General features: G+C 48.8%; 1 protein-coding gene across 2 annotated transcripts; it reads left to right on the forward strand.

The window, feature by feature from the left end:
• The first annotated feature begins 11,393 nt into the window (after positions 1-11,393).
• Positions 11,394-107,209, forward strand: LOC126548556 (uncharacterized). 2 transcript variants are annotated; one of them, XM_055063365.2, is made up of 6 exons: positions 11,394-11,897; positions 85,275-85,493; positions 95,117-95,414; positions 100,686-101,037; positions 101,850-102,053; positions 102,853-107,209. In XM_055063365.2, the coding sequence occupies exons 2-6, from the start codon at positions 85,329-85,331 to the stop codon at positions 103,391-103,393; spliced, it is 1,560 nt and encodes a 519-aa protein (XP_054919340.1). In that variant the 5' UTR covers positions 11,394-11,897; positions 85,275-85,328; the 3' UTR covers positions 103,394-107,209. The 2 variants fall into 2 exon arrangements, with proteins under 2 accessions (XP_054919340.1, XP_050052739.3); XM_050196782.3 differs by lacking the exon at positions 11,394-11,897 and having other exon boundaries at positions 84,126-85,493.
• Positions 107,210-144,179: the final 36,970 nt, after the last annotated feature.

Raw genomic sequence — 144,179 nt, forward strand, 5'->3', positions numbered from 1 at the left:
GAAGGTTTTAAACCTCGAATGTACCTGTGATGCCGTTGATATGACCTATCGGTGCAAAGATCGGTAACGTTCAAAGCCACATGAGGAATCTCTCGTCGTATGTAAAGGGCGGCACTTCCTGCGGGAAATGACTTTATGCTGCAATTCTTGTGCGCGACATATCCAGTCAAAGATCTCCCCATTGGTAGGCCAGCCTCCGAGAGAGCCAATACTGGAACACAAGTTTCTTTCAAAAATAATTTGAGTTCTGCTAATCGACTTATAATCCCAGCGCAGTTCCATTGCATAATAAACGACACTTTTCGGTGATTTTCAGTTGCACGAGGTTGAAGAAAACTAGCCATATTATAAGGTAAAGTTCGTTGCGAAGGCGGTAATCATGGACTCAAAGGAAAGAACGAGCTGTAGAAAGTTCTTCAGGGTACCAGTCTGCATCGCTTGAACATATGAACGGAGGACTTCACACAAAACTCGCAGAAGGTCGGACAGATCCCGAGTTTTTAGCTCCTCATTTTGCTGGACGCACTGCCTGACAACTTCAACAAAAGATGCGGACTGGGACCCACTCTTGGCCACTGCAGCTTGTTTCTTCATCTCTTTTGAGGCAAGGGACTGTCCTCCTTGTCTTTGAGTCTGGCTTTGATCTGGTCGCTGAGGAACTTGGACACTTTTGGCTAAAGCAGATCGAACAATCGACTCACCCACCGTGGACTTTGCCGTCTTGCTAAGGTCACGTCGCTCACTGACGTTGCTTGTTACCACGCCACGAACTTCCGACTCTAACGCAGGGAACTCGTCACTTCCAGGTATCGGCTTCTCAGTAGGCTGTGGTTTGGGACCACTAATGAAGGACACTCGACGGTGTAAGGCGCTTACACGGAAGGGGCAGCCACCGAAACTCGCTGGATGGTCACCCCCACAATTAGCGCAAGCAAAATCTGCCTTGCAGGCTTTGTAATCGTGGGCGCCACCACATCGTTTGCAACGTTGATCTTTGATGCAAACTTTGGCTACATGCGCAAAGCGTTGGCCCTTAAAGCATCGGGGAGGAGTTTCAACGAATTCTTTGACTGCATGCTTAGTAAAACCGAGGTCAATTTTTTTCTGGGCGCTCGGTGTTGGAAGCAAACGTTAGTACAACAGAGTTAGTAGGTTTCGCTGCCCATTCTTTTTCTTGAGTCTCCACCCGGCGCATCATACGTTTCACGTGCAGAACGCCTTGCGGTTTCAAGTATCAAGACGGTCGCTTTCCGAATACCACACTGGTACTCCCCTAATAGCACATGTGTTAGTCATGTAGGAGTGGGGCAAACGGGCTTTAACTCTTATGTAACCAATCTGAGAGCACCTGAGAAGAATGTCAACTTGCCCTTCTGTTGCGATATCTAGATGAAGGGCACCTACGTTGTGAAGCGACAGCGAATCAGAGCAGATCCCAGCAGTACTTTAGTGGCTTCGAAGAGCCTGATAGGGTTCCGCTCTCTCAAATCAACACCTTTCTCTGTTGGCAAAACTACCACTGGGATTCCGACCGTTCTTTGCTTCCGAAGACTCACCACCTTGAAGCCGTCGCTGTCCACTTCCACCATATCAGCCACTTCCTCGTCAGGGTCGACGATAGTTGAGTCGTCCCCACTGAGCGATGATGACGCACTGTACTGCTGATCGTCCCTGATGACTGGCAGCTCCACGCCTTGCGAGGCCATGGCCACCTCCGCCACGCTGGCTTCCTTCGGATGGCGCTGTCCCTTTAAAGATGCCGGCGCCGGAGCAGCCGTACCCATCCCATAGGGACAATACCGCCTTAAAGATGCGGCCGTCTTCCAAGGATATAAATATCTCACTTAATGGATAGCAAAACCTATGCAAAAATGACCGAGCTGAGGTACTCAAAGCCACCCGCAACGCAAAATATTACAAAATGTTTTCACACGACATCTATGCTGGACATTCTAACGAAGAATAAGGAGATAGTATTGAGGTAGCGGCTGTGATGATGCGGCTCGGCTTCCGAACTCTTTCTGTTGCATCCGTATACGTGTCTCCGCGGAAGAAGGTAGCAATGGATTTGTTTCTCCAGCAGCTTTGTGGCCGTTTCCCAGCGCCCCGAATTATCTGCGGTGACTTCAACACCCATCACTCTATCTGGGATGGCAGGAACACAGATTCCCGCGGACGCAAACTTATAGAAGTTATCGACAGTTTGGACCTGTGCGTGGCCAATGACGGAAGTCCCACTTTCTTCCGGCCTCCAGCCTCAGGCACATCTATAGACCTAACCTTGCATTCACCTGACGTCCGTATGAAGTGGTCAACTGCACCTGACCGCACGGGAAGTGATCACTATCCAATTTTAATGTTTACTGCCGACTTCCATATGCGCGACGCTAAAATGAGCCATGTTGTCAATTGGGACAAATACAGGGAGCAACTTGCAAGTGTTTCTGGTGATGTGATAGACAAAATGATTTATGGTAAGATGGCTCCTACCACCGCAGTCAAGTTGCCTAATCATTTTCCGACTCCGGATTTAAAACTCAGGAACCTTTGCGCAGCGCGCAGAAGGGCGGAGCGACAACTGATGCGGAAAAAGGACGACAGATCGTTGAAGACGACCTTCAACAGGCCTAACTCTGCCATTCGACGCCATACGAACAAGCTCTGTAGGTCGCGGTGGGCGTCCTTCTGCGCTAGCTTGACTGTTTTCTCACTGATGCCTTGCTGGTGATTGCTGGTAGCCTTGCTGGTGATTCTCGTCCTAGTAAGCCTTTCGAAGCGCTTGCACTGCGCAAGCAGAAACCTCGCGCGTGCTTGGCAGAGGAATTTGCAGATGTATTTGTACGTGCAAATTCAGGAATTCATCCATATGCTCTGCGTGCAACATCTACGTCTGTTATGGACGCCCCGTTCACACTTCGAGAGCTACAGACAGGACTCAGCAGCCTGCGGCGTCGATGTGCACCAGGTCCTGACGACATTACCAACCAGATGATGCAGAACCTACCTCTGGAACACCGTGAGATGCTCCTAAGCTATCTCAATCGAGTATGGGTGACTGGCGACGTTCCTCCTTCATGGAAGGTGGCTTGTGTTGTCCCAGTGCTGAAGCCTGGCAAAGAAATGACAGACTTGGCCTCGTATCGTCCTGTATCACTGACGTCGTGTGTGGCTAAGCTCATGGAGAAGCTGGCAAGTAAGCGTTTATCTTGGTGGCTCGAAGATAGAAGGGCTCGGCCAACATGCATGACTGGATACCGCACTGGTTTAAGCGCGCAAGATAGCGTCTTGGACTTGATAAGCCACATTGAACATCAAAGAGCTTTCGGCCTGTCAACACTATCTATTTTCCTAGACGTACCAAAGGCTTATGATAGCGTCCTTCAGAGCTCAATACTAAATAGTTTGCAGGCCACAGGCGTACAGGGCTATCTTCTGCGATTCATTCACTCATTTATCAGTGATCGTAAAATTCAAGTGCGGTTAGGAAGTACCATAAGCACCGAAAGGGCGGTATGGCGAGGTGTACCTCAGGGAAGTGTTCTTTCCCCAACGCTGCGTAATGGCTGGTCTTCCCGCTGAAGTACAGAAACATTGCAGGCATATCCATATGTCGATATATGCGGACGACATTTGTATTTGGTTAAGCGGATATCAACACAAGCGTCTAGCTCTGATAGCTCGACAGGCATTACTTTCAGTTCAAAATTACCTTCAAGGTGTTGGGTTGACTCTCTCGGTGGAAAAATCTTGCTTCATCATGTTTCCAGGTAGAGGAAGACGGTATGCGCGGCTGAAGATAGACCTTGATCAATCTTGCCTTCGTCAATTGAAGCACAAGCGCTTTTTGGGCGTCATTATTGACTACCGTCTACAGTGGCGACGAGCTGTGGACTCTATTGTGACATCACTGTCTCTGCGTCTCAATGTGATCCGTAGATTTGCAAGTGAGCAATGGGGAAATCACCCTTCTTCAATAATCAGGCTGCACGTTGCACTAGTGACGTGCCGAATAATGTACCAGCTCCCTAATTGCCCCCTCGTTATCACAGCTGGAACGACTTGAGGTTTTGCTCAGAAAGAGCCTAAGGAGGGCTCTTGGCGTTCCGCAGACGGCTCCTAACAATGCAGTACTTTATGAGTCTCTATCGAGACCTCTTAGCCTAGTCGCTTCACAAAGGTTATTGATGCAAATTGGCCGCCTCAAACAAACGATAGCCGCGCGAGCCCTTCTACAGAGCCTTCGAAAGAGATCTGAGTTCCGAGCATACTTGGCCCTTAATACTCTTGGTTACCTGAGTCTTGACGCTAGAGGTCGAACTAAGAGGTCGAAACCACCTTGGTCATTAGCGAGCCTCGATTGTTCGTTGACAATTCCTCACGTTCGCGCTAAGCGGAGTTCTCCTTTGGCGGCAACGCATTCGCTCGTACTGGAACATCTTGAGACTGAATATGCAAGTCATCTTCAAATTTTTACTGATGGATCTGTGGACAAGGTTAGAGGATCTAGTGCAGCTGCTTTTCACATTCCCTCTTTGAAGTATGATTGGTCGGTTCGCTTCACTGCAGTCGTGTCCTCCACAACAGCCGAAAGCGTTGCCATTGAGGCAGCTCTAAAGAAGCTACGGTTTTGTACGCCTCAACCTGTTGTCATTCTTACAGATTCAAAATCCGCCCTTCAAAGGTTAGAGCACGGGTCCCCTACTGATGCCTTATGTCTTAGCTCCCTACGCTCGGTGCACAATCTCCATATCAAAGGCTTCGCCATACGTTTCCAATGGGTGCCCTCGCACATAAGTATCATAGGCAACGAGATGGCGGACAGCCTCGCCCATAGAGCGCTGTCTGGAAATCCATTGAGAAAAGTGCCTCAAGAGGACAAGAGACTCTTCAGAGAAGCGGTGTTGTGCCACTTCAGTTCTTTGTGGAGCTCACCTCACAAGCCATGTGTGACCAAGGGTCTCAAAAGAAGCCAAGCCACTTTACTGCTCCGCATTCGCACGGGCTCCGCTCGTACCCCTGCGTGGATGTATAAGACTGACCTGGCGTTATCTCCATTATGTTCAACGTGTGGTGTGTGCGGTGACATTACGTTATGTGCCGTATTATCGTGCCTTATTACCTTATGTGCTGTACTCTGTATAACGCGGAAAGGAGTGTGTTATTCGGGTCCCTCAAGAAGACAGGAATTCCTCACAGTTCTCTTCAGAACATTGTTTTCCCGCGCGGGAACCATTTGTGTAGGAAGGAGGTTCCTCGCCTTCTTTTAAATTACCTGCAGGACACGGATTTGGCCTCCACATGGTGACCTTAGGAGTGACTATGGGTAGTTGTGAGTTCTGTGTATAATTTATATGATTTATGTATTTTAAGTGTCGCTACGGTGGAGCAATGCGGGGAGCAACTGCAAGGCTAATCCCGCCAGTAGCCTACAACCACTCAACTCAACTCAACAACTTGATATGACCTAAGGTGTTGTAGGTATAGAAAATTATTTTCACACACGCACGCACGCACGCACCCGCACACACACACGCACGCACACGCACACAATCCGAGACACTCCCTAAGGAGAGCGCATGATTGCCCACTGCTCGAAACTTTGCGCACAGCTCTCGCCTCAGCTGGACGTTAAGCGGACAAGCTTGCAGCCCCTGCCAGAGCAAGAAAACACTCTGTGGTGTTCTCTTTCGCTTCACCCCTCACCCCCACATCTATATGGGGAAGTGTTCAAACGCACACTCAGGTTCTCCTTTATTTTTCCTCCAACGGTAACCGTTTTCTTTCGTACTCAAAGCCACCTGCAACGCAAAATATTACACAATGTTTTCACACGACATCTGCGCTGGACATTCTAACGAAGAATAAGGAGAGCCCAAAGATTGGACGGCGCGAATTGCTAAAATGATGGTTTAGTAACGCCTGCTGTCGGGCTAGTTGGTACATGGCTTTTAGAAATGGTTTTAGGCGGGAAAAATAAGGCACGGACAAGAGAATAAAAGACATGGACAGGCGCCGCGTGTTGTGCGCCAGTCCGTGTCTTTTATTCCGTTGTCCGTGCCTTATTTCTTGTGCCTAAAACCATTGCTAAAATGAAGTAGTGGTATGGCGATGTTCCACACTTGACGTGCTGACCACAGAAAGCCAAACTAAAAAGAAAATGTAAGGAAAAATGCAGAAAGGAAGCGAATATGAGGAAAATATGTTTACCCTTCAGGGGTTGCACTGCATGATTTTGTCAAATTCCGAAATAGGCAAGGTTTCTAGCAGTGACAATATGAGCGATGTTTGTTGTTCGCCCTTGTTCGAGGACGCTGGTTCGATCGCGGCTGAGGCGGTATCATTCTGATGGAGCCGGAAAAAAAAACACAAGCAAAGAAAAACACTCATGTACTTAAGATTTAAGTGCACGTAATATAACTCTACGTGCCTCATTATCAGAGGGTAGAGGGTGGCTTTCGAATTCAACTTTAATTTTGCTCTTCACCGTTGAGTTACATGAGTCTACTATTTTTTTCAAGCGGAATGGGATAAGCAACGGGCAGGGACGGGCATTGAGGTAGGAGCCGATAGGTTAGCGCGTATCTGAACTAAGGCATTGACGCTAAGCCGAGCTTATCTCTGAGCCGGGTGCTTATCAAGTTTGCAGCGAAGTCATGCTAAATACTGGGCGCAGGGATAACCAATGTTCAGCCTCGCTGGCTCAGCGTCTGAGCGCTGACTACAGCGTCGTTAGAGAATTTTAGCCCTGCGTCTGCGGTCCACTCAGACTGGTGTACGCTAGTAATTTGGCGCACAATCCCTCAGCGGAAGGCAGGAAGCTTCCCTCGCTCCGATATAAAGCCGACTGAGAGGAGCGTGAGGACGCTTGACTTCTTACTGGCTTTGCAGCCATGCTGACAGCTCGTCGCTCTCATATCTGGGGAGACGCGCTTACAAAAAAAAAAAAAAAAGCAAGAACAAAAAGAGAGAGAGAGAGAAATAAAGAAACAGGTAGTGGACTCGGATGTATTGCTGTAACCACCGTCATATCTTACTTTAGAGGACCGTATACAAGCTATTTGGAACTGGCTTGTAGATGTTTTTTAATACTGGTTTTGTCCAATACGTATTGACAACTGCTTCCTTATCAACCACGGCGGCTCAATGTCTATGGCATTCTGCGGCTGAGCAAAAGGTTGCGGGTTCGATTCCCGACCGAAGTGGCCGCATTTAAATGGGGGCGGAATCCCAAAACACCCGTATTTCCGTACATGAAGCGCACGTCAAAAAAAAAAAAAAAGAAGAAGAACAGCTGGTACAAATTAAGTCGTGGCTCTCCCCTACGGCGTCCATCATAGGCCACTCTGCAGCTTCGCGAAGTCAAACCCCACGTGGGCCCTTGTCGCGTTTTTCTTTTTTTTTTTTCTTCGCCATCTCTTTCCCGGCTTTTTTACTATCCATGCTAAACATATGGGTTTGTCATGGCCCGCTCTTGTTTACCACTGCGTCATTGATGCCTTTCAGTCTTCGTTTAACACACACACACACACACGCGCACACAGACACGTACGTACACAAACACACACACACACGCACGCACGCAAAGAAGGAGAAAGAGTGACAAAATTGAGATCTCCGGTGTTTACTTCCGTTTGAGACCGGCCATCAAAAAATGCGGGCACGTGCATGAACTTCGCGCATTCACAAGTCTCACCTCAACAGAAGTCCAGCATATATTTCGCTAGTAAGAGGTCCTTGCATTTCATTTCTCCATGAATATTTCACTATGACTACTGTCCTGCTCTTGAGTAGACGAGCAGATTTCTGGATCCGCACCCAGACTTTCTTCTGCGTTTCGCGGCTTCATTCGGCGAGATCCATCAACCAGCTAACTAAGTAAACAAACTGCTCAGCTAGCCGCCGGCCAGAAAATTTGCCCGCCAGACTTTCTTTACGAAGAAACGATTTCTACTTTGACCACCCCAGCATCAATAACACATTCAAGAATGTAACTGTGAATAGCAAAAAAAAAAAAAGAATAAAACGTAGAGATAAAAATTGATAATAAGATCTGCAAAAATAGTATCGTTTCGTGCGCAAACCAAGAAACAGACCAAGGCGGTTCAGTACCGGTTTGCGATTTCTCACTTACTAGAAAAAATGAGAGGCTGAACAAACATTTACACGCAGCCCTGAGCTACCAAAATACAAGAAAAAAAAATAAGCACGTGGACGTTGACCTCCACGTTCCAACAAGACGACCCTGCCAGGGTGGCGCCATCTGGCAAAGCGAAAGGCCATGCGACCCTCTAATATAGCAGTGCGCCTGAAAGGTATCTGCGCCAGTCTCGTAAATTGTCTAATCACACGAGAGCAGCAGAGCAAATAGGTTCTCACTTCAAATTACACATCCGCCACCGTCGCCTCTCCACAAACGCGCCCAAGCGCGCGCGCACTAGCACCCTGTTGTCGAGGTCGCAGTCTCCATTCCGAGCGGTTGTATTTCCCTGCCGGCACCGCCTCCTGTTTCCCGTTTACCGCGCGAAAGCAACTCGCCCATATCGTGTCACAGTGCAACACAAAGACGCGCCGCAGGACGACCTCGCACGTGTTTGCCTCGGTTGGGCTGTTGCGCACGCGAGCGACTAGCGTGAAAGAAGACGCAGCACAAAACGGCCCTCCACCGACTATACCGCGCCCAGAGCTCCCGGCGCCTTCTTCTGCCAGCGAAGGCCTTTTCTACTTCCTCCTCTGCCGTCACTCACCCGGCGAACAAATAGGAGCGGAACGAAACCGACAGGCCCGACGGGGAAGCGAAGGCACGCGCCACGCACTCGTCCTTCCCCGCAGTCACCTCGTTCCACGTTAGCCCGGCTTGCTCCTTCTCCTCCGCACGTCGCTCGCTCTCGCGTTGCAAGATGCGCGGCGGTGAAGTGGGGGGCAAAGCAGAAGGGTGAGGCACACTGGCTTCGCCGTTTCTCCCCAGCCTCTCCGCCTGTCTTCGTCCTCCCGTCCATTCTTCTCGCTCCTTCTGTCAACACAGCCCGAGCACGCGGCACCGAGAAAAGGCGACAGCGCCATCTTCACTCCACACACAGCGCGGTGATGAATCCGCGGCGAGCCGACGTGCGCGTACGGCGCTCGCGAGAAGCCCCAGGCGGCGGGAGACAGGGCCAGCGAGGGAGAAGCTGTACTCCTTCAACAATGTGCCGAGCGAGGCGGAGGAAGAGGCGCGTGCAACGCCGCACTCCGTTTCGCGACGTATTCCTCGTGCTTGTTCTTTTCTTTTTCGCCTTTAGAGATTTACTTTCACAATCTCATCCTCCCATGCAATCCGCGCCCTCGTGAACCCTGTTCTTCATCGCCTCCGCCCGTACACCCGCCCTCTTTTTACCCACCGACGCTCGGAGACCTCATCGCTTTCTGCGGCGTCTCCCTGTTTCCTGGGACTCTCCCTTTCGGTCTCGGAGAGGCGCCTCAATCTGACAGCCCTCTCGAGAGACGACAACGCAAGAGGGATGAAAGAAAAAAAAAAACGCGTGCCACCCCGACCGCCACTGCTCGACCGCCGTACACTGCCGGTCGCCGCAGAGCCTTCACTGCTCCTTCACTTAGAACCCTATAATGCTCCCTCAATCCCAGCATCAGAGCGACCCCCCCCCCCCTTCATCCTGGCGGCCCCCTATGTGCACCCTTCACCTTGTCCGTGGTCTTCTCTTTTTGTCTCGGCTTAAGAAAGAACGCCTTCTTCTTTTTATCTCCCTCTCTTCTCGGGTGCTCGGAGACCACCCCGAAATCAAAACAAACAAAGCGGCGGGGACGAACAGTAGAGCCGGGAGGCTCTACTGTTCCCTCTGTTCCCTCCTCTTTCCCGACAGAGTCTCACATACGCCCCCTCTCGAGCCTTTCTTTTCTTCTTAGATGAAACACACACACGTCGAGAGAGAGAGAGAAGAAGTGCCCGGTAGAGGCTCACGGTTCGGTCAACTTTGCCCGAAACCGACACAGTAGTACATAAAGAGGCAATCCCCACGCACCATTTTCTCGCGCCTTCTCGATCTCGGAGCCCAGCGGTGCCCGACAACGAAGGGACCCGATGTCGCGGCCCTCCCTCCTCAACGGAGAAGCAAGAGTACGCGAGCGTGCCTTCATCGGGAAACTGAGGCAGGCACACGCTGCTCGCAACCTGCTCTCCAGCCGAGGGGAAACCGCCCACGCTACTATATAGAGCCCGACTTAGCTACCGTGGCAGGGAGCCCCGCCGGTGTACCTCTTCTCCCTACGTTCCAACTTACAGTGGGGAAAACAAAAACACGTTCTTTTCCCCAAGCAGCCGCGATCCATTCCTGCTGCTTTGTAGGGAAAGAGAGAGAAAAAAGAAAGGAGCACCAAAAAAGGGAAAGCAAAAATAAAGGAGGCCAGGCCCTCGACCACTCTTCCTCGTGACGCTTCGCAAGCGCGAGAAAGCGAAACGGAAAAGAAGCGAAAGGGAAGACGCAACAGAGAAGGCGCCTCCTGCAATCTGAAACTCGACTCCAGAGCTTCTCTCTCGCGCGCTTCATCCTCCAGGAAATGGGGAGCATTGGAAAGAAAAAGAGAAAAACTAAAGAAGGAAGGCCCCCGCATAAAAGGACCGCGAGAACAAAAAGAAAGCCAGACCACCGCCTTTCTCGCTTGCTTGCCGACTCGAGCGCCGTCTTCTACCTCCCTTTTTTTTCCTTTTCGCTTCCCTCTGAACCTTGTGTCTGCCCTTCTCTCCTCCTCATCTCGATACACTCTTCACATTCCCATAACACTATATGCGACGTTTCCCAGACGCCTCTTATGCGGCGTCGCCGCTTATAAGGCATCTGCTTTCGCAATATCGCTGCTTCTCCCCGCAAAGCTTACGCGTTCCCGCCATACCTCATTTCCGCAGTTTTTGTTCCCTTTATTCCTCCTCAATCCACTTTCAACCCCTCTTTTTTTTTCGATCTCGGCGTTTGCCGAGACATTGTTCGCGTTTCCAAAGTACACTGTGCGACATTTCGCGGTCGCTTTCTAAGCGGAGCAGCCGCTTATAGTGATACTTCCTCGGGTTGTCCCTTCGTTTATTTTTATGCCATTCCCTTTCTCTTCCTCTAAGCACACTTGCTGTAACCTTTCTCGGGCCCATCTCTCCACCACGCCTCTCTTTTCCTCGTGCCTCTCCCGTCCGGTCACTTTTCGTATTTCTTTCCTTCGCCGGCATTTGCTTCCCTCCTTCGTCTTTTGTATTTGCGCTTCCCTCAGTGACCGCGGCGCTTTCCCGCACACCGACCGACCAATGAGGGCGCTTCGGTGGCGCGCCCGGCTGCTACCGCGCGTGTCACACTCTGCGTGATGGTAGGCTGAGCGCGGCGGTAGAAAGTGGGGAGGTGTGCGAGAACAGCTTTGCTTCTTTCTGTCTCGCGCACGCGTGCGCGCGCTCGCTCCACAGCGTGGGGGGAAGGAGAGAAAGAGGCCCGAGCGCTAGGTTTGTCGGTGGCGCGAAGCGAAAGCGGCGAGTCGACGTGTTCCTCTCGTCGCGGTTGCGCTGCCGCCTGTGACGCCTCGGCTCAACTGCTGATCGACAGCGGGATCGTCGTCGCGGCCGCCCGCTACACGCTCCTTCGCTCCGCCACTGTGGGAACAGCACGAGGGAGCGCGGCGGCGCCGCTGTCGTTCCGTGCTCTCAGGGGCGCGTGTGCGCGTTGTGCTGGCGAGGTCCTCGCTTGCTCCTTCCCCTCAAGCCGCTGGCTTCCTCGCCTGGTCTGCCGTACTCCCCGCTCGCTCTTCTGCCGGCGGCTGCTGCTGCTGTTTCTGGACCAGAGTCAGCTTCGGTCGCTACGGTGGATCTTTCCTCGACGTCGTCCTCGTCGTCGGCGGTCACAGGGCGAGACTCGCCGTCCTCGTCAAAGGTGAGCCCCGGTCGACGGACGCCCGTCGCCGTCGTCAGTGTGTTCGTGCGTGTGCCAGCGGAGGAAAAAGATTGCCGCGGCGATCTTTTTCTTCCTCTCGTTTCTCCGCGCGCTCTTCTAGGACGTTTCCTGCTTCTGAGACGCGTTTCGCCGTGATCTACGATAGTTAAGCGCTTCTTTTCTTTTTCTATTCTTTTTCTTGCTTTCATTCCTATGCAACTGGTTTTCTTTTTCTACTTGAACAATGACGTACTCGCTGCTGCACCTTTTTCAAGGCAGGAAGAAAAAATTGCATCCCTGGTTTCACTATTTCTCTTTTTTTTTTCTCGTTTGTGTGTTTCTGTGCGTGTGTCATCTCCAGCATATTTTACTTGAGATAACACCAAGTCCTATCTGCCAGGCTAGATCCGCGTGCTCCTTTAACACCGCCGATCTTGCACCAGCCACTTCGTTTTCCTTTCGCTTTCTATTCATTCATTTATTTATTTTCTTTTTTGCTGCAAGTGACTCATTGGAACTCAACTGAATGTGGATGCTCTAGGAGAAACGATACACGTTGCCATAAAATATCGGCGTAATGTTCACGTTGATATTTCACCTGCACAATGAGACGCCTTGTAGAGAAGGCAACATAAATGGACGGACACGTTACTACGCGATTCTGTACTTCATTTCGTCGGCTGCTCAAGAGGCGCCAGATTCGTTCGTGGTTAAACTCGCCTGTGTTTGCTAGAGCGACAAGCTTTGACAGCACATAGTGAACTACTATAAGATATTATGCTTCAAAGAGAAGAACTCATTTCGCTTCTCTTTGTGCTTTTTGATGCGCAGGATTCCGCTTACTCCTGTTTCTTTTTTCTGCTTATCGCAATCATATATAAAAGTGCCATGAAGTGGATTACGGTAGCGGGCGAAGTACAATTTATTAATCACGGCCACATCAGCGTCATTGGAGCGAGTAATGTGTTCACGCTTCATTTACGGCATGTACAAATGAACGTCTGTCACTAGAATAGAGAATACAGAGAGGAAAAATGGTGAGGTTAATGAAAGAAAGTTCTGCCTAGCTGCACTAACGTAATTAGATCTGGTGTAGTTCTTTTTTCATGTAAACTGTTTGCGCAGAATAGCCCACTAATCACGCCTCAGTACCTTAATATCGCTTTTTATTCATATAGCGTTTTCCTCTAGATTGTTGTTGCTCCGTAGCACGACAAATATTTTCCATTAAATACCAAGCAGCCTAAGCATCTCCTTTGCAATGCATGCATTCTCTTATATGTGTGAATGTTCCCCCGAATTTATAGAAGCAGAGCTGTACGCGTGTCTTTTATGGGTAAAACGCAGACGGTCATAACTTTTCGATGTCAATTACTATTGTAGACTCCCCTTGAAAGCTGGCTTATTTACAATAAGACGTTTTATGGGGCGAAGCCCATTTTTGTAAATAATTTTTTTTAGTGGGTAACATATACATTCTACCATACGCCACCATTGCAGCGGCAAGGGTTGCTTAGAGAAAATGAAGGCATGTCACCCAGCACCTAACCTGCATGGTCTTTATTCTGATAAACTTGCTATTCTCCACATTTTAATATAATGCGCAGAAAGGACAACATTTCAAATGTGTTTATCTGCACTCCATTCCGTTACACCCAGTCCAACTACTCAATCATAATCCGTTAGCCCACCACAACAAGGTGTTCAGCTTTCGTCAGAAAACAGGTTGTCTAAACACAATTTGAACGCACATATACCTAAGAATGCTGAAAAGTACCTGGTGACCACATCCGTATCACTTGTCATGATACAGTCTACGACCTCACTCGCTGTTGTGCCAGTAAATTTACATCTGCTCAGACTTAACGGTTAAACTGTGGCACGTGCATTACAGGGAATGTGCGAATGTGGACAAAGTTTCGAAAATGCAAGTTGCAAGTTGTCTTTTTTGCAGCGAGAATTGCTCTGGGGAGAAGCCAGTTTCTGCAAATTATATGTATATATATATATATATATATATATATATATATATATATATATATATATATATATATATATGTTGCAGGTTACACGCGCTTTGATACAAGTAAACAAGTGCCCTCCACCCGGATTCCACCTTGGACGGTCTTTATTATAAGGGCGACATTAAGCATGCTGCATTTCCGGTATATCGGTATCTGCTGTCCAAAGGTGCATATAACGGCACGCGCGTCACATGCTGACCGCTGGTGTCAATCACAGCGTTCAGTAACGTCGCAGACCTCAGATAAACTAGGGTGTACCGTCTTAGGAAGTGTAAAGGGGAACTTCAGGCATAGCGAAAGCAAACGAAAGCTTTCTGTAGGCCAGAGAATACATGTTGGAGACGAGTAGAGTTTACAAATGCATTCGAAAGAAACGCGAATCATGTGAGTTTAATATTACCCATCTCCGTGTGGCGCGAACACTTTCTTCTTAAGTTTCTTTTCTTTTTTTTGGGGGGGGGGGGGTGAGTCCAGACTGATATGCACATTTTATTTTAGCTTTGATATCGGCTTTATACTAGAAGAGTGGAAGGGCTGGTTCCTTCTCTTCTCCTTTGTTTTACTTAATCTTCAACCAGCAGAGCTACTTTTCTTCCCGCGCAGTTGAAACCAGTTTGCGTAGGGAACACATGGACGTGTAGTTCATTTATATATGTTCGCAACAATGGTTTGTTAAGTGATCGAGTGCTGGGTCTTTTTTGGCACGCCGCGTTGCCCGGCAGTCACGGACGAAGACGAAGTGACTGCGAGTAAGAACGCTATTTTTCTAGCTCAACTATATTCACCTGATCTCTCTGTATATCCCGGAGGAGCCTCCATGGGTTGTGGCACGGATGCTGCTTGACGTCCCCACGCCTCTGCTGGGGATGGCAGCCTCAATGGTGGCTGCGTCTAGGAAGTGGACTGGCCTCCAGAGCGACACCGACCGCGACGATACCATTGTCTACTCGCTCAGCAGTGAGGACTTTTCCGATGACGACTTTCAGCTTGTGAGGAGCCGCAAGGCGAAACGAAGAATCACCAGGGCCCGCCTGTCTTCAAGCACGTCGACTGTAGGACCAACTCGGAATACTTCAGTCAGTACGATTCTATTTGTACCGGAACTCGCTACCGACAACCTGAGGCGACTCAACCGACAGTCTTTCTCGGTGCTCCTTGAAGCAGTGACGCCAAATCAAGTCACAGACGTCAGAGTCAATACACGAAAAAATGCCTTGGCTATTGCCGTTGTACATGAGACTGCGCTGCGAAATTTGAGCAAACTTACGGAACTTGGCGGCATGAAGGTCCGCCCACATATTCCTCTGGACAGTGACGCCACTACTGGTGTCATCTACGACGTGGATGTCTCCATCTCCAGCGCTGACTTGCCTATACTAGTGAAGCCAGCCGTTGATGGCTTTGCCATAGCTCACGTGTCTCGAATCGGCGCATCGCGCTGTGGGAAGGTAACTTTCAAGGGCGACTATCTTCCCTCACACGTCAAGGTGGGTCACTTTAGACACCCCGTACGACCATTTATCCGAAGGCCACTCCAATGCCGCAATTGCATGAGGCTGGGGCACGTAAGCGCTTTGTGCGAGAACACGAGAGTTTACTCGAGCTGCGCAGAGTCCCGCGCTGCAGATTCCTGTGTAGCCACGGTTCTAAAATGCCCCAATTGCATTGGGTCCCATGATTAACTCAAAGAACTGTCCCAAAATGAGGACGGAAAGGGAGGTCTTGAAGCAGATGGCGAGAGACCGTTCGTCTCATCGGGAAGCTGTTGCGGCCTTTAGAAAGCGACGTTCCCGGCGACGTCGCATTTCAAAGAACGCTGATGCCGTCGTGAAGAGCGCGCTACATCCAACAACTCCTCCTCCCCTGCCCCCTAGGCCTGACGGAGTCGAGTCTAAGGTCGTGCCGCACAACGCCAATACTGAAATTTGGCCCACGCTACCAAAGCGACAGCCCCCACCACAGCTGAAGCCACAGCTGATGGCACAGGCGAAGCCGGAGCCACGAACGATGCCACAGCCGATGCCACAGCTGATGCCACAGCCGGAGCCACAGCCGGAGCCACAGTCACATCAAAGGATACAGCGCACCGCAGTAGAGTCCACAGCGCCGACTCCCGATAAATTTTCCCAAAAACATCAAGTGGTTGTGATGTTCAGTCCCTCATAAACCCCCTTCGTGTACTTTTCAGCAAGTTGCGTACTCCGTCAGCGCGAAGTGAAGTGCAAGTGCTGGATGCTCTTAATCCGGTGCTTGCAAGTCTCGAGTAACCTCCATAGCTCACCCGCAGCCTCCTATTCGCGCTACGATCACTGGCTCTTTGGTCGTCCCACATGTGTTTAACGCAGACCACCAGCCATGGAACTTTGGTGTCACAGTGCTTCCCTGCACACACAGTCATCACTTCCTTCATCTTTCCTTCTTTCTATTCCCCCTTTCCCTCACCGCCACTGTAGGGTAGCAAACCGGACGCTCGTCGGGTTGACCTCCCCGCCTTTCCTCACTTCGCTATATATATATCTCTCTCCCGCTAGTCACGGAGATTTGACGACTGGCCGGACCATATCTGTAACTTTCCTACCCTGCATAGCCATGAACTGGGGCTGAGTATTCATAAGTCCTTTCCGTGGCCGTAAAACCGCACAAACAGATTGGCGAGACGCAATAATTTCTCAGAAACATAAGCCTCTCACGGAGGAACTCGTTTCTTTTTTTTTCTTTTACAGCGAAGCTGTATACCTCCACCGTCCAAGGAAATTTTCGTGTCGTTGGCGTGGTAAGAAAAAACTCCCCATACGTGGCCCTATCCCGAAGATAGTACAATGCCAGCCCGACCCGCGGCAGAGGTGAAGCAGGCGTTAAGGGCTCCCCATACGTGGGCCGACCCCGAAGATAGTACAATGCCGGGCCGACCGGCGTTGGAGATGAAGCAGGCGTTAAGCACTCCCCATACCTGGGCCGATCCCGAATCATTATGCAAGAAAAGGTGAGGCGTGCAGACAGGACACAAGAGAAGAGAAGTGGACAACACGAACGCCGACTATCAACTGAACGGAGCACTGAGGCGAAAAAAAGAAAGACACAAAACTCATCTGCGCAAGCTCTGGAGTGGTATCACCACGTGTTCATCGGGTACATGTGCCGGTTTACGTGAGAGATAACTGTTAAGACACTTAATCTCTTCCTTATGTAAAGTAAGCGAAGGCTGACTCACGCACGCACTTCCACCATTATAGATATGCCATGCCTCTACCATAAGACGCTTATCTTCATTCTTGTGTCTGTACAATATCGCGCATTCATCTAACTTAGGCGTGCAGTTACAATCTTGGCAATGTGCCAAGATTGGCAATACCGGGCCGACCCGCGTTGGAGATGAAGCAGTCGTTAAGCACTCCCCATACGTGGGCCGATACCGAAGATAGTGCAATACTGGGCCGACCCGCGGCGGAGGTGCAGTTCGCCATTAAGGGGCCCACATACGCAACTTCACTGGACATCCTTCTTGCCAGAGTGGAAGGGCTATGACATTTTTTTCTTCTGCGTTTGACCTCAGTGTTTAATATCACTGACCCATCTCTGTCTCGTCAATTGCGAACGGATTGTCGTGATGTGAATGAAGGAATGAACCTTTTATCGAATTAAGATAACACATAGATCTTCACCATTCCATATAAGATTCAATAATTCGCCTCAGGAGGACGAATTCTCAACCGGGTAGAGAAAAATGGTCACTTAATAGTCTTCCTCGTTCCAAAAAATAAGAAAGGCCTTATGGAAATGTTCGAGCAACAAACTTCAAAGCGTTCATGCCTTTACACTAGGCAGTCTTTACCAGCTTTATTCAAGGTATGTGACGTACTTTTTATTCGCCCATTTGAGGTTTTTTCATTCGGGTGCTATATGTGAGGAGTTAGAGCTAACAGCAGTTACTCTTTACAAACGTAATGTTGTTACGTTCATAACGACAGTTTTTTGTTGTTGTTTTTGTTGTTTTTCGTGCGTAAAGACGATGTACATCCGAGGGTGGGAGGCTAATATCAGCACCTTCAGTTTCTCTAGGCGGCACTCGGAGATTATTCTACCAACAACAGCGTTAATTATAAAAAAAAATAACTTTCCCCACTGGATGCCTGATAATTAGACTTCTCAAAAGCCACACCACTAAGAAGCACTTGTCTCTAAAATGTACGTGCCAGCATTTCCTTTTGCGCCACATCGGTTATATAACCAACAGTGAATATCCAAGTATGCCGCCAAGATTCCCGAAATTGTTCTGTGCGCACACCTTATGTCTCTCGCAGCGTATTAACAATATCAAGATCCCGGAAGGTCCACGCATTACCTGAATTCAGCACCAAAGAAGCAATTTCACCTGCTAACTTGAGGTCCTGTCGGGGGTAAGCTATGATATGCGCCGTATACAAAGGTCTACCACTGACATGATGTTCTTCGCTGGGGACGCTTAGCATTTCATTAGGTGCACGATGCAACCAAGACAGCCCCATATGTTTTACGACCCTATCGTTCCAAATAATTCTTGTACAGGGCGTCAGAAATGAACGCTGTGCTTTAATATCTTGCTGAAAGCTTTAGGGGCAGTTTTGTCTGACCACCAATTTTTAATGGTTGTGCATACTTTGCTATTCTTAACTGCAGATATCCACTTCATTTAAAGCACAGTGCGCCAACGTTAACCTTAAAGAAACTACAAATAGATTTGACTTCGCTGTAAGAATTGTGTTAGTCGTACTAACACACACATTCAATTAGAACAAGCAAATCACTGTGCTATTAGTTTCTTCGTACGTCGATCCATTAAGGGACCTATCCATTCATTGTCACCCAGCGCAACGTATCTTCACAAGCGAAGTTAGTTGTATAAAAAGGTAAAAAATAAAGACTTTTATCCAGAGAAACCACGAGACATTAAAGAATATGTGACGCTGTCACAACAGATGTGCCCTACTAATAGAGGTCCACTTTTTTTCTTAGCTGCGTGTACGGCGACCTGGTCAGAAGGCAAATCGCAAGCGTTTAATCACACCGAGGAAAGCCACATGCAAAAGTTCAAGAACTGCTAGCCGCATCGTATGTAAGCCGTTTTGTCGAAAAGGCGCACCGATTCGGAGGTGCCGTTCGCAACAGCCATTTCCATTTCTGACACGATCGATGAAGTAACTGCCAAAGAGTCCTAGAGTCACGTATCCAAAGTATTGACTTTGTTATGTTCACGCGGATCTGCTTGGCTTCATCCAAATGCATTCACCACTGCTGCTCCACGGACTCTAAAGGTCATTGTGAAACACTGCGCTCTCCCTATGCGCTAGCCTCGCTTCCAAGAATCGTTCGAGCGGCTTTTACTGATCCGTTCATGTGGATCGACCGCGAGTACTCAATTTCTGTAAGCCCGCTAAGCGGCGAGACGGTTCTTGCGTAAGTTATTCAAGGAATGTGCGCAAAACGTTTTTTTCTTTTTCGTGAATTGTAAGATCACGCTCAAGTACCGTCATAAAGGTGTACCATATCGTTATGCTGCAGCTGGAATGCTTTCGTATTAGTATCCTTAGTGCGAGCAGCTATGTCGTAGCCACATTGCACGCGCACTGCCAGTCCGCAAAACTATAATACTTTCTCCTCGATGAAGACGTGGGCGTAGTGATAAAGCAGATGAGTACGGGCGCACAAGAATTTTTAATAATTCTTTTGCGGCGTAGCTGGGCGAACGCTCTCATCAGATGATGCGCCTCGAAAGTTATATTGTGGTTGATATGCCGTGTTCAGCACGTATCATAAAGCACAGATGCAGTGGTGTAAGCTATAGGAATCACTCTGTGAACTTCGAAACTATTCGAGAGCCGCCGCCAGTTCAGTATCTCCAGTGAAAACGCTCCAATATTGGCCATCCACCTGGCTAAAGGCCACGTGTCCGCAATTTCTTTCCATAGGTTACTAAGCTTCCGTGACGACGACGATGCAGGGAGTGGTGTTCAGTTGCTCCGCAAATTGCGATCACGATCCATGTCTGCGAGTTTTTGTGATGTTAACTTTGAGATGCATGTGAACTTGCGTTTGTACATTGTCATCCCACACCGTAATACGCTCAACAGTTCTTTGACTGACGACAGCTGACTTGAGTTTATTGGTGAAGTATTATATGTCTGTGTTTTCAGACATATTACTCTCATCATATACGAATCATATACGATTCGCGCTTGACTCCGCGCTCAGTTTTTTCGCATTTCTTTGGCAATACATCAAAAGGGCGTCTTCAGCCACGCCTTCGTTCACTCTTCCAGGCGCAACCCTGAGGCCAGCGTTTGATCCTACTGTCGAACCGCGGGCATATGAGCTCCAGGCACAAAATTGAATGCCTATACATGTAACATATATAGCGAAAGGCATATATATATATATATATATATATATATATATATATATATATATATATATATATATCGAAACGAAGAGGAAGTTGGCGCACTTCAGAAGAAGAATTGTGCAGGAGACTAAAATTTCGTGAATATCGAAAATGCTTGCGCATTCTTCCAGGCACCCCTGGCTCCTAAGAAAAAAATAAAATGAAAATAAATAAAAATGAGCAGTGCTGTAAAATAGTGCGGTTGCCCCCCCCCCCCCCCCTTGAACCGTTCTCTACCTTTATTTCACTATACATGGTATGTCTTTCTTTCTTTTTTTTTTCCTTCACCCCGACGCTCGAGACAGCACAAATCGTGGATATTGCAACGCGCGCATTTTTGTCTCTGCAGCACCGCTCTCAGGTGACACGAAAGAACAGCGGAAGCATACGCGAAATTCCGACCCGCTTTGCTGTGTCCAACGTGCCAACGCTGTGATGTCGTCGTCGTCGTCCTCTGAAGCGGCCCGAAAAACACTTGCACCGGCGTCTCTGCTTTGCCAGCAAAGACAGCAACAATCTTCCTCAGCAGTAGTCACCCATGTCGTGAACATCAGCGTTATCTACCCCCGTTTCCTTCTATGTTTTCTTTTTCTTTCTTTCCCCGCTATACTCGCATTTCTCCAATACTCAAGCCACGTGCCATTCGAAAAACGAAAATATATTATGTATAGTCGCTGACCGGCTCCCATAAGGGCCTTCGCAATACCAGAAAGTTGATTTGGTTTATATGAGAATTGCGCGCTGCTACCGCGTGGCTAGATAGCGGTGGATTTGAGAATAACAGCGGCCGACAGCGCGGTTGACCCGATGCTGCCAACAGCTCCGCTTTGAGCCGGATGTTGTTGCCGCGGTCGACGGCTATCCCATATTGAAGTCGTCCATTGGCAAACGGCTTGGCAGAGTGGAATTACAGCCGCAAGGCACCAAAAACGACCAGGGCACACAAGACTGAGATGTCGATGGTTCACGTGCCTTCGTTAAGCTTTATTGAATATTGCAGACGACTTACTTATTGAGCTGCAGTCTTACCCAAGATTTATACATCATCATTTTTGTTTCTTTTTTGTTTCTTCCGAATTCTGAAATACCAAACTAGGGAAAGAGCTTACGATGAAACGCCCTTTCGTTCGTCAATATTTTTATTTTCTTGAAGCATTGTCCCCATCCGCTCTGTTGAAGCAACGTACGATGCAGATAATTTGGCTTGGCACAAACTATATTTACAAAAGGCTTCTTGTGCAAGGTAGGAAAGGCCAGCATCGCTGTGTTAACACGTGGAGAGGTTAACGAAGGCATATATTTTTTTGTTTTGCCCTACAACAAATATAATACTCACAGTAACTGTTACACTGCGTGAAGCGTATTGGTGCAATCTCCTGAATAATCAGGAATATCTGAAAGTTGCTAAATGTGAGTCTTGATATCAATCGTCACTTATAGCGCATACATAGACGAGGGACAAAAAAGGACGACGAAGCAGCGCTTGTCTTCATCGTCCTTTTTTGTCCCTCGTCTATGTATGCGCTGTAAGTGACGATTGATACCATGGAATACCAACTAGCCCGTACCCAAACCTTGCTGAGTCTTGAACCTTTAACATCAATCGAGCCTTGTATTTGGGCACGCACGTCCTTTCGTCTGGAATCTCTTGTATTTTTGTTTATGTGGCTCCTGTGTGCGTGTTCTCGCGAGCGCGGTGTTTTGAATCAAGCACTTCTGCATAAAACCTTATTTAAGTTAACAAGGGCACCGGTCATGTTTGCGTGTCTGCCTGTGCGTGCGTGTTCCCAGCCTTTTCCGTATCCTGAGAGCGCCGCGGTACGGTAGCCATTTTTGTCGTGTACATTATGAAGCCCTCAATGCAACCTAATTTAGCGTCCTCGCATTGGACATGTTTAATATGTATTTACTTTTGTTTGTTCATTGGTTTATTTTCTTTGGTACATTCGGCTCAATTCAATTTCTTCACCTGTGCCACCGGCGCCTCGTGCCAAAATAAATCGTGCGCTTCGTAGCGGAGATCGTAGTGAATCGAGGTTGTAGTAGACGGCTCCGGAGTGATTTTGACTACCCCTTTAGCGTACATCCAACACACGGTGCACGAGCAATATTTTCACGTCACCCCCATGAAATGCGGCCGCCGCGGCCTGGAATCAACCCGCCGACCTCGAGCTAGGCAGCGCAGCGCCGTATCCACTGAGCTACCGCACATCAAGCGCCCACGTAAGCTGTGCATACCCCGGAAGGAGACAAAAGAACGCGTTCACTTTCAGTGGAGCGAAAGGGTGAGCAGCTACAGCGACGCAGTGGTACCGAAGTCGTCAGCCCCTTCGCGACAGGAAGAGCAGGGAGGGGGGAGCCGTGGCGTGCAATGGCAGGAAAGATCGCCGCGGAGTCCCAATCAAGCTGCCGTCACGAGGGCGGCCCTGAGTCTCGGGCTGCTCGCTTCCTTCCTGCGCCCGTGTCAGGGACAGCGACAGCCCGAATCAGAGCCGCCATTCGTCGCCGGGACCCGGCGGACCGTTGCACGCCGTGGTTGCCCCGGCCGTGGACACCGCCGCGGTGCGAGTGAGCGGGCGCCGCGCAAAAAAGTCGTCCGGTGCACAAAGCGTGAGAATCCTCGCAGGAATCGGGCTGGGAAGGGTGGTGGGAGGAGGTTTCTTCGTTCGCTTTCCGCACGTACGACGCGCAGTGTCGCCCGAATGAGTGACGCGGCAGAGGCCAAGGGCGTCGCGACTCCTTTTCTTTTTTTTTTCTTTTGCTCGTATTCGCGCGGGCCACATGTGGCAATCTGATCGCGTTCAATGAACGACTTGCTTGAAACGGCAGGCTTGTGCTTTCTGTGCGCACTGGCGTGGTCCTCCCGGCTGGGCTAACTTTGCATGTAGTTTTCACTTGTTGATTCATCCTGTCAAGGTATCCCCCCCCCCCCCCCCCTCCTTCAAACACATCAAGAAATAAAAGAAAAACCTCTACGTGAAGCTAAGCGGTTATTTAGATGCATTACAACTAACCGCGAAGCGTAAAGTATCGTTTACTATCATCCTATGCGATGTGTAATTTCATGCAATGTTTATGTTTATCCACCACAAAGGTTAGGACTTTTTTTTTTCACGTGAATTTTTTTATCTTTATGCACTACGCCGCTTCACAAGCTAGGCCGAAAGGCAAACTCTAAATCAGGCAGATGCACAGTGCGAGGCGTCTACGAAGCCATGCCACGAGGACTACCGCGGTGTATGATCGTTGTCGATGGAAAAATAGGGATGACAGGTGTGTATGCATGGAAAGGTACGACACGTGTCAAGCAACATTTAAGGATACTGAATCGCTTGCGTCACAGTGGCACATTTTCATTCTGGAAAACTGGCCAAAAACGAGCGCACACCCAGTGGGAAATACCGAATGGCTAAATCAAAGAAATAAGGTAAATCAAAATATAATCCACTACAACTTTAGCAGGTTGGTGAGTTGTAGAGGCACTTGTGAGCCGACATTGTGTTGGGAATTTATGCAGATTTCCTTGTTCTTCCTTTTTTATTCTTTTTTTCTTTTTTCTCACGCACTACATAGGTGCGCCTAATTTCACTACATTGTCGATCAGCGTATAAGCCCGTTCGCTGGTACTTTTATTCGGGGCACTTATGACATTCGTATGTCTTTCGTACAACATTTGTGAACGGTCAAAGCTGATAAACAAGAAGAAAATAGGTGAAACTCTAAATTATAACGTCGCAAAGATTCAGGAAGCAGTGAAAAATAGAAGCAGCATTGAATCAGTGAGAAAGAAAGTTGGGTTATTACAGGGTAAGATGGATGCAGTGAACGATAACCAGGGCAATATCATCGGCAATTTTGATGTTATATTAAAGGCAGCAGATCACTTCTATACTTACCTGTACACTACCCAGGGCCACCACGCAATCTTCATTGGAAGTACTGACGAACATGATACAGAGGCTCCTTATGTAACTATCAATGAAGTTAGAAGGGGTTCGCAAGACATGTCCCGAGGAAACGTTGCAGGATAAAATGAAATAACAGTCGATTTTATCAAAGATGGAGCGGATACTATAGTTGAAAACCTTGCGACCCTTTACACGCAATGCCTCGCGACTTTAGGTGTACCAGAGAGCTAGAAGAATGCCAACATTACACTAATCGATAAGAAGGGAGGTGTTAAAAAATTGATGATTATAGACCTATAGCTTGCTTTCGGTATTTTATAAAATATTCACCAAGGTAATTTCCAATAGAATTAGGGCGACAGTTGCGTTCAATGAACCAATATAACTGGCTGGCTTCAAGAAGAGATATTTTACAGTGGATCACATCCACGTCATCTCTCGGGTAATTGAAAAATCTGTGGAGGGGCACCCAACCTCTCTATATGGCCTTTAGAGATAATGAAAATGCACCTGATTCAGCTGAGATACCAGCAGTCATGGATGATCAAGGTGTACAGGAACCATACGTAAATGCCTTGGCAAATATCTTCAAAGACTTTACAGCGACCTTATTTTTTCACAACAAAAGTGAAAAAATACCTGTCAACAAAGAGGTCAGGTAAGGAGCCACGATCTCTCCAATGCTATCCACTGCATGCTTAGAAGTATGCGGGATATCAAACTAAGAAGGCTTAGGAGTGAGGATCAACGGCGATATCTCCGCAACCTCCGGTTTGCAGATGACATTGTCCTGTTCAGCAACACTGGGGACGAATTAAAACAAATTATTGAGGACCTTAACCTAGAAAGTGTGCTAGTAGGGTCGAAGAATAATACGCAGAAGACAAAGGTTTCGCGAGAGAACAGCAATTCGAAATAGGCAGTGAGCCTCGAGAATCTGTGTGGGAGTACGTTTGTCAAAGTCAATTACTCACACGGGATCCTGATCCGCAGAAGAATAAAAACGAGTTGTCGCGGATACGGCAGGCATTACCACATCACAGCCGGAAGCTCACCACTATCGTTGAAAAGTACACAATCACTGCATTCTACCGGTACTAACAGATGGGAAGAAAACTTGGAGGGTAACAAAGAAGCTTGAGAACAAGTTAAGAACCGCGAAACGAGCGACGGAACGAAAAATGTTAGGTGCAACCTAAAGAGTCAGGAAAAGTGCTGTCTGGATCAGAGAGCAAGCGGGGCTAACCGATATTCTAGTCGACATTAATAAGAAAAAGTAGAGCGGTGAAGGTCATGCCATGAGCATAGCAGAGAACCGGTGATCCATAAGAATTAAACAATTGGTTCCAAGGAAAGCGAAGCGCCCCAAGTCGAGGATTACAGAAAATTAGGTGCGGTGACGAAATTAGGAAACTTGCACGCACAACATGGACACAGCTAGCGCGAGACCGGAATAGGGATAATTGGAGATTGCTTGGAGAGGCCTTCCTCCTGAAGTGGACGGGAAAATAGGATAATGTATCCACAAATATATCCGCCAAGATACTGATCGACCTAGCAGACAGCAACCCCGCCAAACCTGGGAGAGTAGGCAAGCAAAAAAAAAAAAAAAAAAAAAGAAGAGCTTCACTTTAAAACAGGGGCCAATATATGATCGTTCATTGCTGGGTCAACTAGCGTAGAAGCACGGTGAAAAATGTATCGGCGATAAACCGGTGGCAACAGAAAAGGCGCAGTGACCAAGCGTTTACTTTCGACTACTGAAATGGAAAATCGTCATCCACCAGACTGTAGCCGAAGCTATAGCAAAGGAAACCCATAGATGGTTTTTCAGAAGGAAAGATTCCCGGTTGAAAATGTTGTTCTTGTCCAGGGATCGAACTGCAGTTTTTCCGGGACGGCCTCTTTACTATATGAGCAAGCAGGAGCCTAGCAGCTTGCACAACGAGGCCGAATAAACAACAGCTCGAAGGTGAGGGACGCTGACAAAACAGTTCTGTGGAAACCCGCAAAGGGAAACATTCGTGAAAGGTGACAATGTAATTTACCTGCCAGTAGCAGAAGCTACACAGGAAACACAACGGGATTCTCAGAAAACTACTGATGTAATGCCGCAGTGATATACCTGCTTCAGTGCTATAGGAAATGTTCTTCTGCGACACTGAATATTTAGCTGCGATTAAATGCTTAGTGTCTTCGTGCCTCTAAAGTTGTGTCTTTGCAATACAGGACCCGCTCAGCGCACCCTAAATAACTTACTGTAATAAATATTATTGGAGCCAGTTTCGGTTTCGTTTCCTAGGCTTTGTACGCGCTGTGACGTCATGATACAGAAGGTCATCACGTGGCAGCAGGGCGTTTGCAAGATGTTGCTACTAGCTTGGTCTTCTGCTATGCGATTACATTGGTCCATGCAATGAGCGGCAGCATGTCAGACCACCGAGTAAGCCGGCGCGAGTTCAAAAATGTCGCGATGTCCTCCTCGCTCCTGAATGTTTAACGACGTCGCAAAACATGCAATGCCTAGGAATCGAAACCAACACGTGTTCGTATAAAAGCATTTACAGTGAATTATTCATGGCCCTTTGAGGCTTGTCAATATTTTTGCTAGCGTTTCCAGGTCCAGTACCTTCATCTGACTTTTAAAAAAAATAAGAAGTCCAAAATGTCATATCAGCACTCTTTTAACAGTTCTGAGATCAGAACTGTTTCACTTGTATTCCCTTGTTCGTGCTTCCACGTCATCATCAACTTACTGGAACCTTTCTCTTTCTTTTCTTCCTTTTTTTTGTGTCACCGTTATTTTATTCAGTCAATCAATGAGTACACGCCTGATTTTTGAAATCCAGTCGCCGACAAACTAAAGTATCGAATCAAATAGCATTTCGAATGCTCTTGAAATGGTTTTCCAGTTTATGAATAGCCAGCTTTTTATACAGGGTCTGTCCTGAAAGTAATGTCAGTAAGGCCATTAAAAATCATTTATTGAATTTATCGTTACAAGTGTTTAAAAATCTTCAAAATACTCTCATTTTGCGTCGATACATCGGCTCCAGCGAGACTTCCAGCTCTCGAATGCGTTGCGGTAGTCCTCCTCCGAAATGGCATTTAATGCTGCGGTGCAAGCTGCTCTGATCCCGTCCACTGTCCCAAAATGCTTGTCTTTCAGGAGTGTTTTGAGGCGTGGAAACAGAAAAAAGTCGGGGGGAGCCAAGTCCGGGCTGTGCAGGGGCTGGGGAATCGTTGACAACCCTGCTTTAACCAGGTAGTCGATGACTATGAAGGCACCGGGCACCGGCGCATTGTCGTGGTGCAACTTCCTGTAGTCTGCGATGTCCAGCCGGATGCGTTGAACCCTGCGTTTCAGTCTTTTGAGGACTTCCACATAAAATTTGGAGTTCGCAGTGGTTCCAGGTTCTACAAACTCGTGATGAACCAATCCGTGGATCTCAAAAAAAGAAAAAAAGAAAAAGACGATGAGCATGACCTTGATCTTTAATTTGCTCATCCTGGCTTTCTTCTGGCGAGGGTACGAGTGCGTGTGTCGCTCCGGAGATTGCTTATTTGTCTCGGGGTCATATTCAAGTACCCCAGTCTCGTCAGCTGTAATGGTGTTGTCCAAAAATTTTGATCACGTCTGCACATGCCGACGTTTTCTTGGCATGTTTCAACGCGGCGTGACTTTTGCTCGTCAGTGAGCACTTTTGGGACCATTTTTGCGCACACCTTCCGCATGCCGACATTGTTTTGTAACGATTTCATGAATTAGAGTTTTCGGAATGTTTAACATGTCGGTCATTAAACGAATACTTAGTCGTCGGTCTGAGTTCAACAGTTCCCTCACTCGCGTCACATTGTGAGTCGTGCTGGTCGTTCTGGCGCGGTCCTCGTCGTCGACCTCTTCCCGGCCTTCCAAAAAGCCCTAGTGCAGCCGAAACACTTGCCGATCTGACAGAGCATGTTCTTTGTAAGCAGTCTTGAGCATAGTAACAGTTTCCGCAGCGGTCTTGCCAAGTTTCACGCAAAACTTGATCGCAAATCTTTCTTCTAATGAGGGCTGCATTATAATTTGCACAAGAATAGAACACAACTTTCACAGACAGGCCCGTCCTACACTCTCCGATGCTCGGGGCACACTGAGCGGCGGAGCGCTGCTTAGCTGGGTTCCCCCACTACCAATTTCAACTGGTTAGACCACGCTTCGACGTACCGTCGCGCCACAATAAATTCACTGACATTACTTTCAGAACAGACCCTGTATGCATGGTTTTCAAACAAGATGGCCCTAAAGCACGTTTTTCAAAACTGGTCGCGTCATATGAGGTTACCATGAAGGGATTACGTTGCTGGCCTTGCGGCCCACTAGAGAATAAAATAAGTTAACTAAATAAGTGCTCATAAGCGCTAGTGACAATGTTAAAATTCGTCCCACAAGCAAAGCCCACCTCTGTACGTAATGCTTCTGGAGCAGCGGAACAGTGCTGCATACAGCAGGCAAATTTTTTAAAGGGCCCCCTCACCAGACCACATATAAAATCTTAGTTCTACGCTGGAAATTGTTACGTGCCCTCTAGGGAGCGTTCTGCCGCAAGAATTTTTCATATTGGTTCATTAATAGCCGAGATAGAAGTATTTCAGTGCTGAACCCATGATTTCAGGAGGCAAGCGCCATTGCCAAGAGAGACACTTTCTTCACATGCCCCGTATAACCTCCGCAAGCAAAATTCCTTCCCTGCGTTCTCCCATACCGGAGCTCAAGGATCGCGTGACGCACACGTCACGGGCCCCACCTTCATTTTTTTTCCTCCTCGCTTTTTTGTGGCGCCGCGCACTTCCGCTGACGGCGTCGCGCGCGAGCTGTTGTGATTGTCTCGTTTCGCGCAGCACAAGATTTTGCGCGCTGTGCACGACAACACCTGGCTAGCAGTATAAGTCACTGCTACACGAATACTGATGCAGACGCAAGCGGATCACACACGGTAGAAAATAACATAGTTTCGTTGTCCGCGCGCGCGACTGCATGACGTGGGAACAAGCAGACGAAACGTAAGTACATCTCTCTTGTTGCTGTGCGACGTAAAAGAAAAACACCCAGATATGCGGTTTATGTGTCTGATTATTTCTCTAAACTTTAATTCGTCTACTGAAGCAACAGATTACACGAATAACAGATGTTGCCTCGAATTAATCTTCCAAATCACTTGCCACTATGAGTAATGTCACAGAACTGCCATGTAATGTACGTAGGCGCACTTGTGCGATATGTATCGACTCTCCGGCTGGGAGCGCGGCGCCCGCGAGGAGAAGGGCGAATGGTGTTCGGTTTGAAATTTCAGTTCTTTCCGCGGCGCGTAGAGATGTAATACTTGGCAGACGCGATCGTTAGCGCGCATTGCATGTACGGCGCTTGTCAGCTCAAAATGGCCAGACCCGCCGAGGGGCTCTTCAAGACTATATATTTAACCCGCCGGCTGCGACTCCGCGGCTATGGCGCGCTGCTGATGAGCGCCACGCCGGGAGTTCGTTTCCCGGCTGCGAAACCGATTTCTGTGGGCGTGAAATGCAAGAACGCTTCTGCGCAGTGCCAAGGGGGCACACTAAAGAACCCCAGCTTGTTGTGACGCTACCAGCTACGGCCCGCTATGTAGCTTCCGCATGTTAAAGCCCGTAATTTGGACACTCTCAATATATTGCGAAGTAGTCGATAAATTGAAATTCACCCCGTTCGTTCTAAGCATAGAATAGAGTACCTCGGCATTCTTGTTATACCGAAAGAACCAGATAAGCGCTGTACAACAAATTCATTCTTTCAGTCGTGAGACTACTTTATCATAGCGTTGCTTATGCTCTACTCCGCTCACATTCGGAATACTGGGGCATCGCGTTGCGCTGCAAAGGCACCAGCGGCGCGCCCTCGGCGTCGCTGTGAAACGACAAAGTACTTGGGGGAGAGTATGCACCGACGCGTGCCGCTCACAGCCGGCTCTGTAGGATAGCGAGGGCAGCGTTCTGCTTTTGAGCTTCCGGCCTGAGCGCTGTGCGCTGCTGCGCGCAGGATACGCGCATCCGAGTGGTGCGGAATACAAACGCTCATATAAAGCTGTCTTGTTACCGCACGGGGCTGGCTAGAAGTCCTTTCATTTGTTAACGCACGCTCGCTCGCCGAGGTGTGGGAACAACCTGCACTCCCCTCCGAGCCAAAGCATCGCGCCTTCTGCGGCAGTGAAGCTCCCGGCGGTGCCCGGAAGAAACAAGATTCCCCGCCATCTCTCTCTCTCTCTCTCTTTCTCTCTCTCTCTCTCTCCTTGCCCTCCCGTTCCGTTGTCTCTCCATCAGCCACCGTTCGCTCTCTTCGAGTTAGCGGTGTTGGAAGAGAAGGTGGGGCAAGTGTACAAGCGGCGGTGCCGTTCTTCCGTCTCCCCGGAGACGATCTGCGGTGCCGAGGAAACTGCAGCTGCGCCCAGCTGCCGGAAAATGAGATCGGCCGCCACCGGCGAGGCCGCCCCAACACGCGCTCGCCGGAGCGAAACCGAACGCGTGCGATGCCGCATGGGACCACCGACCGCCGGCGGTCGACGAGACGCCAACTCGCGCGACGGGGTTCTCCCGGACGGAGCTGCCTCCTCGCCTTTCTTTCACCTTCCAAGCGTCACACAGATACGAGATTTAGGGAAGAAATTGAGGAAGTGTGTACTTGTGTTTGTTTTTTTCAATAGATTCGGAGCTTGAAGAAAGAAGCATTCACTACAGAAATCAGCAAGCCGAAGGTTGGCTTATAGTCGCTTGCTTCGGCCTCGGAGAGGCCCAGGAAGACAGTGACAAAGTACAAGGTCTTCCCAGTCGACTGGTCATGCACAGTCAGCGTTTTCTGTCGCATTTTGCGTCCCTGTTCGATTGACGCGCTGGTCTCTGGGATCTTCGATGGCGTTGACAAGTTGAAGAGTTTACAGTGACTAACTGGCGCACTTCTACTGCTAGATCTAGTACGCATACACAAATACCTGAAGATGTGTACGGGAGGATGGCCGCCGTGGCAGCTTAATGGTCCAACATCACGCACGTAATGCAGAAAATGTTGGCTCGGCTCCCACCGGCTGCAATTTGTCTTTCCGTCCACTTTCATTTCCGTCTTCGGTATTATTTTTACCTACCTTCCTGTACAAAAAAAAAAGGATGAATTTGTTCCATCCTTTCTCCAGCTTCATTGTTTGTTCGCTTCATGTGGTTGTAACCAGCAAAAGAAAATCTAGCCTCTCGGTTCTCTTTATTTTTCTCGCCTAACGACTGGAATCGCTCTGATATGTACTCATATTGCGCCAGTAACAGTTTCGAAAATTAGGCTGCCCACAAGAGCACACCAAACGATGAGAGAGTAGCTCACGCTCTTTGGTCTGAATCGTAAGGCAGGCGATATGGAAAGTAAAGCTTTATTTCGTCACTTCGCAAGTGCGCGCAGAACGTTAAGATGAGCTGACCTAACCGTATTAAACTGTGGACAGGTGGAGAGCACGTATCCTGATTGAGAAGTAGAGGAGGTACATAGATGAATTGCGCGTTCTTTTTTCTGTGATCCACGTAAGTAGTCCACGGAAACTTGAGCCAGTACATGAATAACCAATACACCGACTGTAACCAGAGCTATCCAGTGTAGGGGAAGGTGGACAGGGACGAGAAAGCAAGATAATGCGCGAAGGTAAAATAGTAAATGAGCTCGAACAGGCACGTGGCCAGCGCCACGCAGTCAGATGTTGCCACACAATATCCACTAGCCTTCAGAAATCAGAGAAATCGTGTCTTAGATTTCTCCGCCGATGACGGCTGAGGCCACGAAAATTTTTTTCAGTGAAGTATAGTGACAAGACTGCGCCACGTTGCTTGTCATGTGTCAGTTCATCTGCGTTCCCCTTTAGCAGTTCATATGCCAGGAAAAGAAGGGGGGAAAATGCTGAGACGCCAGCTTCGAATATGCGTTGCACGCCCACTGGGACTTCAATTGTACCTCTGAGAATTTCCTTGGGATTTTTTTTTTACTGATGCACACCCCGAAGTATGTAGGTTAAAGGTTTTCTTTCAAAGAGTAAAATCATTTTGGAGGTATTTTTTACCAGACGCTTGTTTTTACCATTCATCCTTTAACGACAGTGTGGGTTCTCCTCATGGCGCATCTATATGTAACAAAGCACGCTTTACAGGTGAAAAAAAAAAAAGATGTGGATGGTTAGCTCAAGTTCCGCTTGTTAGGCTTGTGACGAGATATACGTTTTGAGGGATAAACGGGACCAGCACATGAAGGCACGAATAATGCACCTAGTACGCAAAAAAAATAATGAGGAGGTACGAGGTTTGCTTCCAGATCGACGCGTAGGATAGAAATTCGGGGCGCTGAGTTTGTGATGGAATCCGCGAGCTCTTCCAGCCAGTCATGGCTCGTTGCACTAAACTTTTCTCTTTCAGGCGAGCAGATTTTACACCCTCTCCTGCCCTTTCACTTTCACAGAACGCAAGAAAGCGGAATTCTTTCTCCAGCAAAATATATAATATATGCTGGTAGCTGCTGCTGTTGGTTCCGCTAGCGGATGGAATTACCTATTTTCTTCCATGGTACCGATGCCGCCGTTGATACTGTGATACGTGACGCCTTGTGGACTGGCGACAGCGTCGAAATAGCGGACGATGCTTTATTGACCATCACTTCCCAGTTATATAGCTATTGCTCAAAGACGGGCGGGTTGGTTAGTGGACTACAGAGGCATAATATCTGCGTTATAGGGACAAGGCACTGAATGTGAAGATCGTGGAACGCATTAGCACCTCTAAAAGGATTAGGGCAGTGAACACAAAGTACCCGTATGTTGCCTTCAGTGCTCCGTCTTTTAGCGCTATTAATGCGCTCCACAATTCCACTAAAACTGTACCAGTAATGTACAGCCAGTAACGTCTAAAGGTGAACTGACGCATACGTACTGCACGTGTTGGAACATACATACATACATACATGCATGCATGCATGCATGTATACATACATACATACATGCATGCATGCATGCATGTATACATACATACATACATACATACATACATACATACATACATACATACATACATACATACGTACATACGTACATACATACATGCATGCATGCATACATACGTACATGCATACATACGTACATGCATACGTACATACATACATACATACATACATACATACATACATACATACATACATACATACATACATACATACATACATACATACATACATACATACATACATAGTCAGCGCACGCGCCGGAGGAGATAGTGTGTCGAGAGACAAGAAAGCAAACCAAGACAGAGGCGTCGAGATTTCGCCGACACCATAATGAATTAATCCCCGAGGCATGGGCGAGAGGCGCGCGAATCTGCGAGCGCGGCTGCTTCCTCGTCGGCGACAGGTGTTCCGCGAGCCGCGAGAAACGGAAGACAAAGCGAGCAGCTGCGCTCCGCCACAGTGCACCGCCGCCCGCGTGCGTCCGTCTGAGAGCACAAAGGCGCGCACAGCGGAGACAAAAGGGATATGCCGGATTTGGAGAGACGGCAAAGCAGGACGGCGGGTTCGCGTTCCCTCTCCCCTGGGCCGGATCATCATCATCGGTCCTCCGCGCTTCGGCCGTCTATATAGAGATCGTTCCACGGATAGAAAGGAGAGGAGAAAGAAAAGGTCGCGAGGTGGCGGCGGGGTCGAGCAGAAAGCGTCTTCTCTAATCGGATTACCGTAATATTGGTTCCCGACAAAACGGGAGCGGAGAGAATATAGGGAGGGTTCGCTTTCCTCGCGCATCGTCATTTTCTTTCTTTTTGTTCGCTTCCGATTTTCCTGCTGCTTATTTCTTGGTTTCATCTTCCGCGACGACCTGCCCGTGCGTGAAAAGATGCTTTGTCTGCACCACACTGCTAAGACGAGGCCTGTATAAGAGGGTGGAGAACGGGATGGGGGACTTGGGGGGGGGGGGGGGGTCTAGGAACATTTTCCTATCCAACAAGTTCATCTGGCGCGCGAGCATGCCTGCATAGCAAGCATACATGCGCTGTTGACTTGATAAAACACACCACGCGCTGCATTCGGATCGAGTCGCCTTGGTACGCTTGTTGTGATGAAAAAACAAAAAAAGTTAATTGCTTCGAACATGCGCGAGAGCAGAAGTCTCTTCGACGTATTTACGGAGAATGAAAGTGTGGAATAAAGTAAAGGGCGGAAGAGAGGGAGAAAGAAAGCGAGCTTTGGCCTGGTAAAGTCTGAATAGTAATGTCAGCTCGCAGCCATTAACGCGCCACATCAGCCAATCATACCTAACTACTGCCTTAGATAGTCAATGTGAATCACCGAGCATTCTTGGGCACAATTAAGAACATGTGTACAACGTGTTTGTTTTTTATTTCACCTTCATTTCTTTCTTCTTTTTTTTTATTTGCCAAAAAATACTGACTGCCACTATACAGCAAGCTTTGCCACGTTTAATCCGATCTGGACCGGTATAATGTAATCGTCATATTCGAATTCTTTTCCTTCGCGCACTTGGTTAGTGGACTGAGGCGCGTTCCGCCTGCGTTATCACCACAATCGGCCGGTCATGAGCGGTGGATGATAAGAAAGCCACAAATTCGAGTGACAGAAAGCGCTGCATTGTACCGTCCCCGAAGGGGTTCCGAGCGTACGAGCGACCTTTGTTAAAATTTCAAAGCTGAAAAAGAGGTTTTAGATGTCTGCAGCGAATGAAAGAAATGTGCGTCGAAGAAAATAGTTTATAGACCAAATTTTTTTTCGTTATCCCACAGCCGCATTTAAAGCTAGCGTGCTTTAGGTGCGTTCGATTGGTTCCTACCGCGCTACGACACGGTAAGCGCCGATGCGGTAGGCCTCCCGACGTTGGAGCCAGAAAAAAGCATGCTCCCAAGCCGAACGTTCAGCTGCTCCCAGAGCAATCGGAGGAGCCTCATGAACAGAATTCCGTCGAACGTCGCTCATTCTCCCCGCTCGAAAGTGAGAGCGCCTCCGAGCTGGTGCGTGACGCTCCAAACAAACTAGGGAGAAAGTGTTCCGAGCGCTTCATTTTGACCAGCCGAATGTAAACCGCCACGCAAGAGCACTCTGGAGTGCTCGAAAGCGACGAGACCAATGTACCGCTATTCTCAAAGAGAAGTCAGCATTCGTCCGTGTGGCCCGCGCATGGACTGCGGGTCTCCATGAAGTATGTAGCCGACGACAAAGAAAAGACGAGCGAACACTGACATATGCGAGTGGAAACGACTGAGCGCTAACTGCAAGGCTACTGGTCCCGCCAGTTCCCGCTGTCCCCGGCAAAGGATGGTGACCGCCTATTGAGCGCAGCAAATCTATAGCGCGCTTCGGTACTAAAACATTCAAGTTATTATCAGTGACCGAATCAGTGGCTCAGTGTAGAATTGGCGGGATTACAAGCATGACACGCGACTGGGCAAGCGCTCGTCACTCTTGACAGCAGGAGAAGTGGAAAAGGAGAAGGAGAATACACGAAACGGCAGCACCGCACGAAGGTACTCGAATTCTCCAGTACACCGTTGTGATGACACGATTTTCTGAAAGAGCAATGCATGATATTGTGAGGCGTTAGCAGAAAGTCTGTGTTTGTTCACTGCTGTAAAGTTCTTGAACGGGAAGTAGCTAACCTGTGAGGAGGCGTCATGTCGAAAGTAAGACCGCAATATTGTACCTTGTTTTCAGAAAAAAAAGAACAAATAATAAATTACGTATGCACCAGGGTGCAGCTAGCGTCAGCCTCGTATGGCCATACGTCAGGCCTAGCATGTCGCGTGTGCAATGCAGGCTTCCTAATTCTCCGATCAAGCGCAGAATTTGCAAAACATTCGTCTGCTTTATGTTCAGAGGCAACTAGCAGTCAACATGCTGCGCGTGAGCTTATGTATGTATGTATGTATGTACGCGTGTATGCATGTAGGACCGCACACTTCCCGCATTCAGAGAAGAAGAAAAAATAAACTTCGTAGCGGTGCCCTTCCACTTCCACGAACCGTAACTCTCTAAAGGATACCCGACACAAAAGAACGGGCGCAGATCCAGCGATGACGAAAGCGCGCTATGAACAACCTTGTTTTCGTCCCTCGGTCTTGCCTCGCAACCACTCCTATTTTTTTTTTTCTTCTCCTTTTGGTAAGCAGACGCAGCGACACGAGATTTACGACGTCGTCCTATTAGCCGGACAGGCGTCACACTTCAATCGCTCAACGAGATGGCCACACGCCTCGCTTCAGTTTTCCCGAGTAAACAGCAGCACACCCGAGACGACGGCAGGAAAGAGGGGGGGGGTAAAGAATAAGAGGAGGTCCCGCATTCATAAGCACCACTCTGTTGCAAGCGCAGTGGACCCCGGCCATACATATCTCGGTGGCTCAGACGACGCAGCTGCTGACCCACGGCAGATCGCCAAGCGCGGGAACCCAAAGCAAACAAGCCGGGGACGAATGATGCCGCGGCGCTGACGGCTCGGCCCAACGCGACAAACACGTCGTCCGCTGCAGCGTGCGGCTGCTAGAGCAGAAATGGATGATGCGCGTCGGCGAGCCGCACGTCAGTTCGCCTCGACCCAGCCTGTCCGGGCACTTATGGCCGCTCGTTTGTACAGCTCGTTCCACGCCGTCGCGTGGAGGAGGAGGAGAAGAAGAAAATACGCGAGTCGAGGACGGGCTTCCCTAACGCAATAAGCGCGTCCACACCACCGTCGTCGTTGACGTCGCAGCGGTTTTTTTGTGCAGACGCGGTCGGCCAATCGGCGGTTGCAGAAGACGACACAAAGACGGCACACTGCGGACGACCGCCAATGCCATGCATACAAAAAAATGAAACAAAGTGGGGGGGGGGGGGGGGGGAGGCTGCAGAGGCGCAAGGTGGAGGAGAATACGCGCGCACACCAACCGCGTTTCTGCGAGGCGTGTAGGGCGGTCGCTCGCGCCGGACGGATAATCAAGTTAAACGGCGGCCGGGACAGTCATCATCGCTTCTGGCGCGTCTCCGGCACAAAAGACGTCGACGGCAGCACGCCACGTTTTCGCTCGTACACGCGCCAGCGGAAAACTGATGCGCCCTTTCCGCGGACGTTTCTTTGCACCGCCCCCTCTTTGGCACGTCATCCGTCGCAACGAGCCTCGTGGAATGTATATATATATATATATATATATATATATATATATATATATATATATGCACCCACCGGCGTGCAGAGGTTATAAGCAGATTTCTCCGACGTGAGTCCGTCGCTTTAATCTTCATTTGGAGGGGGTCCCGAGCTTCCGCTCGCTCCGGCAGCAGGGGCCTAAAAAGAAACGTATAGCCGGGGAACCAGAGCAAAAACTAAAGGCCCGCCCGAACAAACAAACAAAAGAGGAAAAGAAAATATGGAGAAAAGTTAAAAAAAAAGAAGTAAGCTAGGAATATGGGGAGAAAACACGTCCAGTTGTGGGTAATTACAAAGCCTGCCACAGCGTGTTCGGGTGAGCGCGCACCGCAGGGGGCTTTCTTTAGCGCCGTCTCGCAATCCGACTTGGCGGCTGGGGCCCCGGCGAGTTAGGCTTAGTACGCGCGAGGGAAGAGAGCGAGGCGCGATAACTCATGCTTGCAAATGACGACGCCCGACCGCCGGCGCGAGCAGACACGAGAGATGAGAAGGAGAAGAAGAAAAGAAAATGGCGGACGCGCATGGAAGTTGTGATCTCGAGGACCGCCGACCGAGAAAATCAAATTGCTCCAGGGTGCCTCCGCCCCGCTGGTAATATGGACGGACGACGAAAGAAAGAAGCGAACAAGGAACGGATGTGAAGGAGGATGCCCCCGGAAGATGGAAAACGAGTCCGCGAAAGAAGAGAGAGAGAGGAAAGGGCAATGTTGCGCACGGAGGGCGCTTCGGCTATGTTCATGGCGCTCAGAAGTAGCCAGGCCTTGGCAGTGCAATTGAGGCCCTGCGAGAAAAAAAAAAAAGAAAGGAAGAAAAGAAAGCTAAAGAGCGCGATTGCGAATAAAAGACACGGTATACACTGCCGTCTTTTAATTTGGAAAAGAGACTCCGCAAGCTACTGGCCCGGGACGAGCAACGAATAAAACGAAAGCCCACTGCCTGTTGATGATAATAATAAAAAAAGGAAGACAATAAGAGCGGGAGTAGGGGAATCTCAGCGGGCGGGACCGACCGCAACTCAATCTCTTTGCTCTCCTCTTTATCGCCTCGCCTTTACTCAACACCCTTCTCAAGTCACCCATCCCTGCTTTCCTCGCGCAGATGGGGTCGAGTTTCTGTACTATCGACGCAGGAGTCAATTTCCTGCCTCCCATCCGTTGGCCTCTGACACCCTTTCTCTTTTTTAGTCTGCATACTGGAGAACACTCCGCATGCTCTATTCGCCTTACGAGAACCTATTCGACGTCATCTCGTTGTTGTGCCAAAGCGAAGAAGATTCCTGTTTGCTCTCTGTCTCTCTCTCTTCGCTATATTCCCAACTTTCAGCTCGAATATGGACCCGTCCGAGCAGCAACACTAGCGACCTCAGTCGTTTCGCCCAGTCGCAGTACGCGTTGTGCGCGTGTGTATGCTTTCTCCGCAGCGAACAGCGTCTCGTACCGCGACCACTAGAAGTCAATGCTCAGTGGGACCTTGGGCGCAATGACGTCCGTCTTCGCCAGCTACAGGCCGGGTGTGCCCGTGGTTACTTCGGTCGGAGCGTAATCCGGTTATGGCCCGCTCGGATCTCGGCGTTCGCGGCGAGAACAAGCAGTGAACCGTGACAGCGTCGACCGGGCATACACTGGGAAGCGTCGATCCATCTCCTGTCACTCTAACGAATGTCGGTGGCTAAAAATGGCACAGCTAAGAGAGGGGAAAAAGAAACACCGCACGCATATTCTTCTGGAAGCGCTAGGCGTAAGGGTCGTAAGTGTCGCTAGGCGTAAAAGGGGGAGGCGGATTAATCGTAATTGCATTACGCGAGTAGCGCGCGACCATCGGTGCGTGCTGCAGTCACGTGACACCGCACACTCCATTCCCTCGATCCATCTGACTGTTTAACAAAAAATTTATCTAAGTGGCAGCCGATTCCTATCACATTCTCGATGGTTCGTTTGAGCATGGCCCATTAGTTTTCTAGCGGCGACTGACCGTAAGGAAAAGGGGCTGGAGTCCGAAACGTCAACCTCGGGCATTTGCGTCCACAGCTTCTGGCGGCATGCGCATACGTGCGATCTAAAATTGTGCTTTAAAAGATAGAAAATGAATGAAACCGAAAAAGAAACGCAAATAAATGTATATTCAGCAGGGCGATTCACGAGAGCGCGAGGTGTTGCACGATGCTCGCCCTGCGTAGGCTTCCTTAGCGCATAAGCTTTCGCCGCTGTTGTCGGATTCAACAATAATCAGGACAGCGTCGGCCACAAAAAAAGGAGTAGACGAACATTGGGACGGGGACGCAGACTTCCAGCCTATGTGAGCGTGAGAGAGTAATCAGGGAGTTTTACGACTGTTGCTAGGCTTTCTTCGAGACACGAAGTTGATCAACGTTTGGCGACACGTACTTGCTAACAACGCATGACATGCACACGCGGAGCAATCTTTGGCCAAGCGTGTCTGGCTAACCTCGCCTACTGCAACACCGCCACCACTACGTGAGTAATGGTGGTGGTGGTGTCGAGCCACGCGTAAACAGTTGCCAGGAATACCGAATGCCACTACAGGCAACCTTTGCATCGTTGAATGCGATCTGGACCGGAATAATGTTAATGATCATTTTCCAATTGTTTTCCTCTTCGCGCTTCGTTAGCTGTCTGAGTTGCGCTCCACCTGCGTTACCAGTACGATTGGCCGGTCGTGAGCGGCAGCCCGATCGTAGAAGGCTTAGTAAAGCCCACTTAGTAAAGGCTAAGTGGGCTCTAACTTACTTATCGTCCCGCTCGGAGCGAGATGATATGGTCTCAGTAACGCGCCTCGCACATCGTGCTGCATCGCCAAGTGGCCTGAGCCACGATCTCCCGGGGCACCAGGATTCAAACCCAGTACCTCCCGCGTACGAGGCAAACGCTCTCCAATTTCCCCACCACTGCGGTATATGTATCCGGGGTGGGGGGGGGGGGGGGGGGTATCATGCTGCCAACTTCGCATATCAGACTAACCTCGCCTGGCGCAACACCACCACCACCACCCCTACGTGAGTGAGTGAGTGAGTGAGTGAGCGAGTGAGCGAGTGAGTGAGTGAGTGAGTGAGTGAGTGAGTGAGTGAGTGAGTGAGTGAGTGAGTGAGTGAGCGAGCGAGCGAGCGAGCGAGTGAGTGAGTGAGTGAGTGAGTGAGTGAGTGAGTGAGTGAGTGAGTGAGTGAGTGAGTGAGTGAGCGAGCGAGCGAGTGAGTGAGTGAGTGAGTGAGTGTTACGGAGGTGAAACATGACAACAGTCTGTAGCAGAAAGCGCAATATCTTTCCATGCTTACTAGGAGCAAGCAAGAAAAAATAAGACAGCCTCCACCTGATTCCCTCCCCCTTTCTTTTTAATTTTATGTTCTTGTAAAAGGAATGCAGTTTGAATGCTATGGATAGCTCCAAGCACCCACGGCTTCACGCAAGATACATACCATTCAAATATTGCCGATGGGAAGGGCGGAAAGACGTGTACTTTTGCGAGAGACAAACAGAAATGTGCTGCATTGTCCTATTCGCTTCAGGTTAGAAGACTGCGAGCGGCCAGATCCCGACAAGATACGGAAAGCACTTCTGTTTCTCCCCTTTTTTCCCGTTCCTTTCTCTTTCCTTTTTTTTTTTTTTTTTGGTTTGCCGTCTGAGCATCTGTCTCTGTGTGGCGCACTATAAGCACCGAGCGGCGGAAAACGAAAGCGCTCGCCTGAGCCACGATCTCCCGGAAATGGGAGACGGGGCGCAAAACAGGAAGCCATCAACACCGCCGTGCGCGCTCGCACAGTGGCGCGTCCCGTCGTCAAGCGTGATACGCACAGACGCCGCCGGCCGCGCGGAGGCCGCCAGTTTCCGGCGCGAGCAGGAGACGCGGGTAACGCGAGCGGGAAACAATCACGGACAAGCAGGACGTGTAAAGAAGCAACCGACCCTATGGAGGGACGGGCGAGCGGCGCCAACAGCCGATATACAGTTCCCGTTTCTCTTGACTCTTCTCCCGGCCGTTCTCCACATACTCCCACTCTTTGTTCAGTCGTTCTTCCTTCTATTACTTCGCCTTTTTTTTCTTCTCATTGCTGATGCTTACATAAAACCACATGGGCAGCCTCCTTCTTCCCTCGGCCGAGCCGGACCCTCTGTCTGTATACGACCGCTGCAGTTTGCCTGATGGAGCGCGAAGCGGCCATCTGATGCTCGGGAACGCGGACTATATAGACCGTCCGCTGGCCAAAGCGAGCCAATCGTTGTCCCCCAGTGGCAAGCCGGCATCTTGCTCCTTGCTTTTTCTTTTTTCTCGGAACGAAATCGAAGACGCGCTCCTCGGTTTGCTCCATCAAGGCGATTGCATCCCGACAGCAGGGAGGAGGCCGCGGGATGCTGCTGTCCATCCCGTGCCCCCGTCACTGTATAGCCGCCTATTTTTGGTCCCTCCATGGCGACACAAGGCGCGCGAAGTACGCGCACAAGCGATGCTGTGTCGATGTGGCTGGGCTGTGGATCGCGCTATTGGGCCGATATAGTGGCGAAACGGCAACGCTAGAGCTAGGAGACAAATGTCCGTTCGCAGCCTTACGCAACCGATCTTGACTTACCTGCTTCGAATGAGCGGGACTGGGTGGCTTTATACCTCACTTTACGTCCCGCTGGGAGCAAGATGAAAGGGTCTCAGTAGTGCACGCTGCAGCTGTCTACTTCTATCACGAACATATACCGTTTCTTTTTTCTGCGACTTAAATGAAGTTTTCAAACGCTCGTACTGTACACTAGCCGACCAATGCGACGAGCCACTCGCATGTCGCGAACTTCACAGTGAGCTTTCGAAGGCTTAAGCTGCTACACTGTTTCGCCCGTTCAACGCGGAACCTGCCCCAGGAGGCGTTTCTGTGTGCATTGCTCAATAATGAGTGAGAGGCTTTTGAATGAAAACTTGGGAGTTGTGTCTGGCGGCATGCCTAGCACATTGACCATGCCCGTCTCTTTATTTGCTTTAGAGCATGCGGAAAACTGCCGGCGTATCAGCAAGTACAGCTGCATGTTCGAGGGGCGAAATGCAGGGACATTTTAATCGCCCGTCTTCTTATGAACAATTAATGCACCATCGCGCGCCGAGATCTATAGAAGGAACATATATATCATATCGCGCTGCCTCCCAAACTGGGCCGTCCTGGCTGCCGCCGAATGCGTTGTTGTTGACCCGAGTGGCTGTGGCGCATTACTCCCATTGGGGGATTGGCCATGAACCGGGTGGTTAGGTTAAGCGGATAAAAAACAGAGAGGGAATTAAAAACTTGGATGTTAGAACTATTTCTTGTGAGAAGAAAAAAAAGCAATGCCGCGCATATCGTCATCCTATTTCTTTCTCTCCGCGTCATTTTTGCTCCGTTCCACTTCCTGGATATGGCATCTGCCTATAGTTATCGAGCTGCAGCATGGTGCCTGCGCAGACACCTGCACTCTTAACGCGGTAACTTCTGTAAATGCCAACATTTTAGCACTTTTATAGATAACCAGCACTGTCTTTTCGTAAGCAATGACAATACGTTCTGAATATCGATCATTTGCCTTAAATACTAATACGATGCATCAAGTAATGTGAGGCTTACATGGACATTAAAGAGAAGCACTAACTCAGCTTAGATCGATAACGTATTCTTTCCAAAGTCTATCATTCCATTATTTCACCGTAATAAGTAAGGTGATGGCAAAGAAAAGGGAGAAGAGAAAAATTAAGTTCAAAGTTCCATTTATCTTGTTCTAATTTCGCGGCGATACCCTGGTGTCATCACGGATTTCCAAGCATTTTCTCCTATTTGGGTACTTAGTCGAGCAGTAAACGTTCTCAACATTTATGGGGTTTCACGTGCCAAAACCACTTTCTGATTATGAGGCACGCCGTAGTGGAGGACTCCGGAAATTTCGACCACCTGGGGTTCTTTAACGTGCACCTAATTCTAAGTACACGGGTGTTTTCGCATTTCGCCCCCATCGAAATGCGGCCGCCATGGCCGGGATTCGATCCCGCGACCTCGTGCTCAGCAGCCTAACACCATAGCCACTGAGCAACCACGGCGGTGTTCTCAAAATTTGCTAAGCTGCGAAGTTCTTTCAGAATTCAATGCGGCCCATCCTTAGCGATAACTGATTAACTAGGCCAGAGTACACACCCTAGAAATATATGACGTCACTGCTAACTGGTGCGGGTATACTTAATTCTAGGAGGCGTCGGACCATTAGTCTTTATCGTGCCTTCTCTCGCAGTAAGAGCGCGTATCTTTTTGGTGGCGTAATGGAATGACTCAACAATATAGCTCAAATAATTTTTCTCCGCATTGTCCCCTTTAAAGTTTACATCAATCGGAGTAAAATTTGCAGGAACCAACAACACCCAAATGCACGCACTCCCGGATTGTCACGTTACTGTGAATCTGACTTGACGTCTGGCGCTTAAGTTAAAGCGTACATTATATTGTCCATACAAATTTTAATAGAGCTCTGCCATCCTAAAACCTAATGAAGGATAACCGGCGAATTCAAGTGACCGCGGCTTTCGCCATTATTTACGGTAAAAGCAAAATGCCGCTTAGCGTTTAAGTATGAACCTTTGTAAAGGTTACTATGTCGTGGCACGCATAAAGTGAACCCCGTCTTTGCTTTCACATGTTTCATCATTTGCCATAACTAAGTGTTGTTGTTGTTGTTGTTGTTCGTCGTCGTCGTCGTCGTCGTCGTCCTGAATGATTCTGGCGCACACCGACAGCGGGAAACTGGCCATGAACTAAATGCTCCTGCCGTTTCTTATTCCTCATCGTCATTAAAACACGCCCACCAACGGCTCCCAGTTCACCAATTGTGGTTAGAAGCAGCTACCTTTGCACGTGTCTACATACGCGCACGACACACACTGTTAGGTGTCGTCCCGCGCGCCGCACCGCAGAGATTGTGACTGATAGGCCAAACCACTTCGCTCATTCGCGCGTCCTTCGCTCGACCGCATCTGAAGTGCCGATGGTGCTGTGGGTCCCAACACCGGGAAGCTGCTGTCATCGCAAATAACACTGCATCGCTTTCTTCCGAGAAGCCTCCCTGTATGCGCTGAAAGCGAGGGATGTTCTTTTTCCAGGCAACAAAACGACCAGGCGCGAATATGGAAACGAATGCATGCAACACCGCCGCCGCCGTGGGGAGCAGGCGAATAACGAATGGCGGAGAGCTCGAAAATGGAAGGAAGGGTGCGCAAAGTGCGCGCTGGGCGACGAGGCTCTTCGGCAGCGCGCAGCAAGAGCAGGTCGTTGAAACTGCGACGAAGAAGAAAAAAAGGGTGGAACATCTAAAGGGACGTGCCAGATGCGCGAAAGAACGGCAAAGACACAAGAGCAATCTGGCGTGAGCAAACAGGGGAGTATAATAAGAAGCGCTTCGGTTTCCTTTACGTTGTTTGTTTGTCTGTTTGTTTACTTGTCTGTTTCTTTGCTTAAGAACAAGAGGAACGACGGTGCGCTGCGGGGAAGAAAAGCGCAAAGCGATCGAGAGGACGAGAATGGAAAAGCAAGGAAACGAACAAACAAAAAAGAACAGATCACAGGTCGGGAGAGAAGCAAAGTGCAGAGCAAATAAGTAAACGTTGAAGAGAACGGTAAATAAACGCCTGTGGGGAGACGGCGGTTGATCATCTGCTGTTTCTTTTTCGTTTGTTTGTTTGTTTGTTTGTTCGCTCTCTTCTCGAGCTCGTTTCGGCACCCAGAAAAGAAAGAGATACTGGACGAGCAATATACAAGGAAGCTGCGGCAGCCGTGAAAAACTGAGCGAAGTGAGCAAGCGACAAATGCGCGAGAGCAAGCAAACAAGGAAGCACGCAAAGAGTTGAAGAACAGCGGTTTCCTCAAGCGCTTTACTGCACGCGAGTCTTAGGAAGCAAAGCAACGAGGGAAATAAAACAAAAAACAAAAAGAGAAAAGGTTGAGGCGGTAGGTCGTAGACGGGCGGCAGGCTTATATTTAAGGCGACAATAATTCGACGAAAAGAAACTGCAGCATGAAAGGACGCATAGTGTGGTGCCGCGAGCGGGCAGAGAATAAACAAGCTGGAGGATAAGAGGCGAGAAACTTGAAGGGGGGGGGGGGGGGGGGGAATGTGGAGAAATCTGCGCTGTGAGTAAAATATTCCGTTCGCGGAGCTAGTGGGCAACAAAAGCGCGCTCGCGCGCGTGCGCACACAACAAAGACCGCAGAATAGAGCTTTTCTTTTAGTACTTTTTATTGTGTTTTTTTCTTCACCGGGGAAGAGAAATGCTTCGTGGCATATCCGCGCGACGGGCCTCGGAGAGACGGGAAACAAGCCGTGGTCGGAAGGGACGAGCGACGACAAGAAGTGGAGAGAGAAATAAGAGAAGAAACGAAAAAACGAAAAATCCCGAGAAAAATTAAGAAGCAACGGAAAGCGGTCTTGCATTATTAGGAAGACGGAAGGAATCTTTTCGAGTGCTCACAGTGAGTATGCGTGTGTATTTCGCGTGCATAGGAAAATATAAAGACAGGAAAAAAAGAAAGTGGAGAATTTTACGAGCGTCAGCGCACATTTGAAGAGCGGTAAGAACGAAACAGAATCTACAAAAAAAAAAATGCGACCGGATACGTACGACACCAATACGATTGGAGCCGGCGCCCCTTTTTTAAGTAAAAAAATGAAATAAACAAGAAAGCGAAGTGGCGTAGAGAGAAATAGATGTACTCTTGCGGGAGGATCAAATCTTCGGAAGCCGCGTCCATTGTGACGACGGTTCGCTCGCGCGCTGCGGAAGACCCGCTTGAAACTCGACGCCGTATAGTGAGGCTGAGACAACATATGCAACGCGGAGAGAGAGATAGAAAGAGCGCCAGCCCTTTCGAATGAATTTAAAGCAGCGAGTGCCGCGGTGCAAAACACTCGTGAACCGAGGAGTAAGCAAGAAGAGGACCTGTATATATACAAAATATAAAGGAGCGTCGTCGGCGGGGAAGAGACCGCGGGCGACTTTTGAAAGTTTACGCGGAAGGGGGAAAATATCATGAAACAAAACATCCCAGGAAAGAAGTTCCGTCGACACTGCAAGATAAAGCGGAGCGTAAGAAGAGGAACGAATAAGATTTAAAAAAAAAGAATGAAGCAACTGTCCTAAAGGTTTAGCACCAATATGGAAAGCACACGACACGGGAGCACGCGGACGGACGTATAAACAAGAGGACACGCTCAGAGCAGGCGCAGCAACGAAACAAAAAAATGCGAGCGGCAGCGGACGAACAAATAATGAGCGACAAGAGACAAGGGACTACGGCGGCGCGATTCGCTGCCCGTCTTTCGGGGCATACAGTAAATAACGCGAGTCATTTCCTTTCTTCGCGAAACACTGCCGCAAACAAACCGGGAATAAAAGAAGCAATTCAGAGCGAAAAAATAGGGGCGACTGCTCCCGTTCATTCGGCGCTGTTCAGATTTCCTTCCGTTGTTCGGGTCGTTTTTCGCTTTTATACGAGCGGTTTGTCGCTGTTTCCTGCAAAGTTCCGGGATATAGGCTCGTATATACGCCCGCGCTGTGCAACTGCAGAGACGAAAAAGAAAAAAAAAAGCGAGAACCGCGGGCGGGGCCCGCAAGACGGCGCAAGTGGACAAGTCGCCTCAGGGAGGGGGGGGGGGGGGTAGTGAATGCCAGGGAGGAAATGGCAAGGGTGCAAAAAAGGGGAGGACAGGGGTTGGCGGGGGGGGGGGGGGGGGGTGTCTTCAATGTTAGGCTGTTTCTCTTTTTGCGCTTTTTTTTCCCTCCCTCTCCTTGCTACCAATGTCGCCCGATGAGAATTTCTGTATTTGTTTCTTCCGTGGCTTCTTTCATGGAGCAACGTACCTGTGTGCGCGAGTATATGAACGTGCGGACTGTTTCTGCTTTGTGTGCGTGCGTGCATGCGTGCGTGCGTGTGTGCGTGTGTGCGTGCGTGCTTGCGTGCGTGCGTGCGTCCGTGCGTGCGTGCGTGTGTGTGTGTGTGAGTGTGTGTGTGTGTGTGTGTGTGTTTATTTGACCAGTATACACGCGCGCGTGAAATAATGCCGAGGATGTTGCCGCAGTCGGGGCCGGCTGTGAGCCCGAGGCAGCTGCCAAGATGAACGAAACTCCGCGACGAAGATGCGCCAGGAAGAAAACGAAGAAAGAGAAAGAAGGAAACAACGAAGAATCGCGGCTTTTGGGATATGAGATTGCGCGCCGAACGAGATTTGAGGTGTGTGTTTGTGTCTTCAAAGAGAGAGAGAGAGGGGGGGACAGGGAGAAACGTTTCATTACGAGATAGTTAGGAACCAGGAAAAGATAGGAAAAAGTTAGGAGAGAAATAATGAAAATACCGAAAAGACGTGGTGAGGTTATATAAAGACACAATTTATCTGGGTGGAATCGTCCGCCTTCGACGTTATTGCTCGCTCCATTCGTGCGGTCCTTGCCGTAGCCCCGGCAGAATGTCAGCCATGGAAGATCGGACAGCACAGGAAACGTGAGAACGAAAGCACGCCCCCGCGCGCAGACACATGTTTGTACAGCATATATGCGTGTAGAAACGACGAAGTGGGATTGAGTGGTGTAATGGAGCGTCAACAGAGCAATGCATGTCGCCTCAGAGCCGGCGCTAGATAGTGGGAACCTCGTGTGCAGCTGCGCAGGAAATAAGGGGAGTCTTGTGGTGGTTGATTGAAAACATGTTTATTTGCAGGTTATTCGTAGAACTCGCGGGTGGCCCGCCTAGTCCGGTAGCCCACTGGTTACTGCTGCTGCGCTGGCCCTCCCGACCAGCCAGTGCTGACGGTCAGGATCATCGCTGAGCAGAATAGCCTCCCACTGCTCTTCTGAGCGATTTGGAATGGGGTCAACTATGGGATTAAATTGGCAAGCCCACACCATGTGGTAGAGGTTAGCTACCTCTCCACAGTGTGGGCATTGCGGGGAGTATAGTGTAGGGTACCACTGGTGTAACTTAGCTGGCGTTGGGTATGTATTAGTTTGTAGTCTCCTAAGGGTGTTCTCTTCCAACTTATTGAGAGATTTATGTGGTGTTGGGTACTCCTTCCTGGCTCTTCTGTACGGTGCGAGGTCGCAGGTTGAATGCTGTGAAGAGCTCGGGGCCATGTGGGTCCGAAAGGTGCGCACGCCACAGAGCACAGCATCCCTCGCTAGAAATTCCTTGCGCGGAAAAAACTTGGGTTATCGCAACGCCTGCGAATCCAGCAATTAGGATGGACGGGAAAATAATGATTATTTTTTTAAATTCCACCCATTTCAAGTTGGTTGGAGGCTTGCGCTGCCAGGCTCATTATTTTCACCTTGCTGCTGCGTTTATTTTCATGCTGAAGATACCATCAAATAGAGCAAACAGCGCCTCTAGGGGCCGCGAGCTGAAACAAGCGCGATTTCTGTCGGAGAGTGCCCTTTTTTTTCATTTATCGAATAACTTAACACAGAGACACAAAGAAACAATCCTCAGTAACGCCCGCAAAAAAACAGATTCTACGTGTCTAGCTGTACATCGTATACAAGTGATAATGTTTCCTCTTTTCTTTTCGGCCGATTTTTTTTTTTCAAATTGCTGCTGTTTGAAGTGCGATCGGTCTCTGTGAAAACCCCTCAAATTCTGATTTTCCGCTACCTTGTTTTGATAGAGAAAAGGAATTTGCGAAGAAATTGTGTCGCCAGTAGCAATATTTTAGGGCTTTGACAAACTTCAGAGTCTGCTTGTACCTCGTTGCGACGGAGCATCTCGAAACAGACATAAACTTATCCAGCACCAAACTTAATTTTCAAATGACATAAATAACCACAGGCAAAATTATATACCTACAATGTTCCTAGTGAAACGTGGCGTACGCTTTGTCCATGTCTGGGTGGTTCCGATGACCGGATATCAACCTCGCTTACTAAGGAAACTGTTGTTTCTTGATTCGGTCATTTATGGGGCGCACGGTGATCTACGTCACGGCCCAAGTGATCTGGGGAATTTAGGTGATTAAGTGTCACGGCGTGCCGCATGTGATAGAGCGGCCAAATCTGCACTTCATTGCCCTTAGTCCTTCAGTATGAATTCGCGAAAGTAAGCGTGTACGTTGTTTGTTGTCGGGAAAACGAAAAACGTGACCAGGTACTTATGTAGGTCAAGGCTGCATAAGACCCGATCAACTAAACCTTATAGGGTGATTTTTGCTCATTCTGCTACTGCAGGCTTACGAATGCACTGGTTGTTCGATTGGTTCATTTGAACATGTGTGCGGAATTTCCGTTGCGTTTGGTGTGCGGCTGTTGCCAGGTAACAAACGTCGAACGACTCCCTCTGGTAAGCTTCCTGTATCCTACATTCAGCCAAAACTTCGTACGAACGAAACCAGAAGTCAGCGAGACAATAAAGCTTGGCGTTCCCTTGGGCCTAATGCAGAACTTTCGAGACAAAAATTCGCGAGACACGACGCGCCTGCAAACGATGAAAAGAGCGTGGAGTTGCTGCAGCGGTATCCAAAAATATCGAAAGAAAGAAAGAAAGAAAGAAAGAGAAAAAGAAAGAAAGAAATGAAATACATAAAAAAAATCGAACAGGACGCTCGGTCGGCGGTCACAAAGACGTTGCGTAGACCAAGCAAAAGTGTCCAGAAAGACATGAAGCACAAATTGGAAATGAACGGGAAAAGGCGAGGGAGGGGGCATATTGGCGTAAGCAAACGGCCAGCGCGAGACCAAACTACAGAGTATGCCCAAGAAGGCTAGCCCGAACGCGTAAAATGAATGAAAAAGGAAGAGAAGAATGAAAAGGGGGGTGGGTGGAGAGGAAGATTGCCTGCGTGAACACTAGGGAGAGGAAAAATAAAAATAAGGAAAAGCAGCAAGGAGAAGTGACTAACAAAAACGAGCCAAGAATCAGAGGCTGCCCAGGGGGAATATATGCGCGCGAAAGTGGGCGCGCGCGGGGCTGTAGTTGCGAGAAGACGAGGGAAAGACGGGAGAAGACAGGCCAAGATGGACGCCAAAGGCGTAACAGACGCGCCCCGAATTGCCTCATGTGAATTTCAAATGCACTGCTCCGCGTTTCCCTCTCCTCCTTCCTCCCTTGGTGCGACCCGGCCTGAGGCCCATCTCGCCTTCCTTCTTCCCCGCAAACGCGCCGCAGCTTCCCCTTTCTATGCGTCGTCGGGGGCGAGCAGTGGCGGAAACGACGAGAACTCACTCGCGCGTGGGGCGGGAATGGGGAGGGGGAAGGGAGTTGAAGGGAGCAGCAACGACAACAACGGCTAGAAACCACAAAGAAAGAAGCGGCATAGTGGGCTAGCCGAGACTGCAGCAGCGGTCGCCAGGGCAGCAGCAGCGAGCGAAAGGGCGCGCTGGGATGACGCCAAGGGAAACCGGGTTGCGAGAGAGACGTGCGCGGGAGAGGAGGAGCATGGTTGTATAGTGTATAGTCGGGAGGGGGTGCGCGCTGGCTGCGCGAAACGCTGCTGATCTGGATCTTTCTTGCGTGCGTCTGTGTGTGTACTTGCGGACTCGCCCGTGTACAGAAAAGCAAGGAACGCTCTGCCATCCAGAGACCCACCGCCGCGGGGCAGTTTGTCCGTCGGGGCGGCCGATTCGATGTGTCGTCTGTGCGTGTGTGGGCAAGCGGGGGCGTGCTTGCCCGAGAAAGCGCTCTTCGCGTCGGCCCCGGAAAGATGGAGCGACGCTGCAATCGCGAAGGACAGCTTGTTTTCCTCTTGCTCTTCCATCTGTCTTTATTTGTGTTGCGTCGGTTTCCTCTTTCATCCGGTGGGCGCCGCTCCCCTGTTATTCGCGTGGAACGAGGCTCGTCGCGCCCGGCGTAGTTGAGTGAGCCTGAAAGCTCGCTCGCCTATATATATCTATATATATATATATATATATATATATATATATATATATATATATATATATATATATATATATATATATGGCAGAGAACCGTTATTCGATATGAAATCAGTTTTAAGCTGATTTGAGCGACATTCACACAGTGCGTGTTATCAGTCCAACATATTCGTATCACAGCATTTAATATGAAGCTGCCGCTGCGAAAGTTTCATTTATTATTGCCCGTGTTTCTAGGCCCTTCAGTTCGAGGACATTTTGTGTGAGAAAGTAGTGCTAAACGTAAACTAACACCACTGCTACATATTAAACTGCCATATTACTCTGTAGTATGCCTTTTACACTCGTAACACACCTCACTACAACTACTGTCATGCTTACAATGCGTATATATTTTACGCACTTATACGACTGATTTCGGACCTCTTTTACACCATGTTACATCTAATCTACCCAACGTTGTTCGTTGGTGGTTGACAACTCATCACCACTTGCATTTGGCACTCATTGGCCACAATATATATATATATATATATATATATATATATATACACTCATTCACTCTCGCATCCACTCACTCTCTCTGCAACCCAATACGTAGCGGCGACCGCGTACAGAGGCGCGAGCACTCCAACCTGCCAGCACCAGCAGTCCGCGAGGAGGCATTCGTGAGGCCGCCCGCGAATCGGCGTGTTCGCGCCCGCCTCCGCGAGTTATACGTATATGGCACAAAAACGCGTGGGGCACACCGACCGCGGCGTAACCACCGTCGCGGGACTACACAGGCTAAATCCCCGGTGCGGATTGTTTCGAAAGCCCCGAGCGACGGCTTTGCGCGGTGCTCGAAACGAGCTGCCGCGGAGTTTTAATTCGTCCGCGCGACAAGGCACACTGGGCGCGACGCGGCGAAAAGGGATCAGGGAGAGCTAGAGCGGCGGAATGGTGAGGAGCGGGATGCTAGGATTTCGCGTCGTAAGTGTAATACGTTCAACACCCTCCCCCCCCCCCCCCCCAACACACACACGCACACACAGTTACCCAGTGGTCCTGGCGGCAGCGTCCACGAAACGGCATTTCGGTCTTCCCATCTCCTGCGGCTCGTCTATCTGCGTCTGTCCATTTCTCTCGCTTTGCTTAAATCCCCTTCCGAGGAAACCTCTGACTGATCTCTCTCTCTCTCTATCTCTCTCCCCTGCTCGTTGCTCAACTTCCCTCGCCACCACAACGGTCGCGCGAGAGAGACTCCGACTGATCCCTCCTTCCGCGCGCGAAAGCCCTCGGAAATACGTGTAACTCAAGCAGACAGAGGAGCGAGAGTAGGAGGGGGGCTGTCGTATTCGAATTCGCTATGCCGATAGGATTAGAGACTAGGCCGGGCGCGCGCGAAGAGCGCATTTCAACTGCGCGCGGAATCTTCGTTCCGTGTGTGCGTGCGTCGGCCTGGCGCCGTACGGAAAGAAGGGGGAAAAAATAAAAGAAGATATATAAGGGAGGAATAGCGCGAATGCGCGCAGTTACTTTTGGTGCGTGCGAAGGCGGTGGGTAAGAGAAGCAGCAGCAAGGGGCTTGCGTCTCGTCCGGGTAAGGTTTATATATGCGGGCGCGTAGGTTGACTAGCTGCTGCCCATCGCCCGAGCACGACGACCGAGGCGGCACGCGTGCACGTAAGAGGACGGCGAATGGAGCGGCACCGGATTAGGGTATGGCGAAGATGTTCTTCTCGGCGGTCCCGCTTTTGTGCCAACGTATATGCTATGCTTCGTGCCACTCCGTTTATTTTGCCTTTGCTTTTTTTCGGTCCGCGATCCCCGCAAAGCCCCTTACTGCGTGCACCGAGGATGCCGACGACGAGAACGGATTGAAGTCGCCGTGCCTGTAAGCGCGATCAAGTGGAACGAGAGAGAATTACTTAAAGGAGTACTATACTGACAGAATATTCCGCACTATTTTATTTTTTTGTGTTAAATGTGGGTCCTTTACTCCTCAACCACGGGGGAAAAAATACTCGCGAGCCTCAGAGCGCCTTATTATTCTAATATAGTAGCTTTTCTACAACCACTTTCGGTTTCCTTCCACAGGAAGTTACTGTGTCGTGATGCGGAAAGTGGTCATGTGGGAGCAGGACCTTGGCGACGTTTAGACACCTTTTGTGGCTCGCTCGGTCGCCTCCTATGCCGCTACTCGTTGTTAGGGCCGAAGTATAACAGCGTAGCAGACGACCGAGCGAACCGGAGCGAATGTCGAAACGTCGCGATGTCCAGCTCCCACATGACTATCCTGTAGTTAATTATTGTTGCCGTCGTTTCTGTTTTGGTTGTTACAAGCATATATGGAGATTTCATTGTCTACTGACACCCGACGTAGCAACCGCTGTGTTATGCATCTCCTTTCAATCATTTCGGCGAACGAAATAAAGAAAGAAAGGGGCAGGAGGGGGCCGTGCAGCTCTTAGAAAAGTCAACTCGGCCGTTCAGTTCTATGGAAAACTTCGGAGCAACGCACTCTGAAACCCGTTGGTGCCGAATACGTGTCCACTGTCCTGGAGAGGTTTCAATTAAACACGCGCCACCAGATAGGCAAGCCTTACCACGCTTGCCACGGTGCGGCGGAAACGATCGGTGCGGTGATCGCAGGGACATCGGAAGTGCTTGCGGTAAACGATGGGAAGCGGTGGGAGGGCGGGAATGGAGCTAAACGTTGAGTAGCCCATCACCAGAGCATCCGGCAAGAGACTAACGTTCTCCAGAGAGGTAGGAGAGAGGGATAAACTCGGCCTACCCGCCATCCCCACCCCCACCTTTCCGCCGGCGCAGGACTGGCGACAGGACCCGCGTGTGACGATAAGCGGTCGCACCTTTGCTTCGGGGCATGGTGAGGGATGACGTAGCCGAGGATCCTTCGACGTTGGGCGCAGCCGTCGATAAGGTAGAGCCGCGTATTAACGGCGCTGCTTGCGAGATGCTATGGTCGGCACATCAGGCAGCGCTAACTCCCACGAACCATCACAGTTTGTCGTGCACGGCGTGAAGCGTGCTTTTACTGCGCGGATAGCTGTTCGCGGTTCTAACTATGAGTTTCGCCGCTGCGTGCCCGACATCGTCACCGCCTAATTAGTGTATTTTCGACGAGCCACAAAGTGGTGTGTCATCGGCTGTCTGAGTGGCGCGTGTTCCGGGACAATAATAATAAGCGGTGCATGCTGATTGCACCGACCCCTGCTAACACTGGCGAATATCGGAAGCCCCACATTTGAGAAACAGAGACATCACTCGTTCAGAGAGTATAGCTGTTAAGGACTGTCACTACATCCCATATATATTTCTCTACCATGGCTCGATTAATCACGCAGGACCAAATTATGCCGAAGAGCCTGCTCCTAAGAAAATCTATAGAAAAGGATGAAGCGCAGTGCCTACGACGAGATCAGCGCTCGCTGTCACAGATGAAGGAGGCGTTAATTATTGACGCGAGAAATCGCAACGGCAAAGGTGCGAAGCGAGTCACACCTGCCCGAGTCGAAGGCGGCAACTTGTAAAGGCCGATCCATACGACTGACCAAATTGCTCTTTTGGACCGCGGTCTGCGCATCACGTGATAGGACGTCACCAGTTCGTGCGAACCGCCGTTGGCCCGCGCAAGACCGCGGCCCTCGCAGTCCAACAAATCGCCGAGGCTTTTCCCGCTTCCGTTTTGGCGGCGGGCCGCATGCAAACCGCAGCGATTTTGGCGTAGCCAACGAATGTTGTCCGGCAACAGAGTGTCTTCAGCCAAATCCAATGTAGTTTTCGGTTCAGCAAAAGCCAGTCAAGCCAGTCGTTTCATGTCCGCCGTTCCGCCTACACGTGCCTGCAGCAGATATATTTCTTAAACACCGTGTCATTTTGGAGTGACGAGGAGGTTTTTTTAATTTTGTATCTCTCGTTGAGCAGTTCCCGGCTTTGTGGGACTGGAGCCGGAATGATAACAATGATACTCTGGCCGAGAGTGTAGCTGGTTGGTCTGCTCTGCCGTCTGCTATGGCGGTCCGCCGTGTGGATGTGCTCTGCGCCGGACCGGACCGCGGCGGGCAAGGCCGATCCACACGACGGACCAAGTCTGCGGGCCGATCGGTCACGTGATGCGACGTCACAGCCCACCGCGGTCCGGTCCGGCGCAGAACACATCCACACGGCGGACTGCCATAGCAGACGGCAGAGCAGGCCAACCAGCTACACTCTCGACCACAGTGTTATCATTGTAATCATTCCGGCTCGAGTCCCACAAAGCCGGGAACTGCTCAACGAGGGATACAAAAGAAAAAAACCTCCTCGTCACTGCAAGAGGACATGGTGCATAAAAAATATATCTGCTTCACGCACGTATAGGCGGAACGGCGGACGTGAAACGACTAGCTTTTGCTGAGCCGAAAACTCGATTGAATTTGGCTGAAGACACTCTGTTGCCGGACAACATTCGTTGGCTACGCCAAAATCGTTGCGGTTTCCATGCGGTCCGCCGCCAAAACTGAAGCGGGAAAAGCCTCGGCGATTTGTTGGACCGCGAGGGCCGCGGTCTTGCGCGGGCCAACGGCGGTCCGCACGAACTGGTGACGTCCTATCCCGTGATGCGCGGACCGCGGTCCAAAAGAGCAATTTGGTCGGTCGTGTGGTCGTGGCCTTAAGGGGTGCACTGCCAGAGGAGAGTGCATAGGCAAATACGGGGGTGGGGAGGGGGATGGGGGAAGATGAGAGAACAGCCGAGGAACTCGTAAAATCAGCGAGGACGCGCTGGCAAATGTTCTGAGTGCTAGATGCTGGAAAACCAGCGCAATATTGAGACACGGACGCGAGACGATACTCAAGGGCACTGTAGAGGATTACAACGCGAAACAAGTAGCGACGTGGTGATAAGATACAACGACAGGTGGATTCGAGGTTCTGGACAATCCTCGTTGTAGCCGTGCGATGTGCCTGAACATTTGAGGTACAAACGCGGCTCGAAGCAGGCATCGAAGATAAGTTTGGAACTGTTTTTTTTTTTTTTTTACGACGCGTTCTCTTCGCGAGAACAGAGCTCGATTCGAGCATGCGCAACGTGCACGTCAACAGCCACCACATACGTATCGCAATGCAACGACAATTTTGTCTGTCGCGTACGGATACAAGCTACTATGGAGCTGGAGCATGCGCCTCGCCTCGATCAAATGAGTGAACGTCTCCTGAGAGAGCAGCGCTTAATGTATGAAGGCTTTGTGTTTGATGTAAAAGTGTAAGGAAAGCGTTGCAAAATTAACAGAAATAAAGAACGCGTCGTTGGCTAACACCTATTCACTTTGTGCCGGTGGTGCAGCTCTGGCAGGATTGCGCCTGACTGTCGTAACTGTGTTTCTTGTGGCTCTTTGAGCCACGATTAGTGACATTTTCTGCCTTCAGGGTATAATAAAGCTCTGCCAACAGAATCAGCCATGCGGATAAAGCTCATCACGTATTTTCACATTTGTTTGCTGACGAGAACCGGGACAAAAAAGCGCGACGATCGAACGAAGTGATATCGAAGCCGCTCCCGGACCAATCAGAAGCGCTTTTTACGAATTAGAGAGCAAAAAGAAATGTATCTTCAGCTGAGTCAACATTCACACGCATATACCTGCATTACGTCACACGACGGAGATATTGTAAATAAAGTTCGATGCGCATATACAGCCCGATGGCGGCGAAATAAACGTAGTAATTAATCAGGCGTGACATAAAGAACGAATTTTATTAATTAAATTCTGAGGCTTTACGTGCCACAAAGACGATTTGATTATGAGGCCAGCCTTAGTGCTGAACTCCGGATTAATTTTTGGCCACCAGGGAAGCTTTAACGTGCCCCCAGTGTACGGGACACGGGCGTACTTGCGCTTCGCCCCCATCGAAATGCGGCCACCGCGGCCAGGATTCGATCCCGCGACCTCGTGCATATAGCAGCGCAACGCCATAGCCGCTAAGCCACCGTGGCGGGTTGCACATACAACGAGAAACAATTTCTGCTCAACGTCGAGTGATATCTCGAATTAAGAGTCTAAAAATATCTATACAATGTCTACAACAAACACGAACGGAGTTAGAAAGAAAAAAAAAGACGAAAACCAGGAAAACGACCGAAAGACAGGAACGGCCTCCGAATAAACCGACTGGGCAAAAGGCAAACAAAAACCCCCTTCCCCCATACAAAATAGGAAAGCATATATAGGCACATGGGAAGAGAACGGTGAACAAAGGGGCAGTGCTGTTTTTCGAAGCTGTCGCTTCCAGAGAACACGCTCTCTTCCTTTTTTTTTTCTTTTTTCGGGAGCTCAGGCAGCGGTGAGCTCCTGTTTTTCCCGACGCGAAACCATCTCCCCGCCTCAAGCGTCGGTATGCAAACAACGGAGACGACGCTGCAGCGATGTATCCGTAGTGAGCGACCGGCGCCACTCGCAAGAAAGTGAATACATTTCTGGGGAGCCCCGGCGTCGACGCAACGCGGTAGATAGCGAGAAAGAAGAGAGGCAGCCTCTGCTATATTTCCCTGCGGCCGCTTCTTCTTTCCTCGTTTCCTATGTTTGTTTGTTTGATTGTTTGTTTGTTTTTTCGCAGAAATAGAAGAACGAAATCCGGGCGCACGCCACGACTGCATAGCGTTTCCGTCTTGAGTGATTGCGTCCTCACGCGTCGAGAGTGTGTGCGCGCGCCGGAAAGAGAGGCAGATGCGATATATGGAGGCCATCGAAAAACGAGCAAGAATAAAGCATTGGTGAACACCCGTACGCTCAGATCGCATTTTGCATCGTCGAGTCGAATCGAACCGGGGCTCCTCCCCCCTCCCCCCCCCCCCTCCCCAGAGGGCATCGCCGCTGGCTGCGGGTGCGTATAGGACGATAAGACCTCTTGTGCGCAATGCTATAGGGGCGCCAGCAGAAAAAAAAAGAAAAAAAGAAGAGGACAGACGAGGGAAGCAAGGAATAATGAAAGTAAAGGAAACTAGTAGACGTCGCCGATGCAGGAGAGCATAACAAGCATAGAGAGAGGCGAAAGAAAAAGACGCTGCGGGCAAAAAAAAAAAGAAAAATGAGGACATGAACAAAGAAACACAGAGCAAGCACAGTCATCTACAAGACGCAGTCAAGCTCAGACGACAGCCACCCAGCGACGAAGGAGAGTGTATAGCGGCAGGGCACAAGTGGAAGTGAAAACACGTCTGGCCGGAAGCGTCCGGCAGACCGTAGCCGGATGAAAAGCAAGCAGAGAGAGAGAGAGAGCAAAAAAGAAAGACACAGAAAGAACGGATGCCATGCCGACGCAGTTAGAGAGGGGGGGAGAGGGACAGGAGTTGCAGGCCCAGATTCTGAAGTATGCGCGAGCAGGACTCGAGCTGATCAAAGAGAGAAACAGAGAAAGAAAACAAGAAACAAACGCACCCCCGGAATGGAGTCACAGAAGAGAAGAGTAAACGACATACAGGAACTGATGGAAGAGACGACGAGTGCTTGCGTGCGAGCGTGTATGTAACGAGCTAAGGGGAACCCGGAGGAGGAGAAGGAGGCTAACGGCCATAGCAGCAAGAAAAGAAAGAAAGAACCAAAGAAAAGGGGAATCACTGAAATAACGGAAGCAGGGGTCGTCGGGGAGCGGAGAAGGGAGTAAGTGGAAGAGAAAAAAATAAGCTGGCGTGGGACGACAAACGTGCCGGCGGTGGGCGTATGTGTAACTGACGAAGGAAGGGAAGGAAGCGGAAAAGGCAGCAGAAAGAAGGTGGGCGAGGAAGGCTAGCGAAAACCGCTAGCAGACGACGATTACGCAGACGACGACGATGCGAAGCGCCTTCGCCGGGCGACGCAGCTATATACTGTGTGTGCGTGCGTGTGTGTGTGCAGGGGAGATGGAAGTGGACTGCCCCTTGCGGCCGGAACCGGGAGCAGCTGCGGCTTGAATTGGAACTGGCGGTGCAGGCGACACACGCGTACAAATACTGACACACGCACGCACTTGCTCGTGCGGGCTTGCTTCTCATTCGCGTTATTTTTTTATTTTTTTTTATGCGACGAGCTGCCGAGTAGAAGACGAGGGTGGTAGATGCCCGTCATGAAAGTATAGAAGGTCCGCGCCGGTTGGAATGCTCTGGCTGTGGACAGGAAGGCAGAAAGGGGAAAAAAATGAAAGGGAAGTTTGGAGAAGAGCTCATGTTTGATGCTTCTGCGGAGGTAAAGGAGCAAGATGGGATTTGGGGACCCGACGTCGCTCGAGACGAAAAAAAAAAAAAAAACGAGCAAACAAGCGAACGTGAAGTGGGAGAGACAGGGGGGCGACATGACAGCGACGCTTCGCAGACGAACGCACGCCAGCTCGCACACTGCCGCGGGAGACGGCGACGAAATGAAATCGCCGGAGAAGAGGGGGGCGAGCACATATCTCGTCGCTACACCGCGCGGGCATTTTGAGTGATGCAGGACTGTTGTGTGTGTGTGTGTATTTTTTCTCTCGGGCTGTCGCTTGTTGGCGGTGTTTGCAGAGAGAAAAGCGCGTAGAATCTTTATTTTTCTTCTGCTTCTTCGTTCTTCGGACAGCACCCTGCGCCGCTCGCTTTCCCCACCATCTCGTTTCATGCTGCTGTCTTTGCTTTGACGGCCTGCACGTTTGCCGGACGGAGAACTCTCCCCCATTTCGCTTCTCCGGGGAAGTATTTGTGTGTGCGCGTGTTCTTCGAAATCGGGTAAAAGCTGCGAAGCAATATGCCGAGAACGCGTGGGAAAAGCGTCGACACGACTTTGTTTATTTGTAATCCTACAGGAAAGTGCGCGCGCGCGTGCGTGGGTGGGTCATGGCAATATCGGTTCTGAGACTCTTTTTCCCAGATATTCTGACTTGTCCTCAATGTTTTCCCGGCAAGTTCCAATTTATGAAACACCGCGTCTGTCGATGCCTCTACTTGAGACGCGAATGTATACAAACGAGTGAACACACTCTTGTATACAAAGACACACACACACACACACACACACACACACACACACACACACACACACACACACACACACACACACACACACACACACACATATATATATATATATATATATATATATATATATATATATATATATATATATATATATATATATATATATTTCAAGGCAATTTGCTCTGAAGGTACCTCTCTTCTTTTTCTTTCTTTCGCAGAATCGTGATAAATGTACACTTGAGAGAAGCGAATACAATGGTTTTCGGCATTCAGACGTGGCTAAAACGAGGTTCAAGAACGTCATGCCTAACGATCAAAAACTTTTATAAGGTTATACCTGTAGAAACTATATGGCAATCAATGTTAGCGCCCATCTTTACGAAGCATTTGCATCAACAATGTGGATCGATACCATTATTTTTCCTATAGGGTAATTACCTTTTCATTCAGGGTTTTATGCAAAACTCGTGCGCATAGCTATATAATTTCAGAAAATTATTTTCTTCTGGTTGTCTTTCTTCTTCAGATGTCCCTTATATATCAGCATTTCACCGAAAGTATTCATCTCATTGAGCCTCAGTTACATCGCCTAAAGTAGGATACCTTACTCCTAAAGTCAGCTTATTTTTTATCAATATTATTAATCGTCGCTCATATCGTTTGCTTCACATTCTTTAAAGGGGCCATGAAACACTTTTTCAACGTAGTGAAAGAATGTTGACAATCTGTAGAAGAGGAGGCTCCTGTAAACATGTGAGCCAAACATTACGCACTGCATGCGGCAGGGAATTTACAATCTCCCACCAAACAGCCATAAATTGCTTGCTCCCTCCCTTGTAATGTCGTCGGCCGAGCTACATAGAAACGGGGAGCAAGCGGCCGAACAGTATTGATGGATTCGTGATCGCAAGAACATTCTCAGTAGTACTAATATTGAAAACTTTTGAGTTAAAATATAGATCGCACGTCTGCAACCTCAAAAAGCGCGAATAGGTACTTCATCTTTGCTCTTGCGGTCTCCATCGACGGTCGTTAATGTCGTGTATTCTCCCCCGATCAAGTGAGACGGCACCCGGCGTTCTACATGCGCGACCTTTCAAACACTACGTGCCTCGGTCGGTCACTTGCCTGATCCCGCTACGACAGCACTCGCCCGTGCGCATCGGCGTCTCCCAGACCACAGTTACGCTGGCCTGCGCGTGCTGGCTCGTTTCTACGCGCCTTGCGCCTGCCGCACCTCGCGAGAGGATGGGTGCGCTCACTCCTAAGCTGGGCGCCTTGGCAGACGCACAGCTTCACGTTGAGCTACCGACAGTGCGTCGAAATGCGCAATCTGAAATCGGCCACTAAGCGTCGGTCAAGCTCGCGCGAGCCAAAGCCGATCCTCGCCGCGTAGCACGGCCAGACTGGACGAGCGCGCACTTCGGCCCCAGCCGTTCACATCGCAAACGCTCCGCGCGCGACGCTTGCGCGTAGCTGCGTTGACTGTGCAGCGTATGTGCCGCGGCCTGCCACGGGGTGCCGCCATGATCGCTCTCTCAGGCGAAACGTCCTGACAACCACGTACTCTAATTGTTCTCTGTGTAGCAGAGATGAGTGGCTGGAGCGTCCATCTCGCGTCGAGAGAGCGATGCGCATGCCTGAACAAAAAGTAGCGTCTTGAACGAAAAACGAAAGAAAGAAAATGCCCAAATTTTCCGCGGCTTTGGATTAACTTGGAACACCTGGTGTTCTTTACCGTACACCTAAATCCAAGTGGATGAGAATTTGGAGTATTGATTGATTGATTGATTGATTGATTGATTGATTGATTGATTGATTGATTGATTGATTGATTGATTGATTGATTGATTGAACGCTCTAAAAATCGTAGGTCTCCCATACTCGTCGGTATACGCATGCTGTGAAGCGACCAGCACTCCAGCAGGTCACCCACGATTGAATTGCCCCCCCCCCCCCCCCCGCCCCAGCTATAGGAACAACACACAACTTCGCGGTTTGCTTGAAATTCGTGGTTTGCTCGCCAATCCTTCACGCTCACTTGCGGTAGGCGACACCCATGATTAGCGGAGCAATTTGAAAACGGATTGGGAAACATACAGGGCGTAGTCAGACATGTACTACACCTTATACCGGGTATCCCAGTTCAGTTGAAACAAGATTTAAAAAAAAAGCTCAAAAGCTTTAGAGAAATAGTACCGATTGCATAGTAGCGGCAGTCGTGTGAACTTGCAGCCAGTATTTTTTTCATCACGAATATTATTATTTGATTACTTTTAATTAGTGAATTTTTAATTATTGGTTGAATTGCAAGCATGTCAATTACAAAGGTGTAGGGCACCTTAAATAACCTCCGAATCAAGCATTTATTTCGTGCTGAAGTATGCCTGGTAGTCTTCTTCCAAAAAAACATAGAAGCCCTCGAAATACGCGTAATATGAAATAGATGCGCCCTCGCGCGCCGCTACTCGATCGCCTCCAAGCAACCTTTCAAACATATATGGCTGCATTCATTTATCGCCGCATCGTATAAGGCTTCGTCACGTAGAATGGCTCGAGAGGTTTCGCGACCTAACTGGCGTGGTACAATAAGCGTCAGCACCTGCGGACGCAGCAATGTTGTGCTCGATCTTGAGGCACTCGGAATAGCCTTAACCTTCGCGTATCATGAAACAAAGCTACAAAAGAAATTCAACCAATGTAAAAAAATATCAGTGCGCAAAAGAGCACGAAAAAAAAAAGGCAGCTCTCGGAAAAACATAAAAGAGCTATTTAGGGGTTTATTTCAATAAAATATGAACGAAAAGCACGTAAGGCGCCTAAGCCGCCCACAAAGAAACATCCAAAGGTGCAACTGGTTTAGCCATTTACCCTTTCTGTATCTTGAACTACGGAAAAGAGGCAAAACAAACCTATTGCTTTCTTTGTCGCAAGCTTTTTTTATGTAAGCATAGGTACGTTCTCTGTCACGTTCGTCAAATATGTCAAATATGTCATGAAGGTGCGTTAAACAGCCACGTTTTACACCATGTTTGAGCGGTTATTTCTCACTGCCACTTATAGCACGTGCTCAAACAGGTCCCCATCTGAAGCCAATACAGTAGTTGCTTCCTTCCAACACTTGTGCTGTTGCAGCTTTGGCCAACAACGTTGGAATCGCTTGGCAGTCTCTCCTGCCTTTAGGACGTCCGGTGTGGTATTTTCGCTGCTATACACGCGATCTTTCCCGTAACCCCACAAGAGGTCCAGTGGTGTAACGTCCTGCGACCTTGCAGGCCAGGCTACAGGTCCGTGCCGGCCAATCCACTCTCCAGGAAAAAGCGTGTCGAACCACGCTTTAGACTGACTACTATACTATGCGCAGGAGCACCATCTTGTTGAAACCAGACGTTCCGAAGGCGTACAAGTGGAACGTTACAACAGACCTCGTTGACGGGGCCCTCGAGGATGTCGTTGTCGTAGCGTTGCGTCGTTAGTGTGTTGTCAAAAAAGATGGGCCCGATGATGTTGCTATCAAAAATATCGCACCACACATTAAACGACCGCTGGTACTGGTGCCGTGTTTGTTCCAGCCAGTGGTGATTCCTATCACTCCAGTAGTGCGCGTCGTGAAGATTAACTTGTGCGTTTCTCGAGAAATTAGCCTCACCCGTCCAAAGCACGCGAGTGAGAAAGTCCGGTTCTTCTTCACATTTCGTGAAAATACAATTGGCAAAGTCAAGTCTGCTTTCAAAATATCGGTCCTCAAATTTTTGATTAAGACGTACAAGGTAAGGGTGCATATGACCTTTTTCTAAAATCCTCCGCACTGATGACCTTGAGGTTCCCGCCTCCGCACTGGCGTCGCCACACTACCGTGAGAGTTAGCAGCAAAGAATGCCAAAACATCGGTTTCCGCTTCTTGAACTACCGTCGCAGTCGTGTGTCGCTTTCTTGTGAAGCTACCCGTCTCACAAATTACTTCTTACGTTCTAAGTATTGTTGACGGACTATGGCGTCCTCCACAATGCCACATCCGGAATAGCTTGGCTGCCTTCCTATTCTCGCCGTGCGCCGCCCTCAGAGCCAGGATCATTTTAGCCTTCTGATCATTCGTGAAGGGCATGACTGTCTTCTTGAAGAGCAGGTCACTGGCGTGCTACCGTTGAGATCTCCCGTTTTCACCTACGCACTGACGCGTGAAGCAAACATGATTTACATCATCGACAACTGCATATGCTGCCCGTACATACCCTCCAAAACGCATAGAGGGACATAGATGAACAAACGACAACATGAACAAGAAAAAAAGAACATGCGGTCAGTACTCTGTGATATCTTATCGCTGAAATATTGCATAAAATCCCACAGACAATTTTTGTGGAAATGTACTTCTACTTTATTACATCCGCCACTGCTTCTTGAGAAAGGCGAAGAAATGTTCCCGTTATATTGGTTTTATTAGTGGTTCGCGGCTCCCTCTAACTGCGGACTGTAATGTACAAATAAGTGATACGTGACCGACTTGGTAACAAGCGCGCACCAAAAGCGCTTATTTCTTTGCAGGGTTACAGTTTTACGAATTCGACCTGGGCAACAGGGGGGAAATGCGCATGATTCGGGTATCCTGCGTTTTGGTTTCCACATCAGCTGATGTGGAAACGAGAGATATTGTGAAAAGAAAGATAAAACTACTGCTAGTAAAACGCATCTATGTCATGAAAAAAAAATATGGGGTTTATGAGCCAAAATCACGATCTGATTATGAGGCACGACGTAGTGGGGAACACAGAAAATTTTGACCACCTAGGTCCGAATTAAGGAACCTGCGGTTATTTAATGTGCACCTAAATTTAAGTATGAGGTTGTTTACGCATTCCACCCCGATCGATATGCGGCCGCCGTGGCCGGGATTCGATCCCCCGACCTCTCGCTTAGCAGCCCAACGACTTAGCCACTAAGCAACCACAGCGCGTATATATGATACGAAATTAGATGAATATAAGAATATTAACTCCCTCCTTTCGGAGGAGTGTTTGCGTAATTTTCAAGCCACGCACCTATCGGCCCCGTACAATGGACCTGTCCCAGCATGGCGAGACTTGAATTGCGGTCGCAGCTTCCCTGAATCGGAAGTGTGCGGAGCCTTGCTTTCTTTAAGCGGCCACACCCATCGTCTTTCATTTTTTTTTACCATTTGTATCGTTGTTTTAACCACAGCTTTAAACAAGCAGCTGATTAATATGTATTCAGAGTTAGTAAAGGGAAGTGAATGCAAATGAAACAACAGCTGCGATGCATCGGACAACACTTTGTGTCTTTATTATATCAACTAATCGACCAGAATGAGTGAATGCTTTTTATTCGTCCCAGTACATTAGGGAATGCTTTCTTCCTTGTTCCTTCCCTCTCTTTCTTTCCTTCTTTCTTTTCTTTATTTCTTCCTTCATTTTTTTTCTTTCTTTTTGCGGATTACGAGTGTCGCTGACGACGCGTTCGCGCAAAAACGGCATTCTCTGCCACCCTGGAAACGAGCTTCGTAGCGTCAGCACAAAGCCCGTAGTGACATCAAATTTGGATACGGTGAACCAGAATAAAAAGGGGGGGATAAGAGATTAAGAAAGCGGGGAGGGGTTGGGGATGAGGCATACGACAAAAAAGAAAAAAGAAAAACAAGGCAACGTCAATCTCGATTAAGGTGTTCGAAGACGATGGCGGTCGAGACAGTTTGCGACGTGTCCGCCAGCACGCGGACGACGCCGCACCGGTGTAGCGAAACAACAAACAAAAGGCAACACTAGCACTAACGACAACAACCCTTACTCCTCCCTCTCAGAATCTCTGACGCACTGAGCGCGAAGAAAGTCGATGAAAAAAATATAAGACAGCAAGCAAGCGAGACTGAGACGAAGCATAACGGCCGCCGCGCAGTTTGGCGCCACTGTATACTACGCCGAGCGCAGCGAGCGTACGCCGTCAGAAATGGGGAGGAAGCGAAGGAAGAGGGACGTCAATCCGCGCCTGTCACCGTTGCAAACCGTTAGAAACACGGAGAGACTGTAAAGAAAAAGTAAAAAAAAAAAGGCAGTACAGACGAGAAGGATCCAACGCTGTCAGCGAGCGGGATGGCGTCTGAGAAGAGGAGGCGCGAGAATAGGTCGAGCGGAGAAAGTTCCATTGAAGAGCAGACTCTAACCCTCGATGGGAGGAGAGCCTCTCTTGTCGCGCTCCGACGAGAAATCTTTTTCACATCTACGCTGGGCGCTGCTGTACGCGTAACTCCGGAGCGGAAGAAACAGAGTTGATAGGTGGAAAGCTAGAGGGGGAGGGGGTTCAGGAAAGAAGGGTGTAGCATAAAAACGATACCAATGAACGAAGTACAGAAGCCGAAAGAGAGAGAAGGGGAGGAGGCACGACGGGGGTGTTGGGGATGGAAGCTCGGGCGAGCAGGTTTTGCCTCGTCATTTCAAGTTGACGCCTTCTATATAATACAGGCTAAGGCGCGACGAGGATAGGCCCAACGAGAATCTGAGGGGGAGGGAAGCGGGGGGCGAGAAAGTCGGCTCGCTTCGACTTGTTTTCTCGGAGCTGGCGGTCGAATCCGCCTTTCGCGGGAACATTCTGGAGTACCATCATTCTCCCGCCCACCGACTCCCTATTTTGTTTCCTCTTTTTTCTCGCCTCTCGATTTGCCTTCTACCTTTCTTTCGTTTTTCGTTTTGCGCTCGTTTCTTTCTCACGGACGAAAGCTCCGATGACTGCTCTTCCCTTATAACGCGCGACTGCTCTGAAGAGGCTGTTGCATGTGTCATGCTTACCATATAGAAAGAAAAAAAAATATTTAAAGGAAGTGAGGACAGCGTCTTAGTTTTTATTGGGATTTCAAGAGGTCTATTCCGAGTGATGTGGGATCTTACTGCTCCCTTCAACCGCTCTTTTCTTTCTTTCTTTTTTTTTCTCTTTCTTACCCGTCCAATCGACCGGCGTTTCGATCTGTAGACACTATGTTGTTGTCACTACTGACGAGGATGCTGCTTCTGTCAGCCGGATGCTTTTCTCACGGCTGAGAAAAAAATAATAACAGTAATAAATGAGAGAACAAAAAAACATGCTACCCGTTACTTCTTTCTGTATACTTTCTTCCTCCTGCCCTCGCGGCTTTTCTGTGTGTCCACTGTTTTTATACTTTTCTTTTTCTAGCCACTCGTGCATTGCGAAGTCGCTTTCACTATAGGGTTGTAAAGTTTATATCTTTCCCTGCGTCGCAGCTTCACCGAATTAGTTTTCGTTCTTTTCTCTCTGTCTCTCTCATCTCTTCCCGTGTTTTTTTTTTTATTGTTGCCGGCTACGCAATTGCTGGGGAGAAACGATGCGCGCTGTCTTGAGCGAGTTGGTGCTTGCGGGATTCGCGGAGCGTCTCCACAGTCGATGCGACAGGAGAAACAAATCGTATTTGCGCGCGCGACAGAGTTCACACGTGCATGCATAGTATGCGTGCATAGCAAACGCAGCAAACGTGTAACCCCGTTCCGCAGAGACACGAAATGTCGCTTTCCTAAGTCAAAAAAGATGCGACCGACCGGTAAGTTGTTCCCACTGCAGGACCCGCGAACTCGGAGTTCAGGCACCAGGGGCCGGGCGGGGGTGGTGCATTTCCTCTGAAACCTTCGCGCAAGCTCAGTGCCGCAAAGCCGATGCTGGCAAATAAGCAGCATGAAAAAAGAGAAGAAAAATCACTGTCCTTTAGAGCTCTCCAGCGGCGCGCAGCTCGCGCTCATCTTTCGTGACAACATAGAAATAAGTGTTTATCCATCATAGCGCGAATAGATTAGGCAACGTTTCGACAGAAGGACTTCGACAAACGACATGGTCCTGTCCTTTCGTGTCTCTCCTTCGTCTTTGTAGATTGCCCTGTAGTAATTATGAAAGGGGCTTGCCGCCGCCCTTGACGAAGACTAGGTCCCCTTTCGGAAACCCTTTTTTGCGTAAAAAGCTTTTTTTTTCGACCACTATATTAGTCACTTCACGTATTCATCTTTCTGCGAACGTCTCTCTAGTTTGAAAACACAGTTCTGAAGACACATCCAGCACTGGCCCCAACATGCTGAACTGCCCATTTCCCAAAGAACGAAAGCCGACTGGTCTGCGTAGAAGCGTATCGGTTCGTTCGCCGACACTGACGAGTCACTTCCACAGGGATCATCGAATGGGAACTTACGTTGCTTTAAGAAAGCACCGGAATGTCACCGTCTCGGAAGCTCAACCCGAAGGGTGCCTGTCACGATGTGAACTCGGCTACCGTTTTGCACAAGAAAAAAGAAATAGAATCAAACAAAAATGCACCAGTGCTTGAACAGTTTAGCGAAGTTCGATGAAGAATCTCCGTACAGTCCTGTTGAAGCAATAACTTTGCGAATACACGGTCGAAACTGTTGAGAGCGAACCGGCGATGCGGTCAACGCACATGTCTTTGATCGACTACGCACATAACAGACGCCAATGGCTTCAAGCTACTGCCGCCTCCGTTTACATTATACAGGGCGCGCGGACACGTTTTATTATTTTTTTTCTCATTGTGCAGTTTTTTTGTTTTTTTTTTGCGGTAGACAGGCACACTTACAGACTTAATGTTTTATGCAAGCTGTAACCAGTAAAGCCGATGAGCTTCTACGCCAATGTTTTAGGAGCCGCATGCTGCTTATATTACGACTTGCCATCCTCTGCCACACTATAAGCAGCCATATTGCAACATTTTCCGTGAAATCACTACTAATTAATCATTGCAAGAACTCCGCGACTGATATACTTGCCTTACAATTGCTTCGAATGTCGAATCAACTGTGCTTGAAAGGTGCCCGTCCTTTTGGCTTGGCAACCCTGTTAGTGCACGCTTCACTGTCCGCCTTCCACTTCCTATGCCAAAAGCCGCTTCATTTATCTCTTTACACTGCACGCCAAAGACAAGCATTAGGTCAAGCTATAGTGATATCTTGGCTTTCCGAAATTTTCTAAGTATCACTTTTCTCGAGAACAGGACGTTCGTATGCAACGGGAAGGGGAAAAAAAATCAAGAAAATTACGCGGCAGGATTGGCTTCACGACAGAGAGGTTACAGAGCCAGCTCTTGATGGCGACTTATGTACCCCGTTTACACTGATGATGATGTATGGGGTTTTATGGCGCAAGGGCCAGGTGTGGCCAAAGAGCGCCATGTCTGTGGTAGGCGTTTACACTGAGCAAATAGTAATGAACACCTGATAATAAAATGATAACGATGCGAATGTTTAAAATTTAGTTTAGCATCTGTTTTGTTCACCTTTGTGTGTGTAAGGCAACTTTTTCTTTTCCATCGACTATGTGTGCGCCTTACATACTTTCGAAAAACCACACCTTGTGCATTTAGGGAAGCGTCTGCTTATTCTGCAGGTTTGCTATCTAGCACTGCTTCACGTGGCGCTACGTAATCTGCGCCACCTAATGTTGGCCCTGCTGATGCATGGGGCCAATGATTCCACAAGCCGCCCTGTGCGGTCTTTCACTTGGTTCTTTTTTCCCTGTATGGGGGAAATAAATAAACTTACCTAACTAATCATACTGCATTCGACCAGAACAAAGATTCAGGCTGCCTATTTTAATTTTTTTTTTTATGCACGAAAGCACTCGGTGACGCGAAATATTCGCTGTGCAATGTCTTGGATGTTTTTCGAGGGTGTAAGTCACGGAGGCCGTAGCAACTGGCAGAACATGGAGGTTTGGCACGATACCAGAGATCGCCAGCGCCACGCGGAATTCTTGTGCAGCTTCGACCAGCGCATGAGGTATCTACGTTGGCACGCCCAGGTCAACCCTCTGTCGCCGAGAAACTTCTTCAGTTGCGGTTTTCTCAGCTACTAGACAATGGCTCGTCGCCGAGGGAGAGCTGAGAAAGTTTTCGCTATCCTAAAGATCACTTTGGCTATTTGCTGATAGCACATTCACTTCTAGAGTTATCTGAACTCTTTCGCTAAATCAGTTAGTAGTGGAAGGAAGAAACGGCATAAACTCAGTACCTTTACGTCATAACTAAAAACTCAGTACCTTTACGTCATAACTAACCAAAGGGATAGGGTTGAGGGGGGGGGGGGTGCGCTCAACTTGAATGACAACAATAAAACTTGTGAATAAACTAAGTACCTCGCATTGAGCGATAATGCAGAAAATGGCAGGTGTATGGTTAAGAGAAGTGGGAAAGAAAGAAGTGGGAGTTTGGCTTGAGTCAACCGACACAAGACAGGGCATTAAATTGGAAGTCGCGGGGAAGAGCCTCCATCCTGCAATATACCATAACAAAGAATTATGATGATAATGATTATTACTTTGATGCTGACGCGGATTGTGAGTTTCCTTCTTTTTTCTTCGTTTTTTTTTTAATACTGTACACTTCAAAAGAACGTGCACGCGGGCGTACTTCAATAAAAAGTGCTGCCAATGCTCGCTTCCCCACAATATAACCCTTAGTACGGAGAAACCCGATTTCGCATTACCCAGAGTTATGCAGGTAGCTCTACTATATTAAAGGTACGCCCGTGTAACGGCTGCCGAAAGTGTTACTGTGGTAATAGTGTGTGCCATGAGATGTGAAATCGCGGCATTCTCAAAGCTGATGACCATTTCAGCGTCTCTTAGCTAGGCGTTGAGCATTGCTATAGATGGGTTGCATCGAAGACATCGAAGCTGGAGCGAACGTAAGGGCGCGAGGTTATGGAACGTGTGAAGCACCTTCTCAGACATGGTGAAAGCCCTTCGCAAGATGCCAAAGATGAGCCGAAGGCAGTCGGATATGCGTAGAAGATTATGTAAGTCGTCAGAAGGCAACGCTGACGTTAAAAATAAATTATGGGGTTTCACGTGCCAAAACCACTTTCTGATTATGAGGCACGCCGTAGTGGAGGACTCCGGAAGTTTCGACTACCTGGGGTTCTTTAACGTGCGCCTAAATCTAAGTACACGAGTGTTTTCGCATTTCGCCTCCATCGAAATGCGGTCGCCGTGGCCGGGATTCGATCCCGCGACCTCGTGCTCAGAAGCCTAACACCATAGCCACTGAGCAACCACGGCGTGTGCAACGCTGACGCACAGCGTGCGAAGTTTCTGAAAGCTGTCGACTACACCCGTCCATTCTAGCCCACAACAGTCCGAATACCCACAGTACCAAAGTGCAGATTTCTTTGGTTCTTGCACATTTTTTTCAGGTATCATTAATGGTGCATTGTCGAATCGGAAGCCCGTTGGACGTTACTCTGGCCATTGTTTCAGCTTAACAAGAGCAAGTGAAAATGGCATTACACGGTGGCAGGACTACATATAAAGCAACATACACATTTACGTCCTTACGCGCCTTCCTCGTAAAACTAGGTCTTATACGTCAAACGAGGAAGAATCGGCTTTACAAGAGTAACGCTGAGAATCGTTGCTGAACCGGCTATGCTGCGTGCGCTTATTACGTGCTGTTGCCTCCGAAAAACATCCGCAGATGCCGCCTCGCTCCCAGTCTGCATGGCGCAGGTTGCTAACATCGCACTAAACTGTCGCGTGCTGAATGCGCGATAGTCGAGCGGTTAGCGAGTTGAGCTTCCTAGTTGCTGATTGTGGCTTGAGTGTGATCTCCTGTGGTGGCAGAGAGTAAAGTGGTAAACGTTTTTTTCTTGTTTTCGCTGTATAGCGAAATTAACGCTGCAGATTGAAGCGTCCTCGCTTTCGTTCGATGTTCCGGACTAGTACTTTGTCAGCCGCAAGCACCAGTGATAAAAGGACTTGCCACAACGGAATAATGTTTATTTAGTAAGCATTGAAATAGGATAAATTTGAAACTTTCGTTTATTTAGGTTGGCAATCGTTCAAACGCATATGGCAGCTAGCCTGCGCCTCGTCACGGCGCATGAACTTGCTACGATGGCCCGCCGCAGTGCAAGCCATTACACCATTACAGCCGCTGCAATGTGATCCAACGCTGCGCATGCGCAATGATTATCCGATCATATGACCAGGGATTCGCCGCAATGCATCAAACCATTGCGCAAAGAGCTGCATCAAAATCACGTTGGTACATGCAGTCCATTACAGGCCATCCCCGATCACGACAAGGTGAGCAGGTGGTGAGGTGGTAGCATGTTGGCGGTACGACGACGAAGGCGTGACTACGGTGACATAACGAAGCGGGCGGACAGATCAAACCCAGTTTCGAGTCCTTAACTGCTCCCAAAGTTGAAAGGCGTGGATATATGTACATACAATTCAATCCTGCGAAGGCATTCAAACGAGACAGAAAACTCGTGTTTAGATCAAGACGCGAGTGTGCTAGTATTTCTTCCACCGATTCAGGAGCCGAATTCACAAACATTTTCATTCGTAAGTGTTCTTGCCACTGGCCCGTCGTCTTGCAGGATTGGCTGGAATTTTCTCGTACGAACGATTCTAGCGAAAAAGAGCTTTTGCGAATACGGGTGCTGAGCCATAACGCCGAAAGCTGAACCTTCAGCATGACCGCAGCCATCATATCCCCGAAACCGGGGAGGGAAGACACCGAGCAATCTTGTAATGATGTGCCGTACACCGGGTCGTCATCCCGAACCTTTACGATCCGTGTCAAAAGACCGAAGGGGGAAAACGACAGCACAGAAACGTTCGTTATGGGCAGGAAAACTGGGCGGCTAATGCGATCGTTAAAAGCACCATAGCAGTTCCGTCGTTTATGGCGGCAAGTGCACAAAGAAACACCGCAAGCGCGGACAAACCAATCGACAAGTGGGAAAAACGAATAAAGAAAGCGAAGGGTTTGGCGGCATGAGAACCGCAGCGCCGTAAACGTCAGCCTCGCATCTACCGCCGCGGACACAACCACCGACACTACGACATTCATCACACGTTAGCTGCACGCACGCACGTACGCGCTCGCAGTCAAAGGCTGGCAGCACAGCGGCCCCCCGCAGCGGCGCCTGTGTAGACGCGTCAACCAGGCACGGGTCGCTGAAGACGGCCGTTATTGTAGCGATACTCGCGCGTGGGCCCGCAGTGACAGGCACGAGAAGCGAAGGGCCAGACCACCCTCGGATCTCCACCCGTCGGGAGACGGGCGAACGAGTGGGCGACGAGGCTGTACAGCCTTCTCACGAGTAGCGGGTGTTGATTGCGAGATGGAGCAGTCGTTCGCCCCCCCCCCCCCCCCCCCCCTCCCCTCGCGCCTATCGAAGGAAAAGCGTCCGACGTCGGTTGGCCAACGTGGACGGGTGACTTTTACAAGAGGCTCGTCTGCGATCCGCGATAAGCCGATAGTTTTCGGCTGAGGAGAGAGAAAGAGTTGGCCGCATCACTCCCCGATCTCGCGCGCTAGTATATGTCTTTATATGGGATGGAGCAGGACATGCAGTCGGGGCCAAGAAAGCGTAACGAGATTAAGGAGAATGGCGAAGCCTAGTCGAGTTATGCTCGTCGACCGTGCGTGCACCGAGTGCAGTCGGCGAGAGAGACGCCGACGCGAAAGACCGGGCGAGAGTTTTCTCGATTAGCGATATTGACGCTGCCCGAAAGATCGGAGGGTTCTATATATACAAGCGGCACGAAGTTAGTGCGTTACTGAGTAGAGCTATAGTCCTTCGAGATATAAGCGCTCAGTGTATCTCGAGGCGGAACGACAGTTTTACTCTCGTATACTAATGTATATAGGAGCGCCAGAACGCTGGACTTTCCTCGAAATCTGGGGGTCAAAGGAAAGAGATGGGGGCATCTGAAGCGGTGAGGCGTCACCTATGCGCCAACACACGAGTCAAGTAGTGCCGCAATGCGGACTTCTTGGTATGTCATCTTGAATACTATAGGTGTAGGCACAAGAAGCGAACACGGAAAAGAACATGAATAGAGAGACACGTCGCTGAGTTACAACGACGTTGAAAGTCAGCGCCGTGCTTGTGCGTTTCGGTTCTCTTCTGTGTCATCTTCTTGCTCGCGGTGCACTAGTATTCAAACACGCGAGACAAAGAACTCGACAAAGACAAAGAACCGAAGCTCAAAGAACTGAATATCATCGCAAAAGAAGTAAAGGAAGCTTCGCACTAAAAGCAAAAAAAAAAAAAAAAATACGAAGGCAACTCTTATGGGACATCTTACGCGCTGCCTAATTAAATTTATTGTCTAACTCTTGAACAGGTATACCAGCCAACTGTCATAGATGGTCTTTCGCTCGCCGCGAATCTCTATCGAACGATCCACTTGTAAAGGAGCAAAACCAGACACGGTCCGATCAATGGGGCTTGCTGTTCATAACACTGAATACGATGAATATTTGCATTGCCTTTCTGCTCTTTGGTGGCTGTTCTCACCGATGTTATTTACAGTCACCGAGGAGACGGGCGGAAGCTGAAATTTCAGCAGAGTTCAATATACGCTCGCTGTTCATACCTACGGAGGTGGCGAACACTTCCGTGGTAGACGGCAGTAGCCGAAAAGGCAGGTAACGACGCATTGCCAGCGTCTGGGAGTGTTTATCGAAGCCCAGAAAGAGCACACGCGGAACTTTCAGTGCCCGTTTTCAGCGCCGGCGATCGTGAGAGGCTCGACGCCGCAACCATTATTCGGCGGTTGAAACACATTCGCCTCGGTTTCCATAGCGACAGCTCCACCGTGACGCAAAGTCTAACGAGTAAAATGAAGAAGTCGTTTCCGGCATCGCCCCCTGTGGTTTCGTGACCGCACCTGCCCTAATTTTTCGTGAAGCACCGATGTCCACCTAACCAATATATAAACACTGCAATGGTAAGTGCCTGCCCCATGAGCTGCCACTCAAGGTAACGCAGAACGGATACACGAGACACAACAGTGGTACCTCGCAGTACCTATACACAGATATTCCATGGCGAGGCAGTTCTTTCTGTTAATGAAAAATATTGCACGTCTCGATCACTCTTACATAGGAACGTGCTACTGGTGGGGAAAAGTGCGACATCCCAGAGAAGAGATAAATACTCCCGGAAACAAAAGACGTAGCGTATAAAGCCAAAGAGCCCTGCATCCATAACCACACAGCCGCGCTCGTTTGATAGCTTTCTTAAATCCCCCTTTGATAGAGGGAATAGCTGCGGCGATTACCTATGTCGAATGAGGGTGTAGGGGGACAGTTGGTGATCAGTTGAAACGGAAACTAATGCAACGAAGTAGACAAGGACGGATACGGAGGAACACGAAAGCTGTACTTTCTACTGAGTTTATCGAATTATCTGTTTATTGAGTATATTTAAGAGCTTTCTAGTGCTGGTCTTTCGGTACATTATGCGTACATTATTCCTCTATAGCACTTGATGGTAACGGCACTGCAAAAAGTGAGACCGAGGTATAGCGACCAAGTAGAGTAATAGAAGCTTCTTACGAACATCCCAATCCTGAGGATAATGCCCAAGTATTTCCTTCTCGTTGCAGAAAGCGGCTTGAATTTCTTCCATCGCCCGTTTTAGAGCGCTGCTGCGGCGAGCATCGGCCTCGGCGTAACCGAGCGAACTATAGCACCATAGAGTAATATGGGTAAACGTAGAGAGTGGAGGCAGCAGGTACCTACTCCCGTAGGTACCTGCGACCAACTTTGGCTCTCAGCGCACCTAGCGGAATCGGCGAAACGAACCAGCCTCCAAGACGGTCGCCGCACGCCGCTGAATCTCGAAGGCCATGATTTCATTTTCGTTTCTTTCATTTTTTTTACCAATAACGTTGCATAAATCGAATGATTTCAAGCAGGCCCTTGTGCCGCTCTTTATAGATTGCGACGACGAACGCACAAAGGTGTTTCACTCTATGTTACCTTTTTTTTTTTAATTCATATTCGTTATGTTTCAAGCTGTAACTTAGCCCCACAATCAGGCCAAGTGTTAATGAGGAAGTAGAACTTTATCGTTAAATAACTCACGCCAAAAGGAGTATCGTAAATAAACATGTCATGTTCCTTCAATATCATTCAGCTTGCTGGACAGCCAGGAACACCAAAATAGCAGACAACAATTCATTGGAACAAGATGGTGAGAAAAGTGGCAGACACATGGAAACGGGAAGATACTGCGAAATGCAAGTAATAGAAAATAGTAGGAAATTAATTGCGTGATGGCAATAAATTTACACAAGCATAATAACACACACAAGACGTGTTGCAACTGTCCAGAGAATGAAAAAGAAAAAAACTACACAGACACGCCAGCAATTAATTTAGTCAAAATGTGATTGTTTCAGAAGGAATAAATATGACGCTTCTTCTTGTACTTCTATGAAGGAGGGTGAATTATGGTAGCAAATTTATGTGAATGGTTTCTTGCCAAAATGAAATGGCTACAAAAAATAATTGGGAACGACCAACATCCTCATCTCTAATATGTAATCCAGTGCGTTCCTCATTAAACAGCAGCAAGATATTGGCACCTCAGTCAATTAAGCACTTCGACTGTGTCGGGGGTCTTCACCTGCTGTCTTCGAAGCCTTGCAATCGCCTTCTGATACTTGGAAATTTGCCGTTGAATATGCATGATGTCCTTTGGCTGTAGAGTGTATTTTGAGGAAGGAATAGTGGAGGTTCCCGCAATACGTAGAACGATAGGCAGAAGGTAAGAAATACTGGAGCCTTCAAAGCTTTCGAATGGAGATGCTACATTCCTTCGTGTATATTTTTTCTGATTTAAGGTCAAGGAAACACAGTTATAAATGCTGAGAAACAAGAAACTTTCTACGGTAAGTACTCCATACACAATTAAAACATGAAAACACGTATCTTCAGCCCAATGCAAAACAGATAACAACGCTCGAGCGCACATAGCCTGCTACAGAGGTTTAGAGAGCGGGCATTATTGCCATACTGCAAATATTGCAAGTGTACCGCTTTAGAAATAGCTACATTTCTTTTGCAAACCCGGCGCACCATACTTTTTCAGAAGCCACTGCGCGTAACATAAAGCTCTCTGCCCCGAACTGCATGTGCCCATAGGCCGCATTTCTTAACGGACCATTTTACTTTATTTTCTAACTTCGTCACTGTTTCGAACGTGCCTCGCAGCTCCGATGCTGCCACGTCCCTGGTATCGCTGTCATCACCACTCGTTGCTGCGCATGATAAAAAAAAAGAATGCAAAATAAAATCCAGCGTTGCAAATGGGCAGCAGCTGTTTACGATTCCAAGGCGCCATGACTCGTTCCGTGACTCGTTCATGCGGCTGGTGGTGGTATAACAACGTCTTTAACAACGTGCAAATGAACTTTCTGTGGCCTTACCATAAAACGGCGACGAAGCAGTGGTATCAGGCGCTGGCAGAAGAACCCAGCAAGGATCCTCGGGTGCATTTAACAGAACAACGACGCCGCGAGCCCGGCGACGGGGCCTGATTGGGCTTCGCACGTGTTGGATCGAGCCGCCTGTCAAGCTGCTAGCCACGGCCGCAACCACATTTTTCTTGATGTGCTCTGCCACCTAGCAGAATCGGCGAAGCTCTGTAGCTCGGCTGCGAAACGGCTGGAGTGTGTCTTCTTGTCGTTTATTATGTTACTCTATGCTAGCACAGCGAAAGATGAAATCGAACGCCGAGCTCAGCATGGGGGGGGAGAAAGACGTGAGGAGGAAAGCGGAGAGGAGGGTGCAGCGCAACCAGGAGGCGGAAAGCGGAGGAGGGTATGGCAAAAATGGCGAGGGGGAAAGCAAAGTGCCGGCACGACCAGGCATGCGGCCAGCGTGGAAACAGCGCTCTCGTGGGCCCCGGACCTACTGCGCATGCGCGAGATCGCCTGTGGCGCCGCCACCGCTAGAGAATGCACTCCGCGCGAGCCACACGTTGTCGTGTTCACGCTTTCCTTAAAAAATTATATTATGGGATTCTACGTGCCAAAACCACTTTCTGATTATGGGGCACGCCGAAGTGGGAGATTCCGGAAATTGGACCACCTGGGGTTCTTTAACGCGCACCTTAATATAAGTACACGGGTGTTTCCGCATTTCGCCCCCATCGAAATGCGGCCGCCGCGGCCGGGATCCACGCTTTCTTTCTGAACAATGAGCGACGCAACCGGTGGAAATGCTTCGTCTGCCGCTGCTGCTAAACGAGCTGCCCGAGCAGATGCTCAGAGCCGCCGCCGAGAGCACCTTGTGCTTCAGAATCAAATTCTTTGGCCTAATATATCGGGAATTCAAAACACCTAAACAGCTGCGCTCGAAATTCGCATTAGGTACGTAGTATCGTAATCGTTGAATTTTTTCCCCACTGCAATCCATACTCTCACATTCGCACCGACGACGTACAGCAGACACAAGCTCCAAGCTTCCAGTCCTTCGTGGCCACACATTTCTAAGGTGTCGCGCTGATACTGTGACGTAGCACTTTCCCCCTCTTAATGCTTGCTTCCCATCCAAGCGCGGACGCTTTCTTTTCCCCTCGCCATTCTTCCTTTCTCTACTTTCGCGTTTTTTCTTTCGCGAAGAATCCGTATTCTCAAAATTTCAAGCCCCGCTTTTTTTCGTAATACTTGAGGTTGTCTTTATGAGCGACAACAAAAAAGAAAAGAAAATATTGAGCACACCGTTAAGCTTTTTAAAGGTGTCCTACGACGCGATCTATTTCGACGGAGGAACTGGCGACGATGTACCCTCGCACAGCTTACTCATCAGTTTTTTTTTTTTCCCCGCCCTTTGTTCGCGTGTCAGCGTCCTTTCTTTTTCTTTTATTGGTCCCTTTTATTTCACCATTTCGCTTTGTCGATATCGACCTCTGATAAAGCAGCAGAGTATGGCCCGAGATGAGACCTGTCCAGTCATGTGTCCCCGTTCACCGCTCAACCACGAGAGTAAGAAAAGAAAAGAGAAAAAAAAAAATCGCTCCCGCACAAGGGCAGGAATCGTGACTTACCTGATATACGGGACGATGATCGTCTATTCTGAGAACCGGCGTGTTTCTTTTTTTTATTATTTTTTATTTATTCCCTCTTAAATGGACGGTTTCTTTCTCTCCTATTCTCCTGTATGTATGCGTGCGTGTCTTTCGTATGTTACCGTTGTGCTTTTCTCCGGACAGCAGAGAAATTAGCACGTTTTTCATATCCTCAGAAATGCAGCCCTCGGCTCATTTTGCGCAACGCTCCCGCCCTCTGTCCTTTTCACTTTGTCGACGAAGAAAAAAAAAAAAGTGGGGGAGCTGGCGGAGAGACGGGTTTCGAATATCGAGATTAACCAATTAAAAACAGAAGAGAGCACAGAAAAAGAAGTTGAGCATTTAGTCTACGAAGTTATATACTCGTCCTGATCGCGGAGAAAAGAAAGAGCCGCGGGGAAGGTAGGAATTTTCGCGGCGATAGATAAAAAAAAAAGCGCTCCGAGCAGTGGCGAGACGGTGCGCGTTGAAAGTGAACAGAGTGATGATAAATACGTCTCCTTTGTCGTTTCGCAGTGCACGCCGGGATTCTATCAGGAGCAGAACACGCCACGAAAGGCAAAAAAATAATAATAAAGGCAATGGAAATAAAGGAATTCATCGACAGGAACTATACACCAATGGTCCGAGTTATCAACGGTAAAAAAAAAAAATCCGCGAGAATGAGAGGTCGTCATTGTGAGACCTACTCCCGTTATTTTTTTTCAGTTTCTGGGCTTCCCGGGGTCATTTCGTTACTTGTTGTCTTCTTTTTTCTTTCTTTCTTTTTAAATGTAATCGACGGCATAGGCAGCGGCCAAAAAAAAAAAAAAAAGATGGGCAGGCCAACCGGCTTTCGCAGATCACGATCCATAAGCGAAAATGGCGCTTTCCCGTCTTCTTGGTCGTCGCGCTTCTATTTGCGTATGCCTTCGTTACCCCCGCTCCACTCTTCTCGCCTATTCTCGTGCTTTCTCGCCCCCTCGGCATTGCGAGGCCTTTTTCATTGTCCGCCTACCCGCGTACGTGCGTGCATACTATATGAGCACGCTGGCTTCTTCCCTCTGTATTAGCGCGTCACATCTCCCCGATCGTGGATTCTGGATCGCCAACACTTCTTTTTTTCTTGGTCTGTGGACGCCCTCCTCTATATTTGCCTTTCTTTATCTTGCTTCGGCGGTTGTGCTCTTACTTATCTTGCCCGCGCCCACTTGGCGATTGTGACTATGCAGTGCCGTAACCCCCCCCTGTCCTCCTCCCGCTGCCCCTCGTTCTCTCGTGCAGCGATGGCGTGCGACCCCGCCGTTATCTGCAGCCTCGCTCTCCTATCGATTACATTTGTTCTGCACGTGGAAAGAGAAAGGTAAAGTATCGTAAGAAAATGTGGCCGGGGCATATACGAGTGCTGCGAAAAAAAAAGCAGCTTCCGCTGGTGAAACACCTTGCGGTGTGTAAAAGCTGCGCATGGCGCCCATCGAACGTGAATAGTGTTTCCCCGTTTTTGTTTTCCTGTTTTCGTCTGTTCTTTTCTTTCTTTCTTTCTCCTTCTCTTCGTTTTATTGGACCAACTTTGGCGCGGCCGACGGTCCTTTGTGTGCAGCAAAGAGCGCCGAAAAAAAAAAAATGCAGCTGCGAGCTGCGAGGCAATCGCTCAAAATTATAACGCCTGTCTTTTGATCTCAAGTCTGCCGAAGAGCCTCGAGAGTCGCGAGCAAAGCGAAAAGTATTTTTCGTCTTAATTCCAGCGTTATAACATTCAGTTTCGATTTTTACGCGTTTCGAAGGAAACTTGTAACGCGAGTTAGTTTTCGTTAAGATGGGACTTCCGTCATTGCATATTGCACGTTGTCGATCTCCGACGCAAATGCGGAGGGCATGACATAACACTTTTGTTTGCGAAAGAGTTCCTGCGCGAAGGAAAAGGACGCCATGCACGTTGACCACCCACGTGATCGACGCCTCTTGTTCTCTGCAGCAAGTCTGTTAGCTGCCGCTGGCCTCTGCGGATTCAAGTTGCTCAAGCAACTTGAATTAGCATACCCGCAGAGCGATGTGTGGCCACAGCCTTTGTAACTAGAAACACTAAACCCAACTTTTCTGGAGGGCGGCATTCCTACACGTGTCTTCGAAGAAAGAGGCTACAGAATGTCCTGCCGAGATGAGCGTGGCAATTATTTATGCGACTGGGCGGCTCCACAAAGCGCAAACGCACAGGCAAGCAAGCAAGCGCGCAAGCAAAAAAAAAAAAAAAAAAGAGAGAGAGAGAGAAAACTTTTCACAATTCGTTTTTCTGTTTTAACGTAAAGGCACACATTGGCACCGATGCGTCCCACCCAGGACGCATCGGTGCGTTGTCACATTGTAGGGATCATGAAGAGTCAAACACTGCCAAAACTGTAAGTTAAGAGTAACTTTTCGGCGAACTTGTGTTCAAAAAACAAGCAATGCTCGAATCTAATGACAGCGGTGAGAACAGTCGTGGATCGTCGGATCTGAATCTCACGGGCCAAGTCCAACCGCTATTTATACGTGCATCAGCATACCGGGTGTCCCAGCTAACTTGAACCAAGGGTTTAAAAATGAAATATTGGAGTCAGGAGAGTGAAACTAACTGCATATTGGTGATAGGCATTTGGCGCACCACGGGAAATTTTTTGTATCGCAATTACTTAACTAGTAATTAAGATAATTTTTTTAAATTTTTTAATATTGACTTTAGACACTAAATGTGATTCGCAAAGTTGGAGAGCACTTTCAGAAACCCGCATTCCATTATTCGCCATAAAGAAAACCTTACGTGTACCTCTTTTTCCGAGCTCGAAAGAAAGCCCGCGAAATACAAAAAAAATCACGTGACGAGCACATTTGCGCGTCGCGATCGTGCTGCTCTCAACCGTGCTTTCAGTGAACGAAATCAGCTCCGGCCTTTATTCGACGGCCCCGTTGCAGCGGCAGGCCGATATCTTGGCGGGGGTTTTTCGTCCGCGTCAGCTAGTTGGCACCCGGCGACGACGACTTAGTCCCAATCTGATAAGATACTGAGATGGCGAGTCTGCTTTGTCACTCAGAAGCAAAAGAGAAATACAGGGAATAATGTTTCGCCGCGAGGTGTTGGCGGCTGTGTGTTGCAGTTTCCTAATGAGGATTTTGAAAGCTGGAAGCAGCGGTGAAGCACAGTTTGTCGTGTGCTCTTCTTATGCCACTCTCATGCGAGACTGAATCTTTGGTGTAGTGATTACTAGCACTGCAGACATGCCGTTTACAAATGAAGAGAAAGCAGACATGGTTCTGGCTCTAGGTGCATGTCATGGGAACAGAAGGCGCGCTGCAGACCTTATGCAACAATGGCACCCAGGCAGGCGGCCAAGTTCAGTAACGATCCTGCGTGCCTTCGAGACGCTGCGACGGATGGGCAGTTTTACGTCCACACGACACAGAGCACCTGTTTTTGACGAGGACTTCGAGACGCATATTTTATCGCTGTTCGCTCTGGAACCCCAAGCAAGCGTGCGCAGCGTGAGCGAGGATACCGGAGTCTCCAGGTCATCAGTTTGGCGAATACTGCGCAAACACCGCCTGCATCCGTACCACGTACAGCTTCATCAAAATCTGTTGCCACGGGACTTCCAAAACAGGACCGATTTTGCTAATTGGATTCTGATAAAGATGCAGGACGACCCGGATTTTTTGAACAAAGTGATATGGAGTGACGAAGCTAGTTTTTCGCGCAATTCACAGGTGAACCTGCACAATGCTCATTACTGGAGCGATTCAAATCCCTACTGGGTTTTACAGACGCAGCACCAGTACCAGTGGTCATTTAGTGTTTGGTGTGGACTTTTCGACGGTAGTTTGATCGGGCCTGTGTTTTTCGACCAGACGCTGACAGCAGATCGCTACACCAATGATATCCTCAGAGGACCCGTTGACGACTTCCTTTCGGATCTACCGCTCGCCAGGGCCACAAATGTGTGGTTTCAACACGATGGCGCCCCCGCGCACAGCAGCGCCAAGGCTCGGACCTGGCTCGACGCAGCGTTCCCGCAGAAATGGATAGGACGACTAGGTCCCGTGAACTGGCCAGCCAGGTCTCCTGATATGACACCTCTGGACTACTTTTTGTGGGGTCATATCAAGGACAAGGTGTACAGCACACCAACTTCCACACCGCAAGACCTTAAAGACAAAATAACGGAAGTCTGTTTAAACATGCCTGAGGCTGTCATACGAAATGCAACGGCTGATTTGGTTACAAGATGCCATAGCTGTATCGTCGCACAAGGTGACCTATTCGAGCACTTTTTATAATTGGTAAGAAACCGAAATGAAATGGAGTCAGGACAACCGCATGCCACGGCTGTCATCGCCGCACAGCCAAGCCATAAACCGCCACTTTTATTTTCTTTGCAACTGGCAAATAAAACTCCTCTCATTTGAAAACTTCGAGCTTGGCAGTCTTTATCGCGACTGCAAAGCGCAGCGCACTCGCTGCAATTTACACCGTCACGCGCGAACTGGCTGACACGGCCGAAGAAACCACCACCAAGATATCGGCCTGCCTCTGAAACGGGGCCGCCGAATGAATACCGGAGCTGATTTCGTTCACTGAAAGCACGGTTGAGAGCAGCACGATCGCGGCGCGCGAATGCGCTCGTCACGTGGTTTTTTTTGTATTTCGCGGGCTTTCTTTCGAGCTCGAAAAAAGAGGTACACGTAAGGTTTTCTTTATGGCGAATAATGGAATGGGGGTTTCTGAAAGTGCTCTCCAACTTTGCGAATCACACTTAGTGTCTAAAGTCAATATTAAAAATTTTAAAAAAATTATTTTAATTACTAGTTAAGTAATTGCAATACAAAAAATTTCCTGTGGTGCGCCAAATGCCTGTCACCAATATGCAGGTAGTTTCACTCTCCTGACCCCAATATTTCATTTTTAAACCCTTGGTTCAAGTTAGCTGGGACACCCGGTATATTCCAGAGTAACCCCGCTTGCTCCCATACATTCGCAGTCTGATTAGACACGACACTTTCGCTATCGGATCGGCGACAACATTAAAAAATTCTGAATGCAATAGACGCGTCATGCATCGCCGAGTGATAGCATCACAGCGGGCATTATCCGGTGGAAAAGGGTCAACGGCAAAAAAAAAAAAAAAAAGAACTGTGTGCGCGCGGCAATATTACCGGCCAATTACGTTCGCTATGTCTCGCTTGGAAAATTAAAGTGCTCGTCTGCAGGAAAAGCCAAAGCGTTGTCTGAAGATTTGTTAGCAGGTAGAGTTTCTTACTCTTTCTCTTGCTTTCTCATTTTGTGGGCCGGCTTTATTTACGTACAAGCTACGTATTTACGTACGTAGAAGACGCGCGATCCGTGTCTTCGGCTTATGTGCACCATATTTACTATTTTTGTTTTAGTAGAAATTTGTTTCCGCACATTGATCATTTGCACCGGCCAAGATGAAATCGCGGACGAGGCTATAACAAGAATCAAAATTTAGCATCAACACGTTAGTCCGTTACGTTCGACGGCAGCTGCAGCCAGAAGTTGCATTTCGTGTCCAGCGTTGTCCTGTCCGTTCATTTTTACTTGTGCTCGCGTCCGCACTTGCTGGAACCCCTTATACGTTCGCCTTTCTTGTATTCACCACCGTGAGGTGAAAAAAAAAAAAAACGCATTAACGCTCCTTATACGTATGGTGCACAAGACGTGCGGGGATCACCTCCTTGCCTCTGCCGAAAGTTTTCAGATGAGGGTTCATCATACAATGGCCCTATAACAGAGCCCTCTGCAGCAGTCGGCAGCGGTCGCGCCAGCGTTCGCGCGTGACCCCGCGGCGTGACGCCTCAGTCCGCTGAACGTGTACAGTGGTTCCGTTGTCGGTCCTACTTCGTCACAACCACTGAAGTTATATGTGGCGTCAGTTCGCGGGCTAGGAGTTTCGTTCTGTTATTCTATGTCTTAGTTTGTCGGCAAAAAAAAAAAAAAAAGGAAAGCCGTCTTCCGCTGATCTCAACTCGCGGGATGGGGGAATGGCACGCACACCGTTGGCGGCTCACCCCCCCCCCCAACCCTCCACACGGGGGAGCGGCCCACACATGACAGCGCCCCGTCGGCGTGCGCAGGCCGTCCGCGACCAGCGGGTGGGCGCCGCGGGAGGCGGCAGGCGCGTGCCGGCCATGGCCGCCGACCGCCGCCTGTCGCTGGTGGCCGCCGAGCCGCTCAGCCCCGGAGACTCCCTGGGACCCGTGCCGCCGCTGGGCCTGGCAGGGGTGGACCCGCTGGCGGCGCTCGCGTGGCGCTGCCTCGACGAAGCGCCTGCGCCGGCCAACGCCGCCGTCAAGGTACGTGGTGTGTATGCGTGCATGCGACCTGAAAGCAGGCTGTAGGGGATATTGAATCGCGGTGAACGTTTCACGTCGAAAAATTGAAAAAAAAAATAATAATAATAAAAATGAGGAATACGAGCGGCGACTTCGACACGGTGCACGTGTGTGTTGCCTTCTCGCCTAATTTGTCCAACAAACAAAAAAAGAACATCGAGCCCTTCGGATTCCCCTCATTCTTATCACTCATTGCATAGCGAGGGTCTCTGCTTTTTGCAGCCTTGCTGCCTTGAGGTAGCAAAACGAAGCTTTATTGGGCAGTTGCCTGCTCCTATAAGTTCACATACTAGGAGCCGTCTGCGGTTGAAAGGACGTTCTACATGGGCCGGCCGTGGGCGTCAGTGGTGCTGTTACCAGTATACCGTGGTACTGATACCCGGAAAATTGAACGAAAGGAAGACAGTAACGGTAGCTGACTGGTAAAGCGTCGTACGCGTAATGTCAGAGATGTGGGCTCGGCTCCTATCGGCGGCAAGTTGTCTTTTCGTCCACTTTCATCTCTCTTTTTCCTTATCGTTTCCACACTTCAATTTCTAAAGAAATCTACTTGGGCACGCCCGCTGTGGCTCGTGAGCGTACTCGCATGGGTAATCGAATGCAGGTTTATAGACGATTTAATTTTTTTGGCCTAAGGGCTGTTATACGGGCAATTCCTCTCTTTTTGTATTCGATGAAGTCAAGTGAACATCATAGTGGTACACAGAACGCGCCTATGTATGCGCAAGCATTTTCATTATACATATATATCGATCGTATAATTATGCATTGGTTCCTCTTATAGTTACGAAATGGCTGCGTTAGCAGACCATAATGCAGGCCGCTCGGACGCTTCTTTACAAAAAAAAAAAAAAAAACTCCTCTATTTGTGCAGAGATGCTGTTCCCAATTATCGCTGTTCAAAGCGTGTCAGAGTGGCGCGCGCGGGAAATCAAAACTAAAGCGATGTTTTTTTTTTCTTTTTTTCGCGTTGCTGGTGCCTCGGTTTGGTTTGAGAGACCATACTATCTGCGCTGAATCGGTGGCTCTGGCACTGAACTTGAGGGTTCGACTGCCGGCCTTGGCTGCCGCGTTCCGGTACACGCTAAAGAAGCCCAGATGACCGAAATTAAACCCGAGCAGCACACTGTACAGCTTCCCTCATAATTAGATCATGGTTTTGGTACGTAAAACTCCAGCATTTAATTAATTTCATTTAAATATAAATTAAACACGCGCCAGGTGGAGGCTATGGGTGGAGCTCCCACATTAAACTTAGCGTAAACTTAGCCCCTCGTCTCTAATTACCTAGGTACCTTTCCCTGTGCTTTTCTAGGCTTCCGTTGTCTGTTGGCATGATTGTGGTTGTCAGTAAAAAAAAAACGGACCCCTCTTTTTCTCTTGTTTTTTTAACGCATGGTATACGAATATAATGATTTGGTATACAACTGGGGCCGCTCCCTAAAGAGTTTTAGCCTATGCGTATACACGCCCTACCGTAGCGGCATTACTTCTAAGACGCCAGTGCTTTTGTATATCTATACATATTTTGCTTCGACGAGAACACCCTTTCAGACGTGTTGTGGTTCAAGAAAGTGTTTCCAGATCTCGCTACCAGCGCCGCTGCTTCCGTTTGTCTTCAAGGGACCCTGAAACGATTTTGACGATTCTTTACAAACGTACTGAGTCGTTAGAGTAGGTCCTTCTGATCATTAATTGACACATCTAAGTGCTCGGCGTAAAGCGTGTAATTTATTATAAAGTTTTAAAAATGCACGTCGCTGCCGATCGCAGCACACTGCTCGGCGGAATTTCAAGCCGCCCCAACCATATGACCGAAAACACCCATATGACGTCAGTGGGGCGAGCTATCCGATTGGCTGACCAGGGCGCGTGATCGACAATTTTTCCAACTTTATGATAAACAAATGATGTTCGTAATAGTTGGAATGTTACTCAATTTGTTTTTATAAAAAGAAAGTAACATAAAGAGAATGCACAAGAACAATTTTTCAGTACATTTAAGCACTTCCGGCACACAGCAAGTGTCGTCGGCTTGTGTTACAACGTGCTCCGTCTTTGACGAGAGCTCCGCCGTCAGTGTCGGTTTGTCTTTTCGCGAGCGCTATGATTCGACTTTGTTGCGTTGTGGACTGAAAACGTAGCGACTGGCAATATGTCAAGCTACGACATCGTGTCCCTCTGCAAGCCAGTAGACGAGCGGACTGACTGCAGCGCATCGCACTGCAGCTATCCGATCGGCGCCAGGATTTTTGCGATTGCGGCCGTCACTTTACACCGGAATATTACTAACGCAACAGCGTTTCGCCAGTCCGGTATTAGGGTAAACGCAAGCGCAAGGGGACAGGGCCTGGCCGTGTCCCCTTGCGTGTCGTTTCAGGGGATGAACAGAAGCACAAATGTGAATGGTCTGCACGGTGCAGCCACCTGGTGGCATAGAGCTCAACCACACACAGTAGCAGTAACAAAATGTATTCTTCTTTGTTGCTGGTGTAAATTTTTCGCAGGGGTGTAATCGTTAACACGTTGTTCTTGTAAATGTTTAAAATGTTTTACACTTGGTTAGAGCAATATTAGCTCTTTCTTTGGCTGGTTAAGCTCTGCGCCAACGTATGGCTGGACCGTGGAGACCGATCAGGCAGCTCACGTACGTCTACGCTAAAGTTCTTTCATCAGCTTGACTTTATGTATCCACCGTTCCGTCGAAATGTTCAGCTAGTGTGGGATTACCGGAATACCATACATGTTCGGCGCTACGATATAATGCTCGCAACGCACGCTGCTTCGATAGCTCTCGCTTGGGGTCGATGGCCAAGCGGCTAGCGGAGAGGTTTCGCGCGGGCGGGGGCGGGCTCCAAAACAACCGGAGGTGGACGATGTGACGTCGCATCGTGACGCAGAACCAGTGAAGGCGGAGCTTAGCCCCGATCGCTCGGCGAACGAGTTGAGGAGGAAAAGAACGGCTAGGGAGGAGGGTAACTTGTAATCACTTGTAGCTCCATTAATACGTAATGCTTCACTTAAATTGTGGTGCGAATGTTCTACTTAAGCTGTACCCTTCACGTGTACAAAATTTGTCCGAACCGTTTCAGGGGCCCTTTCAGTGTCCCGGCAATACGTCATACGGACAAGTTAATGCTCCAAATTCAGTGGCCACGTTTGTCACTGAAACAATAAAAGCGCCTACTTCAAGCTTGAAACTAACGTCGAGAAACTACCTCTCAGAATTTTTTTTTTGTGCTTTAACTTGCTTTCTTTTAGTGCTACAGGCCCGAAAAGTCCAGCACGTACACAGGGTGTTCTTACGAATACTTTAGGTAATACTTAAAAGTAGCTATTTTGAAATAAAAGGACGGTTTCCTTCGGAGACATCGGTGATGGCGACCATGATGTGACGGGTGATACAAGGTAATTATTCGCTAGTTAACAGAAATTTATATTAGCCTTTAAGCTTGCAGTTCCAGCGGGCTCATCGTAATTGGGAAATTGAAGCCAGCTCTCCGTACAATAGCCATATCAACTTTTGGATCTAAAAAAAAAAAAACGCCGTTAGCTGCGGAATTGTGGCACGACAAAATTCGGCTGTCAGAGCGCGCGCTCCCGCAACTGGGGGGAGTCTGCAGCGAATGCAAAGCCACGCCCCTCGAGGCGACGTTCTGCTTACGTCACCCAGCAGCGGGCAGCCAGCGCGCTGGGCTCCGCGCTCCTCGCTGCCACCAGTGCACATAGATTGTGCTGTAGGCCGCCGTTTGTTTGAGAACGGAATATCTTTGTTGGGCCTTACGATTGTGGTGACATTATGTGACGTTTCTTCCGCAGCCAAATATTCGTGTGCGTCATTACGTGCTCGTTTTATAATGCCTTGCCAAAGTGCATAGTTATTACTAATCGTACGATAAAAGCACAGTGTATATGCATGAAGGTAGCAGAAATTGGACGCGCGAACCGTAACGATTAATTTTTGTTCGCTCAATTGTGGGATTCACACCCGTGCTCTTGGGACAAAGGAACGACAAGACAGTAGTGCAAACCATCACAAGGGCATTTATTGCACCTTTCATAGACTAATGCCTGCTAGCCGAGTTGCTATCCACAAAGCATGCCGATGGGCGCGCGACAAATCGCGGAAGTCCGACTCACCGCCGACCGGATAACGAGCGAATATGTTCGCCCCACGCTGGACAGCAGCGCCTGGTCGTTCGCGTGGTCACGGGAACGGTGGCGCGTTCGAACGATTGTGTTCGTCCATTCCGGGGTAGGCCTCGCGAGACGGTCTCGCAGAAGCATGGATCGGCGCACGCGCAGAACGTGCGCGCCTCCAGCCGATTCCGAGCCAAAGAGGAAGAGCCTTCTCCTTTTTGCGCCCAAGTAACCACGCCGTTAGGTGGCGTTAGCAGAGCAACACTCGCGCCATCTCTCGTACTACCCTGCAAGCATATCGACCGCCGCAGTAAAGCCACACGGCGAAGCCGGATTACAAGAGACGGGAGCTATGCGACAAAACAACGTATCAGAGGACGCGTGAGAGTCGTCCATCTCCACACAATTAGTAAGCATGTTGCTTGCTACGTACAGTCAACCACAAAAGTTTGCGGACTACGGAATCTCAGAAAACGTTCAATTTCTGAGCAGCCTGTAACAGTAGACATTAAAAACCGAACATCACGCTGTTGTTCACGTGTACTGGTAGATACTGCAAATGTAGATAATATAGACTGCGTTGTGAGTCTGCGCAGATATTCAGCTTTTTCTCACATGTCGCGTTCCGTAAAATTCTGTGGTCGACTGTACACCGTCGAGAAAAAAAAGACATTTACCTTCGAATTCCATTTCGTAAAATATGCCCTAAAATGATTTTAGACCTAATATGAATGAACGAGTACGCGAAGAAAGCAAGAAGGCAGGGAGGTTAACCATGACGCACGTCCGGTTTTCCACCCTGCGCAAAGCAAGGAGGGCAAAGAGCACTGGGTGCGACGCGCACCTTGATGCGCACATCGCCATTATAAACGGCTGCATAGACCCGTCAAATTGAGAAACTGCAGCTTGGTTTACGTGAACTCGACGCGTTTGGGTCGAGTGAGAAGGCGAGATGACTCCCACCGACTCAGGCGACGTCGTTGTATCTTGTCAGATGGGTTGGGTGAGTCAACCCAACCCTTGCAGGCCAGTTCACAGAACTCGCATCGACGTTTACTCGGCCCGACACGCTAGCATTTGCCGAAACCCGACGGCCGATTTTTGGCCCAACAAGCCGACTTAACCGGACTATATTGGGTTCATGTAAACGTAGCCTGCGACAACGCTCTCGTTCACAATAACCTTCATGGGCTGTGCCAATTTAACACCTTTCAGACACAGCGGTTGCTGGACGGCGTAACTGGACGAAGCAGCATAGGCGGTGTTAAACGATCTCGAACACCCGCGAAAGTATTTTCCCTGCAGACTATCCCACGTGTAAGTCTACGTATTCCTCATATATTCCAACACGTAAGACTATTGCCGTCATAAGTGGCCCGGCCCATGAGTTATTATTTCGCCACCATACATTTTAATCCGTAAGCGTGTGATAACAGAGTACACTGCCAACGTACTATCGAAATAGGACATGGTGCTTACGTCACCGCACGAACGCGTGTTTGAATCGGTGTGCTCTCTTGGCTGCGCATGATTTACCCGCTGAAAGAGTTGTAGGCACTAATTAAAGTAGACATCAGCACGGCTACGTAAAAACTTTGTTACACAACGTGCTGTAATTGAGGTGACAATAGAAGAGCACAAAAAAGGACAATAAAAATAAATAATATTTAAATGCGGTATTCGGCCAATGTTAATGATGCGGTGACTACCAAATAATTACACTGCGCTTCCGTTATTGGTGTCCGTGGATTTCCTGCGTGGTGGCAACTCGGGTTATCTTGCTTTCTCCTAATTCCTATTTCTTTAGTGATAGTGTATTTGAAATTCTCAGACAGCCGGCCCTAAAGAAGCCTACCGTCTTATTGCTTTTAACTTAAAATTAACAAAAAAGCAAATAAAACACATTTATACAAATTGAGAACGTCTACATCTCTTGCAAATGAGAAAAGTTGGTCTGATCATGAAAGATAAGTTCACCGATCTAATAATAATAATAATAATAATAATAATAATAATAGAGGCGATTTGGGCCCTTACTCTATTGGGGAGAAAACTTCGAAATGGCTTCTAGAAAAAAGCTCACGCTGCATATTCGTTCAACAAATAGCACCACCTTAGTTGTTGCTGCTGCTCGGAATCGCACGACATAAAAGGTTAAATGTCATCACATGCCACAAGACAACAAAGCACGCAGCGTGCACGAGTGGACGTGCGGTCAGAAAAAAAGAATAAGGAAGGAAAGAGCAAAAACAAGAACGCCCTCCTCTTTATCACAGCTACAGAGCAGCCGGTTTATGTATCGCTACCAGGCCACAGCGCCGTTTCCGTTTCATTCGTCTGTTTTCGTGTTTTTGCTTTTTGTTTTTATCACCACTAATAAGTACTTCGCCTGCCGCCTCTTCGCAGTGTCCGCCCATACCCCGCATTCACATTTGTTTTTTGTTTTCTTTCCCTACGATGCCTTATCAAAGTTCGCGCAAAATGCCCGTCGTCCTCCCATCAAGCGGCTCCGGACAAAGAAGGCGTCTGAAGCGCGCAAAGAGAGATATAGAAAAAGTAAAACTAAAATACAGTACACATTACGCAGGCGTGACGGCGCGGGGCAGCCAAGTGCTCGCGCTTCAAACGATGTCCCGAATCACCCATGCGCGCTAAGCGCTGGAACAAAAAGGCCAGAGAGAGAGAGAGAGAGAGAGAGACTGTATAAAGTAACGGTGGCGCCGGCATCGCGGTTCGGAGGCTAATTAAACGACGAGCTGTTTAGCGACATATGTAAACAAACAAGGCCCTCTGTCAAGGGACTGGTAATTAAGAGATTTTTCTATCCTCCCTTCGCTCTTCACTATCTCTCTCTCTCTCTCTAGTCGCTTTTGCCGCCGCTTCCTCATTGTTTCACATACGTATATACGCTTTGCCGAAGGCGACTCAGCAGGAGCGTCGATTTCAGTCGATCACTGCTCACTCTCCACCGCTTTTATTTTTCACTCTCTCTTTATTGTATACGCCCCCCACTTTGTCTTCTCAGCCAGGCATGGCGCGGTTACTTAAGCGCCAAAGATGAACGGGCTATCTATACTCTTGTTCGATCGCTTGCTTTGTAAAGGCCGCTCTGCGTTACCTCGAGCATATTCCGTGTGCTCTGCCCCATGCGAAAACAAGACCATACGGGACTTCGCATTGATCGCTGTTTACTACAAAGTGCGTCTTCTCCCGGATGTTCATTTAACTTTTGAAGCTAGATATAGGCACGGAATCGATCCGCGTGCGTCGTATACTTCGCGCTGAATCTCGTCCGTGTTTCCTCGGTCATTTTTCTTTTGTTTTCGTTTTGAGTCTCGAGCTTGTGTCTCTTACAATTATCGACGTAAGGAGAGCCGACTGTGAAGAGCCCCGTAAGAGGGTCATCGGTCATGCAGCGCACGCCACGCTGTCACGCTGCGCCCGACCGTTTCGAAGATGACCGAGGACGAGCTGCGAGCGGCGCGTTTTCGTTTTGTCTTTGTATTGTTCTCTTACGTCGTTTATTCGATTGTTCGAACAGCAGTGATCTCGGCGATCACCGGTGCGCAGGGGACTGTACATTCTGTCATTCCGAACAGCGCGCCACAATGCGAGCGAGTGTCTTTGTATAACGGACATCTTTTAGCTTTTCTTGCGACGTAATCGAAGCGTTGACCTGCAAGGGACACCCGAGAGCACCCGAGTCTGGGCAGGTGTTTGAGCTGTGAATAAAAGCTTGCTCCGCCAGGCCAACGTATACGCTTCCGTCGTCTGCTAGCTGTAACCCCGTTTCGTTCCCACCGACAATTTGCTAGGTATTGGGATCGCGAGCATCTTTACAGTAAATTGCCGTTTAAATTATTTCCCTTCGCAGACGGAGGAAATGCGAAACAAAACGAGTCGAAGGCATATATATCCTGCTTTCGCAATATCAATATATCGGTTTGTGTGTGTGTGTGTGTGTGTGTGTGTGTGTGTGTGTGTGTGTTTGTGTGTGCGTGCGTGTGTGTGCGTGTGCGTGCGTGCGTGTGTGTTATTCACTCAGTGAAGTTCAGCTCGTTTTTTATATACAACATACAATCATGCACCCAGCTTCCTTCACTCTTGAATTGTAATCTGCAAGAATAAGTTGTGGGTGTTTACCAATTCAGAAGGAACAAGGTGTTGGCACGCATGGGCCGTTTTTCACGCGAATCGAACGCGTCGATGTGAGTCCGGCTACACCGACGCGTAAGCGAGGCGTCAGCAACTGAAAACAATGGCCAATGTGTTCGCATCGGAACTAACTCTTTTCGCTTTATTTGAGCGCTAACGCTGCCTCGGGTGAAATGTAGCGACATATTAAAAACATTGACTCGACATCCCGCCCCTGCGAAAGTGGATGCACAGCGAAGCTGTTGAAAACAACCGCTACAACGGCTGAGCGTTGTATGCGATGTTTTATTGCTTTAGAGTAATGATAGTAATGGTAATGTAGAGTAATGATAGTAATGGGGGTAATAGTAAATTTGACAGCACGCCGCCGCCCATAGCGGTGCTGCAACAACATTGAAATCAGTTGCTAGGCTGGTTATTTTATTTACGAAAGGCTGGGAACTCACGTCACTCACCACATCGCAAGCTGCCGTCGCCGCGGCAGCTTGCGCAGCAGTAATCTTTAACGCGAAACGTATACAGGCTTCTCTACGTGCTTCGCTTTGTAATCAGGAGCACCTTATCATCAACTATGTGGTTCGGATTTTTGTTTTGAGCTTGTTCTTTATTGAAGCGTATACTGTTCTGTATGTTAATGTATGCGTGATTAGAAAGAATGTAGGCACTGTTTGCTTCGCTTTGCTGAGTGCTTGTAGCCCCTGCCTTACGGGGGTATGAGCCATTGCAGATGATTGCAGATGATAATCATATCTGCTAACGGACTGACCCGAAAGATGCCGACCACCGAGACGCTAACAGCTTCGCTGACATATGCTGGCTCCTATTGAGAAAACAACCGATGGTTGGAAAACTATATCGCCGTACTCGGGATTACGGCAGAGTGATAGCGCAAGAGCAAGACACGTACGAAGGAAGCGAGACACCCAAGCGCTTAGTCAAGCGGGATTAGTCCCGTCACTGCGGCCCCTCATCACCCCCTCCCTCCCCTCACCCCTTTGTCTTAGGACTTGTTTTGGCATCGTGTGGCGGCAAAACAACCGATGACCCCTTTTACGACATGTCCGCGCAGAAAAGGTAATTGCTTTCGACACTACGGTGCTTTGCTTTGGCTGAGATTAGTTATGTGGCGCGCGCCGAACGTTACGGCTGCTGCCGTCGGCTCACGCCACGTCGCCGTGCACTGCACGCGGGCAATCGCACGCGGCGCCGAGGAGCACGCGTGAGTTTGCGCACAGGAGCCCTTCAGAGCAGCCACGCTCATACCCAGGCCAACGTCTTCCCAAACGCAGGCGGTGTCGGCCTGGCGCGGCCGCCCGTCGGAGTGCCCGGAGTCGGCGACGGACGACGAGCAGCGGCGGCAGCACGAGGAGGAAGAGGAGGAAGAGCGTCTCCGGTGGCTGTCCCAGCTGCCGGCGGCGCGCCACCCGCACGAGCAGAACCTCGAGGTGACGCTCGCGTCGCAGCAGCTGCAGCTGCGCGTGTGCCGTCCCGTGCAGAGGGGCGAGCCCCTGCTCGCCTGGTTCTCCCGCGAGCTGGCCGACTTGCTCAGGCTGCCCGCGGCGCCGAGGAACACCACCAACGCCCACGGTGCGTGCACAGCGCGCACGCACGCGCGTCAGAAAGCGTGCAGTAACTGCACGAGCAGCGAATTTTGGGATGAATTCCCAAAATTTCTTTTTTTTTTCCGTTCGTAAGAGTTGTTTGCCATTGGCATGCCACTTTCAGTAAAATATGTCAGGCTTTATGACTGGCTGGCGCGTGCTCTGAAGAACCCAATTCTAGCATAACATTTCTTTTTTATGAGGATGCGGGCCCTGGTAGATTTCACCTAGACACGCAGAAGAGCCGCCACAAAACATAGGAAGTTCGAACCCTGTGGGGGTTTCCCACTCGTGAACGTTGTGTTTAGTTTGGGTGCGAAACCTACAGCGTGATTCGATCACGTCTAAAATTGTGAGTAATATCTGCAGTGCTGCGTTTTCGATGTCTATTTATGAGCGGCGCCAACGGATGTTTCGGGGAATTCGTTGTCTTACAGTCAGCAGAATTTCACAATTTGTTCTGCTGTATACAGCTTCTGTTTTCCAGCTTTTGAATGGTTTTCTCGAATATAGTGCTTATGTGTATGGCGAAAATGGCAGGCACATATAGCCACGAAGAGCTTTGTTTTGTAGTCGCCATTCAAAGCCGGCCATCGATATTTACCTAAACCACTATATTGCACAGTGCGGTATCCTATTTGCAGGCATTACTGCCTGTAAAGTATTGCCTGTAGGTGCGTCTTGCAGTTAGTGCTAGCGAAATGTCGAACGTGCTTTTGCTGCGCTTACAGAGAATACAGAAAAAAAGGCAGCGGTACGGATTGTTCGGCTCAAAATAATCAGTAAGAGTTCATCATGCATGCTTCAGAACATTAGTTTTTATCTTTTTTGTAACTTTTTCTAAATCACGAGTACTATCGCGCTCAATATGAGTTGCAACACGAGAGTCCGTTGTGTGTGTGCGTGCGTGTGCGTATTTGTAAAAAAATTGCTGAATGCCGTTCCTATTACTGGTAGCACCATATTTACAAGAAAAATGGCACTTGTCATTTTTATTATTGAGAGAAGTAGCCAGTGTATGCCGTGTTCGAACTCACATCTATCTATCTATCTATCTATCTATCTATCTATCTATCTATCTATCTATCTATCTATCTATCTATCTATCTATCTATCTATCTATCTATCTATCTATCTATCTATCTATCTATCTATCTATCTATCTAACGCCATGTCACCCAATTCTTTACTAACTTGAGCCACTATGTACGTATGTCCTTGGGGTCATGGTAGTTCCATCGTGCCATACAGACATGATCATCCCGTTCTAGCCATGTCGTTCTCGTGACCGTGTCGTACCATCGTCATCATTTCAGAAACGTCATCAAATTGTCGCCATACCCTCCTTGTTATGCCGCCTTCGCAGTTCCATCGACGACATTCCATCGTACTCATACTGTCGTCATTCAATCGTGAATATGTCGTGGTTGTCATGCCATCGTCGGCATTGCGTCGTCGACATACGGTCATCGTCATGCATTTGTTGTCATACTGTGTTCGCGATACCGTTGTCATCGCTCCATCGTCATTCCAGCTTCGTCATCTGATTCTCGTCGTACAGTTGTCGTCACGCTATCATCGTCGCACACGGTCGTCGTTATTGTCGCCAGGCCACCGTCGTCGCGCTGTTGTCGCACCGTCGCCATCATTTCAGAAATGCCATCCAATTGCCGTCGTGCCGTCGTCGTCATGCCGCCTTCGTCGTTCCATCAACTTAATCTCTCCATTCCGTTATAATCGTGCTATCGTCAATCAATGGGTATTCTGCCACCGTTGTAGTGACATTGTAATAGCATCGTGTTCATCTATCGTAATCACTTCAGAATCGTGCCATCGTCGTCATGCCATCGTCATGCCGTCGTCCTCGTAATGCTTTCGTCATTCTATCGACGTCATTCCTTCTTCGTAATTCTATCGTATTCACTGCATGCACCGTCGGCGTACGGTCCTCGTCGTATACCGTCGTGGGATAACCCTGGCGAGCGATAAACATAACACACATAACAAGGCGGGCCAATTGGGGAGACCATTTTTGTCGCATGTAGCCGAAGCACTTGGCATCTCAGGAGGACCACTGCAGATTCTAAATAAAGGTGTCTTAATCAATACGGCGTGTCGCTACGTGGTCGCTACATTGCGTGAATGCTGCTGATCGCATTAACTTCGATAGTCATCTTAAGATGGGTTCTGCCGGAACTCTTTCGTCTTTGCGACACTAAAAAACTCTGGTCAACATTGTTCCCAGGTTACTGATACCTCGAATCCCTAGACGAGATTGTGCTCAGGCTTGGAACGGACGACCCGACGTTCGATGGAGGTAGCGCTGCGAGTTTCACAGTGGCGCCGCCCAAGAACAGAACAAGGGGAAGCGCATTGGTTTGCTTGGGAGTGGCGGCTAAGCAAACTTTAAGAGTTGCTAGACATAACAGAGTCGAATCTAAATGACGACGAATCACGCTAAAGACATTGGAAACTATTCGATTGGCGCGAGACTCGCTGCAAAAAATTCACTAGACTCTCTTCAAGTATCCAAACTATCCTTCGTATAGCACCAATGACAAGAGTTTCGGTACAGCTGGTTGTCTTTTTCAAGAGCAGAAGACGTGCCTGAGGCAGTGTCGTCTGCATCATAGTTTGTTGCTGCACAAAAATATGTAGATTTTCGACAGCGGTCACTCATGTGCCGCTTTGCATTACCTGTACGGGATCGTTTTACCGGAAAAGCAAAAATTAAGTAAATTTCGGACACGTTCTGGAAAATTCATTCACTTTTTTTTTTGTTAAGGCATAGTGCAAATCGCTATTGGTTTCCATTATCCTTCTTCATTATTTCTTCAAGCGAATTGAATATTCTGCCTCAGTTTGTAGCACAATTTGTCCTACTAAGTAAATTCACATTTTAAGTGTCCATTGTTATTATGTAAACGCTTTAGGCCAACACGGATGCTGCTAAATTTCTCAACGTTGGTGAGGGGGATGTTATAAAAAGAAAACAGAACGCAGAAAAGTTTATTGTCTCAGCGAATTTTTCTTTTGAATGTTATTTTCACGTGTTAAGTGGTAGCTCTATTCTCGTCTTTGCAGCCTTGTATATTTTTCAAGCACTAGTTGGGCTCCCTGCGAATTTACGTGAACAAACAAGCAGATCATATTCACGTTGCCTGCATTGTACATGCACTGCACTGAAATAAAAGCATAAAGAGTCCAAATTTGCACATATTGCAGAACAAAGATGCCTAAACCGTCGACTGGAAAAACGGACGCCATTATAATGAAGCCGAATAAAGCAATAAAAACAGCAAGCTCGATGTGAAAATATCATCGCACATGTGCGTTAGCCTTGTGGGTCACCAGTTTCCGTTTAATAAAAAAAAAATCTTCTAGTGGTCATGTATTATGGTATTGCTCAAAGCTAATATACCAGCGTATGTAAACTGACATTCGCGTTAAATTTATTGGCTCGAATTCCATCACTCTACATCCCAATGATTATATGACATTCAAAAATGAAATTAAATGGCTGGCGGCGTGTACGGGAGTGTTCACGTACGCCTTCGCTATACTACACTGACGCACAACTATTTAGAAGATGTAATGTGGCCCTTCGTATCACACCTTAAAGCACGAGCAAGGTGATCAACGAATCTGCTTTTCTATATCTTCCTCCCCAAACGTAAGCAGGCGTTGTGTCGCTCCCGATGGCTGTTGCCAGCCTGATCCCTCCCTATTTTCTTAACAGTTTATTGCATATGTGTGCTTTCATACCGAATACTCGAATAATAATCTGTGCGTGTTCGGCTAGCAGTGAAATGAAATGTTTATTTCTCTCGCAATTAAAGTAGCCAGCAAGAGAGGATGCAGGGCAAGAAGCTGCTCTGATGCAGCTTGAAGAACGTCAGGCGCCCGTTGATCGCATGACAGTATCTCCGCAAGAACTGAGAACTCGACCTAGCTTCGTATAGGCTCAAGGGCTAATGGGTCGAACAGAACTGGGCCGGGCCTGAATCTTTTGGGCCCGGGCCGGGTACGGGCCAGGTTTAAAAACAACGGGCGAGGCCCGGGTGGCCCAACAAATGGTGCTTTCGGGCTCGGGCCACGCCCGGGCCTGAAAAACCGGCCCATGCAGTGCTCCAGTGAGCACCATAAATCCACCGATGGTCATCGGGTGGGAGTCGGGAGTTCGGTGTGGTGATATGATAGCACGTTTCATTTTCTTGCAACGCGTGGTCACTCTTCACTTGATAAAGCATTAAAATAGGCGGCACCTCCAATGAGCCACAAAATCAATATCGAAAAAGAAATTTGTATTTCATTGAAGTCTCCTACGATTGGCACAAACATATGAATGGAACGGATTACTTTCTCGCTATGATATTTGCTCCGGCCGATAACCATGGTGTAAACGCTACGGGCCTATATGCGAGCTTTCGGAGCCGTTGTGCAAGCTTCACAACGTACGCCTTAGACGCGTCCCCAAAGAGAAGCAGGAATGTGAGCAGCACGCGTGAAAGAGAAAACTTGAGCGAAAAGCGGCGTCTATTGCTTTGGCTCGATGACTTAGACTCAGATCTGAAATAATTCACAATCTTTAAGCCAAAAACCACAATGCGCTGTCATACAATAGGAGGCATTTTTCGTCCTTGTATAGTTAACCAGTGAGGAACAGTGAGCGAATTCTCACGTACAATCACCCGCTGCACACAACGTCTTCGCATGCTCGACGCTAGAGAGAGTCGAACTGCAGAAGTCAGCCTGAGATAACACGAACGACAGCGTTTACACGAACTAGTTTTTTGGGGGGCGGGCCGAGATTTGAGCGGATGCCTGCGTTGAGACAAGAGAACAACGGGCGCCAATCAATCTTCTGGCGGCTCCGAACCGCTGACACAGCCCGTTGTTCTCCACAGGCAGGCTTTTTTGAGATTGTCTATGGACTGAGTCAACTTAGACCTTAAATACATTTCTCAACGGGAAAGAGAAATACATAGTTGCAAGAAGCAAAAAAAAAAAGAAAAGAGAGAACAGGACTCTTCCGTTGTCTTTTGGTCTTCTTTTGGTCTTCTTTTGGACTCTTCCGTGGCAGGTCGGGCCAAAATTTAGGCCCGACCTGCCAACCCGGCCCGCTTTTGCCAGGTTCATTGAAACGAAAGTGGACGAACAATTCACCGCGTTTGTGGAGAAGACACGCGAGCGAGCTTACTTCGTCCTGTACACGTCACAGCTGCTCTGACGCACGTATACCACTGCTCGACTGCAGGTGGCGAGAAGCCGTACCGGTGCCCCCTGTGCAGCGACTCGTTCGCGAACCCGTACCCGGTGGTGTCGCACCTCATGTACCGCTGCCCCGCGAGGCACCACGCCGCGTCGGCCGAGGTGCCGCCTCCGCCACCTCCGCCCACGGTGCCACGGCGGACGAGTGAGAGCGCGCCAGAGCCGGTCTCCGGCTTGGACGCCAAACCGAGGACGCCGCTGGCCGCGACTTCGCTGCCGGCGGCCAGGAAGGTCAAGGGCTTCGACATCGCCTCACTCACCGACTGCTGCAGCGGTGGAGGAACGGAGAGCAAGCACCAGGCAGCGAGCACGAAAGACGCTAAATTGACGCTGGACAGGTATATGCACACCTGTTCTACTCGTTCTGGTGTACCCCCCCTCCCTAAAATAATGGAAGAAAGGAGGGGGGTTGCTCTAGTTACGGGCTAAAACAAAACTTGCAATAGCTCAGGCCAAGAACGTCAAGGTGCCTCCTCATAACGGAGCTGCTGCCTTCTTAGATGCAACCAAGTTAACTCAACCGACGGTCAAGTGTACAGATCCCTTGATTATGCTTATATGCACAGTCTAAGCGTGTGAGGTCCGCGGAATCACCTTCTGTGCATCTGTCGAATGGGCGTACAGCGCATATTCCTTGCCTTAGGAGGCTACATGTTCGCTCTGTCTGCTACCATGGTTAAATCTCCCCACCGCTACTGGTAGCTTACAGAATGTGGCATTCGTGTGAGTGTGTCAGCCTGGCGCTAGAGTTTTTTTTTTTTCCTGGGGCCATCCCCACAGGCACTATTTAAAGAGTGCTTAGTTCTTTAACGCAGTGTCTGAAGTGCTACCAATGCTACGGTGTCCAATTTGGCGACTAAATCATATTGCTGAAACTAATCGTCACCTATGTCACAGAACTTAAACTTCTATGCGTCGAAGGCGAAGCCTACAAAACTACATTGCAGTTTTGCGAGGCTCCTCACGCGTGTTCCTCGTGGTCTGTGAAGAAAATGAAGGTTTCTTCGCGTGTAACTCGTGAAACAGTGGCGAATTGCGTTGCTTCGCGCTAAGTAAGTGTTAACATGCCGATTATGTATGCGAGCGAGAAAAAAAAAAGAACGTTGGACTGATGGCACTACCCCGTCGTGCGCCGTTTCCTCGTGGACAGGTTGACGACTACGCGAGGTGAAGCCGCGACGGCGTTACCACAGGCGCATTCGCCGGCGGCGGCGTCCGAGTATGGTGCGGCGGCCTGCGTGCCCGATGACCTGTCTTTCAAGCGGCCTTCCAAGAAGCGCGCCAGGGCGGACGACGACGCTGCTGCGACGGCGCCGCCTTCCAGCGCCTTCAAGAAGGTCGACAAAACGGACAGGTAAGTGGCGGTTCCACGAAACGCAGCGCACTGCACGGCACACCATGCAAAACGTGCATACAGCTGTAGCGTGCCTCTGTCTCGAAGTAAGGGAGCGCAAAAAGTAAAGGACACACACGGTACGGTACGGTATACCGCTTGTGACTCGACCCACGACCTGTCGTACCAACAGCCGCATCCACAGAGTTCCCATCAGCTACTCGGGTTCCGGCATCCGAAGCAGCCTTCCTCCTTATAATGACGTGCCACGCCGTCGTGTCGTATGCGTCTTCTGACTAGCACTCGTTCTTTAACCTAAGGTGCACCTTGCGCTGGTAAAAGGTAACCACGTAGCGCCGAATGTGACTACAGCATTTGAAGCAGTTGAGACGCGCCGTAACTTTACGGAACAGCGGGAGAAAAAAAAAGCCTCAGTGTCCCATAACCTGAACGCCACGGATGAGTGTGCAGGTGGCGCCGCCTAACTAGGACATCTCTCGTTACGACACAGCTCGGCCTGTATTTACAAAAAGCTCTTACACTAGAATTGTTCGTAAGAGTGAATCCCAGCCAATACTGATGCTGGGCACACTGTTAGCGAAGGTGGCTAGTCAATGGCAAATAGCACTCGGGAAAGAAAAGCCTTTTTGAAATTCGGCCCCATCCTGATTTACTGTTGGTTTATTTTCCTTCAAGTGCCGCTTTGCATAACGTCGGTTAAGAGTCCGTTATCGGAATCCTCTATCTGAGCAACTACAAAACGCAGCCACGTTCTCAGCATTTCACATGTCCTGTTTTAACTATAGTCTCCTCCGCGCAGGTCTCCGCCCGGATTGTCCCCGGTTGCCGGCGGCTTTCCATTCGCTTTTCCGTACGGCCTGCCGCCATCCAGCCCCCTCTGCGCCCAGTTTCCGCTGCTGCCCGTGTTCGGGCCACTCCTGGACCCCAAGGTCGAAGACGACGGTGTCTACGACAAGAACGCTTCGCCCGCCGGCAACAACTCATCGGCGGCCGCAGCAGCCGCAGCAGCCGCCGCTGCCGCAGCCGCGCGACGGTTCCTTCCGGCCGCCGCCGCAGCTGCAGCCGCAGCGGCCGCAGCGGCGCAGTACCCAGCTGCAGCCGTACTGCCCTACCTCCCACCCTCGCTGGCAGCGCTGTCTCTGCCGTCTCAGAACTGGTGCGCCAAGTGCCAGACGAGTTTCCGCATGACCAGCGACCTGGTGTACCATATGCGCTCACACCACAAGCGAGAGCCGGACCCGGCCAAAAAACGGCGAGAGGACAAGCTGCGCTGCCACATTTGCCACGAGAGCTTCCGCGAGCGGCATCATCTCACCCGACACATGACGTCTCACCAGTGACGTGGTGATGACGCGTCTCTCGCTACTGTAGCTGCACGGACGGTTGCCGCCGGGATGCCACGCGCCAGCATTGGTGTCCTCGAGGCTTCCTCGAAGGTTGTAAAAGAGAACGCGGCTGGTCCTGTGTCGTGCGCTACGTAGTTTCCTTGTTGGCAGCGTGCGACGTCTTCATTATCACGCGGTCGTCGACATCATCGGTGGCACAGGTCTTCATTGACGGGGCACTTCGGACTCAGCCGCGTTGTGCGGCTGACGCACTTGCCGCTAAAAATATTGTGGTTCTGGCAAGTCCCGACCGTCCTCTATTTGGAGGTGGCTGTCGACGTCTGAGCATCAGAGCCTGAAAGGAAGTGTGCGGTTAGGAAGTCGGCAGTCGTTCGAGCTGCCTTTCTCATCGCCGTTATCAGCTCGAGACGTTATCCGAACGCCTGCACGGCACCTTGCCAGAGGCCGGCGCGAACCATCTGGTGGCTTGTTCCTATTGGTCTTCGTGATGTTGCCCCTGGTGACGCCCCTACTGTAGGCGCCAGAGAAGCCGTGGTTGTCTTGCTTCCTGGGCGCTCTCAAGCGAACTCCTGACTCTCTGTGCGGGCGATGGGGAAGTCTAGTCATCTCATCGTTGTCTTGTGTGTTATTTTTGTGGTGCGAAAGGTGGATAAGAATTACTTGCCGGTGGACATGGCCGTGACCTTAGGAAAGCGAATCAACTTTTGTTTGTTTTTTGTTATTTTGCTGAATCCACCAAACAGGTTGAGCGGCTGGCCCGTCGACATAACAGCAGATACGGCGCTGGAGGTGTGCTATTGTGTTCCTTAAGACGTGCTATTAAGAAGCAATGGTGTGAAGTCTGTGAAGTCTCCTATTTACAATTAACTTAAGTGGGCATTTCTTGAAAGAATAAGATGCAGATGTGCTTAGGTTATCTAAACGCATCAGGCAACAGCCTAGTCACTGTTTATCTTTTTTTTCTTCCACTGAGGGAAGCTGCGGCGTAATGTAACGGCTCCTGAACAATATTCTGGAGGCGTGGTAACACAAAGCGATTCCACACATTACAGCGAACCAGGCACATGTTCAAAAGGAAAACTTTACAATATATTTAGAGAGGGAGGATGTTCTTAGATTCTTTTAGCACACTTCGGCTGGAGTTCGTTGCTAATCCTGAGGTTGCACCATAGGTCGCCCGATATATTTATTCTCCAATAAGGGTGCTGAAAAAATGTCCGTGCGTTTTCGCAAAAAAAAAAAAAAACGTAAGTTCGGAGGGCGTGACCTCTATTATTATTATTATTATTATTATTATTATTATTATTATTATTATTATTATTATTATTATTATTATTATTATTATTATTATTATTGTCGTTCCTAGGCACGATAAGTAAATTTTGACGAACTGATTGATTGATTGATTGATTGTATTGCATTGATCGAGCCGAAGCGAAATTACGAATTTTCATTCCGTGAACCAGCTGCGTTTGTTTTACCTGTCCGAACTACGCGGCCCGCAGGGTAATATCATAAGATCAAACAGTTACAAATAAACAGCTTCGTTCAGATATGATTTTTTTTATTCAGCGATAACATTCAGCGATATCGTGTTTTCTTGTCGAACATTTGGTCTTCGTGGAGCTCAAGACAACTAGGATGGGCACTCGTGCGTCATGGATATAGCAGGACGCTATGACAACAGCAACATGTGGTATATAATGTGTTCAGGTGAACACTGTAAGAAAAAACTAAAAATTTCCGCTATAATGTTTCTTACATGTGCAGGTACATAAAATACCCCGCTCGTCGCAGTTTCGTAAGCAGTCGCAAGTTTGTGTGCAATTACGCCAGAGAAGCAGTGGAACGAAACATTGCAGTATTCTTTTCATTGCTTGTAAGAGTTTCCGCGTTAATTGCGGTACGTGTTTGCTAGAACCGTTATGCCAGCATTAGTATGGTGGAGGGGGGGGGGGGGCTTTCACGGTCCGTACTGACAGCGAAATATGGCACTACAGCACCGCACTGCAGAAGGGTCACTTCTAAAGGGGAATAAATTCTTTGCAATTTCTTTGTAAAAGGCCCTTGCAGTTCGCTGGTTCAGGTCTACGCCCGAAAAATTCGTCTCGTCGTTATGAGCGAAACAATTGTCGGTGACACTGCGCCCCATCAAAAAAGTACCCCCATAATTGTTCGACCTTCCTCGCAGCTTTCTTGCCTTTACGTTTTCATCCGAAATGTTTGCGTGCAATCCACTATTTTTTCCTGCGAAAGGGTAATCTTTACGTCTCACGCATGAAAAAAATGAAATGCATCTGGTGTACGTGTTGTTGATTTTGTTTGTTCTAACATCAATTTCGTTACCTGCTTTCGGCGCAAAGCTACTTCGAATTTGAATTGTCTAGTCATTTTTCTCATGAACCGACGAAACCTTCTTTTTTTTCCTTCATTAGGCAAATCACCCTGAATAAGCAGCTTCAGCAAAACACATGCCACGAACTACCTAACAGGCAAAACACCTGGTAAGATACGTATCACAAATGTACAGGGCGCGCACCGAAATTTTGATGATATAGTTCACAACATGCGTTCTTGAAGGTAAACAAAAGGTACAGGCCTTGTTGGCGATGTGTACTGTCGTCTTGCTCGAGCCATGATTCTTGCTCTTAATACGGGGTGTCCACTGTCTCATTGCAGGGCGCTATCCCCCACAGTATAGGACATCTTCTTTCGTGTCAGCATGGTACTGAAAATAAAAGAGATAAGAGCCACCGTCAGTATAGAAGAGCCTCGCGTACAAAACAGGCGCCGAAATGGACACGGCAAAATAGACGAAGAACGATGCTCGCCAAAGTGTTGTTCCCGCCAGTTCTGGCCCCAAGGAGTAGCGTTCGTTTAAGAGATGCGGCGTTCCTTGCCATGTCCTCTTTCTCGGTTTCTTTTTTGAACACCCGTAGGAAACTCCCAAGGCACGAGAGTGTAGTTGAAATCGACGTCGTGGTTCATGGATTAGAATACCAATAAATGACGCTAATTAATCTCACAGCTTTATTGGGGCAAATTTGGTGAATGCTAGTCACGGACGGGAGAGGAAATGAACGCATACGATAGGGGTTGAGGCTAACCTTATCTGAGAGACTAGCGATTGGGGCCACATGCGTGAGCATGCGAAGAAATAAGAATGGAGGCTCGATATAATTAACGTATACACTCACTCGCGTGTTACCACTACTAATTTCGCAATCGCCCGCAGCAGCAATCGGCAGACAAATTGCCCAGTGGAAGTTGTAAGTACTGCAGACTGGAGTCCATGTGCATGGGCGGAAAACCGTAAAAAAATAAAGAAAAAAGGCAAACGCAAGTGTTTCTGCATTCCCATTAGCGCTACGAACTGATTTACACGTCAACCAGTACACGTGCGAGTCTCCTGGCTACATATGAGCTGAGTGGCAGCGTATGTTGATTGACGAACAGTGTATTAATGCATGTATGAGACTCGTCTAAAGCCGAGTAATATTACTTACTGTCCCTTGGGCCACCAGAGGAAGCTGAGATAATACACGTGGACTCAGCGCCGGGAGTAACCCAGCGGGTTCAGTGCCAAACCAGAAATTAAAAAAAAAAAATGTGCGAGTGTTTCGGAGAGCGTTGCAATATTGTACACATCACATCTACATGTATACATATAAGAAGATATAGATATTGTGTTTCAACGTGTCACGTGCACAAACTCGGTGTCCGACGAGAGAGGAGACGGCGCGACTTGTGTACGACGACGACCATGTCACGGTTTTGAAGGAATAAATATCTCTGTTGTTGGAATACAAACCGGCTTGGTGTAATAGTGTCGTTCCTTTCTTTTCTTTTTTTTCAAGTGATAAGCAAATCAGCCCCCAAGGTGGACGAAGTCATGAAACGAAACGTCTTTCTCGACCTGATTGCTGCAATATGCTACAGATGGAGAGCGTATCGTTTGGAAGCTCTAAGGCTTACTGGCCAGCATCCTCACTCGGTCATATTCCACTCTTCAAGTTAGAGAGACTGTCCTTGTCAGTAGATTGTTCCGGGTTCAGTTTTCAGATGAAGTTATTGGTATATTGAACTACGAAGTTATTCATTGAGGAAGCCATCTGGCGTGCATTTGGTATCTGGTCTACCGCAACATTACCTTTGATGTCTTACACATCATATTATCCTTGAAGACAGCTTGCGGGCCGTGCTCGGGATAAAGACGCGCCCTATCTTCGGAATGTGCGGCAGCGGAACTCCGTCGCGGCTGTCCCTTAGTGGTGATCGTCACGCAATGACAGCGCAATTAATTTGCCGACACATTGGTACAAACAGTTGCAATGTAGTCACCAGATTTCAGAACACGCAGCATTAAAAATTAAGCTTCGAGTATTAGATTAGCAGATTGGGTGAGGGAACAAACGCGGGTAAATGACATCTTAGTTGAAATCAAGAAAAAGAAATGGGCATGGGCCGGACATGTAATGAGGAGGGAAGATAACCGATGGTCATTAAGGGTTACGGACTGGATTCCAAGGGAAGGGAAGCGTAGTAGGGGGCGGCAGAAAGTTAGGTGGGCGGATGACATTAAGACCTTTGCAGGGACAACATGGCCACAATTAGTACATGACCGGGGTAGTTGGAGAAGTATGGGAGAGGCCTTTGCCCTGCAGTGGGTGTAACTAGGCTGATGACGATGATTAGAAAAAATTGACTCGCCATCTCGGCCTTGCGAAAGTGGATGTCCAGCGAAGTTGTTGAAAACCACCACTACAACTGCTGAGGGTGGTTAATGCTTTATTGCCTTTGAGTAATTGTAGTAATGGTAATTTAAAGTAATGGGAGTAATGGTAATTTTGACAGCACGCCGCCGCCTGTAGCGGCGCTGCAAGAACATTGAAATCAGTTGCTAGGCCGGTTATTTTATATACGAAAGGCTAGAGACGTCACTCCCCACATCGCAAGCTGCCGTCGCTGCAGCAGTTAGAGAAAGAGAGAGAGAAAAAGGAAGGTAAGGATGTTAACCAGTCGAGAGTCTGGTTGGCTACCCTACGCTGGGGGAAGAGAGAGAAGGGAGAGAGAGAGAGAGAGAGGGTATAGAGACATGCACAGACAGTCATTGAGTCAAAGTCGCTCGTGCAAACCAGACGTTCTCGGAAAGCACAAAAGTGTCTTCGCTGCCTTCTGAGCCGATGATCGGTGGGGATGGTGTTCTAGTACTGTCTGTTCACTCAGAGGACGATCATCTAGTTTCCTCAATGTCTTGAACAAAGATTGTCTTTGTGCTTGAAATTGAGGACAGTAGCACAATAAGTGGTCAATGTTCTCCTCGCATCCGAAAACATCACATGCAGGACTATCAGCCACTCCAATTAGTGCTGAGTAAGCTTTCGTGAAGGCAACTCCCAGCCACAACCGACCCAGAAGAGACGCTTCGCGTCAGTGCAGTCCGGCCGGAGGTCTGAGTTGCAGTGAAGGGTTTAGTCTGTGCAGTCTGGTGCGCCTTTATGTGCCGTATTCCACTCTGCTAAGGAGATCGCGTGGGCGATAATGCGAAGTTGTCTCACAGCGTCGGTCATTGAGAGAGGAATTGGGACGCAGCGGTCTTCTTTGTTTGACGCCCGAGCTGCCTTATCTGCGTCATCATTTCCAATGATACCGCAATGACCTGGTATCCGTTGAAATAAGATATCATGGCCTTTTTCTCTCAAGTGGTTGGCAACTTCCACGATTTCGCACGTGAGCTGATCGTGAGTTCCATGTCAGAGAAACGACTGCGCACATTGCAAGGCCGGCCTTGAATCGCAGAAGACTGCCAACTTTCGAGGACTTTCAGCTAGCGCGACAGTAACCTTTATCGAGGAAAGTATGCTGGGAGCGCTACGTGCTTCGCATTGTTATCAGGAGCACCTTATTGTCAATGATGCTGTTTGGATGATTGTTTTGTGCTTGTTCTTCATTAAAACGCATGCTGTTCTATACGTTGTATGCGTGATTCCAAAGAACGTATGCACTGTTCACTTCACTTTGCTGACTGCTCGAAGCCTCTGCTTTACGTGGGTACGAGCCACTGCTCCTGGCCCTGCACAGCCACCGGGATCGGCCCACACTTTCGCTGACGAACACGGACACGAAAAATACCGACCAACCAGAGGCTAACAGCATCGCTGTAGAACACGCAGCTTGGTCGGACAAAAGTCCGGTGAAAGTGAAAGTAAACGTCTTGTTATATAATACACATCTTCAACAACCTTCTCCGACTGCCTTTGTAGGAATACGTGAGTGTCAGTAACAATGATCTGTGTTACAGCAATATTACTGTTTACGCTTCATCACCACAACAAGGTCTAGAGCCGAACGGATGCGTAGTGGCGCAGAGTGATGAAGACAAGCCAGCAATAGCTGAATATCTGGTCTTAAGAATACCACAAGCTACGATGGCCAGGCTGTACCCAACGTGGATCCTGCAATGACTCGGGAGCAGAGTTGCGGATTGGAGTTGAGTTGTTGAGTTGAGTGGTTGTAGGCTACTGGTGGGATTAGCCTTGCAGTTGCTGCCGGCAATTGCTCCACCGTAGCGACACTTAAAATACATAAATCATATAAATCCGACGCAGACCTCACAACTACACATAGTCACTCCTAAGGTCACCATGTGGAGGCCAAATCCGTCTCCTGCAGGTAACTTAAAAGAAGGCGAGAAACCTCCTTCCTACCTAACTGGTTCCCGCGCGGGAAAACAATGTCCTGAAGAGAACTGTGAGGAATTCCTGTCTTCTTGAGGGACCCGAATAACACACTCCTTTCCGCGTTATACAGATTACAGTACATAAGGTAATGTTCTATGTCACCGCACACACCACACGTTGAACATAATGGAGACAACGCCAGGCCAGTCTTATACATCCACGCAGGGGTACGAGCAGAGTCCGTGCGAGTGCGGAGCAGTAAAGTGGCTTGGTTTCTTCAACAACAACAACAACTCAACTTGCGGATTGGAGCCCTTTCTTTCATTCCTACTCAATTGCGGAGAGTGGAGATGTCCGTAGTTCCCCTCCTTTTAACTCCTCCGAATGGTTAGCGTTGAACCATTCCCACTCCTTGAGTGGCTGAGCTGGTCCATTTCATTCCTCCAATTCCATTAAATTAAACCTTTTCTCCGTAATTGTTTGCTACTTGCGCTTGCGTGCCTAGTGACAACAATAACTTTTTTGAAAGTCTTAACAACGTGACAAATAATGTTGCGTAATATTTTTTGCTATTACTTTTAATGTTACTTGCGTACTGTTTCTTTTTTTGCACCTCTTATCTCTTCATTGCGTTGGTGCCAGTAATCTACATAATATCAATTGAGTAAATTGCAAAGTAATCTTACGCCGCGTCCTTCGTAGAAAGTGAGGGAAATTATTTTAGAAAAGAAAGCAGGCAAACGAGTTAAGATGTCAGTCTTTACTACAAAGCAGAATGCTGCTGTCGCAGTGAATGAGTTCAGAGCCAAAGGAAACGCACAGTGTCCTATTAGTGGCACGAGCATCGATTGACGCTCTTGTTTCTTGTGCAGCATTCCCGGTTCACCTGAGACGACCGGGGACGAAATTCAGCATAAACCAGACAAAAATAGAAAAAACAATAGTACATCACAAAATTTAAGGGTTTCTTTATAGATATGATATCAGAGCATAAGGTTAGTTACAATTTGAGTTACTGAAGTGTCTGGAATAATTGGAATTAAATAGAAATCACTGAGACGACCTGGGACGAAATTCAAAATAAATCAGAAAAAAAAACAGAAAAGCGATAGTACAGTACAACATTCATGGGTTTCATTATAGATGTGATTTTAGAGCATGAGTTTATTTACAACATGACTTACTGAAGTGTCTAGAAAAATTGAAATTAATTAGAAATCACTGATTACCGCACGCGAAAGCACAGAATCGTAGACTTTAGAGACCAGCCACGTGAGCACGACTTTGGCGAAATTCCTGGAAACCCGGAAGTAGAAAGCCGAAGTAATGAAGTTAACGATGACCTCAATAATGACGTCACGCCGAAGAAGGTGGCCTGATATTTAACCGGCTAATCAATGGAAAAGAGTTGCCTCCGAGTTGGGTTCGTGCGTTACGTTCACCCAAAGTTAACCTAAAGAACACCAACGCCGAGGTGCGAGTGCCACTAAGAGACACCTAAGTCAAAGATTAGGGTCGCCTATACCACTGTTTTATTTCCTTTTTTCTTTTTCGCATTCACTGGCATGTTAACAGGCACTACATTGACGCGAAGGCGTCAAATGGCCCACTGAGGGGAAAAGCCGGCGGCGTCCGTATAGCAGTGAAACGGCCCCTGAGTTTCCAATGGCTGCGACGCCACGTCACAAGCGCGTGAGGCGCGCTCGTGGCGCTGACTCGCACTTCCTGGCTCGAGCGGTTTAAAAATTAACGCTGGAGTGGCAGCCCCCGCTGTTTCTTACCCGCACAAGACAGAGTTTACCTATACTCCGACTCCACAGCTGAAATCCGCTCGCAGTACACTCTTGCTTGTGGTAACTTATTACAAATGCCAGGCCAATTGAAAAATAAAAGCGCGCAGTTTCTGGCTAAAATATCGCTTTGGGCTGCGTATTATAGCGCCACGATGTGCCGTATACAATTTGAGAAGAGAGTTTAGGCTTTCTTTTCAAACCAGCACCCGAAAGAAAGACGCCGGACAATATCTGTATGGCAAAATTAACCGTCTTAGATAGCACGGGGTGGGAAGAAAGCACTTTGTGTATTCTCCACCATTCGCTAACGTTGCCTCGTGCCTGTGGCAAGATGGCGGCGGTCTGGCTTCCCTTCGCAGACGTCATCTAGACTTCAGCAGTTTTCTTTTTTTTTTAACACCTCATTGGGCAGCACGTACCTCTATATGCAGTCTGAAGCATCTACAAGGTCGGCGGCCGCAACCTAGGTAGTAGCGAAACGTTGCCGTCCACGCCAGTACGCTGCAGACGAAGTAAGGGAGCGGAAGATCGCAGCGAAACGAGCAAAAAGGCAGGCAGCGAGATCCACCATCGTCGTCACCTCTCCCATTACACGGCGGTCCGGAACGAGCATTAACGCAAACATTACCAAAAGCTTTAGGCGCAGCCATACGAGGACGGTGATGAACACGCGAGCGCTAACTTGCAGCCATTCGTTGAGAATCGCAAGGCTGAATATAAAGGCGTGTTGTGGCCCCGCATCGCGCAAGCGCAGACGGCAGAAGTATCAGCGACGACGCAAGTACCGCAATTCCTTCGAAGATAAAGCAATCGAAGGCTTGGACACACAGTTCTCCCTTAAACAATCAATCATCGCTGCTTCGATGATCTCTCGCGTCAGTTGACAGCTGCTTCTCGTTACAATGGTGCATCTTTTGGCACGCAGCTCAGTTTGACATAGTGGGTTTTACCGTACTCGTCCGGTTGCGCTGAAAGCTTTTAGTCGCGTCTCACCAACATGCCCAAACAGCCACATTAGGAAATACTACCCGCACCCGCCGTGGTTGCTCAGTGGCTATTGTGTTAGTCTGCTGAGCACGAAGTCGCGGGATCGAATCCCGGCCATGGCGGCCGCATTGCGATGGAGGCGAAATGCGAAAACACCCGTGTACTTAGATTTAGGTGCGCGTTAAAGATCTCCAGGTGGTCGAAATTTCCGGAGTCCTCCACTACGGCGTGCCTCATAATCAGAAAGCGGTTTGGGCACATTAAACGCCATAATATAATTTTAAATACTACTCGCAACGCAAAACTCCGAGGACCGCTCAGCGGCGTTCAAGTGAACATTAATGCTTTCGTATTCACAACTCATCAGAAGTACTTAGGTGTCTTCGGATTTCCGCAACCCATCTTTCTTACAGTGTGTTATCGCGCCATCTGGATATCCGACAGTGCGTAAAAAAGAAAAAAAAAAAACATGGCGCATTTTCTGCATCACTGTATCACGGCCGCTGGATAAAAAAAAAAAAAAAAAGAGGTGTGGCCTGCCGCGTCAGGCGGGCTGCTATGGGAGCGAACGTGACAGCCGTAGTTGCATTCTCGGCCGCTTGGCTGGGCCGAACGGCGCTAGCTCTCGGGTACGGGACGCGCCGGTTTCCATGAGCGACGGCGTTTGAAGCGTGTTCCTCACAGACTTTCTATGCCGATCCTAGACAACAGTCCTCGACTGGCAGCGCCGCGGCGGATGACGTCGTTTTCGATGAACGTGGCAGACCGCACCTTTTATTTTTTTTTTATCCAGTGGCCGTGACTGTATATTCGAGCACTGTGCAATCGTTTGCGAAGGCGCACTTTCTGGCCTGCTCCCTTTGTTTTAAATCAGGTTTGCCCTTGCTAAATAAATACTTCGTGACAGCTTAACGGTTTACTTAAACGTTAATGAGTTACCTAAAGCTAAGGAGTTAACTTATTTAACTGACTAAAAGCTGTCATATCTAAATGCACTTCAACATTATAATGAACAAAGGTTTCCGATCTTCAGAAGTATCGAACGTGTAAAATGCCGGGCTGTTTATAGTTTCCGTGGCTGAGGTAGTCACCTGTAGGTACACATTGAAAGATCCTATTGAGTGAAAATTGAGAAATGTAATAAACTGGCTAATATAGTCAAATCGGCAAATTTACCGGTGTGACAGTCTTGCCTAAAGTCAACATTTAGAACTCCGAGACAATGTGCACATTCCATTCCGGATGATTGAAAATGTCTAATGATTCCGGAATCATTCCAAATCCGAAGTTACCGCTCCGTAACTATACTCTAGAGGTAAGTGACCCTGAACACGGAAAGGTAACTGCACTTACGCTTTCCGGAGCGATTGCAGTGCCGAAAAGGGGGGGGGGGGGGGCACTCTGTAAGTGTCCACCTAGAGGAGGTTTCCATTTCATCTGCTGCTGATGTGCTAATTGGCTGGGGGGCACCCGTCTCCTTCTCAAGCGTACCTCAGCTAAGCAAATCAGCGCTTCAGCAGCAGCACACGAAATGGACATGTCCAAGGTGGACACTTACAGAACAAAAACTCCCCGTGCCCGTACCCCGGCCAAGTTTAAGGCTGGCTCACGAGTGACGCTCTATGCAGCGAAAGAGAAAAAAAATGTGTCAATCTCCGAAAAATCACCCGCAGACGAGGCTGTAAACTAAGTGAGCGTGAAATATCCGAAGCAAGTACCGTATCATCCGCGCTATAGATCGAATCCGGTCTGAAGTTCACAGGAGCAAATTTGGGCTTAAATAAAACGTTGCTTCTTAGGTAGTCCACACCCTCTTTATAGTCCGCTTGGGCATATTTCGGTAGGGAATGAGCTTTTCTTTAACATCGTGAACAAGTCGGTAAACAAGAACGTTATTGTAAAACAGTACCACCCTGGTTCCTTTACTAGGTCGTATGTAATTATTCTTGGTCAGTGATGTCTCTACCGCTTACTTTCGGAAAACTTGCACTTGCGCGAAAAATCGCAGTGTTCAAGCAGCTCATAAATAAACACAGACTAATTAACGTTTTGTTCTTCGCTTTAAGGCACATGCTACTAGTGCGAAATTGAAGACGGGCAGTCGTCAAAGATTGTCTGGTTAGCTGAAATCCTAAGACCAGAACCAATTTATCGATATCCGTATTAAAATAATTCCATGAAATACATTAGTATTTCAGTTATAAATTTTTCAAAAACGTCGCCCTCTGCGAGAAGAAATTATAATTGAAACGCCTATGCAATATCTAGAGTAAATTTTAGTTACGGTATACTATCAAAACTGCGTCTAGTCCCAGGTTTTCTTCATGTTAATGACTCGATTACCAACCGGCGTCATATCCATAATTGTTATATTCGCCCTAAAGTAAGTATAGCTAGAAAATTTATGCACATAACAATGTTACTAAGCTAATTGAACATATCAAGATATTCATGCAAATGAGTTCTCTAACAGATCTTGCGAAGAAAAAAAAATTGCGGCAGATAGCACCCTTCCGCCTTTTCCTGTGATCCACCAGCACCAAACTTCAAAAATTCTGTTGGAAACAAAATATTAAAATAAAATATGCGGACCAAATACACATCTTGGAAATCTGTGTGTGGTGTTGGGCTGCTAAGCACGAGGTCGCCGGATGGAATCCTGGCCACGGCGGTAGCATTTCGATGGGGGCGAAATGCGAAAACATCCGTGTACTTAGACTTAGGTGCACGTTAAAGAACTCCAGGTGGCAGGGGCGTAGCCAGGGGGGCTTATGGGGCTTCAGTCCCCCCCTCCCCCCACCGAAATTTTTTCGTGCTGTCATGCACCGCCGACCAAAACAACATCGGCGCCTAAAATCATTGTGGATTTTGTCTAGAATGTCTTTTTCACTCTCAAAAAGACATTTCAACGCGAACATTGCGAACTCTGACTGAATTTTGTGGCAACGCCCATGCACATGGAGTCACATAATGCAAGGAGCCCCATCCAAGCACAAAGTTTCAAGAGCGTTTTGATGGCGAGCGGGCTCGTCGCGGCATCTCGTGGAGGCCGCGGAATCTACGGGGTGCATGGATTTCAATTCCGAAACTTTATGGGCATAACATTCTCATCAGGGCTGCTAGATGGCTCCAACAAAAAATAGCCAAATGATGTCAAGATGTAGCCCAAAAATAACCATGCACAAATATTTCGCGAGCGAAATGTATGCGAAAACATACCCAAAACGTTTGATGATGTTCTGCAGGTGTTTTATAAATGGCGTAGATTATGTTTTTACGGCTCCAAGATTCAGCCGCCTGCCACCAGCACAACACTGGCCTCAAGATCTGTGTAAAGAATTCTAGTGAGACGTGTCACTCAGACGTGGATTTAAACGCCGCTTATAGTGAGAATGAGTCGAAGGACTTCTTTTCAAATTTACGCATGACGTTGTTGCTATTTCGTGAGCCACGTTCTGAACTAACTTTAGTTCACGCCTCGCTTTACCCGAGGAATTTTTTAGTAAGAGTCGAGAAAATATTGCCAGCTCCTATATCGAGGATCAGCTTCGGCTGGTCACGGTCGAGTGGCCAAGAAGCAGCCCGAGCTCAAGGCATTTTGGAAGAAGGATGCCTTTCCTAAGCTTGATTCATAAAATAAACATGTTATTTCTCTTCCTCTCTCTCTAACTTTTTTATGTTTTACTCGAAAGCAGCTCGATGTTGAGTTAGCAAATGCCACCGCTTGGACTCTGGAAAAAGCTTGAAACCTTCTCTCATGTTCTTCATGCAAAGAAGTGGCAGTTGTGACTGCAATTCGCCTTTGACTGGGAACAAACAGAACGACCTGCTGGCCCATAACAGAAAAGGTGAATCAAAGTTTACAGTTTTAATTACCAACGGCGCTGGCATTATACTGGTGGTATTAGTACTGAAGAGATTTGAACAGGACAATATTAACGCGATAGCGTAAGGGCGCCGTGTCGCAGAAATTCCGGCATCTGTGACCGGCGTCCAGCATCGGACGTCGCATCGGCAAAAAGGATCTCGGATTACGCAAACTCAACCCCGCAGGCCCTCCATGTGACGCAAGGAAATTACTGAACTAATTAAATTTCTCAAGGCAAAATACGTTGAAAAATCGTAAAGTACGACTTACACACAACCCATACACTTGATAGCATCGGATTGTAATTTGAAGATACGAGAAACCATAATTCTGTTACGCGGAAACAAGATAGCGTTTTCCAGCTGCTGTTTGAGGTCTGTTTTAGGAGGAACGGCGCGGACCTCTCGGTTCCTTGCACACCATAAAAAAAGAGAACCCCAAAGCTGCCTTCGTGCATAGCATTCGCCGCCAGCGTTTCCCGTTTCACATAAGCTGCAGTTAGCGGGAAGCGTGAGAAGCACTCAGGGATCATTGAGTGCTATCGCGCTCCACTCTTATAGGCGAAGGATAAGCGTCCTCCAAAATTTGTAAACAGAGATTCGCTGGCAGAATTCGTGCAATGTGAAAACATGTACATAAGTCTCTATGAATACAGGTACGAATGTGTGTGTTGACAAATTTCCGAGGGGGGCTGTGTACCTTTACTTTCAGTGCGACTTGAAAAAAAAAAGGTAATTCCACTAGGGAACACACAAAATTGATTTTATGGGTCGCGCACGGCTGTCGTTAAGTACAAAGTAAACCCCTGCGTCTAAATTCAAGCATAATACATCAGAATAGGAAGTCAGTAGAACACTATACGAGAGACATTCCGAAAGTAAGTTTTATCACTTGTTTTCACACGGAAACATTATTGCCAAAAAAAGAACACCTTGGCATCATGAATCATACACCTTGCACTATCTTTCCACATAGTCGCCACCGACATTCAAACATTGGTCGTAGCGTGCAATCAGTTTGAAAAAAAAATTGGAGGACGCTTAAGCTTCGCCTTCGTAGCGCGTCTTACACCCGCCAAGGGGTGTAAGACGCGCTACGGCGCAGCGACTACGCGCTCCGCATCGGACGCGGTGAGCGTCGAGCAACGCAGCATTCGGCGCGACAACGAAATGTGCGCCTGAGCAAGCGACGCACGCCTGAGCCTTAGAAACAGCTCGTTTCTAAGGCAACACCGCGTTCACTAGAGGCGCTTTTGTACCGCTTTGAAGCATCGAACTCGTGGCTCCGTGGTAACGTCTCCATCTCACACTCCGGAGACCCTGGTTCGTTTCCCACCCAGCCCATTTTGCAAGTTGTTTTTTATTCATGAAGTGCCTGCTGGGATTTATCGCTCACGGCCGACGCCGCCGATGCCGACACCGACGCCGACGACACCGGCTTTTCTGCGACACGAGCTCCTTGACGCTGTCGCGTTGAAATTGGAGGACGCTTAAGCTTCGCCTTCAAGAGTGGAACGCGATAGCGTTATCGCACCCCGTTCGCACCGCCTACTCAAACGCGTTACGCCAGCCAAACGTCGCGATCGGTACAGATAGCCGGGCCCCGACACGCCATGAAGGCGGACGCGATCATGGGGCGAGTGGCGCGCCACGTGTCGGGGCAGCGCCGTACATTGCGAGGAGGGGGTCTTCTGTGTTTGCCGCAAGATGGCTCTGCGTGTGCGCAGAGCGCAGAAGAAATGTAACGGAAACGTACTTCGCTACTCGTGAAACTGCGACTTCTGTAAGTTACATGGTCATAATTACCAATATACACCGCAGTATAACTTTCTACGGCATGTTTATAAGGGAACACCGCATTCACTAGAGGCGATTTTGTCCCGTTTTCAAGGAACGAACTTGTGGCTGAGTGGTAGCGTCTCTGTCTCACACACCGGAGACCCTGGTTCGATTCCCACCAGCCCATCTTGCGAGATGTTTTTTATTTATGAAGTGCCTTCTGAGATTTATCGCTCACGGCCAACGCTGCCGACACCGACGACACCGGCTTTTCTGCGACACGAGCTCTTTAACGCTGTCGCGTTAATAACCTCGGGCACGCCGGTGTTGGAATCGCACCGCTGGCACGAGTTGTTGCAAACTCAGCGCTGACGCCCGTTATTGCAAACGGGTCGCAAGCCCCAAGGGTAGCGTTGGCCTGGCGGCCTGGGGCACTGGAAGCATCCGAAGGTCCCGGCAAAGCATGAGTCGACTGGTAACAGAACAACTGGTTTATTCCAACATCGCAAAAGAGCGGGCGGTCAGGTCGACCGAAGTGAGAGACGGGAGAGCACGTAACTCGACAGAAGAAATCGGAGCCTCTCTCTCGGCGTCCGGGGGCAGCTGCTCTTATAGTCTCGGAGTTGAGGGCGAGAAGGAACGCCTCGTCACTGGCGCACGTGACGGCGCCACGGACACGCTGAGAGACAGGTTGAGACGAGTGTAGTGACGCATCGCCAGGCCGGCGCCGTGGTCAGACCTCCTCGCTTCACTCTTGGGGAGCTCCTCTCCCCGGCTGCCGCGCTTTGACAAGCGTGGGCACACACACACACACGCACACACGAAGACACGTGGCACTGAAACACGCCTGGACGCGCTTGGCGGGGAGGCGTATCGGCGGCGCTGAACGGGCCAAAATGTCCGCCGCTTTGAACGAAGCCCCGGCGTCCGTTGCATCCGCGCCGGCTATACCGCGCGTCGTAGGCGAAACGTAACAGACCGCCCCGCCGGGGGAAGGAGATCCCGATGGTCAGGGGACTGCATCCGCTGTCCGGAGGGATGTCGCTCGATGATGCACATAACCGAAGTCGGGCGTCCGTCGGCGTTTCTTGAGCGCAGCGCACGGAGAAGGCCTCGTTCTCTCGTTCAGGTTCACACAGGACACTGCAATGTGACTTCGGGAGAGTTGACATTTTTGTTCTCGTTCCCGGCAAGCGTTAGAACTACGCCGAAAGTCAACCGCTCAGTCAGCAAGCACGGCACAACCCTCACTAAGCCCTGCCAGGCTCTTTCCCCTTTTATACTACTGCCTAGTTCCTTACAGTAGTTTAGCAGCACTCAGAACGCGTCCATAAATCGGAAAATTGCACTAGAAAGCACATCATCACTTTGAAACACTACACAAAAGCAATATGTTAAAAATCCTGCCTCAGGAAGAAAAACATCAGTAACAAACAATTTTGAGGCTGATTCCCACGTTAGGGGCTTCGACTTAAGCCATCGGCGTTACCGTTGAGACTCCCCTTTTTGTAACGCACCTCAAAGGAATATTGTTGCAAAGCGAGGCTCCAGCGCAGGAGGCGGCCATTTTTGGGAGAGATGGTCTGCAGCCATTGGAGAGGGCAGTGATCCGTCTCAATGATAAACCTCGAGCCGGCTAGGTAGCATGACAATTTCTGAACGGCCCACACGATACACGCACACTCTTTCTCGGTGGCGCTGTACGCCTGCTCACGACTGGTCAGCTTACGACTAGCATACAGGACGGGGTGTTCTACTTCTCCATTTTCCCGTTGGCACAGTACAACGCCCATGCCTCGCTCACTAGCATCACACTGAACAACGAACCCTTTTGTGTAGTCGGGCGATCGTAGCACAGGCTGGCTTGTTAGGGCGCTCTTTAGGGCGCTAAAAGCTCTTTCCTTCGTCTCATCCCAGACGACTGTTTGCGGCTCTGTCTTTCTTAGAGCATCCGTCAAGGGAGCCGCGATATCAGAGTACCTGGGGATGTACCTCTGATAGTAGCCGGCGACACCTAAGAACGACCGAATATCGGTCTTCGTGCGCGGTTGCGGGAAGTCTCGCACAGCGGCCACCTTTATTTCAGAGGGGCGGCGACGACCCCGACCAATCACGTGACCGAGGTAGACAACCTCGGCCTGTGCTAACTGGCACTTGGGAGCCTTGACTGTCAAGCCCGCATCGCGCAGGCGGGTTAGCGCTGCCCGCAAGTGGGCCATATGCTCAGGCCAGGATGCGGAGAATATCGCTACGTCGTCTAGATACGGTAAAGCGAATTCTTGCTGTCCCCGCAACACTTTATCCATAAGGCTTGAAAAGCAGTATGGCGCGTTCTTCAAACCAAAACTCAAAACTTTAGGACGGAATGTCCCCATTGGTGAAATGAACGCCGCATACCTACTAGCCTCTTCTGTAAGTGGAACCTGCCAATAACCCCTGACAAGATCTAGGGTGGAAATAAACTGAGCGCTACTCACTCTCTCAAGGCGCTCCTCGATGTTAGGGATCGGATAAATTTGATCCTTAGTGATGGAATTAAGCCTGCGGTAGTCGACGCAAGGACGAGGTTCCTTGCCCGGTACCTCAACTAATATCAAAGGGGAGGTATAATCACTCTCACCCGCCTCAATAACACCGAGCTGTAGCATTTTCTTTACCTCAGCCTCCATAATATCGCTCTGGCGGGGTGACACCCGGTACGCCTTGGATCGTACTGGCTCTGGGGAGGTAAGTTCTATGTCATGAGTAAGGACAGAAGTCCTACCAGGCCTCTCAGAGAACAGACCTTGAAACTCTTGTAAGAGCTGGTGTAGTTCGGTTTTCTGCTCAGGCGACAGCGATGCTTTACTGATTAAGTCACTAATGACTTGATCGGTGTCTTTCCTGTTCGTTACTGAGCCTAGTCCCGGAAGCTCGACCGGTAGCTCTTCGGGAGCGTTTACCATCATACATACTACTGCTTCCCGTTGCTTATAGGGTTTGAGCAGATTACAGTGGTAAACTTGCTGTGCTTTCCGTTTTCCTGGCAGACTGACCACGTAGTTAACGTCCGACAGTTTTTGAACAATCCGTGCTGGGCCCTCCCACTGCACGTCGAGTTTGCTTTTTAGCGATGTGCGCAATATCATGACCTCATCGCCCACCTCAAAACGACGGGCCCTGGCTGTCCGATCATAATAAACCTTGGCCCTCTGCTGGGCCTTTGCCATTGCTTCACCTGACAACTCCTGTGCCCTTCTTAAGCGTTCGAGGAGCTTAAGCACGTACTCCACCACGACTGGGTCGTCGCCCCTGCCTTCCCACGATTCTCGAAGCATGCGAAGCGGAGACCGCAGCGAGCGACCGTACACCAGCTCAGCTGGCGAAAACCCCGTAGCCGCATGCGGCGCGGTCCGTAATGCAAACATCACCCCAGGCAGACACAGCTCCCAGTCAGTTTGATGTTCAAAACACAACGCTCTCAACACGCGCTTCATGACGGAGTGGAGCTTCTCAACGGAATTCGACTGGGGGTGGTGCACTGAGCTGTGTAACAGCTTTACCCCGCACCTTTCGAGAAAGGCTGTCGTCAAAGCGCTAGTAAACACTGTGCCCTGATCTGATTGGATTTCCGCAGGAAAACCAACTCGCGCAAATATGGACAGTAGTGCATTGACTATCTCAACAGAGCTGAGTTCTTTAAGCGGCACTGCTTCAGGGAACTTTGTCGCTGGGCAGATCACAGTCAAAATGTGTCTGTACCCCGTGGTTGTTACCGGCAGAGGTCCCACTGTATCAATAACGAGCCGTCTAAAAGGCTCCGTAATGATAGGCACCAACTTCAACGGCGCCCTCGATTTGTCCCCTGGTTTGCCTACCCGCTGACAGGTGTCGCATGTCTTCACAAAGTGGTCTGCGTCCCGAAAACACCCTGGCCAATAGTACTCTTGCAAGAGACGGTCCTTAGTTTTCTTAACTCCTAGGTGTCCGGACCATGAACCCCCATGCGACAAGCGCAACAGATCCTGACGATAGCATTGAGGCACGATCAGCTGATCGAACTCCACTCCTCTGCGGTCTAGATACTTTCGGTACAGGACCCCACTTCTTTCCACAAAGCGTGCATTTTTCTTGGCGATACCTTCCTTGACAATGCAGCGTATGTTTTCTAGGCTGCCATCCTTCTTTTGCTCGGCTATCAAAGCCGACCGGCTGACTTTTAGCAACCTATTAAGTCCATCTGACGTAGGCGCGATGAGCAAATCTGCAGATAGCTCTTCTAACTTTCCCGCATCGGGAATTTCCTCTCCAGTATCTGGTGCCTTTAACGCTACAGGCTCAATTTTATTCAGTTCGGGCGTGCTCTGAATACCAGCTTGCTGCGCTTCTGACTCTTTCTCATTGTTCGACAACGTCGGCCCCGCAACTACTGCCTTTGCAGCGAGCTCCCGAACCTTCGATCTGGTTAAGGCCTGAACGCTAGCCTCACCAAACAAAAGCCCCTTCTCGCGCAGGAGGTGATCGGACCTGTTCGAAAATAGGTACGGGTACTGGGGGGGCAGCATAGATGACACTGCCGCCTCCGTCTCAAGCGCTCCGAAAGGTCCTTCAATCAGCACTTTTGCTACGGGCAGACACACGCTGTGAGCTTCCACGGCTTGCTTGATCCATGCGCACTCGCCCGTGAACATATCGGGTTCTACGTAAGAGGGGTGAACTACATCCATTGTAGCTGCGGAATCGCGAAGCACTCGGCACTCTTTCCCGTTCACGAGGAGGTCTCGCATGTAAGGCTCGAGAAGCTTCATGTTCTCGTCAGTGCTGCATAAAGACAAAAACACGACTTTTGTTTTTGTTTCTGGACACTGCGCCGAAAAGTGACCCGGCTTCTGGCACGTATAACAAACGCGCGCTTGCCTCGTCTCGAACCGCTTTCTGCGTTCGGCTTCGGTTGCCGCCGTCTCCTTACGTTCGGTCGGACTGCTTTCACTCGCATCCGCACTACGTGTGTCCCCCTTTGCTCTCATGGGCGTGAACTTTGGCCTCTCAAACTTGGAGCCAAATTCACCCTTTTGACCGTCCTTAGCTCCGCGAGCCCGACGCGTCACAAACTCCTCGGCTAGCTCAGCGGCTCGAGCCACCGTACTAACGTCTGGCCTATCCAAGACCCAGTACCGCACGTTCTCAGGTAACCGACTATAAAACTGTTCTAGCCCGAAACACTGCAGAACTTTCTCGTGGTCACCAAACGCTTTCTCTTCTTTGAGCCACTCCTGCATGTTTGACATAAGCCTGTAGGCAAACTCTGTATATGACTCACTTTTGCCTTTCTCATTTTCCCGAAACTTCCGACGGAACGCCTCCGCGGACAGCCTGTACTTTTTTAGCAGACTCGATTTCACTTGGTCGAAATCCTCTGCCTCCTCTCTCTTCAAGCGAGCGACTACGTCGGCCGCCTCGCCGGGTAGCAAAGTGAGCAAGCGCTGTGGCCACGTTTCCCGAGAGAACCCCTGCTTCTCGCACGTTCGCTCAAAGTTAACCAGGAACAAACCAATGTCCTCTCCAAGCTTAAACGGCCGCATCAGGTCAGTCATTTTGAACGATACTCGTTCTCCTGCACCGTGTGCCTGACTTCCATTACGAGCGCGTTCCATCTCTACCTCGAGACGCTTCACTTCCAAAGCGTGTTGACGGTCGCGCTCTTCTTTTTCTTTTTGTTCTTTTCGTTCGCGCTCCTGTTTCTGTTCTTTAAGTTCGCGCTCCTGTTTCTCTTTTTGCTCTTGAAGTTCGCGCTCCTGTCTCTCTTTCTGTTCTTTAAGTTCGCGCTCCTGTCTTTTTGCCCGCTCCTCAATGGTCTCAAGGCATTCCGACAGCTCGTCATCCTCAGCTTCTAACTCGAGAATAGCCCTTAGCAGTTCTGGTTTTCTGAGTTTGTCTGAGACATCCAGACCCAACTCTCTTGCAAGCTCCAGCAATATCGGTTTGCGCAACGACTTCAAATCCATGGCTGCTCTGAATGCTGCTTTCTCTACTGCCTACTATTGTCTTGCCGCAATGTAACCCGGCAGCAACGACAACCACAATTACCAGCTCTGTTTCTGACACTAACAAAAGCCTGGCAAAACTCAGTAGAAGAAAGTCCCGCACTCACCAAACCTCGCAGCCAAGAATTCAGCGCAGTCGTTCCGCTGCAGGCAACCAGTCATCACACAGGGCTCGTTGCACTGCTCCCGGATGGTCGTTGTGCTGCTCAGCATACAGTCAACTGCATCTCTTCGCTGCTGGCCTCCGTTGTCGCGATCTCACCGCTGACAACCAGCTGTTGGAATCGCACCGCTGGCACGAGTTGTTGCAAACTCAGCGCTGACGCCCGTTATTGCAAACGGGTCGCAAGCCCCAAGGGTAGCGTTGGCCTGGCGGCCTGGGGCACTGGAAGCATCCGAAGGTCCCGGCAAAGCATGAGTCGACTGGTAACAGAACAACTGGTTTATTCTAACATCGCAAAAGAGCGGGCGGTCAGGTCGACCGAAGTGAGAGACGGGAGAGCACGTAACTCGACAGAAGAAATCGGAGCCTCTCTCTCGGCGTCCGGGGGCAGCTGCTCTTATAGTCTCGGAGTTGAGGGCGAGAAGGAACGTCTCGTCACTGGCGCACGTGACGGCGCCACGGACACGCTGAGAGACAGGTTGAGACGAGTGTAGTGACGCATCGCCAGGCCGGCGCCGTGGTCAGACCTCCTCGCTTCACTCTTGGGGAGCTCCTCTCCCCGGCTGCCGCGCTTTGACAAGCGTGGGCACACACACACACACGCACACACGAAGACACGTGGCACTGAAACACGCCTGGACGCGCTTGGCGGGGAGGCGTATCGGCGGCGCTGAACGGGCCAAAATGTCCGCCGCTTTGAACGAAGCCCCGGCGTCCGTTGCATCCGCGCCGGCTATACCGCGCGTCGTAGGCGAAACGTAATACCGGTCTGCCGCTACTCACTCTTCTTCGGCGCTCGGCGCATGCGGCATTAGACCTCCTCTGACGCTCCCTCCGTCGTTAAACCAGCACCGGCCGATGATTCCTATGGCAACAGTTTCACCTGCTGTACCACCTACTCTTTAAAAAAATGACGAAAATTACTTTTGGAACGTCCCTCGTATGTACACCTTTGCAGACTGGCACGAACTCATTCCCAACCACCACTGTGCAATGTGTGCAAAAGTAATCAAATATATTCGTAACAGTACCACAAGCACCTATTATATATATTGAATGTAGCTTATTTTTTCTCACCACAGCTTGAAAATACGCCAAAGAGAAGAGAACTTGGTGCTGGAATGACGGTTAAACATGGCAGCCATGACTTGACGCCATCCTCCCAGAACCGACACTGCCTAAAAACACAGCGTTCGGGATTGCCTACATATCTTTGTTGTAGCAGCAATTCCCGAATGCCCGAATTCTGTCAGTCTTGACGTGGTCCTCAGGACTCAGAAGTCCTAAAGACAAAAATATCCCAAATATAGCCATGTAGCCAACTTGCCATTTTCGACGCTAACCAACATAAAAATTTGCCCAATTTGGCTATTAACAGCCCTATCTGGCCACCCCGGTCCTCATAAACTTTTGATGGGAAAGGGGCATTGACATTTCCAAAATAGTGCTTTAGATTTTCAATTCCAGAACTTTGTGTGTTTAATGTTCTTATAAACATTTGACGCCAAAGGTGCATTGACTTTTCTAAAGTCGTACATTGGACCATACAACGAGACAAGTCAAATCAACACACTATCAGATAAGTTGACAAAGCACGCAGCGAGGTGCGATGAGACGAAGAGTTGTGGTGGTTAATTTGTGCCGTCTTGTCACAGAATGGATATCAACATTTTTTTTTCACCTTCCCAAAGCATCCATGTCAAGACACTAGAGCCAGCAAAGGTAACTACGTTCTTATTTATTTTTTCTACTTTGACTTTTCTTGGCGAGGACACATTGAGCCTCTTCAATTTTCTTGTCGTCGCTACCCGCGGGCTGTCAGAGCCAACCAGAGCGCATGCGTTTTTCTCGTGTTGCCACGACCACCGGGCGGCGCACTTTGGTGCACGTTCGTTTTCCCCTGGGCGAGTGGATTTTGGCCTGAGAGTTTTGGACGCTCTCTGGCCAGCAGACGACAAAAAGAAACAATGGTCCCTCGCCGCCATCACTGCGGGGACCCGACAAATTGCAACACGTTCGCTTGAGGGCATCACCTTCATTTCGATGTTATTGCAACTTCTCCGGAAAGTCTTTTGTCTCGCCGGTGTAGGATACCGTGCAGTATACGTACGGTTCTCTGTGGACCAAGCGTCTCACATTTTCTTCGACATTCCTTCGATAGCCACATTAGGTGCCCAAAGTAGGCTTTCGATTGTAGCCAAGATGCTTTCTTTTGCGTTTCTTTTTTCATTTCGGTGCCCCCGCACCAAAAAAGAAAAGGACATCGTTGCGACGCAGCGAATTGTTGAATGGTGAAAGTTGGATTTTGTTACTTCTTCTGCGGAAAGTGATGAGCCAGGGATCTCTCAGTTTGCCGGATACTCTTAAATTATTGCGATAGCAATTATATGGACCCTCCAGGTGCGTTCCAGTCGTCGCCGTCACGTTCCGTATAAATTCCAAGGGCTATAACATCGTCACCGCGCGCCACATGCTGTATGTGCGAGGGAAAGCGTAGGGGGAAGGGGGATGGGTGAGCCGATGATGGTGGCTCAGTCTTGCGTGCGCAAGGGTGAAAAACGCGCGCTTTCCGTCGCGCGCGGTGCATCGGTTAGAGTGGAGGGCCTTAGGATTTTGTAATCTGTGATTGCGCAACGTGTTTATTTGCCTGGTTTGACGCATTATATACAGTGGATTTTGCTTAGATACGTATATTTATTGGATACTTATACGTATATTTAAATATCTTGTCGGGAGGTTTTGTGTATACGTGCAGTGAACTTTGTTTCCAGTGACACCTGTTTTGCCCTTTATCAAGCTGTAGCTTCGCATTTGTATATTCCGTTGCATCTTCGCGTTTCTAATGTATATTTTGCAGAACTCCCACTTTTTAATGTGCTCTCTGTTGCGACTATAATTTTGTTGCAATTACTCACAGTGCCCGACCGCTGACAGCTGCTCCTGCGCAATACAATGAAACAAAGGACAGCGTCATTAGGATTTTTCCCTGGCCGTTGCATATGTACAAAAGTGTAAACAAGGTTCTTGAATGACAGAGTTTAATTAAAATATTTGTTCTCAACTTGTTCATTTCATGGCCTTCACATTTTTCATATCAGCGGCATGCAGTGCTTTGCTGGTTTCGAACTGATATAGTTCTAAAGTTCGTGTGATATCTTATTTACTTATTAAGTAGACAAAAAAGGTGGAAGCATTGATATTAGTTATTTCTGGCACAATTTTTTGGGACATACGAATATACTCTTTCATGAAAAAATACATATTTTACATGTCTTGGCAGTGCGTGGCGTTCAAGAATTCGTTTGCATTATCTTTGACGATGGCAATGCAGTTATTATTCATGTATTTGATCCCCCAACAAATTCTATAAGGAGCAGGCCGAGCTGGAACGTGAGTTTCCCCCCTCTCCCGAGCAAAATTTCTGGCTACGCCACTGCCAGCTGGTCCAAATTTCCGGAGTCCCCCCCTACGGCATGCCTCATAATCAGATCGTGGTTTCGGCGCGTAAAACCCCATAATATAATTTTTTTTTTCAATTTGTGTGAAGCGGTTGATGAAATACTATACATTATCCTATTTGATTGCTGCGTCTTTGGCGCAAAGAAAATTGGCATGTGCAGAATGTACTCTCGCGCACCCGTGTTGCGTAATGTGACACCGCATATATAATCTGAAGGAGCTAGTCGGTGTGGGCACGATAGAAGTATGGGCGCGATCGTGGACATGGGAGCTCGGTTTGGCGGAGGCAAGGAATACACGTTGTGACAGCTTGAGGACGGAGAGTCGACTGGCTTTATTCAAAAGTAAAAGCAGGTTTGCCGATTGGCTTTGGTGACGCCCCAGTCGGACAGCCACCTCGATTCCAAGAAAGAGCAGGGGCAATGACCTCCACGGCGAGGCACGGCGAGTTAAACTGGATTTCCGGAGCAACTGGCGATGACCCCCACAACAAGCTGGATTTCCCAGAAGTTGGGACAATAAAGTGACGAACAGACTAACGGTTCAGCGTCGGGCTGCTGCGCTAGAGAACTGAGGTTCGATCCCACCATCAGGCGCATGGTTTCATTTTATATTTAAGTGTGAGCTATTCGGTTAGACAAGCATCCCCCACCCGTATGCCACAGTAGGAAAGTCCGGGAGAATTCGCAAAGTAAGCTGCGCTTTAGAACGTCACAGGTCCTCGTGCTACATGTACCTGAGCTATACTTCATTGCGATAGCATTATTATGATCCACCTAGATATAATCACGGGTGTCTACGGGATCGGCCCGCGTTACAATCAGCAATGAAACCTCCGTGAGGGCACACATCATATGTGGATTCATTTATCCAGCCTTTTGATTGCGCGATCCCCGTGATCGATCCGCTTTATTTTGCGCCGACACCAACGACTAAGGCCGGTGAGTGTCCTGTACAATGCCATCGCATTAAAAAGCAAGCGGTACACATTTCTTTTGAAGCGCTACACCTTTTCTTCGCTACTTCCTCAGTTTCGCTCGGCGCCGCGCGCAGCGCAGACCTTGGCAGCAGCGCATCTGAAGGCGCTTGCACTGGTGGAGGCGTAGGCAGTGCCGCATGCGCTGTACCACCAATGAGAAAGGAGCGTTCGGGTAGCGTGACGCAAACCTCCGTTTTCTGCAACACCACAAAATGGCGTTCCACTCCGCGCCACAGGGGCGGCGGAAACCGCCGATTGCGCCTGCACTGTCGTAGAAGGTATTGGCCGCGGCGCGGTCCCGCCTCGCATGTCCATTCGCGAGTCGACCAGGGCCCACGCGTTTGCCGCCGCGTCGCGTTGACCGAATGGTGTTTACGGGCGCGTCGGCACGCGCCCGATTGCACCAGTGCATGCTTAGAAAGCCGGCGAGCACTCGAGCGCAAGAGAAAAGCGCAGTATGGTTCAAAGGAGAACGCTATAAAAGATCATTGACCGAAACGTAATGGAGGGAGGCGGACCTTCAGTCTCTAAAGCGAATACGCAAGCTCGAGATTGGGAGTGAAAGCGCCAAGCCCGCCCCACAGGCTAAAGCTTAAAGTGTCGCCTTACACACTCATAACCATTATTTATGCGATTCTCTTTTTTTTTTTTTTTTTTGCAGCGAAGCTGTTTATGAGGACCCTGTGTCGTCGTTGTCGGAGTTCGCTAAAACTATCATAATCAGTAATGGCTATAGCGTCGTTGTCTTCTTCCTCAGCTGGCTCGTTGGCGCCCCTCGGCGCTACCGCGCGAACGCGTTCGTGCCATTTCTCCCGCGTTCGTCCTCGTCGTCGTCTTCTTCCACAGCTGGCTCCATTACCCCTCGTGATTCCAGCGTAGATTTTCACTTTTTTATCGTTGTAACGGGGAGGCCGTCTTTCAAGGGGGTATAAGCCATTGCTTAAGGGGGTACGAGCCATCCATTATCTTACGTGACGGACAGATTTAATTGAAGCACAAGGCTGTGATTGTGAAATGTAAACGCCATCATCTGGAGTCAACTCAAGAGCAAGCAATGTAAGATTCAACGTCTCCAGACAGATCAGTGCAAGCGGACGACGCACACCGAGCAGTGCAGACACAAGAGACGACAACTCAAGATCAAGCGATAGAAGAGAACACAAGGCCAAGCAAATACTACATTACACACAAAATGAATTTTTAAAATCAGATGGTTTTCATTTCACGTAAAACCTTGCTCTCATTACTAGCGCGCAAAGAAGGGGCGGAGCAACTTGCACGCGAAAACAAAAGCACGACAAAAAACAAACAGAACCCTCACGCACACAAAAAGAAAATAACGAAGAAACACTGGGAGAACCACAAAAAAAAAAAAAAGAAGCGCTCCCAAACCATGCTCACCACGCGAAGAACGCAAAAGCGAAAATGAGGTGAAAGAATGGTGAAACAAAATATTTGCAATTAGACTGCTTGGTAAGTTTGACTTGCATGGTGTAACACTCGATGTAACCGACACAGCTTCGCTGTTCAACCATCTTCACAGAGTGGAAGGTGGTGGTGGTGGTAACAACTTTATTGACAATCCGGAAAATTCGTGGCCTGGGCCTAGGCCGCCCCCGAGGTGGTCCGAAGATCCTGTCTCCTCGCCGCGTCACGGGCTTGCTGGATGGCCCATAGTTGATTTTGGAGGTTTGAGCTGCGCAACGCGGCCGTCCATCGCGCCGCAGCTTCATCTGGGGAAACTGCATTTCCTCTGCATATAACCTCACATTCCCAGAGAATGTGTCTAAGAGATGCGTGAGCCCTGCCGCATAGATTGCAGTTATCGTCTGAATAGATGTCTGGATATATCTTCCTGAGACGGAGGGAGTTGGGGAAGGTTTTGGTTTGTAACTGCCTCCAGTCTACCGCTTGGGCCCTGTCGAGTTTGGGGTTAGGGGGTGGATAAACACGCCTGGAGTTTTGATAAAATTTTGTAACATCAGAGTACCTGGTCATTCTGACAGACTGGAAGGGGCGGTGATTTTTTTAAATAACGAACACCTACACGACGCTGGTGGACAAGGAGCATCTAGCGTGGCGCTGTCCAGAGCTCGAAGCAGCTCGATCCGCGCAGCTGTCGAGGCTGCCCCTCACCTCCAGACCGTTCACATAGTGGTAGAGGACGCGACCCGTTGGTGACTCACGATCAGCAAAAGCGGATTCTCTACACGCACCTGGTTTACCTTGGGTAGACGGGCCTCAAGGACCAGAACTCTAAGGTGCCAGACAAAAGGTCATGCCTCGGCCGTCAAAGATCCCCCGATGACAGTAAGGAAGACAGGCACATAATTATGCCAAAATACGTACGTTTGAAGAACAACCACGTATAAGATAATTTGTGTCCTCTAACGCTGCTTGAGGTGATTCTGAACGCGAAAAAAGAAAGGAATGGCTTAATTATTTATTTATTAATTAACATGTGGTATTTATTGGCGCAAAGGCCAGGTATGGCCAAAGAGCGCCATGGCCGTGGTAATGAGTTCGCATTGCTGTTATGAATTCTATGAAGTTGATGTAACGTGGCTGTAAAAGGGGCCTTAAAAATAGTCGCTCTAAAGTGCGCAAAATCTATGTGTAATAATAATATGGCGATGACAAATGACGTGCACTATGAGCATTAAGATGCATTGCGAAAAATTGTTACAGTATACAAAATATTTCAGATGCTAAAATTGGCTAGAGCACTATACAGTCTCGTGTGAGCCCTTGAAACACAAGGGCCTGGAGGCATGTGCTATATAAGACGGTTATCACAGCGGCATCCTTTGGAAAGAGAATGCGCTACGAATTTGATGTACTTATAACGTGTAGGATAACATCATTAAAAAAAACGAGGACTGCTTCGGTGTTGAAGAGTGGTTCTTGACCAAGAAACATAGCCGCGTGAAGAGGGACACAACAGCAATATGCAAAGGAAAATGCTTATTTCTCTCAGCTTCGGCCTTCCGACACTCCAGGAGGACGTGAAGGAGGATAAGCCTTTCACCACATCTACCACAGATTGGAGGTTAATTTCCAGTAAGTAGAAAATTACGAGTGCCTAACGTGTGTCCTATTCTGAGACGACAGAACACTGTGGCTTTATCACGCGTATCTTATTATTTGTTTCTCCGTCCCACATGCGTTGCCAGTGGCCTCGAAGCTTCTTTCCTAAGAAAGGCTTCAGATCTGTGACAGGGACAGCAGCAGTAGCATTAGCAGCATGCGATGCAATTTACGTGGCCATCTCGTCCGCCAGAACGTTACCCTCGATGCCCCTGTGGCCAGGCACCCAGCATATAATGATATGCTGATTAGATAGATGCGCTTTGCACAGGTATGAACAGACTTCAGTAAGTACTGGAAGAGAGAGAGAAACAAGGATAGGAAAGGCAGGGAGGTCAACCAGAACAGCATCCGGTTTGCTACCCTACACTGGGGGGGCGGGAAAGGGGAATAGAAAGAGGAAGAAAGTGAGAGAGTAAGCACTGAGTACGTGTGGGAGGGACACCATACACAAGGACACTATAAACGGTCTCTTAAGCCGGTGTACTTCAAGTACTGCACTGGTGCACGAATCGCTTTTCGAGCCAGTGACGGGTGTGGCCACGGTCCGAGTATCTTTGACTCGGTGAACGGTCTCGAGTACAGTTGGCGTAAAGTTGTCCGCAGAGAGAGGCGTTGGACATCGTAGCGAGGGCAGGTACACAATAGGTGCTCGATGGTCTCCTCGCACCCACAGGAGTCGCACATCGGGCTCTCGGCCATTCCCATACGGTAGGAGTATGCGTTCGTGAACGCCACTCCCAGCCACAAGCGACACAACAAGGTTGTTTCGCCGCGGGAAAGGCTAGATGGCAGTTGTAGCCGTAGCGTGGGGTCCAGTTTACGTAATCCGCAATTGCAGGCACTTGAAATCCACTTGAAATCCAGAGTGGACACGGCAACCAAGCCATGACGATGTCACCTAATGTACCCCTACTTGTGCAGGTTTTGACGGGATGCCTTGCTTTGTCGACTGGCTCTTCGGCGTTTTTCACGGACCAGTTTGAACATCTACGTCACACCGTTGCTACATCGCTCAAGCTCGGCACGGGCATCGATGGTGGCGATATCTTGTGTACGCCAGTATCACCGTTCCTGCATGACAAGCACCATCTCTGCTGCGCACAATTACGTGGCATGACGACATCATCAATCCAGCCCGCCAGCACCACGCCAGTGCCTATAAAAGGGACGCCTATTGCTTCGAGTGGCAGTGGATACGGCAACCAAGCCGTGACGATGTCACCTAATGTACCCCTACTTGTGCAGGCTGGTGGCTGGAAATTTGGTTATCGTAGTGACGATCTTTGCTTAATTGTGTTGCCGTGTCCGCACACTGTTGTAAGCTGCATAAGTGACTGTTTTGCGCTAGCAGGTCTGTTGCTTTCATTGTCAGGGGATGTCCAGCTAAACCCTGGACCTATTACGGATTAATGTTTCAGGAACAATTAGAAACGCAAAAAACAATTCTGTCTAAAATTTCGCAAATGCAAGAGAAACAGGCCTCATCTGAGTCCACTATGATTCAAGTACAGAACAGATTACTAACCATTGAGAAGAAATTAGAGTGCATAGATAAAGTGGATGGCAGGCTGCAAAAACTTGAGAATGCGATTGATAGGAGTGATGTTGAAGTGAGCGCTCTGTGTAGACAGGTTGACGACTTAGAAAACCGCTGGAGACGAAATAACATTGTTATTAGAGGAGTAAAAGAAGAAGGCCCCGAGAATGAAGCCGACCTACTCAGAAAAATAAATGACGACACATTTGGGTCCATTCTTAATCAGAAACTGAATTCTATAGAAAGGATACATAGACTGGGAAAGAAATTTCCGGACAAGGATCGCCCTGTAATCATTCGAGTTTCGGATTACCGGGACAAAGTAAAAGCATTGAAGAATTGTTTCAAGCTAAAGGGCACTCGCATTAACATCAGTGAGGACTATTCAAAACGAGTTACTGAAATACGGAGAAACTTGTGGATCTCAACTAAAGAAGAAAGAAAGAAAGGAGTGAAAGTAAGACTGGTTTATGACAAAGTGCTGATGAACAATGCTCTATACACCTGGAATGAAAATTCCAAGGAAAAGGTCAAGTGCCAAGCATCTGCTAAACCCAACCACAAATGACCTTTAAGGCCCAAACCAGTCGACTTTAAAATCATAAACTTAAATGCTCGAAGCGTGTTGAATAAAAGCCATTTAATTGAAAGTTTAACCCTAGAACATAATTCTGACATATTGGCAGTCACCGAGACATGGTTGCACAGTGATGTACATGATATGGACGTTACACCACCAGGTTACGTCTTAATAAGGAAAGAGCGAGACGGGAGAGGAGGCGGGGTAGCACTTATGATTAAACGAGGCATAATGTTTCAAATATTAGAAGGTCCTCATATGATTGAGGCGGTATGGGTTAAGATTCGATTAAATGATCTCCCTGTGTACATTGGAGTTATGTACAGACCCCCCTGCTCCCCTGTTGCGACTCTGACTGAATTAAGATGCTTTATGGATTATAATATGCACCATAACGACAAAATAATTTTGCTGGGTGATTTCAACTTGTCAGGTATACAATGGGATTCACAGGAAATTACAGGAGCCGAAATAGCACATTGTGAACATCTTTTAGACCTTGCCTTTTGTTTTAACCTATGCCAAATTGTGTCAGAATACACACGTGTTTTTCAATCTGCTTCCTCTATTCTCGACCTTGTATTTATATCGTCGCCCTTGGAAGCAAACGTTAAATCTTGTGATGTAATTGATGATATCTATGATCATAAGATGGCTATCTTTTCATTAGATATGGCACCTGCCAAGTTGCATAGTGATTGCAACAATACGTTTTTCAATTTTGAAGCTGCCGATGACCACTCTGTTTTAGAAATGCTTCAAAACTCTTTCGATACATTTGTTCTCCTACAAAGATCAAATGCAGGTACGGATAGACTATGGGATCATTTCTCGCAGGTGGTCTCTGAATGCATTCAAATGTTTATTCCAACACGCCAAAAAAAGATAGCAAAGAAAAATCCTTGGGTCATACGTGAAGTGATACATGCCAAAAGGCAACTGAAACGGAAACGTAAAGGACACTCAAAGAAACCTTGCCCTGAGGGGAAGAGGGCCATTCACATTATGAGCACGGAATTGAGGCGTCTTGTTAAGAAATCTAAAGATAATTTTTATAATGTTAAGTTAAAAAAAATTCTTACAAGAGGCGCCAGAAAAATTCTGGAGATACGTGAACCCAAAAAACACAAACCCGTCTTAATGCCGATAAATAAGACCTACAAGCACGTGCTGAAAGTTTCAATGCTTTTTTTTTTTCGTCAGTGTTCACCCACGATGATGGAACAGTACCGACTTTTAATGAGGCTTCTGACACGCCTGCGATAGAGGAAATAGCGATCAGTGAAGAAGGGGTATTGAACCTGCTCCTTAATATCGATAAAAAGAAAAGCGCAAGACCTAATGGAATACCAAATGAATTCCTATATAGGTACGCAGGTTGGGTTTCGAAGTATTTAACAATTATTTTCCAGTCCTCAGTAACTAGTGGTTGCTTTCCCAATGCTTGGAAGGAGGCTAAGATTGTACCCATACACAAAGGTGGTAGTACTAACGACTGCCAAAATTTCCGTCCCATTTCACTTACTCATACTTGTTCCAAGCTTCTCGAGCATATTGTCTCCAAACATCTTTTGGCATATCTAGATGATTACAATATAATATACCACCAGCAACATGGATTTCGAAAAGGCTTATCCACGACTACTCTGCTCGTTGAACTTGTTCACGATCTCGCTTCTGAAGTAAACTCCCGGGGTCAGGTTGACATCATATTTCTGGATTTCGCGAAAGCGTTCGATAAGGTGTCCCATACTAAACTGTTGTTAAAAACAGATGCTATCTTTAAGAACCCAAACATAACGCAATGGTTTTCCTCCTATTTCTCCAATCGCAAGCAGTACGTTCAAGTCAACACTAAGAAATCTACATTTACTGACGTTATTTCTGGAGTTCCCCAAGGTAGTGTCTTGGGCCCACTGCTGTTTTTGATCTTTATCAACGATTTACCCAATGATATTACGGTCCCCATAAGGTTTTTTGCAGATGATTGCGTAATTTATAATCCAGTTAAATCACCTTCTGATCAATCAGAACTAAATCTAAACCTCCAGAAGATAAATAACTGGTGCATTACTTGGCAGATGCATCTAAACGCGGCAAAATCCGTTGCAATGAGCGTTTCCTGGAAAAAAAGCATCCAAGAATGGCCGTACTTCATAGGTGATCACGAGCTTGCCAGAGTGGACCAACACAAATACTTGGGATTATGGATAACTTCAGATCTGCGATGAAATTTACATATTGACTCCGTTTGTGCTAAGGCCAACAAAGCGCTGTGGAGACTTCGGAGAAATCTGCACAATGCCAGCCCAGAAATCAAATGTTTGGCTTACAAGGCACTCGTACGGCCAGTCATGGAGAACGCAAAGGTGGTGTGGGATCCGTATAGAAAAAGTAATTGCAGTGAGCTAGATAGAATACAAAGACTGGCTTCACGTTTCATATTTAACAAATACCAGCGTTTGCAATCGCCAGCTCAACTTTGTAAACTAGCTCACCTTCAACCACTAGAACAAAGGACAGAGTATGAAAGGCTTACATTACTCTTTCTAATAATTAAAGATCAAGTAAAAATTGACAGATCAAAGTGCATAGAAATAAAAACTGGAAAACATCAAGACACCGGAATAACATGTACATTCCTCCTCCGAGACACCACAACGATTGCTGTAGGTACAGTTTTTTTTTTCCGCGGGCGATCAATGAGTGGAACATGCTGCCAAATTCGACTGTTTCATCTGAATGTGTGCCTTCTTTCGTTAAAAAACTAAATGATGAATAGTGTATTTTATGCATTGTTTCCTGTGTGTCAGAGTAAAGAGCTTTGACTATCCCTTGTCAATCATGGTTATATGTTTATAGTTGTTTGTATAAGGAGTGCTTTTTTTGAGTATGTATGCTCCTGTCCACCCCTGTTATAGCCCAGATGAGGCTGACAGTATAATAAAATGAAATGAAATGAAATCTTGTGACTTCTTGCGTGCAAGTAGGCGAAGTTCTCTGGCAGCATCCGACCTCGCCAAAGGTGTTGGACGCGTCTTGGTATCTTCATGGGCACACCGGGCAGCCTTGTAAGCTAGGTTGTTGCCGACGATGCCACAGTGAGCACGGATCCATTGAAATATAATGTGGTGTCCTCTTTCCAGAGCATGGTGGTGTACTTCCCTGATGTCAGATATCATCTGCTCGTAAGTTCTGTGACGTAATGCAGACTTGATGCTGTGAAGCGCTGCCTTAGAGTCACAAAATACGACCCATTTCTCTCTTGGTTCTTCAGTGATGTATACCATAGCGGCATGGAGAGCTGCAGATTCTGCCGATGTAGATGTAGTAGTGTGCGACAATTTGAATTTAACTGTAACGTTCTTGGCTGGAACGACGAATGCGGCAGTTGAGCTGGTAGGTGAGGTCGAACCATCGGTATATATATGAATGCGGTCGTGATACGTCTGGGGTAGTAATAGGAGCGTAAGTTGCTTCAGAGCCGGGGCTGGATGATTGGACTTTTTTGTAATTCCAGGAATAGCAAAATTTACTTGGGGCTGTCGCAGGCACCACAGGGGAGAGGAAGGCTTCGCCGCCGGTGTAAAAGATGCCGGTATGCACTCTTGATGAGCGCTAATCACTCGTGAAAAGGTCGCTTGAGGTCTCTCGGCTGGTAGGGAGGCCAAATGACGGTCGGGGTTCCTTGACAGATGGCGAATGTGCGCTCTGAGAGAGTCGACAGCTACATGTGTCTGGATTGTATGGTCTCCCGCGATGGCGATTGTTGCTGCTGTTGAGGTGCACCGAGGCAGCCCTAAACACGTGAGTAGGGCTTGACCTTGTATGCTCTCCAAGGCGCGAAAGTTCGTCTTGCATGCATTTGACAACACTGGTAGGCTGTAATGTAGGAGTCCGAGAAACAAAACCCTGTACAGCTGCAACATAAAAGGGACTGGTGTACCCCAGTTTTTCCCGCAGAGAAATTTGAAGACCTGAGCAATGGCGACTAACTTCTTCAGATAGACGCAGTGAGGGCTCCACAAGAGGTTGCGGTCAATGATGACGCCCAGAAAGCGATGCGTCTTAACATAGGATACAGCTTGACCGTTGACGGAAACAGGATTTAATGACATTTGTTTGTGCGTAAAACCAAGTAATGCGCACTTTTCAGTAGACACACTGAGGCCTTGTTCTCGGAGATAAGACGCCGTCATGGTTGCCGCCCGCTGAAGCCTGGCTCTTAGCTGAGGGCGAGTCACCGCAGAGGCTCAGATGCAAATGTCGTCGGCGTATATTGAGACATGAACTGTCTGCGGTAGGTAATCCGCTAGTCCTCCCAGGACGAGGTTGAACAAAATAGGGCTGAACACTCCACCTTGCGGCACACCACGGTAGATGTAATGGTCTGAAGTCTTCGGTCTGTACGAAAAAACGGCTCTCAGTCAAATAGTCCCGAATCCATTTATATATCCGGCTGCCAACTCCAAGAGCCTCAAGTGAGTTCAGTATGGCCTCATGGGCGACGTTGTCGTATGCTCCTTTTATATCTAGAAAAAGTGCCGCAGATAGGCCCTTGAGGCTTTTTTTGATTTTGGACCCATATTACGATGTCAATGACGTTGTCGATGGACGTGCGACCTCGACGAAAGCCTGTCATGGCGTCCGGATAGATGCTGAATCGTTCTAGGTACCATTCCAAGCGAGCAAGAATCATTCTTTCCATCACTTTGCCGACACAGCTCGAAAGCGCAATCGGACGATATGATGAGAGCTCAAGCGGAGACTTTCCAGGTTTCAGAATGGGGATCAAGCGGCTCGATTTCCATTGTTTAGGAACGACGCCGTTCTGCCAAGACTCATTGTAGTAGTTGAGCAGCTCGTCACGTGCGTCATGTCCAAGGTGGCATAGGGCAGCATACGTGATGCCATCAGGTCCTGGTGACGAAGAACGCCTGCAGGTCGCCAACGCAGCATCAAGCTCTTCGAGTGAAAGTAGCACGTTCATTTCTGGTACACGTGCCTCAAGGATGTCATTCAATGCTGCGTCAGTAATGATGGCCACGGACCCAGCAACCCGTGCACAGAACTCTTCAGCCACTTGAAGTTCCGAGCGGAGTTGGTAGAGGGCCAGAGCAGCGAAGGGCTTCCTTTGATGCGGAGGTGAGCGAAGACCCCTAACCGTTCTCCATATGTGCGAGAGCGATTTTCGGGGATGAAGCGATTGACAGAAACTTTTCCATCGCTTATCTTCCAATTTATCCATGCGACGCTGGACTTTCTTTTGTATGCGTCGTGAAGTCCTCAGATCCAAGGCCTCAGTACTGCATTTTTGTGCTTAACAGATGACATCAAGGCCTTCACAACGCTTAGGGAATCTGTATATATAACTGCTCTTTGGAGTTTTGATTTCCTTATATGCTTCACAGCCGACAATATCGCGTAGGCCTCGGCCGTAAAGAGGCTTGTTTCCGGATGCAGTACATCGGATTCCGAGGAGGATGGACCGACGGCTGCATAGGACACCCCGGCATGTGGCTTGGAAGCGTCTGTGTAGAACTCTGTGCACGAGTGCTTGTACTGAAGTTCTAGGAAATGCATCGGGATTTCGAGCTCTGGAGCGTGCTGTGTAACTTCTAGAAAGGATATGTCCCATTCTACCATCGGCCACTCCCAAGGAGGTAACAGCTTGGTTGGAGGCATTAGGCGATGCTCGAGGAGTGGGACATGCATTTCAGCACTAAGCTCCCTCCCACACAGCGAGAAAGGCTGTCTTACAGAGGGACGATTGCGGAAAAGTGTCGCACACGTCACATCGGTAACGATATTAAAACATGGATGTTCATGATTAGAGTGTATTTTGAGAAAATATGTGAGGCTGATATATGTTTTCTGCAAGTGGAGTGGCCACTCATTTGACTCTCCGTACAAGATTTCAATCGGGCTTGTCCTGAAAGCGCCCGTGGCTAAGCGGATGCATAGATGGTGGACAGTATCTAGAATCTTTAGCGCACTCGGTGCGGCAGAGTAATATTGGCGGCGAGCTCCACCACTGGAAAAGCTGGCGCCACCGTCAGCGTGACGTGGCATGAGGGATCACGTGGACACAGCGGCCGCGTCGGCTGCTTCTGAAGCTCCGAAGCAAGCTGAAAACGAAAGTTTAAAGTCCCACCTGTGCCGCGGTTCTAAGACGTGAGGCTTTACTGCCTTGGGTGTCAACTTGAAAACATCTGAAACTACTGAAATAGGTAGTGGCTGCCTTTGGAGGCGTGCAGCATGGTAAGCTACTGCTCGGTGCCGCAGTGCCGGACGTACGCAACAGAGCCCTGTGTCAGCTTTATTCACACGTAGCCGCAGGGCAAGGAGCTGCGTGAAGCTTGGCTGGCGAAACTTAGAACCAGCAGACAGCCATAGGCTACAACTCGGGTATGCAGCAAGCACACACGCGAGGAAGATGTCTGCTACGGCGCCGGGAGTGCGCGATGTTCGGTGAGTAGCAGAAAACGCGCACTCAGTCGCTCGCCCGCGCCCGCTGCCCGGCTAATGTCAGGATGGTTTGGTCTATTAAACTGCTGATGCCAGATACTGGCAAGTTCACTGGAACGGAAAGGGAGCGGTAAGACGTACATTAAAGAAAGGCATGGCATATGGTCATGTGTGTGTTAAGAATTAATGCACTGGATTACAAAACGAAGCAGAGGGAAATGGCACGCTGAGAAGACCGATAAACATACAGTGCGACGCAACTTGAGAAATAATATTGAAACGTCCAAGAATTTAGAAGACAAAAAAAGATTGAATCGTCGCGACGGCACATCACAGTAGCCGTATGGCGTCGAAGTCTCTATAACGAAATTATTTTTGAACAGTTCTGATAGTGTCCACGCAACAATGTTTGCTAGTGTACTGTCAAATGCTCATATGCTGCTGCCTATAAAGCTCACGGCACGGTGCGAAAACGCGCTCACAGCGAAAGCAAAACATTGTGCGCGGACATGCACGCAGACGCGCAGTCGGTCGTTGCGAACCCGTGTGATCGCTGCGTTGAGGCTTCATTCTGTTATGCCCCATTTGGTTATATAGACAGCCTACTATAAGAACATATTTCACATAGTTTTCTTTCAGCATATGCCGACCTTTCACGCAAGAAGCCGGTTCGGGAGACTCCATCGCGGCGACCGCGCGTAGTGGCGTTCGCTGTACGTATTCGGTAAAGACATAGCGTCTGTAAACGATTCTGTGCTTTAAGTTTGCCCAAGATTATTATATCCACAGTCAAAAATTTCCCTCGTTTTGAGAGCACCAACATAAATGTCCAGGAGGGCTGCCGCGTGGTGTTCTTATTGAGCGCCGTAAGCGAAACCTATGAGGCGCACGCCGCGTGATCCCTCATACTACGCAAGGGAGGCACTTCCGACAGATGGCGACTCCGTAACTCCTCGCCCACCATACGACGTCACCATAGTCCAGTCGTGACCGGATTAGGTTCTTGTAAAGATTCAATAAACACTTCCTGTCATTGCCCCATGTAGTGTGAGATAGAAGTTTCAGTAAGTTCATTGTATTTAGACATTTTTCTTTAAGATATTTAATGTGTGGAACGAAAGTGAGCCTGGAGTCAAGTATAATAAGTAGAAATTTATGCTCTTTGTTGACAGGTATTTCTTGTCAACGCAGTTTTACGCAAGGATCTGGAACCAGACCTCTCTTTCTTGTGAAAAGAACACAAGAACTTTTGTGAGGGTTGATTTTAAATCCATTTTTGTCTGCCCACTTGGACACCTTGTTCAAGCCATGCTGTACCTGTCTCGCACACTGCGAGGTTACAGGACTTGAAACCTATTTGAATGTCGTCCACGTAGACGGAATAAAAAATTGCTGGTGGTAATGAAGCACGAAGCATGTTAATCTTCCCGATAAAAAGCATGCAGCTAAGCACGCCTCCCTGGAGTACACCAGTTCGGTCGCGACAATACGTTGTCGATTTTCACGCGGAAGATACGTCTCAACAAATAGTTTTCAGTTATGTTCGGCATGTTTCCACGGATGCCCCTTCCCAACAGGTCTCACAAGATCCCGTAACGTCACGTTGTGTCATACGCCTTCTCCATATCGAGGAATATTGACAATAAAAACTGTTCGTGTACAAATGCGCCACGGATATTTCCTTCAATGCGCACAAGACGATCGGTTGTGGACCATCCTTCTCTGAAGCCACACTGATAGGGATCAACCATTTTGTTCAGTTCAAGGAAATGGATGAGTAGCAAATTAATCATATTTTCAAATAGCTTACAAAGGCTACTTATGAGAGCCATCGGGCGGTAACTTGCCACAGAAGAAGGCTCTTTGCCCTGTTTCAAAACAGGGATCACAATGGCTTCTTTCCATGCGGATGGAAGGTATCCGGCAGCCCAAATAGTGTTGAAAAGTGAGAGTACTGTAAGTTGTGTGTCAGTGTGTAAGTTTTTGATCATGTCGTACATGACTCTGTCAGGGCCCGGTGCAGAGCTATTGCATGCGATCAAGGCAGCTCTCAACTCGGCAATACTGAAAGGCCAGTTATACAGTTCGTTCGATTATTTTGTTTCGGCGGGCGAAGAAGAAGAAGTCCCCAGTGGGAGCGGAAGCTTCTCGGCTCCATCGATTTATGAGTGTTTCCGCCGTTTTTTTGAGTCCTACATCCGAAAGCGGCATATCATCTGAAAGATCAAGTCATCGCGAACCCAGGGATACCAACTTTTTGGGTGAGCGTGAACTTTGCGAGTTTTTACGGCACGAAGATCGCACGAGTCCCGTGCGAGCGCGGCCAGGCCTAACGACGGTTGGGCCTGGCGCATCCTTCGTTGGACTCGGGGATTGAACGAAATACCACAGAGATGGAGATAGACGAAGCAGGAACTGGGGAGACACCGGATAACGAACCCAACGACGCAAAACGCGTTTCCGTGGGAGAAGACGCTGAAGGCGTTGCGGACGGTTGGATCGAAGTTGCACACAGAAGGAGGCACCGCACGAACGCTACCCAGATGGCGGGAAAGGACGACATCCGTTCACGAAGCCCGATGCCCCGAGGCGGCCGAAGCATAGTGAACAAAGTTCTCCGAGCAAGTAGGATGCCCCGACTACCCAGGGATGATATCAAGATAATTGTTCGACCGAAAGACGGGCTGAATATAAGGAACACGTGCGGAACGAGTCTCGACGAGGCGATACGCAAAGAAGCGGTAGTGGGCGACGACGAGATGATCACGATCTGTCCCAATGCCATGCAAAACATCCTGGTGATAAGCACACCGGACGAGACAACTGCGACGAAAATCGCTAAGATCAAGGTTTTGACGATCAACGGAAAGAGGCACGAGACCAACGCGTACGTTTCGGCGCCCGAGCAAATGGCAAAAGGGATTATCCGCAACATTCCCCTGAAGTATACGCAAGACCAGCTCATGCATGCTCTGGTGAACTCGAGAAACCCCTCTTTAACATACGCCAAGCGGCTCGGCAGTACGACCACCGTGATATTGCTGTATGAGGGAAACAGAGTCCCCACATGGGCTTACTTCAATAGCATCATGATAAGAGTATCATTGTATCGGAAACAGATTGACTTTTGCAAAGAGTGCGGCAGGCTCGGCCATCGACCCGACGTATGCCCTAAACCGGAGATCAAACTATGCCCGGCCTGCGGATCGAAGAACCCGAGCATCGAACACGAGTGCACGCCCAAGTGCCGGATCTGCGGCGAGGCGCACCCCACGGCCGACCGAATGTGCAAGGCAAAATATAAGTTGCCACACATAGTTAAGGAGAGAAGGTGGCGGGCGAGAAGCAGAGAAGAAAGGGAACACACATTGGAAG

Source organism: Dermacentor andersoni, chromosome 1 (genome assembly GCF_023375885.2).
Source record: "Dermacentor andersoni chromosome 1, qqDerAnde1_hic_scaffold, whole genome shotgun sequence".
NCBI lineage: Eukaryota > Metazoa > Arthropoda > Arachnida > Ixodida > Ixodidae > Dermacentor > Dermacentor andersoni.

Excerpts from the sequence above, each read along its gene's own strand:
- LOC126548556 (XM_050196782.3), top strand. The coding sequence starts at position 85,182 with ATGGCACGCACACCGTTGGCGGCTCACCCCCCCCCCCAACCCTCCACA. Across the intron at positions 85,494-95,116 it reads CGGCCAACGCCGCCGTCAAG|GCGGTGTCGGCCTGGCGCGG; the intron begins GTACGTGGTGTG and ends TCCCAAACGCAG. Across the intron at positions 95,415-100,685 it reads GAACACCACCAACGCCCACG|GTGGCGAGAAGCCGTACCGG; the intron begins GTGCGTGCACAG and ends GCTCGACTGCAG.